We start from the raw sequence: 144179 nt of genomic DNA, 5'->3' as shown, positions 1-144179 counted from the left end.
CTGTGAAGCATGCATTTCCAGGTAGTGAGTAACTGAAGTCCACTTCAGTGTGCAGTGACGCACCTGTGGATTCTGAACACTTTATCTCAGATACGTCCAAATGTTCCTTTTACTTCTTTTTGCCAAACTTTTGGTAAAATGTCAACTATATAAAAAGTAATTAAATTCAAAATTTAGTACTCTGATTGCACCTCTTACTTTCCTAATAAGACGTCTTAAGCTATGTTTGTTTGACTTTTGTGCTATAATAGAAAAAAGTGAAGAATTGTTTTTTTTTTCTGTCCATCAGTCAAGATCAACACTTGTATCTCCTGATCACACATTTCATTCATTCTCTTTGCGCTCTGTAAGAATTGTACACATTCACTGTGTCCTGTTCTTACCCCGCCCATATTTTACCTGGTTTCGGCTTAACCAGTTTATCCTCCCTCTGTTTACTCTATAAAACTTGCCCCTGCACTACCTGTAGGATCACTTTGCCACTGTGCTGACACAGGTCAGCTTCTCTCTTCACAGCATCTTGACTGCATAAGAAAGTTTACTTCACCATGTCTTTTGATCAGGAAAGCTGCTACCTTTGTAAGGAATATCTCAGGGATCCGGTTTCCATCCCATGTGGCCACATCTTCTGCTCCATCTGCCTGAAGACCTACTGGGACCATGCGGACCACACCGGCTCCTACCACTGCCCGGAGTGCAGGGTCACTTACAACAAGAGGCCCACCCCGAGACGCATGGGAGGCTCCCGGCAATCTACCCTCCAACGCAACTCTGAGTCCTTCCCACCTCCACCTCCGTCCCCAGACTACAACTACGCCGGACCCCAGGATGTTGGCTGTGACATCTGCATTGGCAAAAAGCACAAAGCCATCAAGACTTGCCTGATGTGCCTGGCCTCCTACTGCGAGAAGCACCTTAAGCCCCACTTCGAGTCAGCCACTTTCAAAAGGCACAAACTGGTTGATGAGATCGGCCACCTGGACAGGCAGATCTGCCCACAGCATCAAAAAGGCCTGGAGCTGTTCTGCCGCACTGATCAGATGTGTATCTGTGTGCTGTGTACCGTTAAAGAACACAAGGGCCATGACATGGTTTCAGCCGAGCAGGAGAGAGCTGAGGAGCAGGTATGTAACACTAGACAAACTACTCAGACTGGTTGCTAACTCGACTTTTGATTTGCTTACAGTTATATAATATAGCCTGTCTAAATACTTAACATCTAATAATGTAGACCTGTGCAAAGCTAGATATATAATGCAAGTCCAGGTAACATATATATCAAGTTAAACAAAGTCAGAAAAAAAGCCAAATTTATGCTAAGCGCCTTGAAATATCTAGTCATCAGAAAGACAGTTTCCACTCAACTCAGATCTATATCCAAGGATAAAAGTGATTTTGCTGCAAATTTGTAGCACTGTCGTCATAATCATCATCATGCTCTCTTGTTTAATCTTTAGCAACGTCTGGGCGCCACCCAGGCCGAGATCCAGGAGAGAATTCATGACCGCCTCAAGCAGATGGAGGAGCTGAAACAAGCCGTGGACTCACTCAAGGTTCGTAACCCCAGATCCATCAGACCAACCACTAAACATTGACAGAAACATTAAACCAGCCATGCATGACAACATTCCATCTCAAAAGAATGATGACAGCTTGTTTAAGTGTGCTGCGAAAAAAAAAAAAAGCCAAAAAACTGGCCCGGCAACTGCTTGATTTATATGACAACCCGCCTGATGTCTCCTGCTGCAGAATTCAGCCCAGAGAACGCTGCAGGAATGTGAAAAGATGTTTAGCGACATGATGCGCTCCATAGAGAGGATGCAGACGGAAATGGCCAAGCTGATATCGACCAACAAGAGGGCGGCGCTCAACAACGCCGAGGGCCACATGGAGCGTCTGACCCACGAAATTGCTGACTTGAAGAAAAGAGACAACGAGATCACCCAGCTGTCCCGAACGGAGGATCACATCCACTTCATCCAGGTGAATGCCAGATCACAATCCCCATGTAACTCTCACACTAATCGACCAAACCTTAATGTTAAAGGCTGATTTTGGCTTTTTAGAGTTACCACATGCTGATAGCCCAGACAGAGGCTGAGGAGTTGCCATCGGTCACCGTGAACCCCTACTTCACCTTCGGCTCTGTTACCAAGGCAGTGTCCGAGATGAAGCAACACCTGAACGAATTCGGCAATGAAGAGCTGGTGAAAGTCGCCAAAGCTGGTGAGCATTTAGAGAAGAATCATGAATGATCCCAATAAGTTCCACACAACAACTAAACTTTAAACTCTTTATTCTTTGCCTTCGCAGTGAACAAAATGACCTTCTGTCAGCTGGATGAGCCCAAAAAGAAACGCTCAATTAAAAGTGAGTCAAGAAAAGGTTTTACCTGATGTATTCAGTGTTTTAAAAAAATTTTTTTTAACCATAAACTAGATAATGTATGACCTGGGGCGAAGCTAGATGGGGGCCAGAGAGGGCCATGGCCACCTTTAGCCAATCATTGGCCACCTCTACCATTTTTTTCAATCTATAATACAGATGAATATTCAAAACATTTAAATTTTTCATATATTAACAATTACTTGACAACAAAAAAATTGTGGTTAATTATACACATCAATATACTAACATTAAACATGATAAGTACAGAATTCATGCTCTTTTCATAAATAGATTTTTGTGTTTTATGGGGTAAAGAGAAAATTATGTGTCTCTGCAAGAGTCTTCAGTGAAATCATAGATGATAAATAACTATTTTTAATAAAAACATATTAAATAATCAATTTATGTAGATATTAGTACTTGTAAATATCAATTTTATACAGAATGATTACTGATAAAATTAAGGAAGTAAGACAATGGAAAAGATGTTCGCCCAAAACTCAAACCTAAGGGAGTTTTATCCACTATACCTCTTATCTAGAAATTACGGATGTTTATATATATTTGTCTATTTGTTAGCAAAGGCTGTAGGAAAGTATAGTTTGTCTTTATTTAGAAAATATGGATGTTTTGCTCGTTCATTTTCCTGTTGGAACAATGTAGATTGACCCTTAAGGTTCTGGTTCCACTTTCGGCCACCCCTTAGTGTACATTGGTTATTGCCTGGCCACCCTTATTAAATATTTCTGGCTACGCCTCTGGGTATCACCTGACCCTAATTGAAAGTCAGACTCTTTTCAGTCCCTATTGTTTGCCCATGATTATTATCAAAGGCCATTCTGAGACCAGCTCAGTTGCAGCCTGGTTGAATGTTTAACCGTGATGAGGAGTGTCGGCCTATCAGGGTTGACCTGCAGACAGAAATGACCTCCATTGTTTCTGATCCTTTCTTTTATAACCTTTGCTTCTACAGGTGACGAGGCTGTGATGTACAAGGCTGTACCTGTCCAGGAACCTCACTACAGGGACGACTTCTTAAGATGTGAGTTTCCGTTTCTGCTGTGAAACTCTTTACTGCTTCCTCTTCTTCAGCCCAGCGCATGAGGCAAATTAGATGCTAATGTTGGCTCTCTGTCAGACCCTGTGGCTGACCACATAATCTGATATCAGAAACAGCTACAAGTCTAACAGTGGTGACAGAGACTGGGGCTGAGTCTTTGCAAAGGTTTTTGCATGCTGGCACTCGAGGAGGTTTGAGATTTTTCAGCTTAGTTTTAGTTTGCAAGCCTCTCCCTGTTCCGTTCTGCTCCTTTGCTAAGTGTTTGAAATATGGCGTCCAGAAGCTGATATTTACACTGACATGGAGTCTCCCAGGTCCTTGATCTGAGCTCTTAGGCAGTCTTTGTTCAGTTCTGTTTGTGGTTGAATTCACAAACAGTGTCAATACTTCTGGCATTCCAGATCAAAGGCCGGGCCATACTAGACGAGGCAACCGGGTGTCCCACCTACTGTGACCTGCAGAGGTGGAGGTACACAGCAGGCAGGTGACATTTTACCGCTGAGATTTTTCTGATTCTGTGTGTGTCCAGCCAGAGGGTCTCCTGCTTTTTATTTCCCCCCTTGCAAAGCATGCTTCTGCAAACGTTAGTTAAACATCTAACAGAGGTGGAAATGCTAATTAGATTCTGCTAACCTCTGGGACCTAACAGTTAGTGGTGCGCTGGTGAGGGTCTCCTTTGGTTTACTCATTGATATTTAACCCCAAGCAATTTAAGTTAAATCATTCCTATTGCTGAGTGGATGTTTTTATCTGTTTTTTTTTTTTTTTTTTTATCATTTAGATGCTTGCCAGCTCACTCTGGACCCAAACACAGCCTACAGACAGCTCTATTTGTCTCGAGGGAACAGAAAGGCCGCCCTAAAGAGAGAACCCCAATCTTATGGCGACAACCCTGCCAGGTTTGATTCCCTGCCCCAGGTCCTGTGTAAGGAAAACCTCGCTGGAGGCGTCTACTATTGGGAAGTAGACTGGAGCGGGGAGGGCGCCGCCATCGGAGTCACCTACAAGGGCATCAAGAGGACGGGCTACGGAGACAGCTGCCGCATCGGGTACAACCGCAAATCTTGGAGCCTCTTCTGCTCGGACTCCAGCTACTCGGCCCGCCACAACAAGGACCAGATAGAAATCAAAGCGCCTTACTCCTCTCGTATCGGGGTCTTCCTGGACTACGACGGCGGCGCTCTCTCCTTCTACGCCGTAGGAGACACCATGTCCCTCCTCCACCGCTTCAAGGCCTCCTTTACTGAGCCTGTCTATCCTGGGTTCTGGGTTTGGTATGAGTCTGCAATCACCCTCACCCAGCTGTGAATGAATAATATCCGTCCAGTGACCACAGTACGCCGTCTGTGATTACTTTTTCTACATATCTATGCATCTATCTAACAAAAATACATTTGCTGTTTTGTTTTGTTTTTTACATTAAATATGTGTTTTGATCAAAGGGAAGCTGTTATAAGATGGAGTGGGAATTTTCTATGCCTTAATATGAACAAATGTTAGGATGAAAGCATTTATGGAGTAACTCCAAATACTGTCACTGATTGATGTATGGTTTGATTATTTGCTATTAAAGTTATTTTCATTATTCGACATTTATTGTAATTCAAAAGGTGTTTGATTGCTCCTCAGCTTCACTTGATGTCTTATTCAATAAGATAGCAAACCATACATGCTTACCTGCCAGCAGGGGCGAATTTAGGGATTTCGGGGCCCCAGGCAAAGACAGGCAGGAGGCCCTCTGAACTGTGAAGACAACACATAAAACAGACCAATTATACAGATACAGAAATTGTTAATAGAACAGACATCCATTATCTGTTCTAGGTTTTGTCCTTCTCTTCTTGTCCCTTTTCTTGTTGTTTTCCTCTCTATGTTTTTTACTCAGCTGACTTTTCATGCCGTCTCAAAAGGAATGGAAAATTTTTTCCAGGCACAAAGCTCACTTAGCTGATTGCTCCTTCCTGTGTTTCCAAAAAGGTGAAAGCAAAAGTAAATAACCCAGTCCTTCTTTTCACTGTAGACAAGCCATGATCTGCTTATCTGTTCTCCATTTTTCATTTGGATGAAATAATAGCTGCATGAATCATGACAGCAGACAAGATAGAGGAGAGCAGGAGGCGGGGTTACTAATCTACTTGCTCTGGAGAGCAGAGTTGTCTGCTTTTGGATCTTGTAGCCAAAGTCTCCAGTAGCAGAAAAAAGTCACTAGATTTGGCGCTAGGTAATTTTTTGAAATAAAAGTACTAGACGGGTCTGAAAAGTTGCTAAATATAGCGACTAAAGAGCTAAGTTCTTCGCATCCTTTGTTTTCAAATGGTTTGCTGCTGTCTGTATGGACTGATCCAATATGGTGGACACTAAAGGGGGGGCTGAGACACACTTAATGTTATAAGCGTTCTGATTGCATTTTAGTGGAAGGATTTTTTATCAAGAACATAATTAATGTGCAGAAATGTAGGATAGTTGTATTAACCATACATGTAAAACGAGTTTATCCCCCCCCACCCCCAGGAAATGGGGGCCCTAGGCACCTGCCTACTATTGCCTAATGTTAAATCCCCCCCTGCCTTCAGCATAAAATGTAAATTTCCACCTTTACAAACAAATGCTAAGTGAACAATAAAGTAAAGAGATTTTCTTACTCATTCACAGAGGCACAACGTGTGAACGTAACAAGCTTTTTTCTAAACAGTAGGGTGTTGGTTTTGTAGTGCGCTGAAACTTGTGGAGAGCTATACAGAAACAGGTGAGGAGTAACTGAAAGGCTCTAAAATGCATTATTTTTTCCCTTCTGTTTAATAAAACTCAGAATTTTCTACTTCTTGCAACCACCTAGCATGTAAAGTTTGGAGTTTGCTTCCATTTGGAGTCATGTTGGAAAAAGAAGTAACAGTGGAATATTGTAACCTTCTCCTTAGGGGGCAATAAAAAAACAATGTAGAAAGGATATGAAATTCTGCTCCAGCTTATACTCAGGAAATGAAGTTTGTATTAATGCCTCTGAAGATTAAGGCTTTTTACATTTTTAATTAAAAATTAGCTTAACGGTTGCACAACACAGATGAATAAAACCCTGCTGAAATGTATGACGATAACAACAGCCTGATCTCCTCAGATTCATATAAAGAAAGGATCACAAAAAGCTTCCTGCAGGTCGCTGCCCTGTACCTTTTATATACATATATATGCTTCTTGGTCTCTAGCAAAACTCTGTATTGATGCTGAAGGGACTGTTCCACATTTTGATTCAGGGATACATCTTCAAGCTGCATGAAAACAAAACTTAAAGACTAGAGTTTGACAAAACCATTATTCCAACTGTCTGATTAAGCAATTTAATGCAACCCACAATGTTGGCTGTGGAGAACAACCTGTCAGTTAATATTATACACATAGTGAGTAACTAAAAATGCGCAGGTTGGCTCTGCAGGTAGAGATGTTTTTTTAAGCATTTTTACAATTGAAAATAGAAAAAATTAATTATTTGACATGCTTTTGTAATCATTTTAAAGGTTTGCTACAGATTTTCAGTTAGAATTTAGGCTGAGCTTTGACTAAGCCATCCTAATACTTCAAAGTTTTTTTTTCTTCTGAACTGATCCAATACTCTACATTTCCTGGCCTGTCTGCTCACCTGGACAACCAAGTCTCATAGGGTTTCTAGTTGAGCCGCAGGCTTTTATCTCTATATGAAGAATTAAAAAGAGTTGCATGAGATGCTCAGAGTCTAAAGTTTTCTTTTTTAACCTAAACCCCACTTGAAACGCCCCAACAACTGTATCCCTGACTTCACTGCGGTGTTTATTGTTAATATCCCTGACAAAACTCAGAGGCTTTCATTCAACAGCATGAATTATACTGAGATAAAACTGAACACACTGTCCTGGAGGAGTTGGTGGCCTTGGATTTTATTCAGATCTAACTGATTAAATAAATAAGAAACTTTTCATAGTTTTTGTAGAGACAAAAAAACGACTTTAAACAATCTATATATTTCTTTTCTATTTGAAAGATTTATCAGTCTATTAAAAAAAAAATTATCCATAACATGTATGCATTAAGGATGTAATTTCATGAATAGTTTGCAAAGCGGGCTCAGATCATAAACATCTAATGCTTGAGTATTGCAGCCTCTGCTGGTGACATGTCTACAGCATTGCATTTTTTTTTCTTTTTAAACGCACTTTTGGTACTTATACTGCAGATTGTTGTGACAAAAGTTAAAGCCTGTAAATGAGCAAGCTTCCACCTTTGAGATATATTACTGAACCCCCCCCCACCCCCATAGAGAAGTATTGGTTTTCTAATATACATGTTTCGGTGATAGAGGAAAACATGTAATCTCCATTACATAATCAGATTAAAAACAAATAACTTTAAGCACTCCAGATAATACCACAGAAATAAATGATATTGCTGTTACGTCATACACCATCCAATAAATCAAATTCAGATTAGATTTAAAAGAAGACATGTTTTGATAATAGGTTTTTAACTTTAATTTGTGATGTGAATTAATAATTTTTTACAAAACTTAAATAATAAACTGACGCAACCTGTTTAAAGTTCATGTTCGAAACAGTAGTCGTTATTTACAATAAACTTTAATAGAATTATTTCAGATATACAGAGCTCTACTGGAGTTATAATGGTCCGACTCCAAATCACGATTGAATGAATATACTAATTATAATAATAGATATAAATATAAAATAGCTGCTTACCTATCTTAATGGGATTTTTAAAGTAAAACATGCGTTGTGCTCAATTTCGCTTCGAATACTTCTCACCGCATCTGCAGAGGCGAACAGAGAGCGCACAGGAACACAAAAAAGAGAGAGAATTGTTTCGCTCCGGACACATTGGGGTGTTGCATCTTCTGAAGAAGCGCCGCCGCCGCATTCTCACGTTAAGGTAAGCGCACACGCTGTATTGTAAACATGTGAAGTGTATTTCGTATAATTTTACTGTGTTACACGCGGGTGTGGTTGAGTGTTTGCTAAAGTGAAGTTTTTTTTAATTAACGTGGGTCTTGGTGGGGTCCTCATTCAACAAGCTGTGTTGCTACAGATTTAAGGGAAAGCTATGAATGGAGGAAGCTAAAAGCTAGCACAACATTAGCTACCGTTAGCAACATTTGCAATCATTCCTGTCGTAAATATGCATTAACGAAATGAACGCATCGCTTTGTTGTTAATATTTAACAACTTTCTGGCGACATTAACTGTTTTTTAACATGCTGCCTGCCTGAATCGTTGTGTTGTGGCATGAGTCGCAGCTGTCACTATGACAACCAATTGAACCCAACAGATCTTTCACAGAGATTCCTAAATAGCCAACAAGATTATTCTATGTTTAATGATGATACAATACTTTTATATTAAACTGAAAGCTCCCAGCAATCTTTCTTTCTCAGTTTTTTACCCTCTTTCATTTTCTCTGTTAATGGAATTAAATGGAACCTCTGTAGGGCTGGAACATCTAATCGGATAATAAGTGATTAATCGATTATTGCAATATTTGTCCACTAATTAATTGGAGATCACAGACTTTAACCATGTATCTAGCTGATACACTAACCCACTTAGAGTAGTCATATTTTTTTAATTGCTGTGAAGAATAATCTATTCAGAACTTCTCAGGTAATCAGCTTGAATTGATTTAAATTCTGTATAAAATCTTATTTAATCAGTTGGCTAAATTTTAGCTAAAATTCTATGTTGTTATCACAGTATTGGCTTATAATGAAATGTTAAGTAATTTCCAGGTATCAACAGATGGGACACCATGTCTCTGTTAATTTTGTTCTTTGACAAATCAAAAAGAGGCTTCCTGCCTACATTGTTACAGTCATCACTGTGACAACCTCTTTAAGGCAAAGACCGCTCTTATTCATTCCTAACTAGCTGATTAATTTATTATCCTTTATGTATGAAGCTTTTTTTAAATTCATGCTGATGGTTGTGATTGTAACTATAATGGTAGCATCCAGGTAAGAATCAGTTCCACAAAGATAACTATCACATTAAATCCAACCTTCTTCCCATGAATGGATTTATTCTTTTATGTCTCATATTTTTTATGAAATTACAAACTATGTCTGCTTGATGAAAGTTTAATGAATTTATATAAGATTTATAGCTCATTCAAACTCCAAAGGTCTAAATGCGACTGTCTCCACTTGTGGTCTAGATTTCAGATTTTTCTGCTGGTCCCGCTGGCGCAGATGGCGGCTACAAAAGTTCCAGAGGTCCGTGACATCACACGGATTGAGCGAATTGGTAAGAATCCACATCTGTTTTGGCCTCTTCTTCTAATCTTTCCAATGAGGCTGATGTCTGCTCTCTTGTCACCTCTTGTTTTAGGGGCACATTCTCACATCCGTGGCCTTGGTCTGGATGATGCTTTGGAGCCAAGACAGGTTGGACAAGGCTTTTAGTTTTTATCAGTGGGGCTTCCTCTTTAACAATTGAACAGAGGAGATGTCCTTCTTCAGGCTATTTTATTTAGTTGATTATTTATTTAGTTATTATATTCTATTCTTCAGCACAGATGTCCCTAAACGAGCGCTTTACCTAGAGCTGTTTTAGTCTTGTTAATCTGCCTGAAACAAAGGAACAAAACTGTTGGAGCTTTTTGTAAAGTTGGATTAGATGTGTTACTGAATTATAAATTTTGTTTTCCATTTAAATTTCAGCCAGTGATTTTTATTTATTTTTTTTTTTTTACATTTTTTGTTGTATAAGTTCTTTTATGGTTCTTCTATTGCACTTAATACAGGGTCCTAAACTCATAACTGTTGGTTAAATAAATATTATTCTTTCCTCCAGCTTTAAGAACCAGGGGTCTGATTTCTCAAGTTTGCGTAGAAACGGAGAAAGGCCTGAAACTGGCGTACGTCACTTTCTATGTAAAGGTTTTCATGAAAAACTAACTTGGCGTCGAAACATGCAGACTCTAACGCCAACATTGACACACATGTTGGAGGAAACGTATATGCCTGACTTACGGAAAATCTTGCAAAAACGCTGGTATACCTTGGATAAGTTATGGGTACGTTTTTTTTTTAAAGTTATGAGCACGCTGAAGTGCGCTGAATCATGCTGGCACACATCGACGCAAGCCAAGTACGTTGAGAAATTTAGAGCATGCTCAAACGTTCCCGACGTATACCAGCGTATGCTCATATGTGGGCTATAAGTTACAGCTAAGTTATCTGATCATTGACATACCTTAAGTGTAAGTTGCTCTTAAGTCGTGGCGTCTAGCTTAGGGCTGGGCGATAATTCAATAACGATATATATCGATCGATAGAAAAATAGAAAAAAAGAGGGTCGATAAAAGTTCGATAAAAAAGAAACGCAGTTTTCCTTCCTTCTCATTGTAGCCTATCATGTAGGTTTATGCTAGTCACTACTTCCTCCCAACCAATCACAATCGCGGACCCAGGCACGCCGTCACCAAGCGCCGCCCTCTCAAACCACAACACAGAGCATATGAAGCTGTGCAGCAAGGAGAGACGGAGGAAATTGTTTCAAAGAAAGGTTTTTGTAGTTCGGCAGTCTGGCAGTATTTCGGTCATGGCAAGTCGGACCAAAAACAAACCACAGTCATCTGGAAAATGTGTCGGGAACCAGTGAAAACCAGTCTGATAACGAAACCAACTTTTTTTTATCATCTCAGCCGCTCACAGCCGCAGGAGTATGAGCTGTGTACTACTCCGAGGAATCTTCGGAAAATATATATTCAGTTCTGGGCAGTTTCCCACGTAGTTCTAACAAGTGAGATAAAAATGCTGAGGGGCCAGAAACTTCAAAGTAATAACTCAGGTTAAAGCAGGAAACGGGGGCGGCGGCGGCGGTGGGGGGGCATTTATTTATTTGTTATATTTATTTTGGTCATTTTAGTTTATTCTTTGTCAGTATTTAATAACATAACTCAGGTCTCTTAAGTTATTTTTCTTTAAAACAATTCTGTTATGGTTAAAAAAGTTGGTTAAATAAAGATTTTATTCGAAGTCTGTGTTTGTGTTTTTTATTAAAATTAAATCATTTAGCAATATTATAAAAAGTCCAGGCAGAGCTGCACATAAAATATGGTTTCAAATCTTTTCAATAATCGATATCGATCAATATGCATTTTTTTTTATCGATAAGCTTTTTTTCTATATCGCCCAGCCCTAGTCTAGCTTATCCAAAACCTATGAGTAATGTGAGCCTAACTTATCAAGAACTTATCTCAATCGCATATCATCATATTTGACGTGTTTCTAACTTCCAGCTACTGTGTAATAGCATAGTGGCAGCATTTTGGTTTAAGGAGGTTCACAGGAGGAAACCGTCAGTTCTCCTCCAGACTTCTTTGCCATCATAGCGTAAAGCGAGAAGTGAGCAAGATGGATCCTCCCTGCGCTCACGCCCACGGCCAACAAACTTCCTAGCAGACATGATGCTGAATCTGCTGCCAGCTGCAAACCTTTCTTTCTTTCTTTTTATTTATTTTTCTTTTTGTCTGGGTGGGCGGCAAACAGCAGCTACTTTAGTACCCCAATCAGCGGTGGGGAGCAGCTTTAACAGCGTAATGCCCATTTTATATCTTTCAATGTATTGAAAATACATTGAAAGTTCAGCGTATGCCAGCGTTTTAAGACATTCTGGGGCATCAGGCATATGCTAAATTGTCAAGGTGTGACTACAGGGCCCTTAAACATTAATGCTTAAACCGACAGCCCGACTCGTTATCATAAAACAAAACAAGCTAAATTCTAGCAAACCTTTTAGTAATCACAAAATGCTTAATATTTTCCCATCAGCTGCTTTACTGAAGAAAAACCGTGACTTGTGTAACGTTACAAGAGGCCTGAGCAGCTTAAATCAAAGCACACAATATTACCTTTTTTCTCTCCATCACATTCAACACAGATCAACACCTTAGTCAAAAGGCGTCACATCAATTACTGTAGAGATTTTATTCCTGCTGCGATGCTCGTAATAGCTATTGTGCTGGAGGACGCTCAAAATGGGGGAATCAGGTGGGAACAAGTTTTTTGGATCACTAACGGTATCAGATGGTGACTAATGGTTGATCAGAGCACATCTCCTGGATCTATCAGTGCTGAAAAGGCCGACCTGCTGAACCCACATCATCCCTGTTCATCAGGATGCCGGTGTGCACTGCAACAATATACGAAATACCAGAGGGGCAGCTGGGTGCACAGCACTGAAAGAATAAGAATATGGAAAACCAGCACTGCATGCTTTATATAAGATTTCATCCTCATTTAAAAATTATAGATGTGTGTATGTAGATTATTTAGTTTGGGCACAAAAGGACTCGGCTTCGGGCCGAGGTTTATCAAAGATCCAAAATAACTCGCTTTCCCTGTTAATAGAGAGATTAATCAACATCTAAAGATAATAAGTTCATGAAACAGACCCCGTGGGTAGCTTATGCAGGGTTTCAACTTCTATGTCTTCTATTAACAGCCTACATTTCCCAACATGTGCTAAACATGATCACTGCCTGAAGATTTTAGACACAAAATAAATCTGTAAATTTATCCATAAAGCTGAGAATCCCAGCTGCCGCTAAGCATAACACTGCTTGCATGTCTTGTTTATGTCCCCTGGTTGCCATTGGTAACCATAGAGAAATGTGGTTCAGCTGTCTCCTTTAATTATGCAATAAAATTCCCGCAGTGCGTAACGGTTTATTTCTGGTCGGATGTGGGAGCGTGGAAGGACCGATGTTAGGCGGAGCCTCGTCTGCAAACTTATACGTGTCTTTTTAAAAAAAAAATGTTTCTGCATTCACACAGTGTGATATATGTTAAAAAAATATATTTTGGATGTGATTTTTGCGTTTTGGGCTCTGGAGTTTCCACACAATCTTTGATCAATAAGACCGTAAAGACAATGCTTTTGTTTCTGTTATTTTTTTATTTTTCTGTAAATGTTTTTGTTTTGGGAAGCAGCGTTGCACTAGACATGATTAATTATTCTTTTCTGTACTGGTGCGCATCAGAAGGTGTTGAGGTTGTGCTGAAGGTGACCTGTCCTGTTCACCTGCAGGTGTCTCAGGGGATGGTCGGCCAGCTGGCCTCCCGCCGGGCAGCAGGGGTCATCCTGGAGATGATTAAAGACGGCCACATCGCTGGCAGGGCCGTCCTGATCGCCGGCCAACCTGGCACCGGGAAAACTGCCATTGCTATGGGTGAGAGCTACAGTATCCTCTTTTTGTTATTGCAAGGATGTAATTGGATTCAGTTACATTTAAGCAGAGACAGGGTCTCTTCTCCCTCTTCCACATTACCTGGGTTTGTCCTCCTGCAGGCATAGCTCAGTCTCTTGGGCCCGACACGCCCTTCACAGCTCTGGCTGGGAGTGAGATCTTCTCTCTGGAAATGAGCAAGACTGAGGCGCTGAGCCAAGCTTTTAGAAAAGCCATCGGAGTGAGAATCAAGTGAGGGACTCGCTGCAGTGACCAGTCTGTAAACAGTCTTGATTTTACACTCAACAAACTCATTTACTGTTTATTGGCAGGGAGGAAACAGAGATCATTGAAGGAGAGGTGGTGGAGATCCAGATTGATAGACCTGCCACTGGAACGGTGAGCTGCTTTACCTATCGTCTCTGCTCCCCGTCGCTGAAACTAGAAGGCATGCAGTGTATGTTTAAGGACACTAATATGATGAACATGTTTCAATCAGGGTGCAAAGGTGGGCAAGCTGACCCTGAAGACCACTGAGATGGAGACTATATATGATTTGGGCAACAAGATGATTGACAGTCTGAGCAAAGAGAAGGTTCAAGCCGGGTGAGTTTCTCTGCTTTGTTTGTTCTTTCTGATATAATAGATACTCGGCAGAATCTCACAAATGTTGTTTGTGCTGCCCTGGTATCTCAGAGACGTGATCACTATCGACAAAGCCACCGGTAAGATCACCAAGCTGGGTCGCTCTTTCACTAGAGCCAGAGACTACGACGCTATGGGAGCTCAGGTAAGTCTCACTGCAGAGACATGTACAGCTATGCTAAATCGCTATAGATGGCCAAATGGTTACACTACAAATGGCATAATGCAGCACCACTGTACATACAATACACAGATGATGCCTAAAGCAGCACAAGGTCGACCTAACACCGTGAAATGGGAAACAAAGCAGCGTTTGTAGCACCATATTAATCCTGCGTGACACACATTTATATTCGGGGCCCTTTTTTACCAGTGCAGCTCATTTCTTTGGGGGTTTCTTAACCTCTTAACATCTGCCTCATTTTGGGTAATCCTCGCCTATTTTGCATGCCCAAATGGAAAAGCAAATAACTTAAGCCCAAATTGCATGTTAAATGCAATAAGCTAACACCCTCTAGTTCCCTAATATATAAAATTGGGTGACTAGAACACAGACCAACCTGCATTAGTTCAAACATGACTCAAAGTTGTTGTTTTTTTATTCTCGGAAATGTTAGGTCTTTTTTGAAAAGCAGTAATAAAGACATTCTTGAGAAAAGGCAGGTTTTATTGTATTATTTGTTCTACATCATGTCAACCACACATGCAGAACATTTCAGACCTCTAGCTATAACAGTTCCAGAGCTGTGGGGATTGGAACTATTGGTGTCAACTTGGAGCTGCGTGCAATGGCTCCACCTGCTGGTAAACATTTGCCGGTGGAATTTTATGCATTCTGAATTATTACCCCCACTTAAGGTCCACTGGGTTGCCGGCGACCCGGTGGACCTTAAGAGGTTAAAGAATAAAATATGAATGAGCATCATCTTGAAGACCAAGCTGCAGCACATACAGATCAGGGAAGATTAAATCATTTAGGATCTAAGTGGCATCCAGATTCTGGACGTTTCAGGAAGCTCTATTCATGGATATGGAGTGAACTTTGTTCCATTATTGTTGCAAACAAAGAAAATTTTGGCGAAATTAAAATAGAAGAAAACGATATCCAGAAATGAAACTCAAAAAGATGTTTTGATAGTATTTCTTCTGCTTTTCTTTAATGAAATAGTTTTTTTCTGAAATGTAAATACTTGAATTTAAGAAATTACATTCTTTTCATATACAGGTTAGATTTTCCTCACTTCTGGGGGTGGGTTTTCCTCTGGGGTGAGGAGCAAAGAAGCATTTCTATCGGAAATTTTAAAAATACCAAATTTATAAAATAAGAAATTCAAATAATAAGACCTTGAAAAATTTGAAGTGAACTGAAGCTGTTGGTTCCTGCACTGAGAGTAGTTATCAGATCAATGTTTCTGCCATGATAAAGTATGGTGGTGGTTGTATCATGCTGTGAGGTAAGGCTTTCTTCAACCATCAGAGGCTGGAAGAGAATCTTCTAAACATTTCAACCTTTGACCCGAAAAATAACAATGCAACAGACTGACGACTCTCTAAGAATATATGTTAAAACTTAATTCTATATTTAGTTGCAAATATATTGTGAAATTTATATGTATTTAGATACATTTATTTATTTAAAAGTACATTTAAATTTATAAATGATTATTATAAATTTATTTATATTTATTGGTACAATAAGTTGTTTAAAAGTGCCTTTTCCAAATGTATTTGCATATTTATTGTTTTAATTATGTATTGGATTAAAAAATATATTTTAATACTTATTTCATTTCACATTTATTTATTTCATGGGAATCTTGAAAGCTTTTGGTCACAGGACTTTACTGTTTAAATATGTGTGAATCTGCACACGAGTTGCTGCTCTACCTTTTTGTGGCACCAAACCAACTAGAGGTGTATTACTGCCACCTAGAGGTCTGGAGTGAGAACGTCAGCGTCTCTGGGCATATAAAGCTGGTGGATACGGTTCCTAAAATACCTCGTGGTAAAAAATGGCAGCAAAAGGGTTTTGCTCTATGCTCAGGATGCAAAGACCAGAGCGATGCTTCATAGTTCTGTTTTTTTCCTCAGACAAAGTTCGTCCAGTGTCCGGAGGGGGAGCTGCAGAAGAGGAAGGAGGTGGTCCACACCGTGTCGCTCCACGAGATCGATGTCATCAACAGCCGCACACAAGGCTTCCTGGCTCTCTTCTCTGGAGACACCGGAGAGATCAAGTCTGAAGTCCGAGAACAGATTAACGCCAAAGTGTGCGAGTGGAGGGAGGAGGGAAAGGCAGAGATTATTCCTGGAGTGCGTACAAACGGGTCCCTTTTGTTTTTGGTTCTCGGCTAACGTGTTACTGAAAGCCTTGGTCTGTGTGTCCAGGTGTTGTTTATCGATGAGGTCCACATGCTGGACATGGAGTGTTTCTCTTTCCTGAACCGTGCCCTGGAGAGCGACCTGTCCCCTGTTCTCATCATGGCGACCAACAGAGGCATCACTCGGTACTGTGAACGCTAACCCAAGGAGAAAACTCCAGTCTGTAAAGTTTCATGCTGTGATCCATCTGGTTCACATTCATTGGTAGCTACAGACGACTAGACGCACTAATGAGATCAGCAATGGAAATGTACAAACTTGGATTATTACTATGTTGTCTCTCAAATTCTTCGATATCCGATCCAGATAACGAGTCGGTATCAGGGTCGATATTCAAACGGTGCATCTCCAATTTGAAGTAGAGTTGGCGGGGGGCTGTACTAGTGGTCAGGGCATAGAGCCTGGAATTCAGAGGTTTTCAGTTCGAGCCCCACTCCCACAGACTGCCACTCTGGGTCCCTGAGCAAGACCCTTAACCTCACACTGCTCCCCGGGTGCCCCACGATGGCCGCCCACTGACATGGAAGGGATGCAAAAACTTTATTATAAACAAAGTGGGCGTCCAACAAAAACACTGAGATCATGTGAAGCTAATGAATCGTCCCCATTTACTATAAGCTGTTAATGTTTATTTAAATTTCTTTGAAATTGAGACCTAATGTAACATTTGTTAATACCGTTTTCATTTTTATCATTTAAATGGAGAAATAAAAGAAATATCGTCTTTAAGAATCGGTCCAGAAATATCAGTAGAGCGTATTGAGGATCGGTTAGACTGATGCTAAAGCAATCAGCCTCAGCTTTAAACTAAACTGGACCAGACTGGTGTCGATGAATAACATGGTAAGCTGTTTCAGTGTTTTCATCATATACTGACCTTTGACCTCCATGCAGGATCCGTGGAACAAACTACCAGAGCCCTCATGGGATCCCCATCGACCTGCTGGACCGTTTGCTGATCATCGCCACGTCTCCTTACACAGAGAAAGAGACGAGGCAGATCCTAAAGATCCGGTGAGGATCCTCATTCGCTGAGATCTCCTCTCTTAGCAAAAAGAATGGAGGGTATTAATTTGGTTCTTCCGGTTTTTAGGTGCGAAGAGGAAGACGTGGAGCTGAGCGAGGAGGCGCACACGGTCCTCACTCGGATCGGCATGGAGACGTCGCTGCGCTACGCCATCCAGCTGATCAGCACGGCGGGGCTGGTGTGTCGTAAACGCAAGGTAGGCTGTGTGGAAACGAGAGCAAGCCATCCTCGTCTGCCTGGTGAACCGCCTGTTAGTCAGTTTGAAAAGCAGATCTGATAAGTAAAAAATTCGCTGATGTTTGCCTCCATTGGCCTCATTAGTTTTAGATGCGGTAGAGAAGCAGTGTCAGCTGCGTGGTTGTTTTCCCGCTCTGGTGTAGCTGCAGCTTCATGTTTAGGTTTGTAAACATGAGCTGCTGGGTGATGACTGGGTTTTATTTCCTCAGGGGACGGAGGTTCAGGTGGAGGACATTAAAAGGGTTTACTCGCTGTTCCTGGATGAGGCCCGCTCCTCCCAGTACATGAAGGAATATCAGGATTCCTTCCTGTTCAACGAAGCACGTGAGTTTTCATTTCAACTGCAGATTCTCAGTTTGCTTCTTTATGTTCAACTTGGATTCAAAGCAAAGTGGTAAAGTTGACTTTTACTCATCTAAGCAGCTTGGAGAACCTGCTGCCATGAAGCAACATCCTGTTTATTGGTCTAAAGGCTGAAATATGATGAGAGCAGAAATGAAAGATGTCATTATGGCAGGGTCACTGCGGATCCTTAAAAGGTCTTCATCAATCTATAATCATGGCTTTAATTGGCTTTATAATCTGGGGCTGGTTTACTATCAGGCAAAACTAGGCAGTTGCCTAGAGCCCCAAGTCCCTGGGGGCCCATAAATCTCATTTTTTTTATTACTTATTTGTGCATATTAATTATGTTTTTGATAAAAATACTTAAGTTAAACCGCCATCAGAATGCTGATAATAGGTATGTCTCAGCCCCCCCTTCAGTGTCCACCATATTGGATCAGTCCATTTGCAGTGCATATTCAGAAAGGTCCAAACAAACGGCAGCAAACCCTTTGAAAACAAACGATGTGAAGAGTAGTGTTGCCAACTTAGCACTTTTGTCGCTATATTAAGTGACTTTTCAGATCCCTCTAGCACTTTTGTTTAAAAAAGAACCTAGCGCCAAATCTAGCAACTTTTTTCTGCTACTTTAGCAACTACTTCTAAAAGCAGCGAACTCTGCTCTCCAGAGCAAGTAGATTTATAACCCTCTCCTCTATCTTGTCTGCTTCCATGATTCATGCAGCTGTTATTTCATCCAAATGAAAAAAGGAGAACAGATAAGCAGATCATGGATTGTCTACATTGAAAAGAAGGACTTTATTTACTTTGCTTTAGCCTTTTTGGAAACACAGGAAGGAGCAATCAGCTAAGTTATAATGGGATTAGTGATTGGAAAAAATCTTTCATTCCTTGTGAGAAAGCATGAAAAGTCAGCTGAGGACATTGCTCAGAAAAAAAAGAGTCAAAAGAAACGGCATTGAGTGCATTGATGACTGAAAGACATCTTCTGCCTCTATTTATCTGTTTACTACAGTGTGTTTAATTCATATTAATGTGAATTTAAAGACATTTCAATTAGTGGAAAAAATTGCAGGGAGAAATATAAATAAAAAGTCTAATCAACCAAAACTTTCGCGATAGTTCCTACTGGACCCCCTAGGGGTCATGGACACCCTGCTCTATGTGGCAGAGAGTTTCAGTTAAAAACTATTTTATTACTGTTATTAACGTTTTTATCCACACAAAAAACTAGAAATTGTAAATATAGTGTCATTAACACTAGTTAACCAACAGATTACATAAACTTTAGACAGAAGAACTGTTTTTATCAGGAGGCTGATAAAAACTGATATTTTTAGGCATGTTCCAATCCGATATGGGACAGAAAAACTAATAACTTCATATAAACAGAAGGATAAAATGCTTTTTCTTATGTAAGAAAATGGTTGTGTATTTGCAGGAGAGGAAGATCAAATATGCTTTAATTTAATTATATGAATTTCTAAAGCATCTTGTTCTGTCAGCCTGAACCTCAGTCAGATAAATAAATGTGGTCATTTCTTGTGTCATTTCAGAATCGGCCTCCATGGACACATCGTAAAGCAGACCCACTCGCCCAGCTGTGATTTTTTTATTTTTATGTTTTTTGTCTGAGCTTGTCTTTCGGAGTAAAAAGTCTGTTCATCTGCGGTTTGTCGGTTGGAATTTACTGTAGAGCTTCAGTGAAATATTCCAGCTGCTTTGAATCGAATTGATGGAAACATTCAGCGCTGAAATTCGGCCTTATTTTGAACGACCTGAATACCACAATGTGTCTCTTTAATGCCTTCTGCCCCAAGCATCCTTTCATTGTGTTTCCCAGACTCTCCTTAGATGTTTGTTTTATTTCACAAACAAAATAAAAACAAGTTTTGTAATCAGTTTTTCTTATTTCTGTCTCTCTTTAAAGCTTAATAATAATTTAAATGGAATTATTAGATCTGGAGAATATGTCAGGAGTTTCAAATAATACGGGCAGATGTTGATCCTGTATATTTATTCAGAAAAAGATGCCTTGAGGCGGACAAAAAAAAAAAGCCTATTTGCTGACAACGCTGACATTCTATGCTCAGTGGCTTCACTGTCAAGGATAAAAGTCGCTACTTTAAATTATTGTACCTAAAAGAAATGAAGGCACCTTTGCTCCAAACTCCAATGCTGCTGTAAATCCAACATAAATCAAAGTAATAACTATAAATTTAGAATTAGTGATTGTTGTCTATATAATGATACTTTTTTTCATGGAAATCATGAACTTTGTTTGACTGCAGAAAAAGAATCCACCACAAGAGGGAGCTCTAAGATCTGTTTTAAACAGGTTACAAAAGGCAGATTTTGATTGATACCATTACATTTTAACTAGCCTGTTAAAACACATTACATGCATTATTAAAATGTCTGCTTATTTAATTATTTTCATCTTTTACTCTCCTCTAACACACGCAGTTACTTTTCCATTTATATGTAGATAATTAAGGGTCCTCTGAATTTGGCAGCAGTGCTTCTGGGATCTGTGGGATTATTAAAGTATATGAGCTCAGTCAAATACAAGATGCCAGAAATTCAGATAATCTAACAGCTGCGTAAATTAAACGGTTTCACTCATTAAAAGTATTAGAGTTCTGTTAAAGCCTCCAGTCCGAACTGTTAAGCTTTTACAGAGCAAGTTACTGTTTTTGCTCACTTGCATACCCCTTACAAATGGAGACCCCCCACCCCCACACATCCCTCAGTGAAGTCTAGAAGCACAAGATCTATATCCAGCCATTCAACAAAGATACTGCTACATGGCTGTACATCTTATTTGGCATTTGACCAATTAGATGAGCCCTTGAAAGATATATACACTCACCAGCCACTTTATTAGGTACACCTGTCCAACTGCTCGTCAACACTTAATTTATAAGCAGCCAATCACATGGCGGCAACTCAGTGCATTTAGGCATGTAGACATGGTCAAGACAATCTCCTGCAGTTCAAACCGAGCATCAGTATGGGGAAGAAAGGTGATTTGAGTGACTTTGAACGTGGCATGATTGTTGGTGCCAGAAGGGCTGGTCTGAGTATTTCAGAAACTGCTGATCTACTGGGATTTTCACGCACAACCATCTCTAGGGTTTACAGAGAATGGTCCGAAAAAGAAAAAACATCCAGTGAGCGGCAGTTCTGTGGGCGGAAATGCCTTGTTGATGCCAGAGGTCAGAGGAGAATGGCCAGACTGGTTCGAGCTGATAGAAGGGCAACAGTGACTCAAATAACCACCCGTTACAACCAAGGTGGGCAGAAGAGCATCTCTGAACGCACAGTACGTCGAACTTTGAGGCAGATGGGCTACCGCAGCAGAAGACCACACCGGGTGCCACTCCTTTCAGCTAAGAACAGGAAACTGAGGCTACATTTTTTGTACCGTAAAAAATGTAAGAGCCAGTATCAACATTAATGCCTCTAAGGTTGTGTTGTACCAAAAACAAATATTTTTTTCTTTTCATGAATTTCTTATAGAAGCACTTTTGTTTTGTTTTTTTATAATATATTCGGGCAAGTTGGCATTTCTTGTTAATTTATTGACATCAATTGTTGCCATCAAAATATCTGTATTTTTTAAAAATGTTAAAAAAGTAACAAGGTCTGGTCCTGGATTCCAATAACACTATTTGCTTGAAATTCTGATTTTCACTGAAAGCCCTATAAAGGGTTAAAGAGACCCAATGGGAAGAAAGCCAAGAAAAAGAAGCATAATTCTACTGATGAGGATCATAAAATTGTAAAATAAAAGCAAATAGATGGAAAACCATGAACAAGTTTCCTCATAAGCTGCTCTGCCACATACTACAGCAGGAGCCATCATGATCATCTCATACGTGATGATGAATTTTTAATATCTGGTGGATAATCCTGCTGCCTGCATTGCATAAACCTCCATCTTTTAACTCAACACTGCTGCTGCCCAGAAAGAGACTTTCATTTAGTTTCACACAAAGTTTAACTCTAACTAGTTACATTTATAATTTCATAAATATGTTAAAACAAACATGTTAATCAGAATATGAGCCGATTTAAAAGAAAATGGCCCCCTTTTGAATTCAGTGTGAACCCAAACGTTCTTCCTCTCAGGTCTTCTTGGACATGTCCCCACATTTTGTCCTCAGGCTGTTGGGCTGCACAGCATATCAACATCCTGTGCCATTTTGCCTGCTGTCCAGCTCTGTCTGAAAACACAGGCTTCCTCCTCACTGCAGCGCTTTAACCTGCTGACATCCTCTGTGCACAACAAATGTTCTACAGATAAGATAAATCAGCAGAGGACACAACTGCCCTGGTGATCATTTTGAACCTTAGTCACCGTCCAGGTCATCAGCCACTTGATGTAAATGTCATTAGCTAATTGTTCGCATTCAGTAGTCTCACCATTTAGGAAGTGAATCAACTGATTGATCAAAGTTATTGATTAGAAATTTTACCTGCCAAAGCAGATTGATTCAGGTTTAAACCACAGAGAGCTTCATTTTAACCTACAGCGTCTCTTTTTGGTGCATCACAACCACACGCTTTGGTGGATTCTATGACAAATTAGCCTGAAGGAAAAATAATCCATATTTTCTCAAATACAGGTGCTGGTCATAAAATTAGAATATCATGAAAAAGTTGATTGATTTCAGTAATTCCATTTAAAAAGTGAAACTTGTATATTATATTCATACATTACATACAAACTCATATATTTCAGATGTTTATTTTGTTTAATTTTGATGATTAAAAATGACAACAAATGAAAATCTCAAATTCATCATATCAGAAAATTAGAATATTGTGAAAAGGTTCAAAATTGATGGCCCCTGGTGCCACACTCTAATCAGCTAATTAACTCAAACCACCTGCAAAAGCCTTTAAATGGTCTTTCAGTCTAGTTCTATAGGCTACACAATCATGGGGAAGACTGCTGACTTGACAGTTGTCCAAAAGACGACCATCGACACCTTGCACAAGGAGGGCAAGACACAAAAGGTCATCGCTAAAGAGGCTGGCTGTTCACAGAGCTCAGTGTCCAAGCACATTAATAGAGAGGCGAAGGGAAGGAAAAGATGTGGTCGAAAAAAGTGTACAAGCAAGAGAGATAACCGCACCCTGGAGAGGATTGTGAAACAAAACCCATTCAAAAATGTGGGGGAGATTCACAAAGAGTGGACTGCAGCTGGAGTGAGTGCTTCAAGAACCACCACACACAGACGTATGAAAGACATGGGTTTCTGCTGTCGCATTCCTTGTGTCAAGCCACTCTTGAACCACAGACAGCGTCAGAAGCGTCTTGCCTGGGCTAAAGAGAAACAGGACTGGACTGCTGGTGAGTGGTCCAAAGTCATGTTCTCTGATGAAAGTAAATTTTGCATTTCCTTTGGAAATCAAGGTCCCAGAGTCTGGAGGAAAAGAAGAGAGGCACTTCATCCACGTTGCTTGAAGTCCAGTGTAAAGTTTCCACAGTCAGTGATGGTTTGGGGTGCCATGTCATCTGCTGGTGTTGGTCCATTGTGTTTTCTGAGGTCCAGGGTCAACGCAGCCACATACCAGGAAGTTTTAGAGCACTTCATGCTTCCTGCAGCTGACCAACTTTTTGGAGATGCAGATTTCATTTTCCAACAGGACTTGGCACCTGCACACAGTGCCAAAGCTACCAGTACCTGGTTGAAGGACCATGGTATCCCTGTTCTTAATTGGCCAGCAAACTCTCCTGACCTTAACCCCATAGAAAATCTATGGGGTATTGTGAAGAAGAAGATGCAATACACCAGACCCAACAATTCAGAAGAGCTAAAAGCCACTATTAGAGCAACCTGGGCTATCATAACACCTGAGCAGTGCCACAGACTGATCGACTCCATGCCACGCCGCATTGCTGCAGTAATACAGGCCAAAGGAGGCCCAACTAAATACTGAGTGCTGTACATGCTCATACTTTTCATGTTCATACTTTTCAGTTGGCCAACATTTCTATAAATCCTTTGTTTTTATTGGTCTTCAGTAATATTCTAATTTTCTGATATGATGAATTTGAGATTTTCATTTGTTGTCATTTGTAATCATCAAAATTAAACAAAATAAACATCTGAAATATATGAGTTTGTATGTAATGTATGAATATAATATACAAGTTTCACTTTTTAAATGGAATTACTGAAATCAATCTACTTTTTCATGATATTCTAATTTTATGACCAGCACCTGTAAGCCTGTTAGGTGAGTGGCGCCCTAGTAGTTAGGACACAGAGCTTGAAATCCTGAGGTTCTGAGTGTGTACCCCACTCCCACAGACTCCCACTATGGGTCCCTGAGCAAGACCCTTAACCCCACACTGCTCCCCGGGGGCCACACAATGGCAGCCCACTGCTCCCCAAGGGGATGGGTTAAATGCAGAGGTAAATTTCTCCAATGTGAGATTAATAAAGTTAAATTGTTATTATCATTATTATTATATTTTAATTCTTAACTCCTTTTAATCTTTTACCCTCCAAAAAGAAAACACTGCACTTTACTATAAACCTATTTACCAAACAGACCCATCATATCTAATTTAACCTTTTAACACTAAGTGTACCATATCTAATACACGAGTTCCACACATGAGTCCTAATCTAAATAGTAACCATATTTAAATTTAACCTTTAAAAAGCGGCCAGCCCTCCTGCCAGCTTTTTGTTTAGTTTGGCTGTGAAAAGATGAGAAGCTTAAATCTTTCCTCTGCCTACATCTCCCAGCATAACATGTGGTTCCGGATCAGAGTTCAGGAGATTTATTTTATGTTGATATTGATGATGGTGTCCACTGAGATATATTTGGTTTTGATTTATTGCCCTGCCCTAAACGTGGCACAGCTGAGCAGCTTCAAGTTGGTCAAAGGGAACAGAGAATCTGGTTACTCTGGAGGAACTGCAGATCCTGAGTTCAGGTGGGAAAAGTGGTGACTGGAAAAAAATATGAATCTACAAATTTATAGTTTTCTTCATGGGATCAATGTTTATAACTAAAAACAAACCCTGAGATGCATTAAAGCCGATGGAAACTCTGAGGATATCCGGTTAGCAGTTTGTAACAAGTCATGAAGGCGACACGTCTGACACCTATGAAAGATCAGCTTTAGGTTTCTCACTGTTTAAAGGGAGTTTTCCTCTCCACTGTCACTGCATTCATGCTTGGTGTGAGGATTGCTCTGGACTAGATGCAAACATCTGACTCGACGGTTTGATTGAATCCTCTCTTTAAAATGTCTTAAGGTGACATTTGGTGAATTGGTGCAATAAAAATAAACTGAATTGAATTAAGATATTTTTTGTAGTGTAGGATTAGTGGTTTTCAGACCTATTTAATGGATTTAAGAGACCATTTTCCTTGTTATGTTACAATCTCAGTACTTTCCTGATGTACAAATAAGTGAAAATTTGCTAAAAACAAATATAGCTTTTCCCCTAATTTAAGCAGGCAGATAAGATGATGTCAATGGGAGAATTTTTTTTTCTTCTTATAATACAATAGTTTGATGTTATGCACTTGAAATATGATAATTGAGTTTTATTTTCTTCTTTTAAAAGCTAATAATCTAAATTCATTGGTAAGCTGTCTTACCTGTTCAAATTAAGGGGAAATACACTTATTTCAAGAAAAATTACTTAATTACATTACTTTTTTTTCAGTGTGGAGCATTATTCTGACATCAGAAGGTTATTTTCTGAAATCAGTTATTAAAATATTACTTTCTTACACAGCTGAGCCAGAATGACTGTCAGATTCTTTACTGACTCTTGTTTTAATAAATCTTTCCACCTAATGTCTCTCCAGACCCAATTGTCCCAAGATAACCACAGAAAGCCCCTAGACATAAATACCTCTTTAGAATAAGCTTTTCTTTTATTGAATTAAAACTTGCAGGAGGTTGAACTTATATCTATAGCATAATTTACCATTTAAGTCATTTCTAAACCATTTGTGTACATGTGGAAATACAGGTGGAAGAAAAAAAATCAATTAATTTCTATTTGCTCCAGCTTCAATGATTTGACTGCTCAGGTCATATTTAGAGAGAGACCATCTGGCATGTGCTCCACAGTGATAGCATCTAATTGAATCTAGTTATGGCTTTTACAGGTGGGTAAAGACATGTCAGGGAGAACGATGTGTGTCCTCCTTCCCTAGTGGGCAGTGCATTTACAATTCGGAAAGTCTTGGTGTTAACATTTTTATGATGATGTGTTTGCTTAATTTCAGGAACTTATAGAAACATTTTTCACTCCTCAGCAGCACTTTTATTAGATATTTTTGGTCCGTAGCTTTCATTTCATTCAATTTTTTTGGGTTTCCCACCCTAAGAGAAAACACATCCCTTGATGTATTCTTTGGACCATTATCACCTCTTAAAGGTTTCATATCTTATATTTATGATCACATCACTTTTCTTAGTTCTGAACCCTTATACTCCATATAAAAGGTTGTGGGAGGAAGACTTGGGGTGGCATTTTCACAAGAAATTTAGACAGAGATATTGCAGCAAATACATAAATCCTCTATCTGTGCTAGAAATGCTCTCATTCAATGACAAGTGGTGCACTGTGTCTATTATACTAAAGCTAGATTGGCCAAAATGTATGATGGAATAACTGCAACTCGTGATAGATGTCAACAGTCTACTGCAAACCTTGTTCATATCCACTTCCATTCAATTTATTTATTTAGCACAAATTCACAACACATCACAACACATCTCAAGGCACTTTATAGTTCGCCAGATCATACAGTCAAATTGATTCCCAGCCAGCTCCCGTGTCAGAGGATGAAGAGAGCACATCCAGTCAGTCACAGTCAGAGAAACAGGACTACACTGAAAAACAGGCCGATCTCCAAAATCTATAAACAAATCTGTAAAAACATGTGTTCCAAAATATATGTTTTGGAACTGCCCATTTTTTTATTGGACAGAGATTTTTACCACTTTGTCAGAAGCACTAGGTGAAAGAGTCAAACCGAATTCACTCACTGCACTATTTGGCACCCCGCCCTCTTCTTGGTTACACATATTCTTCTTTTGCAAAATCTAATCTAATCTAATCTAAAGAAGATTTTCTTTCTTTTGCCACCCTCTGGGTGAGACGATTGTTTTGAACTGGAAATAATCTGTACCACCTTCACAAACCAATTGGATTAAAGACATCAGCTATTTTCTCAAATTAGCAAAAATCAGACTGTCAATGACCCGCAGAAGTAAAATGTTTCTGAATCTATGGGGACCATTCCTTGAGTATGTCAACACGTCTGATATGTCACTTATTCCAGACACCAACGCTTAAAATGGACATAGTGAGCATGTATAATATGCTGCTGTTCTCTGAGTCTGTGTCTATTTAAGTTAATTAGCTAGTGAATATGTCTTGTTTTCATTTGTTTGATGTGTAGGTTTTTTTTTTTTTTTGAATATCAGATTGTTTGTATGTGACTGTGTGGGGGTGTTTATTGTTCTTACAAAAAGGAAAATGTACGTCACTGAGAAGTTTTTTGTGATCTTTTTGGTTCATAAAGTGGCAAAAAAACAGGTGTGTGTCTAGTTTAACGTCTAGGAGGATAAAAAAGCAAGCAGTTTGTTTAATAAAACAAATGTTTTTCACTATCTTTATAAAATGTTAATTTGTCCCTGGTGGTAAAAAGCTTGGAGACCACCGTGTTTTCGGCTGGAGAAGATAAAGGTCTGGGAGAGACGGTACAATGAGGCTGCTGTCTGCCGTTAAAACGGCTTCATAAGGGAGGCCAGACCCTCATAAGGGTTAAAAAAACAGCAGCTGATTTGATTTATTTTTTCAGGTGTTTCAAAATTATTTTTGATGATTTTATTTAACCTGTAATCAAGCCATACCTGAGCTTTGGTCGAACAAAAGATGTCCAGGCCTGGGGTAGATGTTCCCAGTGTTTGTGTTTTTTTTTACTGCTGGGATCATGTTTAATTAATAGCTGGATCAAACAGACCTCTATACATGGATAATTGATAACAATCATAATCTTTTAAGGCCATTGTTACTCTGATTGTCCCTTTAACCCTCATCTAATTATGAACTCGCTGCTATGAAAAGGAACAGAAACCAACTTGGTTTCCACCCAAAGGATTTCAAAAAGAAAGAAAAAGACGACTCAGGGTGAAGCCAGAGCTCATCTCTCACTTTCCCACATGTTCTGTCCTTTCAGCCCATATTTATTTATCTGTCTGCCTTTGCCACATTTCAGCTATGAGGTCATTATCTTTAAACTGTATTTTTTAGGGGTTAAGATTCATTTGGAATTCAAGGTTTATAAACATCTCATCTATCTGGGAACAAAAATAAATCCTTGTTTTGTTCTTTTTTTCTCTTTCTGCCATATGTGCAAAGATGGTGCATGTGGTCTAGTCAGAGGTCAAAGAAAGTGCATCGGGCCTCGTTACTCCTAAAAACAGCATTTGGCTGCAACAGTACATCTACATCCACCACAGACTTTTCTTAATGAGTAACCCATCATATCTGATTGTAAGAAGTCCCCGAATTTAGAAATAAACTTATTCCATAGGTCTGAGTCTGTAATATCTGCTTCTTTGTAGTGAGTTATGTGTCTGTATAAGAACATCATGTGTGTAGGAGGCTGAAGATCCCAGTAGCTGAAGCTACAACTGAAGTCAAGATGAGGCTGAAATCAAAGATGCTAAAAAAAATTCCTATTGTTTTTAAATGCAGTTGCCTCTCATTAAACAACCCGTTGGAACAGCAGTGTGAACCTTTTTAAAAATGAAGATTGCTTGGTTGGGCTGCTCAGTGATGCAGTGGGTAGCACTGCTGCCTTGGAGCAAGAAGGTTCTGGATTTGACCCCAGCTGTGGGTTGTCTCCGGGTACTCCGGCTTCCTCCCACGGTTCAAAACACATGACTGTTAGGTTAAATGGCTTCCTTATGTGTGAGTGTGTGCGTGAATGGTTGTTTGTCCTGTTTGTTTCTGTGTTGCCTTGCAATGGACTGCCGACCTGTCCAGGGTGGACCCCGCCTCTTACCCGTAGACAGCAACCCACGCGACCCAACTTGGGAAAAGTGGAAAATTGATGGATGGACTGCTCGGTTCAGCAGGGTTACTTTCCAAAATTTTACTTTTTTAGCCGACAAACAAAAGAAGAAAAACTCTAAGAGGTTTCAAAAGATGTGAGACTGAGGTAGAGTTTCACTTTCCAGTGGACCGGCAGCAGCAAACAAACCTGTCAGGATTTATTCATTATTTACTTTATGGAATTAGACAATTATGCTTTTCAAAAAAACTGAGGTTGCATTTCTAAATCATGCTGAAAGAGTTGTAGGTTAATAGTGGAAATTATCTGTAAAGCACATGTGTATAAAAATCACCAAAAAGTGTGAAAAGTGATATGTTCTAAGAGGAATTCCTGAAATTAAAAATATGTAAACATTTCCTCTATATGTGGTAAACAAAAAAAAAATTAAACTGACTTGAGGTTGTTATTATCCCTCTACAAACTTTTCACTGTACTTTGCTAAACATTTTGGCCCATTTCTCCTTAGAAAACCGGTGAAACTGATCCAGGCTGCTTTACTTACACACCCTTCATAAATTTTCCACTGAGCTGTGATTTCCTCTCAAAAATAAAACATACACTATATCAAAGCCCTAACAATTAAGGCTTATGCAAACTTCTAAATTTCTCACCATAAATTCCTGCAATCCCTGCTAGCGGGACGAAGGAGGTATACTTGGAGGATCCGTTTGTGCTCCAGCTTTCACGTCTTCTTCATATTTCAACATAAAGCTCCAACATCAGGATTGTAGCTGCAGAGTAGCCAAAAAGTTTAATCAACTAAAAGTAGCACTACTTTAGTTTACCATATCGCTTACTAAAGTTTAAAAAAAAAAAAGTATTTTGTAAAAAGGCTGCTCAAATACTGAGTAATTGTTCTCTTATATCATCTGATTTAACCTTTAAAGTCATTTATCAGACAGTTTTATGCAAATTAACATTTACAATCTTTAACTTCCCTCAGTGATCAATATTATTGTTGATTAAATTTACAGTATATAATTTATTTATGGTGCAATTATTTATGAAAGGATGAAGAAATTCCATCCACAGTATCTACTGTTTGCTGCATATTGGCTTGATCTGAAACAGCTGGAGTTACTTGTGTAGGGAAGAGAAATTTATTGTTTATAGAACTACAGTGCGAACAACTGCTCAGGCTTGTTACACAGCCCCTCATCTCAGCTGTTGTAAACAAGTAAGCAAGCTTTTAAATCAAAGTAGATGATAGAGAAAGTAATGTTGACAAAGAATGAAATAAGGAATGCTCTTAAAGCAAAAGTCCGGTCAGCAAGGAATAATCAATGGATCATTAGCTATACCTAAAAGTAATATGTTTGCTGTATTTTAATGAATTCAGCGTTAATCAGTAAAAAAATAAAAACAATCATTTTCATTGCAATCACTGAGTCTGGGACTGGCCATTTTTGCTCAAATATAGTTCCAGCAGTGACGTCACGGTGCGGCAAGCCTAGCGCCATTCTCTCCGCTTTACAAGCAAAATCAATGGGAACTACTGGACACATCTGCAATCAACAACAATTATTGAAGATTTCCAGAGGACTTCACCATTGAAATTCACCAGAGCTATAGTGAAACTGACAATGCCCACGTGCATTACAGCTGGATGCTGGAAGAAATTGGGTAAAAGTGAAAAAAAATATATTTCTATATTTTACACCTTTCTGATTCATGATCCTCCACGGACGGGTTCGTGGTTGGATTGCCAACTTGAAGAGGGAGGATTTGCCATCGAACTTCTAGCCAGAGAAAAAAACATGTAATATGTAGCCAACATTTGGAAGAAGAATGTTTTCAAGATGACTTGGATAATAGCACGTTGTGCCAAACACCAGATACAGCACTGGGACTTGATCAACAGCCGATACCGCGTGGTCGCGCACAGAGACAGATTTGACCATTGCAGAGGCTATGCGTCAGAAGCATAAATTGGCCTTAAGCTTATAGAAGCATAATGTGAGGATGAGCAGATTAATCTGAGCCACTCTAACTATAAGCTTGATCAAAAAGGAAAGTTTTAAGCCTAGCCTTAAAAGTAGACAGGGTGTCTGCCTCATGGACTAAAACTGGTAGTTGGTTCCACAGGAGAGGAGCCTGATAACTAAAAGATCTGCCTCCCATTCTACGTTTAGGCACTTTAGGTACGACTAGTAAAACTGCAGTTTGAGAGTGAAATGCTCTGTTAGGAACATAAGGAACAATCAATCTGACTTTGAAACATTCATCACTGGGACACAGAAACAGTCTCCTTCTCTAGCAGGCTGAACATTCTCAGCTTCAGCCATCAGGAAGTTGAACCTAAGTATTAACCAGAATTGAAGAAGGCCAAACTCCAAAAAAGTAAAAAACAATCCACTGGACTTTGTTTCCAAATCTGAAGACGTTTCGCTTCCCATCCAGAAGGTTTTTCAATTCAAAATGTCAGAAATAGCGTTGAGTTCAAGGTTTTATACAGTAGCCCAGTAAAGCCTTTGGCTTAGAAAACATGCATATTGAAGTGGAAGGCCACAGTTCCTTTAAGCAATCTACTGTTTTTGTTTAAAATGTCCATGATATCAAAGACGGAAGCATTTTGTTGCATCGAAACACACCAACAGCTGTGTCTTGAATTAACCCAGCCAAAGAATAATATCTGAATTCTCGTAGGGACCTTTCCTGTCTGCTTTAGAATCAAAGTAACCCTGACATATGTAAACCTTGGTTTAAAAAGAAGTTTAAAAACTGAAGAAAAACACAATAAATCAGTAAAGCACTTAATGTAATGAATTGTTTCATTGCACCTGGTGAAAACCTGGAGTGGAGAGGGTGGAGTTTGAGATTCAGCAGACCGCTTAGGTTTAAACTGAGGGGGTTAAATATTTTAGACATGTTCTTTACCTTTATGGCCAAGGTTCAATGAGACATTAAAAAAAAGATATGTTTTTCTAAGCTGTCAAGTGTTGAAATAGTAAAAACGTTAATGATCAGGGAGTTAAAACATGTTCTGAATGCTTTCAGAGATAAAATATCTCCTCAGTTTTTGAAGTCAGATCCAGAAATGAGTTCACCTGGTATCTGTCTGCTGTGTTTTTTTTTTTTTTTTGGGTGTGGGCTGTTTATTCAGGCTTTTTTTCACCAGACTGCATTTGAAATAGACAAATATTTGCAATATATGTATTTGACATTCAACCTGCATACATCACAGGCCTCTGTGGCCCTATTCATTGAGCCTTTTCACTGTCTCCCTGTCTTTGTGCAGCAGCCATTCATAAGGGCTCCTGCACCTCCATGTTGAACCCATGAATGCAGATGTTGCAATCATACAACCATGTCAAATGCTCAGCTAACCTTGAGAGCATGCTACAAATGGCTTTGTGCAGCGGTGGGAACATCAGGTCTAAAAATGGAAAGTATCATCTAAAAATACCTCCTAAGATCAGCCAGCATCATTCAGTCTTTGCTAACTCAGCATTTTCTCATGTTTTATTCAGAAAACGAAGCTATTCATAACTCAGTCGTGCTTCACTTACAGCCCTGAACAACACTGTTGCACACGAAACTCCCCCTGATTCAAGACTATGAAGTCAGTTTACATTAAATCCTTAACAGTCAGAGTCAAAATCAAATGAGCTGATCGTAGAGTTGAGGACCTCAGTGACGATGTTAGAAAAGAATCCATGCAAGCATAATGGCCACCTCTCCTGATGTGATCTAGACAGCAGGACTGTTTTTATCTATCACTGCTCCTTTCTCAGCTCATTGTTTGACTTCCAAAGGATCCAAAGGGCAACACCTACTTTCCCTGTAATATTTTTCACTTTCAAAACCTAAACAATAAATTATGCAAACTCAGTGGTTGGTTGCCTCCCTTTATGTTATAAAAGTGATGATCCAGCAAGAAACCAAAGGATTCTCAGAAGCCAGATGAGGAACGTCTTCCCTTCATGTATCATTGCACCATCTTGCTGCTAGCCTTGCCAGTTTTTTTCCCTCTGAGCAGTCACTTTGGTTCAATGGGGGCTTTTTTGAGTGAATTTCTAAGACACACTAATTCATCTTTTTTTGCATAGTAATTAATCAATCGCTCCACCTTGACGTCCATCTGAATCCTCATATTCCTACATGTTTACCTTAACTCAGTGGACTTGTTTGTTACTTGAGTGGGTGGCAGGGCACCCAATAGCAATGGACCGACCTCCTAAACAGCAATTTAACAATTAAGACTTAACTCAGAGACAATAGCTAACCTCACTGAAGTTTGCACTTGGGTCCATTGTTTAATTTGGTAAATGTTGTCGCTAGTGTTGAGTTTTTACAAACAGTAAGAAAAAACATTGGTATTAACAGAAATGTAAGGGTTTAGAAATGTCAGTCTGTGTTATATTAATCTTCATCATATACTATTCAAAAAATTAATTAAGTTAAAGGTATTAGGGGATGATTTTTTTTATGTCCTTGTGAATCATCTAAATAAGCAGTCCTCCTAATTGTCAATTATTAATATACACCTCGTCTGTTCCTGTTTGGCTGTGACTCCATACCCGAGAGAAATATCAGCTGTGCTGATGCCTTCAACACCTTTGTTTATAGATGTTCTAGATCGGCCTGTTTTCCAGTGTAGTCCTGTTTCTCTGACTGTGACTAGCTGGATGTGCTCTCTTCATCCTCTGACATGGGAGCTGCTCGGAGCTCGCGTGCCTGGCTGTGTGTTTCCTGGACGGGGCCGCCTTTTTACAGTTGCTTTTTGTATCTCTGCTTCTTTTTGTATCTCTGCTTCTGTCTCCTTTAACCCCAGTCGGCCTCGGCAGACGGCCGCTCACACTGAGCCTGGTTCCGCTGGAGGTTTCTTCCTGTTAAAATGGAGTTTTTCCTTACCACTGTTGCTACAAGCATGCTTAGTGTGAGGGATTGCCTTTGAGTCAATGAGTCGATGCAGTCAACTGGTTTTCCTTTGATAGAAAACTTTGAATCAATTTGACTGGATGATCTGGTTGAACTGTAAAGTGCCTTGAGATGACGTGTTTTGAACTGGCGCTATGTAAATAAACTGAATAGAAATGAATTAAATCAGTTGAAAAAAATGTATAAATTTACAACACTTGAAATATATCCAAACAAAGGATGATTTCAACCTAATTCCACAAAAATAACTTGTTGAAAATTTCATATAACATGGTGACAAAGTCACACTATTATTACTGAGAGGTCATTTTTCAGATTCCATTGTTTCTCATGACATAAAAGAATATGGATGCACAAAAGCAAATAGGTTTCTACATCTTGAATGGAGACAGGGGTAGGAGTACACAACTGAATTGAATTGAACAGATTGTGCATGAGAAGAAATGGGTTCGTGCTTGCCCTCCACAAGTTTAATTGGTGTTCCCTCTCGGGAGCAGGTACAGCGTACAGAGCAGGTCTTTTAAAAAAATCACAAAAATCCTCCACAATATCTTTGACTTTTAAATCATATTGCAATTTATTAAATGGATCATAATTTTGTGAATGGGTCTTTTCATTGTGGAACCCTGATATGCAAACCTTGGTTTTTTTATTTTCTGATGGTTCCTCTATTTATTATTTTTCAGCTACTCTATCTTGGATGTGGTCATGGAGGTGAACCATATGTCCAGATTGTTATATATTATTATATATAGAACCACCTCAGCTGCTTTCTTACCAATGGGAGGAGCAGCAGCTGCTGTCCAGGCTCCTATTGGATGAGTCTAAGGTTGAGTCCAGCCACCCTGTATCCAAAAGCTTCCTCTTGCTATAATGACTCTTGTTTCATTATCAAAGGGGGTGGCTAAATTCAGAGCTTTTTCACTCAACTCTTTATTCACCATGACACCAGAACTTGTCATAAACATACATGGCAGGTGACCCCGCCTCTGAGGGGACTTTCAGACATCCCACAGTATTTTACAGGGCAGGCACTCTCTCACTGATTGTATTCATGCTTCCACTAATGACAGGTGTGTTTGATTTCTTCTGTTTGCCTTTTGTGTGACCTCCTCTAATGGTTGACTGATTGGGCATGTCTATACCTCAGGCAACGCAATTAACTACTTTTGCTTTTTTCTCCCTAATTGCACTGACAGCTTAAGATTTAAACTGACTTTGTTTTTAGTCTTTCTAAGGAAGCCTAATCTGTTTCAAGTTCAGTCCTGTAGGTAAAAAGTAAACGATGAGAGTACAGGTGCTGGTCATAAAATTAGAATATCATGAAAAAGTAGATTGATTTCAGTAATTCCATTTAAAAAGTGAAACTTGTATATTATATTCATACATTACATACAAACTCATATATTTCAGATGTTTATTTTGTTTAATTTTGATGTTTACAAATGACAACAAATGAAAATCTCAAATTCATCATATCAGAAAATTAGAATATTGTGAAAAGGTTCAAAATTGATGGCCCCTGGTGCCACACTCTAATCAGCTAATTAACTCAAACCACCTGCAAAAGCCTTTAAATGGTCTTTCAGTCTAGTTCTATAGGCTACACAATCATGGGGAAGACTGCTGACTTGACAGTTGTCCAAAAGACGACCATCGACACCTTGCACAAGGAGGGCAAGACACAAAAGGTCATCGCTAAAGAGGCTGGCTGTTCACAGAGCTCAGTGTCCAAGCACATTAATAGAGAGGCGAAGGGAAGGAAAAGATGTGGTCGAAAAAAGTGTACAAGCAAGAGAGATAACCGCACCCTGGAGAGGATTGTGAAACAAAACCCATTCAAAAATGTGGGGGAGATTCACAAAGAGTGGACTGCAGCTGGAGTGAGTGCTTCAAGAACCACCACACACAGACGTATGAAAGACATGGGTTTCTGCTGTCGCATTCCTTGTGTCAAGCCACTCTTGAACCACAGACAGCGTCAGAAGCGTCTTGCCTGGGCTAAAGAGAAACAGGACTGGACTGCTGGTGAGTGGTCCAAAGTCATGTTCTCTGATGAAAGTAAATTTTGCATTTCCTTTGGAAATCAAGGTCCCAGAGTCTGGAGGAAAAGAAGAGAGGCACTTCATCCACGTTGCTTGAAGTCCAGTGTAAAGTTTCCACAGTCAGTGATGGTTTGGGGTGCCATGTCATCTGCTGGTGTTGGTCCATTGTGTTTTCTGAGGTCCAGGGTCAACGCAGCCACATACCAGGAAGTTTTAGAGCACTTCATGCTTCCTGCAGCTGACCAACTTTTTGGAGATGCAGATTTCATTTTCCAACAGGACTTGGCACCTGCACACAGTGCCAAAGCTACCAGTACCTGGTTGAAGGACCATGGTATCCCTGTTCTTAATTGGCCAGCAAACTCTCCTGACCTTAACCCCATAGAAAATCTATGGGGTATTGTGAAGAAGAAGATGCAATACACCAGACCCAACAATTCAGAAGAGCTAAAAGCCACTATTAGAGCAACCTGGGCTATCATAACACCTGAGCAGTGCCACAGACTGATCGACTCCATGCCACGCCGCATTGCTGCAGTAATACAGGCCAAAGGAGGCCCAACTAAATACTGAGTGCTGTACATGCTCATACTTTTCATGTTCATACTTTTCAGTTGGCCAACATTTCTATAAATCCTTTGTTTTTATTGGTCTTCAGTAATATTCTAATTTTCTGATATGATGAATTTGAGATTTTCATTTGTTGTCATTTGTAATCATCAAAATTAAACAAAATAAACATCTGAAATATATGAGTTTGTATGTAATGTATGAATATAATATACAAGTTTCACTTTTTAAATGGAATTACTGAAATCAATCTACTTTTTCATGATATTCTAATTTTATGACCAGCACCTGTATGAGTTATATTAGTAGCTTATGTCCACGTTATCGTCACATTTGGCTTGCTCTGTCGTCCCCTTAGCAAAGAAGTCATTATTCAAGTTTACTATGAGATTTTATACTAAAAAATAGGTAGTTTACTGGAAGTTTAATTTTTCTATAACATTTATAATATATACTTGAGAACAGAAAAACAAAGTATAATTATACTGAGAAGTAGCCTGGCCAAACAGTCTAGTAAAACGCTGTTGACTCTGGCCAGATCTGGCCGGACCAATCAGAGCGCAGGAAGCGTGAATTTTCTTTTTTCCAGCGTTTTATTGTCATTACACTGTCACAAGTACAGAGTAACAAAATTAAATGTCTGTGTTTAATCCATCCCGTTGGGGAGCAGTGGGGTGCCATTGTGCAGCGTCCGGGGAGCAGTGTGGGGTTAAGGGTCTTGCTCAGGGATCCAAAGTGGCAGTCCGTGGGAGTGGGACTTGAACTGAGAACCTCAGGATTCCAAGCGCAATGCCCTAACTACAAGGCCGCCACTCTCCAAGGGAAGCCACTCCTTACTCTCTTACGAGGCTTAACATTCAGCACCCATAATGCAGCAGTGCTTTTCAGCTAGCATAACAACAAACTATCGACTGCAACAGAGCAACGTTGCAATGAAGATTAAGAACGTAGTAGAAAGCACATATTTTTAGGAAAAACTGGCAGAAACCATTCACTGCAGAGTTTCTTTGACACCTTGAATAGTTTTGCAGACTACGAATCACAGAAATAGAGTGTGTTCCATAGAGTTTTTGCATCACATCAGTAGTCGTCTGATTGATTCTAAACTGATAAGGCTGACCCTCTTAGTCCCGCCTTTGAAATCAAGTATTATCAGCTCTTTACCAGACTACACCATGTATACGTTGTATCAGTCTGGCTGGTTGAGAAGGTATCACTCTACGTCCAAGACCAAGTGCATTAATACTAAAACTTGTACTTAAATACTAAGACTTATTTCTACTCTGTATACTAAAATTTTAACTACTGTTTACACTGGTAGTATAACGATCAATATGATCATGTAATAGTATACTTTTGTGAATTTCAACATGTCCTAATTTAGGACTCAGGTCACAAGAGCTCACCTCAATAGAAGGGAGTCGTTTTTGCATGTTTCCTACAGTATTTTCACCGCTACAACTACATTTTGTTATTTAACCTCTAACTTTATGTTCTTTTTGGGTGCTAGATAACCCAGAATCAAAATCAGCTTGGCAGATAGCTGCTGCTATTAACAACTTTCCAGATGAGAGATGTTCCAGTTTTCCTATTGAATGCTTTGGGATGATGGCGTCAACTTTCAGCACCATCATCCCACAGCATCTGATAGGGAAACTGCTGGGCTTCAACACACCCCTCTGCAATTGGCTCCTAGACTTCCTCACAAACAGACCTCAGTCAGTCAAGTTTGGACAGAACACCTCTGATGTCATCACCCTGAGCACCGGCTCCCCTCATGGCTGCATCCTGAGCCCCCTGCTGTTCACTCTGACGACACACGACTGCGCTCCCAGGTTAAATACCAATCACATCGCAAAGTTCACAGCCGACACAATAGTGGTGGGCTTCATCAGAGATGACAACGACCAGAACTACATAGGGGAGGTGGAGCAGCTGGCGGACTGGTGCAGAGATAACAGCCTGATCTTGAACGTGGAGAAGATGAAGGAGATCTACTCGGACTAACCACCCTCTACTGCTCATCAACAGATCAGCTGTAGAGGTGGTCAACAGCACCAAATTCCTGGGGGTGCACATCAGAGACACCCCCACCTGGACTATAAACAACTCCTTACGTATCAAAAGGACACAAAGTGGTTGTACTTCCTGCAGAGGATGAGGAAAGCCCACCTGCCCCCACCCATCCTCATGACCTTCCACAGAAGCACCATAGAGAGCGTTCTGACCAGCTATCTCAGACTGGAAGAACCCGACAAGAGTGGTAAGAGCAGCAGAGAGGATCATCAGGGCTCCACCCCCCCTCTGTAAAAGACACTTCATCCCAGCGCTGTGTGTCCCTGGACCGTAACATCATCAATGACCCCTCACACCCCCACCATGGACTGTTCTCCCTGCTGCCCTATTGAAAGAGGCTTTGGAGCATTAAATGCCCGCTGCCATAAGTTGAACTGTTAAAAACACTGATCAAGTCACAAATCAAGACTCTGCATCACACTGTAAACATTATACTTGCACAACATGGTGAATTTTCAAAATAGAACTCAGCTCAGTGTTTCTACTGCATTTTGCACCATATATATTTATTTATTTTTGCACTGCTTTGAACCTTCCACATCAATGCCTTTTGCACCATTATTCTCCTTCATTGTTTACATTTTTGATCACTGCTGTACTTGATAAATGGAAATGTTTATTTCACTGCTAAGCTGCTACTCTTTCACTGTCGTAAAGCTGTGTGTAATTAAATTTTGTTTTGTATACACTGTATATATACTTTTTGTATAAAATATGACAATAAAGTTTGTCTAAGTCCAAGAGAGCCTGGGCTGTTTTTCAGTGCTTAGTCCTGTTTCTTTCTTCGATATTATGGGCTCAGCTTTTACTGGGAATAACTGGACGTTCTCTCTTTCATCTTGTTTGGGATAAAAACTGCCTCAGAACTCATCAGCTTAACTGTTTCTATCATAGACAGAGCCACTATGGAGTTGTTTTACCCTTACTTTTTATAACATAAAAAGTCTTTATAGACCAGTGCTTCTATGTTCCTTTTTGGTTGAACTGTAAAGTGCCTTGACGTGACTTGTGTTGTGAATTGGCGCTATATAAATAAACTGAATTGAATTGAATTTTGTGTGTCTGCTTCTGTCTTCTCGAACCCCAGTCGGCCTGAGCAGAAGATTTTTCACACTGAGCCTGGTTCTGCTGAAGGTCTCTTCCTGTTAAAATTTAGTTTTTTTCTCCCCTCTCTCTGCATGCATGCTTGGTCTGATGGGTGGCTGAAGAGTCAATGACAAAATGCAAGTGACTGTCAATAGTTGTCACATGCTCCAATCCTGTAAATTTATTGTGTTAACTTTACAGGATTAGACTTCTGGATAGTCAACACTAGACTGGAGTAGTCAACACCTAGACTTTCAAAAAGAAAAGGTGTTGATGCTAGCAGTCCAGCTGATATTTTCTTGCAGAATGGAGTCACAGTCAAACGGGAACAGATCAGATGAAGCTACTATGATGAGAAAAAGCAGAGAGAACATACATTTAGGGGTTGAACTAACAAATACTGCAGAATGGAAGAATTGAAATAGAATGAAGCTGAATTATGAAAATGGAACCCTATGTCCTCCAGCATTCAAAGCCTATAGCAGCATACCAGGAGAGGAGCCTGATACCTAAAAGATCTGCCCCATTTTCTACTTGGAGAAATTCTAGGAACCACCAGTAAACATGCAGATTGAGAGCAAAGTGCTCTGTTAGAAACATAAGGCACAATCAGATCTCTGAAATAAGGTGGGACAGAATGCAACATTTTCTTCAACCATTTAAAAACCCTCACAAAATGATAACAATATATTTAATTCCTGGGCTAAATCAGTCTTTAGTGAGTGTCTTACAACATATAAAACAGAGGCAGGTAGGAAGCAGAGGTGAGAGATGCTCGGTGGAGGTGTGATTTCCATGTGTTGCTTCATAGACTCTCTGATCCCAAATTAGAAGGTGAGTCTGTAATGCTATTTTCTCTGTTTTTGTTACTTCAGTGTAGATCTTTAAACGCAGTTCATTTGTGGCTGTTGAAAAACTGTTATAATGAAGCTTTGCCATAGAAATAAGGAAAGGTAATTCTATGTTTTAGCACCACATGAATATGAGTTACCCCAAAACAAAACAACCTTTTGCCACAAGGTCCAAGTCTTTTGGGGGTTAATCTCTACCAGCTTTGCACCTCTAGACTCAAACATATTTAGTTGGACAGAGTTCATCTCTCAGCAGCAAGATATTTAATAGTGGACATATTCTAAATGCAGTTGGCTCCTCTTGAGCAAATTTAGGGTATCAGATCTGTGGCAATACTTAAGAAACTTGCCACTCACAGATGCTCTCTGCCTAGTCTGACTGAGACTTAGTTTTGTATTTATTAAGATCTTGATTGGTTTATTGCATAAAACCCCCATTAAGTGGAATATAGTTTTTGCCTATAATGCCACATAATGAGACTTTCTGTCTTCAATCAAATCAATCAATCTACTTTATTTATAGCACATTTAACAACAAAACATACAATTATGCAATGTTAAAAGCCAAAGAGCAAAAGTAGGTCTTAAGATTATACTTAAAACATTCAACTGTGGAGACTTCTCATGTATGGAGGGGCAGTATTCCAAAGTCTGGGGTCAACTACAGTAAAGGCTCTGTCAAGGTGGTTTTAAGCCTCAACTAAGGCATTAGTTGAAGATGACCCTCAGACCTCGGACCACTGGCCGGAAAGTAAATCTGGAGGTCGGTAATGTATTGAGAAGCCATTCCATTTAAAGCTCTAAACACAAACAATAAAATCTTTAAATCAATTCTAAAATGAACAGGGAGCCAGTGCAGAGATGCAAGAATTGGTGCAATGTTTTGATGTTTTGTGGTCCAGGTTAAAATATGAGCCGCTGCGTTTTGGGCAAACTGCAGACAGGGGAGAGCTCATTGGCTAATGCCACAATAAAGTGCATTGAATTAGTTCAGATGGCTATAAATAAAAGAGTTCAAGTTCACTTATATTCAATCCAGTTTAGATCAGTTTGAGTACATTTTGTTTAGATCAGTGTAATTCAATTTATTCAGTTCATTTAAAATTAGTTTGGTTCAATTCAACCCAGTTCAGTTCAGTTTATTTCATTTCAATTCATTTTAATATGTTGATACTAAAAGGAAATAAAATGCTGTTTTAAACCTTTTTTTTTTTTGTGGTTTTAAAAGCTGTAGGGAGGAAGGATCTTCTGTTGTTGTTCAGACCTGGAGAGGCCTCTGACTGAAGACACTCTGTTGGTTTTTAAAAGTCTGATGAAGAGGATGTTCCCTGTTGTCCAAAATATTCTTCACCTTATGAAAGATTCTTTTCTATGAACTCATCTCCAGAGGTTCCAAATTAGTTCCTAGAACAGCTGTCACTGCTCAGCACAGAGGTAACACTAAGGTAACGTAGGACACACTCTCCCCACTTGCTCGAGAATAATCCTGCACTGATGACTGGTAGCAGGCAGAGGTGTCAAGAAGCATAGTACAAATACCTTGTTTCTGTACTTAAGTATGCCTTTTAGGTATCTATAATTTACTCCATTACTTATTTTTCTTCCTACTTCTGACTTCTACTCATTACATTTTCACAAAAGTATCTGTCCTTTCTATTCCTTACATTATTAAAACAAAGGTAACTTGTTACTCTTGGCTTCGGTTTTATGTTTATAAATATTTATTTCACGTCATGTGCCATCCATTGCAGATCATTGTCTCCATCTACATCTAGTGAAAACTAGTGTAACTGGATGAGTCGTATAACGCAAACACTCATTGGTTAGCTAAAGGAAATCATCAGAAGCAAGCAGGTGTTCTTCAAACTGCAAACGTAAATTGTCTATGCCATGCTACAATGTTGAAATGTCTGAATGGTCGGACACAGGCAAGTGCGTATCGGGAGATGGAGACCAACAAGACCTCCCTCATCCTTGGCCCTATCTCAAAGAATCTTTAGAAATAGTCGAAAAATTAAGCTTTCAATTCATATAGTGGCATCTGGCTGTTTTTTTATTTTTAAGGTTACTTTATACTTTAAGTAGTTTTTGGCGGACATAGTTTTTCACTGTTAATTGAGTAAAGAGGTCAGGTTGATACTTCAAATTTTACAAGAGTGTTTTTAAACTGCAGTATCTATACTTCTACTTCAGTAAGAAATGTGTGTACTTTTTACACCACTGCTAGCAGGCAGCTTAAATAGAAGCAAAAGCAGGTTGATCAGATGAGCAGTAATGAGAAACAGGGCAGAGTTAGACATATGAATGAAATTAGTAATTAAACCAGTCATCAACGCCAAGATCATGACACTGGCCTTCTTAATCAGCTGCTTGTTTTTGTCTCTTTTTCAAGCTGGCATTCTGACAGCAACTTTTTTTTAGAAACAGATTATATTTGAACTCCCTTTCAATCCTCCAGCTCTGAAGGGTTGCTCTTTTCACTATAATTAGAACTACAAGAAGGATGTGGCAACCTGATGGTTTCAGATCCACCTTTTATAATATGACCAGGAGGAAAAGATGAGGGGGAAACTGGGACTGTGTCCTCTAAGACATGTTGACAGCTCTTTAACCAGAAGCCATAGATAGGCTAGTAATGCCAGAGAGGGTCACTGGGTGCATTTCCCCTGCTGTTTGGACATGTGTTAGTCAGGGAGGAACTCATTTGGAAGATCCTTTACCCTGTGAACAGCTTTATATGAAGGGTTCATAATACATAAGTTCAAATCTGAGCTGGTAAAGAGATGCTGTATTTATTCATCTCTGAAAGTTAAAGTTTTTTCTTCTTCGGCCGAATAAAAATGGACCACAGGCCTGAACGTGTTTGGGGTCGGCCAAACTATGCAGCTTTGAAACCTTAGCACAGGCTGACATTTTGAAGCTTCACATCCTCAAGTGTTGTTTTTTTTTTGTGTGTTTCTCCATAATTCGGTTGTACGAAGTTCCTCCTCTGTGATTTAAAGTTGCAAAGCTCAAATGGAAATTCCTGTGCCGGCTAGAATGGCTCCCCTTTTCCTGCCTACACCCGGTCGTTTCCTGCCCATTGCATGACAAGGTGTTGTTGATTTGAAGATCGGAGCGTCTGACATACATATTTGCCTGGCTGTGGGAAAGGGTGGTGTTTGTCCGCCAAGCACCGATTCTTCACTTTGGGCTTCCTTTGACTCGTATATAATCTACTCCCCTCTAAGATGAACACAGGGCTCAGGTAGTGGGGTCTGTTTAAATGAAAGGCCTCACTGCCCACAGCTTAGACAGTCCTTCTGTGTGTTTGTGCTGCCTTGTCATAGACCATTAGTGGTATAAATGCAAGGCAATGCTCTCTCTAATGAAGGTCAGTACAAAAAGATCCTTTAGAAGGAGGGTTTCCAAACTTCCTGTGAAGGTAAATATTATTTCTTAGCTTCTCAGTATTGATGGAGCTCTGAGTCAGTGTATCTGTAAACCACTCAGGGCAGATTTAAGATTGCTTTATAAACTGAGCCCAACAGTAACTCCAACTCCCTGATGAGATCACTTTTTCTCACTGCGATAAAAACCACAGCCTCAAAAATCCTCTGCAAGGTTGAGCCCAAGGAAGAGGTAGATGGGATTCAGCCCTCAAAAATTGTGTTTGTTTCAAATAAAATATTTGGAATAGCTTTGACCTGACTCAACCTAGAGGCTTTTAGAAGTGCATCACAACAGACCAAATAGGAAAAGTTTACTCAAATATACTGGTATTTATCCCTGTACAGATTTTTGCTTTTCTTTTTATATTATCATATTTAAATGTGTTGGATCATACAACAAAGTTCAGTGTTAGAAAATACAACATAAAATACCATATTGGGAGAGGATCTCCAAACCAACCTGTCCTGATGTGAAAAAATATTTGCTGCCTAAGCATAAGAATTGCTGCTGCCTTTCTGACATCAGATGTCTGGAGGAACTGTGAGTATTTTCTTTTTGGATCTAGCCCCATTGTTTTTTTTTTTTTTTCAAATGGGAAACTGTTTATGGTCAAGCGAAAGCATCTTAATGAGAATCAAGTGTGAACTTTGACTTATGTAAAGCTTCTGTCACGCCTTGATGATTCAGACCAGCGTATGCCTAACGTAAGAAAAATCTGGCAAAAACACTGGCATAGGTTGGATAAGTTATGGATACATTTTGTATAAGTTATGAGCATGCTGGTACATGCTGGCACCAGTGGCGGCTGGTGAAAAATATTTTTGGTGGGGCTGATATAGCCTAGTGTATGTCTCCAACTAATCCGGAATAAAAATTCAAATAAACAATTGCACAATACATACAATTTAACAGTAATGATTTAATTTACTATATAATAACAGTAACAGTGATGATTTGGGTCACTGTGACGGGGTTCTTTGGCCTCCAAGAATCCAGGCTCAGTCGGGTTACCGGTGTTGGTGATTTATTGTGCTCAAAAACTCAAAACAGGGTGCAAAAGAAACTAAACATATACAAGATCCTCTGGGCCTCAGCCTCCCTCCAGTTACCAGCAATGTAACAAAGAAACAGAAAACAGAAATGGCCGCTCCTCTTCCCACAGCCCTCATTAAATAGTTTAAGCCCCTCCCCTCAGGCTCTCTTATTTCTGATTTCTTCTCATAAATCAGTTTTGTCCATATATTACCTCCACAAACAATTGATGTACAAAAACAAACAAATAATTTTTACAACTTAATTCTTTTACACAGATTCATTGACTTATTCAATTACACCAAACTGGGTTTGAACCCAGCAAAGACGCAGCCAGACTGAAGATGACAAGTCCCCGTAGCACACACACACACACACACACACCCACACACACACACACACACACACACACACACGGCTAACACCACTGATATATTAAGTATGCACCCTCAATACGCGAGCAGGTAACCAGGAACAGCTTGTGTTTTTTAAGTTAATGGAGCTACTGGGCTCAGCGCGAGTGAAGTGGTCCTCACAAGCACAGTATAACAGGAATGTGTGTGTGGCACGCAAAGTTTTAAGCGACGAGGTGGATTCGTCACAGTCACAATAACCATGACAGGAAATTTTCATATCCTACAACAGGGATGTTCTTCTGGCAAACGGGTAGATAAATAAGGATCTCACCGAATTTGGTGGAAGCTGCATCTCGTTCGTTACGTTCGCCATCGTCCCTCTAATTGTCTGCACCTGCGCATCGGGTGCAGAAGCCTGTAAAAGCGCAGTATTTTCAGCGCCCCAAGACCACAAAGTTCTGAGACGCTGATTGGCCATTAAATTCACCTAGCAATAGTACATGATTGACAGATTCTCTGCAAATGTGGGTCAGTCTGATCAGCGCCCCCAGAACAGAGACGGTAGGAGTCTGTCTGTGGAAATCCACAAATGAATGACAGTAGGTAGGGAAATGTAGTTTATATAATTTGTTTTGCTTATAGGTACACACTCTAGAGAGTAAAATTGACATTTATGAGTTAATTTCTAAAAATATATTTTACGTTTCTCTCTTCTTATCAGGGAGGGCGGCGCCCCAGCGCCCCCTATGGGCCGGCCGCCACTGGCTGGCACACGTGACATACGGCGAGTACGTATACCAGTGTGATCGTTGACATACGTTAAGTTCAAGTTACCTTTTAATGGCGTATTGGCAGCGTTTTGGTATAAAAGGGGGTTTCACAGGAGGAAACTGTCAGTTCTCCTCCAGACTACATCCCCATCATAGGGTGAGCGAGGTGAGTGTGATGGATCCTCCCTGCGTTCACGCACACGCCCATGACCAACAAACTTCCTAGCAGACATGACGCTGAATCTGCAAACAGTCTTTCTATCATTTTCTTTTTATTTATTCTTTTTTTTGGGGCGGGAAGTGAACAACAGCTAGGTTGTGGTTGAGGAGCTTTAACTGATGCTTCGTAATGTTACGCGTCTCTGCTTTATGCAGAAGTACGGCTGTCGTTGGACATAAGTTCTGCACTCGTTTTAAATACGCTGTGTATACGCCCAAATAAATAAAAAATACATAGAAAGATCAGTGTATGCCAGGGTTTGAGGAGATTCTGGGACGTCAGGCAGGAGCTGGATAAATGGACAAGGTGTGACAGAGCCCTAAGGCTATTCAGTTAGCCATTATTTTCCTGCAGAACAACCTAAGTGTGCTTAAACGTAAGGTAGCTAACTAATGGTCAGACATTAGTTAGCAGTCACTGCAGGTTGTCACTGTCCAGACCATGACACCACCACCACCATGTTTGACCAGTATGATGTTAGTTTTTGGAAGGCAGTGTTAGCTTCATGCTAGACGTAGAGTAACAAGACACCCATCAGATACTCTTCAACTTTATTTTCAGTTAACATTTTTTCCCTAAACTTCTAAAGTAAGTAAGTAAGTGAGTAAGTATAATGATGATATGATGGTATTTTGGGTCTTTGGATGTGGGGTTTCAGCTTTGATGTTTTTTACAAGCAGAAACAGAGACCTTCAGTGCTTCACATGTTGCTTGGTTCTTTTGTGACCTCATAGATGAACCATCTATAGCTTCTTGGAATAATTTTAGCACATAGGAGGGTCTCTATAACATTTTATAGACTCATATATGTTAATATTCCTCATCTAGATTTAGGCAAGGAATATTTACTTCTTGGGATCTCTCTGACCTTCGTCCTGCTGCCAAACAGCTTCTATTTGATAGATCTTTAAGATTCTATTTATCAGGTCTGCCAGTAATCAGACCTGCGTAGCTTGTGAAATAATGAACCTGTTGGAACATTGATGAATCAAAACCAGTATCGGTTGAGCTGCTGATAGCTGGAAGGCCTCCAGATAAAACTCTGTTTCTGGCTCCATGCAGGCTTGGAATGGCTCTGCTTATCATAACAAACACCTTGACAGCTTAGGTACCAGCCCATATAAAAATAAACAGATATAACAAATGGATAGATGTGATTCTGATACCACTTGTGAAAACAGTGATGATATGGGTAGAAAAAAATTCAAGTTAACTTTACTCTTGTTTTTCTTTCACCAGTAAAAAAAGATATCCACCTGTTTCCTTAAACTTTATCTCAATCCATAAAAATATGCAGCTGGAGTCATATTATATATGGTCACATATAATACAACTCTGCAGGACAAGTGAACCTGATATTTTAAATCTATAAAATCAGACCTTTCAGATATGGCGTACAAGCAGTATATGAGTTGATGCAGGGTTTTTAAAATCTTTTTCATGCAGATTGTTGCACACACTAATTATGTAGCTTTAATAAAAAAATAAAGAAAACAATGGAGGAAATTTTGCACAAAAGATCCTTTAATTAGACAAAAATGGCCTGTACTTCTACCAGGATCATAGGGATTAAGTAGGCAACTAAACATGGCTGTCGGACCTCTTCAGTCAGTCTTGAAGTGTTGGACTGATTGAAATCTGATTGAAATGATTATTTTTGAATATAAATGCAACAATTTCATCAGCTTGATTAGTTTAACCCTTGACAGTCTTGGTCCCCTTGGCTTTATACAGTCATTCTGAGGTGTTATTTTAGATAGGGCCTTTAAACTAGACCGACAGATAAACGTGACTAAAGAAAGAAACCTAAACGTGAAATTACGCCTTCAAGTGATTTGTGTTTTTTATTTCTCAGTTGGATTAGAAATTGTCCAAACTGCTGCAGCAGGTAGTAAAAAAACAAGAGCCATTAGCTCTGGTTTTGTCTTCTGTTCGCCGCCTTCTTGGTGGTTTTAGGGTTGATTTTGATATTTTGTTGATTGCTTTTAAAATGTCTCCCCTGTCAACAGAGGTATCAAGTAACAAAGTATAAATACTTTGCTACCTTACTTAAAGGTATAGTGGAGGATGTTCTTTCTCTGGGTGGACCATCAAAATAAGAGGTCCTAGTAATTGTCAATCATTCTAGTGACATGTTCACATAAGGCCGTCCTCCATGCTCGTCCCTATTTTCGCTTACCGGTGGTGAGTCTGACATATTGGAAAAATTGCAAATCTTGTTTTGGAAATCCAGCTTGTAGGAGCGATGCAAACAGCAACTTTTAAAAAGAGCGTGGACGAGGAGAAATGGACTCGTGCACATGTTTAATAGACGTTGTGTAATGACTGCGCTTTTTGGTTCTGTATAAGTTTTCTTTTTTGAGTTTTCAGTTTTACTTTGATTCTGTCTTTCCGTGTTTTCTAGTTTATTGGTTTAATTTTCATTTTGTGTTATTCTAGTTTTTTTTTATTGCATTTGAGTTCTTAGGTATTTCTTGTTTGCCCTCTGTTGCCAGTCTCTTTATCCCTAGCTTTATCCCTTCTAGACTCCTCTGTCCACACCTGCTCCTAATCTGCCGATCAGCCTGGTCTTTGTTCAGTCTCCCATTTATACACCACATGTTCAGTCACTGTTAGCTGGTTCTTTGTTGTTGTTAGTTGCTTCCTCGTCTCTGGCTTTCCCCGTGAGTTTTCTCGGATATTTTCTGGGTTTTTTTGGTTCTTTGTATTTTTCATTTTTGGATTTCTGCCTCAGTTTTTCATTAAACCTTAAAGAACTCATCTCTGCCTCACTCATCCCTGCATTTGGGTCCTTAAGCAACCTCAACCCCCAAGCTGACATGTTCTCTCTCGAGAGCGGGTACAGGGTTGTGCATGTACGTTTTTTTTAAGCGGAGAGGACAAGTCTTTTCAACATTTAATGATTTTGCTAGCCCCTTACCTTTTTTTTCAATTATCTCTACTTTCTAGTCCTTAAATTTTCAAAATAGAGTCGTTAGTCTTGTTTCATTGAGCTCATTTTCATTATGGCCCTTCGTTAAACCATCAAAATAATGTTTTTCATCTAGACAATTAATTTCTTTGTAGTTGGAATCGGTGCAACATCAACTTACATACTAAATTATGCAAAGTAAAATTTGACTCTATTACCATTAGTTATAAAACTTAAAAAAAAAAAGTATAAGGAAGTTATCATCCAGAATTATGGAAAAAATTTTCTTTAAGTGGAAGTAAAGCATCTGTCCCTAACATTTTTTCCTGCATTACTTTTATTCTTTAAGCAATTTTAAAAATGGTACTTTTACACTTTTACTTGAGTAAAAATCTTAAGTCGATACTCTAACTTCTAAAAAAGTGTTTTTAAACACTAGGATCTATACTTCTACTCGATTAATAAACATTAATACGTATGACACCTCTACCTGTCAACTAATCAGCCTTTCTTAGATGTTCCTAAGATCTGGGTTAAATTCAGAGGTGATCAGGGTTTTGCTTTTTGTACTTTTAATATCTTTACAGTTTCATGTAGGATCGCTAAGACTTTCAAGATTATTTCTATTTGGTGTTTTATTCAAACAGAATATGAGTTTTTTCTTATGACTGTAATTATGGAGTATATCCATATCTATATCTATTTTTATACTTGTAGTTATTCAATTAATTTTCAATTAATTTTATTCATATAGCGCCAATTGACAACACATGTCATCTCCAGGCACTGTACAGTTCGCCAGATCATCTAGATTGATTCAAAGCTTTCTAACTTAGGAAAACCAGTTGATTGCATCGAGTCATTGACTGAAAGGCAATCCCTCACACTAAGCATGCTTGTAGTGACAGTGGAGAGGAAAAACTCCCTTTTAACAGGAAGAAACCTCCAGCAGAACCAGGCTCAGTGGGAGCGGCCATCTGCCGAGGCCGACTGGGGTTCAATGAGACAGAGGCAGAGATATAAAAAGCAGCTGTAAAAGGCCGCTCCGTCCAGAGAACACACAGCCAAGCAGAGGATCTCCAAGCCAACTACCATGTCACAAGATGAAGAGAGCGCGTCCAACCAGTCACGGTCAGAGAAACAGGACTACACTGAAAAAGAGGCCGATCTCGAACATCTATAAACAAAAGTGTTGATGGCAGCAGCACAGCCGATATTTCTCTCCAGGATAGTCACAGCCAAACAGGAACAGCAAAGTGCTCTGCTCTGCTTATCTGGTTTAATTTCAGTCAAAGTGCCAACTTTCATAAGGTGCCAACGGATCGATGGGTTCTCCCCTCGTAAAGCAATGAACAAACACAGACAACACATTTGCTTGAAGTGATTAAATAGGTTTATTTGATTTACAGACATTTTTTTTAAACATTTTTTTTCCTTTTATCAACAAGTCACCAAATGCACTGTCTTGCTACCCCTCCTGACGAGACCATCACAGTTCATTTTCCAAAAGTAAATCCTCTGAATACTCTGACGCTTAGCTCTACAGACTAAAAACAAAAATAAAATCTGTTTTCTGCTCAAGGTCAGAAATACATCTCTTTGTACAGGATTCTTGTATAACAAGAAAGAGCAAATACTTAATGCATCACCTCAGTGATCATTAATTTAGCATAAGTCGTTGCAACAGGCTATAAAATTGGTGCTAAATCAACTCAGTTTTGGCAAAGTGAAACTCGGTTCCTGAGCCGTTCCTTCTACGCACGGCGGCTCAAAGTTAGCACTTACTGTGGATATGAAGACGTCCCCCTGTGACAGAGGTTTGTAAAGACGATGCCAGGATGTGGTTCAAACAATTCCCTGAACAATAAAGTGTGCAAAACGGTTTGATCAGTTCATCTAACAGAAAAAGGAAACTCTACAAACATGAATTTAAAAGCATTGCCTGCTTCCGTCAGGCTGCTTAAAACAAAAGGCTCACATTGAGTTTTGTTCTGTTTATATATGAGATGTCTGATTAATGATCACAGTTAACAGGATGATCCTTAGTGATGAGTGAAGGTACTGTGTTGATTAATAGTGATACACATAAGGTGAACTACTTGGCATTTAAAAAAACAAAAATGACACAAAAAGTGTTGTATATTCAAAACCATACATTTCCCTTTACAGAATATTCTTCATTATGGAAACAAATAAATACATTGCATTCAGGCCATCATTTATACAATATATTAAAGTTACTGCATGATATAGCTTTCTCTCTTACTATACATATATATATATATTTATCTGTTGTAGTTGTTAAAAAAACGTATTTGGTAACATCAAAAAGACAAGAAATCGTATAAACGTAAGAACGTGAGAAGCTTAGTTCATTAAGAAGATGAAGGTGTGTAAACACGGCAGGCTGGACACAATCACATTCAGAGAGCTCCACGCAGCTGGAGAGAAACTAAAGCTAATGATCCGATCCACACGGCAGCCCACGCGTGGTCAGACAGTCACGCATCACCACGGAAACCCCGGCCCATCCTTTTCCTGTTTTCTCCAAAGGGTCTTTGACTCTATGTGAAAGTTTTGAAGCGTTGGAGGGAAACGGTTCCCATCTTTGATTAACGGTGTGATAAAATATCATGTCCTCACAGATACATTTAGGGTCAAATTCACTTAATATAATGAGAAAATAAAAGTGTATAAATTAGAGATGCACCGATCAGAATGTTTGCAGACCGATTCCCAATTATGGTTGTTGTTTTTCTTTAAGGCTTAAAAACTTGAGAATTTGTATGATAACTGTGGAACAGCACTGAATGGGATTTTTTAAATCAGATTTTTTTTTTTTTATATCTCAGGTAGTGCAGTAGTAAAATAGCTCTCAAACCCTGAACCTTGCCTCAACTCTGGTATCTTTAAACATACACAGTCATACTATTTGACATTTTTTGAGCTGATCAGTCAAATTTCTGTGGATCCATTCATAAATTTACCAAATTTTTAGGATCCATCTCCAGTTTAAACAGCAGTTTTTCCATCTGCAAACGTTTGGATCCTTCTGCATTAAGAAATAAATCGATTTTATCAAATATTGACATATTTCATTTGAATATATTTATATTATTCAACAATACAAGTTTCATTAAAAAGTTAGTGTTGATTCAAAAAACGACCGAATGAATCTGGAAGGTAAGATATATTCATATGTAAACATCTATGTCATTGTCGTTCTTTTAAATACCTGTTTAACTTCCTACCAGTAGTTGGCAGCAAATCGCCCAAAAACCTGTTAATCAGCTGCTCCAGGAGCAGCGAAAAACAAGATCTTGTAAGGTTTTCTAGAGCTATATTAGTACAAAAAATCACAATATATCGTCTTTGTCAATATATCGGGATCAATTGTGTTTTGACACATTTATCGTGTTTTATATCGTATCGAAAAATTCTTTCCAATTGACACCCCTATTTTGCAGAGGGAGTTTGAAGTTGGCCTGGATTTTAACTCCAGTGAAGACATTTGATCTGTGGAAGCTTCCAAACACAAAAACCAAGATGCAAATCTGACCTGATGCTGAAGGTCTTCCTGTCCCTGTATCGGATGTTTGATTCCAATCACTAATTATTATAATGGTTATCTCGCCAGCAAAGGTTCTCTCTGCAGAAATGGGGGATCATATATCTAGAGGTGCATTATGGGGGGGATCTCCGTTCACAATGCCTGTTATTGTAACTCTCCAGGACTGGATTGGAGCCCTTCATTAAAAGCCACGGCGTCCATGTATGGCTGCCTTTTGTGTCCGGAAACTCAAAACCAACCATCAGAAAGCTCCCCCAATGTAAAGGGAAAGCAGCTTGCTGATAAGGCAGTAAGAAGAGAAAACGCTTGGTTTGGTTTTCTCTGAAAAAAACAACAAAAAACAGTTTTTGTATTGCTTCTCGTCTACATGAAACACGGGCGTCCCTCAGTTCAAGTCCAAAGAGTAGCTTTCCATTTTCTTTTGGGAATAGCATATATAAACAGGAAAACAATAAATTATAAAAAAAACAAACTTAAAATCCAGTGTCTGCTTCAGATCACCCGAACAGCATCATGATCCTTCTGAAATCGGCAGCAACCTCCAGTATTACACTTCAACATTACACAAACACACACAGGAGGAAAAAATAATAACAGCTAAAAAAAAGAAATAATAATAATAATGTGCAGAAAGCTCTCACATCCATCAAGTTCTCTGGCACCGTCTGCACTGGTTTAAGTGCTAAAAGCTCAAAGGAAAATATGTACGAGGGCGGGGACTCAAAGGAAACATCTGCAGGTGGTCGAAAGCTTCTGTTCTTAAGGCTGATTCACTGACCTCTAAACAGTAACACTTTTTTTGGCTCTTAGCGACTGTTATGTTTACATGCACGGCTTAATTAATCAGGAGAACACTGCATTTATCTAACAGGAACTGTTATGTTAATACTGTGATTAAGGGGGGCAGAATAGCATTAAAGCCACGTTCAGTCAAATAAAGTCGTCTAACTAATCGCAAACGGAGTGAGTTCAAAGGAAAGTCTGGATAACTGGTAGAAACTTGAAGAGTTTTGCCTGGAAAAGGTGTCGGGTGCATGTAAACATAGTCACTGAGGAAGTCAGGATGAGTGTTGGCGGTCAGTGCAAAGTCTATAGGAATGTAATGAGGCTATGGCACTTGGTGCAGACTAAAAGCCGATGGAGGGGGGGAGTGCAGACGGACAAACAAGAGACATACTGTTGGGTGAGCAAGCAGGCAGGCAGGCAGGTAGGCAGCAGGCAGGCAGAACGACAGGGCAGGTTCATGGTCAGCATTCAGTAGTATGGCATCAAAAGCCAGGAGGGCTGTGGACGTCGCCTCCCTGGAAGGTTCAGTGGCTCCTCGCAGACTGTAGCTGAGATGCTCTCTGTCCCACAGAGAGCAACTTCCTCGCCAGAGGGTTCAATGAGGAGCAAGACGCTCCCTCTTTCCAGTTCTGAGTAGCCTCCACTAGAGGGTAAATCCCCCATAAACGTAGGAGCAGCAGGAGCCGATAGGAGCGGGAAGATTGTAGAGGACGGACAATGGAAGGCTTCCTTTTCTCTCCTTTAGACGTCTGTGCAGATAGGTCGTCGCCTGGTAATCACCTGAGGAGAGAAAAAAGAACAGTCTGAGCTCTTCCAGCCTGGAATTACAATGGGACATTTTCATGTAATTAACGTCAAGGGCAACAGTTCTTGGACCATCTGGCAGGACCTTCCTGAAAATGCCTACCCACTACGACCAGACTGTGAATTAAATATATACCAGTCACTTATAGAAAGGCTCTCCACTCTGTACAGGGCAAGCAAAAAAAAGCCTGTTGGCTTTGTGTCCAATTATAAACCCTTCTGTCTTGATTTATCCATGGATTTTAGACATGATCCTGGTAACAGATCTATAACAAAAACAGCCTTCAGTTCCACCTACTGTGTTATTCAGACAGGGTTAATTGGCCTCACCAGAGGGAGATTAGTGGATATTCATAAGCAGAGTGTTTGCAGGCCCCAGTCTTTTCCTCAGTTAATAGCCTCTGTTATGGCTGCATTGTTTAGGGAGCTAGGCTTTAATGTAGAGACAATCAGAGCTGCAAACGCTGCTTTGATTAGTGCAAAAAGCTGCGGTCTTCCTAATAGCTCCGCCGTGACTGCGTTGGGGGAATGTTGGCTTTATGACATAGGCGGGGGGGTGCTGATTGGCCTGACAGCCCAGCAGAGTCTAATCAGACCAAAACCAGAGGGTCTAAATCATGACAGGGTCGGCAAAGCTTCGACATTTCGAGAACGGACAGAGAGATCAAAAGAGATCCATGTTCATCACATGGTGAAGCAAAGTGCCTTTCTGTTCCTGGCTTTACACTTTGAGTAGGAGTGTGTGCGGCTGTGGCACCGGGAGCCCACTCAGCACTGCTGACAGACGACCTGGAGCTTTTGATAAATGATAACAGTGCAAAGCAGGAAAGTACGCGCCTGCAGCTGTAAAAACAATCCACACTGTAAAAGTTTTTCTTGATGATGTGTATTTTTCCCTCATGGTGCAAAATGGGATATTAGTTACTAAATAAATGAGAGAGGAGTTCTGCTGTCAGATCTCCTGCTGATGTTTGGACAGCAGCAGGCCTGGGGATGCCCTCGCGCTCATCCTGCGGTGCAGGAGGAGGACAGGATGAGCGGGAGGACGTGGTCAGAAGAGGCAGCAGAGGAAGTTAATTAGATCTCAGTGAAGCCGATCTGTGCCTACGTTCGCCTCGCTGGAGATTAATGGATAATATCTTAAGCGATTACTTCTTCTCTTCATCTTCATTTTTTTTAAATTGCGATGTCTTTTCTCTTCTCTGCCAACTTGCTCTGATTCCCTTGGGCTTCCTGTCAGAAATAACAGCTGGTTTGGTGTCTTTCCTCCTTTAAAATAAAGTGGCAGCAGATCCAAGGTTTTCTCTAACTAAGGTTTACAAATATTTAAACCCATGAACCCAAAAAACAACAACTCAACAGACTTTATTAATTATCTATAAGTATAAATTAAATTCGCTTTTAAATACATTCATTAAAAAAATAAATGTCATTATATATTTCATCATTTTAAATGTATTCTTAACTATTTAATCTGAGATTTATTTGTTTATTGGTGCATTTTACAACCTAATGTATATCTAATAGTTCAAATCAGTATTGTATAAATCAGTCTATCAATCAATGTTAGATCTGCCTTAAGGAACATTTTAAATTATGAGTTTAAAAGTTGCTCAACTATAAATCGTTCTCAATCTGCAGGTTTACTAGTGGTTCCTAGAATTAGAAAGAAGTAGAATGGGAGGCAGATCTTTTAGTTATCAAGATCATCTCCTGTGGAACCAACTACCAGTTTTAGTCCGTGAGGCAGACACCCTGTCTACTTTTAAGACTAGGCTTAAAACTTTCCTTTTTGATAAAGCTTATAGTTAGAGTGGCTCAGGTTATACTGAGCTATCTCTATAGTTATGCTGCTATAGGTTTAGACTGCTGGAGAACATAGGAACCCCCTTTTCATCATCCAGCTTCATTCTATCTTTATTCTCCCACACTATGCAGAATCTGTTAGATCAATCTCTAAAATTGTCGCTACAAGCATGCTTAGTGTGAGGGATTGCCTTCTAGTCAGTGAGTCGATGCAATCAACTGGTTTTCCTTCGATAGAAAACTTTTAATCAATTTGACTGTATGATCTGGTTGAACAGTAAAGAGCCTTGAGATGACGTGTTTTGAACTGGCACTTTATAAATAAACTGAATTGAATTGAATTAAATCAGTTGAAAGAAATGTATAACATTACATTTAAAATATATGCAAACAAAGGATAATTTCATCCTAATTCCACAAAAATAACTTGTTGAAAATTTCATATATCATGATGACAAACTCACGCTATTATTACTGAGAGTTATTTTTCAGATTCCATTGTTACTCATGACATAAGAGAATATGGATGCACAAAAGCAAACAGGCTTCTACATCTTGAATGGAGACAGGGGTAGGAGTACACAAGTTTTTAACTTCTTCCTACTCCACTGTATATAGCACATTCTGATACGTCGCTTAAATATATATAAGTTTCCATAAAGCTCCTCCAATGCGAAACTACAAAATGTGCTAAAAAAGATTGATGGATAGTAAAAGGATAGTAAAAACCATCTTAGGACCCCCCACTTAGTGTCTCACGACCCCAACAGGTGGCCCCGACCCCTACTTTGAAAACCCCTGCACTAACTCTCCAACTTCTCCTCCTTAAGTCTCAGAGGAAAGTTGCTCCAACTTAAATTAACAATCAGTGTCCGATTAATGTGCTGATCTATGGGATGGAGCAATTCCCTCTAGCTGCAATTCTTTATATTTTCAGATTAAAATCAGCTGTGATTCCTCTGTAGAAAAGAGGGGTTAAACTCTGAGGGGGTGTAGCAGCGATCGGTGCTCTCCATAATTAGCAGCCTTTAGACGGGGGGGGGGGGGGGGGGGGGGGGACAGGCTGTGTGTGTTTCTATTGGAGCCAAGCTCTGAAACATAATACATCGCCAGCCTTTCCTGTCACCTGTGATTAGCTTCAGCCTGCCAACATCAACCTGTAATGACAGTGCTTGTAGTAAAGCCGTAGATTTAACTTTCACCAGTTCTCTTTGAGTTTAATTAAAGTTCAGCTGGATTTTCTGTAGATTGTTCAGATTACTAACAAGACAAAAGTTTTCAGGAGGAAAACACCAATCCTTATATTTTAGGATTAAATGTAACCCCCACCCATGGTGAGGGCTTTGATACCCAAACTCTAGTTTAACTGTTTCTAACGTGTCCTACCTGCTGTTTAAAAAAATAACGTATGAGTTACAGCAACATTTAATTTCCATTTGGGATTAATAAAGTGTTTTTGATGCCTTGACAAAGGACAGAGCGTGTATTAACAGTCACCAAAAGTCAGAACTGCTACGTTTTTCTATATCCCATGAACTATCATTTATTAAATGTTCATATCATCTATTGTATTTAAACTCAACAGAAAGAAGACAAATCTTATGTTATCTGCCCCTTTAAAATAAATTGACAAAGAACTTAAATTACGAAAACCATCAACAGTAATGAAATTAATTTAATTAAATTAATCAAAATAAACATAAAACCTAAGGCAATGAAACAAAGTATAAAAATTTGAGATAAATATTAACTTCGAAATACAATTTAGGCATAACTGACACATTTACCCAGCATTTTAGGTCTTCTTGTTATTTTAAATGCAAATTGAAAAGTGATTTTTTTGAATTTCGTTGTTAATATTTTTCTAAAAACTAATTTCTTTCACAAAAACACAACTCCATCACTTTGGTTTATTTTTATTTATGTTCTTACATTAGTTCTTCAGTTCCTTTTTAATAAAAATCCCTTTGTTTGTTTTAATTTTCTTAATATTTATTGGTAATTATAGCTTTAGCAACTCTGTAACTTTTCTAAGTTGCAGACTTTTCCTCTTCAAATTAATTTGCAGAAGGTCTTTTATGGAGACACGTAACTGTGACAGTCGACTGATCATTTTCCAGGTTTTTCAACCTTTCATAGAGCACAGAAAAACTTAAATAAAGCTTCAATAAAATAAAATAAATCTACTTTGAATATTTTTGCAAGTTCCTATGAAGTTCCTAAGTCACTGCATCACATTTGTAATTCTGTCCCTAAATAGGATCCATAGTACATCCCTAATCTTTAAGGAAAATTATCCCTGTTGTTTTTCTTTGTCCTCTTTTTAAAACTGCCTGTTTTATTTGTTTTAAAGATGCACAGAAGAAATATTGATTTATCTATTTTATTCATCATCTTTAAAATTGGTTAATTATTCAAAAATTCTTTCTTCTTTTTCTATGTCTGCTTCTGTCTCCTTGAACCCCAGTCGGCCTTGGCAGATGGCCGCTCACACTGAGCCTGGTTCTGCTGGAGGTTTGTTCCTGTTGAAAGGGAGTTTTTCCTCTCCCCTGTAGCTACAAGCATGCTTAGTGTGAGCCTTCGAGTAAATGAATCAACGCAATCAAGTGTTTTTTTCTTAGATAGAAAAATTGTAATCAATCTGACTGTATGATCTGGTGAACTGTAAAGTGCCTTGAGATGACACGTGTTGTGAATTGGCGCTATAGAAATAAACTGAATTGAAATTGAAATAAATGGTGCTTTTACTTTTTAAATGCTGCCTTTGATGTTTGATAGGTTGACAGTGGAGGAAAAAAAGTTATGGAATAATAAAGGAGTGAGGGAAAAGGATCTAAGAGTTACCTGGAAGGCTACTGCATATTTCAAAATCTCAGTCATAGTTGATGGTAGTCAGCGAGATCGCAGCTTGACCTCACACCTCCTTGATATTTTTCCACCCTGTCGGCTCTGGCTCTCTCCATATTATGTGAAGATGTGATATTGGCACATGATCACTCCTCTCTCCTGACCTGAACTTTGTCTATCCTGCCAGTTTTCCAGTACACACCTCTGTTTTCTGGCTCTCATCGGTTAATGTCATTTTATCGTGTAAAGAAAAAAGATAACATATTGTCAAAGGGGTAAAGTGGTTCCTTCCTTACTTTTTTTATTGAGCTATTAGGATTAAATAAATCTTTTCATTTGCTTTGTAAATCTACCCTCTCTTACTAAGCTAATGGGACAAACCTCAACGTGTACACATGACCTACCTGTTTTCTTTTTCACCTTTGTGTGCTTACAGTATTTCAACCAATAGACTGTGACAGGTTCATAAAGAAAAGCAGCAAAGCCTTGACATTTGCTCTGAGCACGATAACCTTAACAAATAGTCACAACAGATTCCTTGTCCTCCTTATCAGGAGTCAAAGTTTATCCTTGTTATTCTTTAGTGTCTACTACAGTAGCTCCCCATTGTATAGAGAGCTAGCTGGTGTGCTGCCAATAATTATGTTTTTGGTCAAGGTTAATAAGTCCGGAGCTTGTGTGCGGGTCTGATAAAGGCAGGAAGAGAGGAAAAGCAGCTCAGGTTGTGATAAGATGGCATATAGCCCGTCGACTCTGTGGACCTTCCTGGGGAAAATATGATGGGAAACGGGTCATTTTTGCCTCATGGTGTTTATCACCTCCACTGGCGAGACATTCCACCCCCCGTCTGCTTCTACAGAAGCATTTTTTTTTAAGTTCTAAAGGATTTTGTTTGAGTTGTAATAAAAACGGAGGGTCCTGTGGTGCGTGTTAGGTAACAAGCAGAGAGTTCTCTAAATGCTAATAGTCCAGGTTTATCTCTGCACTATAAATCGCTCAAACTGCCTGACAAATTAAAAAGCACTAAAGGTTTAAGTGCCTTTTGGCATAGAAGAAGTTTACCTGGTCATACCTTTACTGAAGAAGGTGGAGGTTGTAGCATCAACTTCTTTAGCCTGAAAAGATAAAACAGGTTTAAGCATTCATGGAAGCACTGAATCCTCCCAAACCCAATTGCTTTGCATTCCTTCCAAAAAAGCATTAACAGTCCTATCTCCATTCAGCTCTTTCAATCCAAAATGTCGACACACGGCAGCTACCGTTAACGATGTTTGAGAAAGTAAGGCACTAGGGTTTAGTGTTGCTCTGAGAGAAATACCCCCATTTCCTCTCTAGATCACACAATATCACTTTAATGTGATAAACTATTAAAAGTTCATCCTGATAGTTTTTTTTTTTTGTCATTCATTTGTTTTGTACCCCAATGAATAAAAACCTTCCAAAAAGTAAAAAAAAAACAATCCACTGGACTTTGTTTCCAAGTTTGAAGACTTTTCGCTTCCCATCCAGGAAGCTTTTTCAAATCAAAATGTCAGAAATAGCGTTGAGTTCGAGGCTTTATACAGTAGCCCAACAAAGTCTTGCCTTTGCATAGAAAACATGGCAACACCCCTTTTCAGAGACATAGACAGGTATGGGGCATTGCAGGCTAACAAAGAAGCCAAACGACCCCCATTCCAAAGGGGTGGAATCCTTCGTCTGGTTCAAACTGTATGTTGTGTAAGAAAACAAAGTCCAGTGGTTTGTTTTTAGGCTTTTTTGGAATGACTATGACCTGGATGACTGAGAATCTCCACCAGCATATGCATTCCTTCCTTCTTCCTATTATTTTTCCCTAATTTACATCTTTCCGTCACACTTCAGAGCTCTCTTTCTCGCTGTCTGCCCAGATACACACACTGGATCTGTGCCGTCAGAGCTGGTTGGATAAGACATCTCTGCTCTCGCACATCACCAGGCAGAAGTACGGACAGCGTGGAGGCACGGGTATCCACTGCACTGCACTGCACTGCACCCGAGCTATTAATGGAAACCCAGCAGCTAAAAAAAGCCGACAGGCTAGGAATAATAAAACAGTCTTGAAGGCTGGAAATAGGCACACGCGCTCCAGTGAGTTACTCGTTCAGCTCCATGCCTTTTTATTAATAGCACCAAGTTTCTGAGGACACACTCAGAGAGGGGAGAAAAAAAAGAGTAACACACTGTATAGTCATAGGGAATTTATAAATTGTAGGGTTTATAGCATGAATGGAATAAGTAAATATGACCAGCAGTGCCATGGAACAGCCCGTGCTGTACACACTGGCGTCTGTCATGTTACTTGTTCCCCTAGGTGCTGTTTGCAACTTTTAATGAAAATAAAACTGCTTCAGCAGCTGTTTTTCTTTGGAAAGTTTAGCAAAAATCTGCAGAGGATTTTTATATACTTTTTGAATTGTGCAACAATATATATGTATCATATCTCAGGTCATAACAGTGAGTGTTAACAGTTTTAAAATGTCAGGTCAAGCCAGCTGTAATAACTTTCTATAAATCTAATGTGACATTTAAATCGTAATGCCCTGCTAAAAAGAGGTTCCTCTAGATCTCTATAAAGAGAGAAAGTCGGAAAGTCAAAGACTAATTGGGTTTGGAGTAGCAGTCGCTCTGTAAAAACTTAAGAAAAGCAACATATCAGTCTTATTATAATATTATGGTTCAAAATCTTTTAAAGCTAAAAGTGTCTGTTTAGCTGCTGACTGCAGCAACATGAGCAAATAGTCCATCTACTGTAAGTCATTAGGTTATCCAGCTACAGTGCATCAAAACAATACAGAAATACTATAGAAAGATTTGCTATCAGGAAAGTAAAACATATGTATTTTATTATTTTATGTATAGTACCATTAGTAAAATTAACTGCATTTAAAATATCTCTAATCACATAACGCATTGAAATATTTGTGCTCATGTCATGATATAATTAGTCTGTGGAGCTTTCACTCAAGCTAATCATAGGCCGCTTCTCAATAGGTGCAAAAACGTCTTCAGCTTCAGCCCAAGTACTGTTGCAATTCACAAGAACAAGAAGACTGAGAATGGACAATTCCCCAGATATTGTTTTCACCTCTCCCTTTTTACCCAGCATGCATCAGAGCAGACTTATCCGTTCTTGAGATTGACAGCTGTCCCAGCATGCACTGCAGGAAGCTCAGAGTATTAATTTAAAAGTTCTCTTATCTGTCGCTGTTGTTCTATAAAAGTCTGTTTTTAGGCGAGAACATTATACTGTTAAGCTTCACTATATGGCTCATTTACTGATTCAGTGCATGATAAAAAAATAAAAAATAAAGTTCAGATGTTGAGAGGACTGTGGCAACCAACGGACCTCCGATGCTAATGGCAGCCAGGGCTAACATTTGTCCGTCTGCACCAGCCCTCTCTCTGCATAGCCGTGTGTCAAGGACCGCTGGCTCTGATGGTGATTTTTTTGTTTTATTTGGCAAAATGTTAGTTTGATTTGTGTTTATCTGATTGTGTTCATTATTATTCCCCCACTAAATGAAAAAAGTAAGAATTTATTATAATCTAGAGACTATTAATAACAGGAAGTGAAATGCAGCTCCAGAAGACCGCCATGTTGAGCCTGGTTCTGCCAGAGGTTTCTTCCCAACGGGGAGTTTTTCCTCTCCACTGTCACTTCATGCTTGCTCATCATGGACAGGTTCTATCAACCTGTGTTATCCAACTGGACTTCCATCTTCCAGGTCCCTGAATGAAGCTCTAGTATCAGCTCACGCAGTCCACTGGATCTCTCCATAAAGCTCAGCAGACCGTCTCTCTAACCAGCAGACTGACCAACTTCATCTATCTCCACTCCACCACCAGTTTCAGTCCTGGGGGGGGGAACAGCCCTGTTCTTTACTCCTGTTCATGTATATCTATCAAAATTCAGCGCTATGTTTCCTGCCGAGGTCTGAGCGCCAAAGACTAAGCAATTGTATCAATAAATTTCTTCTAATTGTCTTTTCATGTGAGTTTTTCAGATTGAAATGCAAAGAGCGTTTTTAATTAAGAGCTATGGAGAAAGACCAGAACAAAACGCCTTCATGACCCAAAGCTAATATTTTGAAAATGCCCTAAAGAAAATAGTTATGGCAATAAAACTGTTGTTTCTCTTTATAGCTACACATGTTTAAATTGAACTCTAATTAAACTAGCAACCATAATTGATTTATTTTGGCAACCTAAAAATTTTATCGTTTTCAGAAAAGGATCAAAAATCATTTTTGAAATTTAAAAAGTTTATAATAGGAACGCCTAATGACTATTTATGGATTCACCTTCAGCACGTGCAACAGCATCGGCTCTGTCCTACAGCGGGTTTGGTGAAAGTCAAGGGTTTGTGGTTAGTTGTAGTCTGAGTGAACAAGCGTCCGATAGTGCGGTTATATTTTGAACCACTTCTTGGACCACAGGCTAATATCTATTACTGGCACAGTTTCTGCAGTGGGAGTTAGTTCTCTTTTAGTTAATGTTCTGCTTTTTTCACCCCGTTGTTTTCTGAGAGAGGTCAATTAGAAACCACAGCAAGGCTAGGCGGTGGCAGCATTTTATTTTCCATTTGGAAGTAGAAGAGATCCCACATTGGCTGATAGTTGAAGTTTTTGATTGTAGAATGTAGGAACGCCAGTGAATGTGACATAAGCGTTCCTCAAATCTCTTTTGCTGATTTAAAATTCTGATAATTATGAGAAGGTTTACTTTTCGTTTTGACAGGCTGTTCTCTATAATGGTTTTAAGCAAGAGAGGAAGACAAACTAACTCAGAGGCGTCTGCAGACAGACATCAGACATCACGATGCCATCCTGTCTAAAAATCGTCCACAGGAAGGAAGTCATTTCTGTAAGCGACGGCAACAGGGGACCAAGCCAACGGGATAAAAAAAATAGAAAAAAGACAAGAAGTTTTGTCTCGCCATATAGAAAAGGACAAGACGGGTTATTTTAGCCTTTTAAAGCCATGACCAGCTTTTTATTTCCTAGTTATTCATGTCTCTATAAATGGAAGATATGAGTAAGTGTAAGAGCGCGGGAAGTAGCCGCTTATGGTCTATGAAGCAGTTCTTTAAACACTGATGGCCAGAAACAAAGAGCTGTCAGTTGTACGAGGACTGACAGACTTTCTGTTGTCTCAGAAAAAAAATGGGTGCATCATTTCTCCAGAGTTAAAAGCATTTTTCCCTTAAAAAAGCTTTTCTTGCTCAACTTAAAATAAATAAACAACTAAAATATTGATATTTAGAGTAAGAATGGGAGCAAAGTTTGAGATCAATCACTAGGATAGAGGCTGAGTAAATAAAGAGACAGGCTGATTCCTAAGGAAGCTTAAGTATGTTACTTTAAATTAATTCAACCATACTCTGAATAGAGGATAAGTTACCATATCTTTCCTATACCAGTTTACTTTCTTTGGATTTCTTGTCTGTTAATAGTCCTAAATCAGTGGAAAACAACCCCTGCGTGTGCAAAAGCTTTAAAGATATGAGTTCTGAACAATAATTAACATAATGAGTTATTCCATCAAGGCCAGATACACTCACTTTTCGGCCTTCTCCCGGTCGTCCAGGAAAAACAGCGCCGTAGCCAGAAAAAACATGCCCCCCAGGACGATGATGAAGGGACAGAGCATGAGGGCATAGCCCAAACTGAGGAACTTCCAGATTTCAGATGAAGCGTAGCTCTTCTGGATCTCATCGGAGATCTGCAGACACAGACAGGGAAGAGAAGAGAGATTTTATTGGAACAGTTTTTCAAACACTATGACGATTTTCCCATTTCTGCAAACTTTTGTCTCCAAATCATGGGAAGAGGTTGAAAGGCTAATAGTTAATGAACGTAATGCAATCTGTCATATGTTGTGCTGAGGCAAACAACAGCTGAAGAAAAGTGGGTGTCAAGCAACCCGGATCACCCATAAGGTGTTCCCCTTGATGATCACATGCAGTCAGAGACTTCTAAGTTAACTGAGTGTGTGAGTCGGTGTGTTGGTTCTTTTCATCATAGTTTTAGCAAAAGGATAAAGCTAGAGAGTCACCAACAGGATATTGAAGGAGGTGAACCTGTTTGAGGAATACGTGCATGAGGAGCGATGCACATGCATGCCTAATTGAGAAAGAAACGCTAAAATCCCAGTTGCAGCTGTGTGTGTGTGTGTGTGTGTGGCCCATTTAATCAGATACACTAAATTCAACTTGCACAGAGCAGCAAAACTAAAAATAAGCAACAGAAGTGCTGTTGGTGTAATTATCCTGCCAGAAGGTATTTCTTGGATGACTGTTGGGAGATTGTTTCTGGCATTCCTTTGCTACCACATATGTGGTCCCGTCCGCTAACAGCAGAGCGGCAGTCTGGGAACGGCTTCTCATGAGGGACAAAAGTTTGTGTTAAAGTGCAGATAAAGATGAGTCTTGACTTCTCATTTTTTCAGATATTAAAATACTCTATAGATGTTTTTTTGTTGTTGTTGTTTTTTTTTTAAATGAAGGTGGTAATTTTCTTTAGGCATTCCGACTAAAAAGCAGCTTTGTTGCATCTGATGTGGACGGTGGAGCTCCATATATCATCTTCAGGTCTGTTGGGTTCTAAAGTCCAAAACCCCAATGTGAACCTAAATAACAGACTCATTCTCTATCTCTCCTCTATGGTTGCTAAGTGATAACCACTTGCTTTTCCCTGCTATTCCCTTTTTTTGCCAATTCACAGTATTCCTGCCAATATGCATGGGCGACTGCAGATCTGCCCCCACTCGGCGTGCGTCACGACCGCTCCATCATACTTGTGTGCTAAACCTCAGCTCAGGAGTCGATGCTGTGAGTCCTGACGCACTTCAAGCGTTCAGCAGGTCGTCAGCCCAGATTTTTGCGGAGGAGCGAGAACCTTGGAGCGTTCACAGTGTCAGCCACCGGAGGAGAGTCGTGACCGCCCAGGAGGGCGACTGGAGAGGCAGACTGTGGGGCAATGTGGGAGTAATTCAGGGTGACATGGTCACTGTGCATTAATCTGACTCAAGACTTGCACTTGTTGAAAAAGTGGATGTATTATTCTATACGGCTAATATAACAGTGCGTGTACAGAGTACAATATTTATTTGATAGACCAGACTAAGGCTTTATATTTGAATTCAATGCAATTTGAAAATGTTAGCATGTCTTGGTATTCAATTCAATTTGGTTTATTTCTATAGCACCAATTTACAACACGTCATCTCAAGCCTCTTTACAGTTTAACCAGATCTTAAAGTCAAATTAACCAAAGTTTTCTATCTAAGGAAGACCAGTTGATTGCATCGACTCATTGACTTGAAGGCAATCCCTCACACTAAGCATGCTTGTAGCGACAGTGGAGAGGAAAAACTCCCTTTTAACAGGAAGAAACCTCCAGCAGAACCAGGCTCAGTGTGAGCGGCCATCTGCCGAGGCCGACTGGGGTTCAAGGAGACAGAAGCAGCGACACAAAAAGCAACTGTAAAAGGCGGCCCCGTCCAGGAAACACACAGCCAGGCAGACGAGCTCCGAGCTAACTCCCATGTCAGAGGATGAAGAGAGGACATCCAGCCAGCCACAGTCAGAGAAACAGGATTACACTGAAAAACAGGCCGATCTCGAACATCTATATATATATTATATATATATTCAGGCCCCTTTGCTCTGAAACCCTAAACCTTCAGAAGTCACCTCATTTTTAGCTTTTCTTTGGGAGAAACTGGAAAGCAGGTCCGTTTCATTCGGAAGCTTTTTCTTGTCATAGTAGCTTCATTTGATCTGTTCCTGATTGGCTGTGAGCAGCCATAGATCAGCTGGACTTCTGCCGTCAACTAATACAATCATAGATGATAGAGGTGGGCCTGTTTTTCAGTGTTTAGTCCTGTATCTCTGCTAGACATAGCAATGGGCTCAGCTTTAACTGTGGCTAACTGGATGTTCTCTTTTTCATGAAAACTGGCTCAGAGCTCGTCTAATCAGCAGTTTCTTTCCCAGACAGAGCCACCTGGAGACTAGTTTGGCATTAGCTTTTCTAGCATAGAAAGTATTTATGATCCTTTTGTGTGTCTGCCTCTGTCTCTTTGAACCCCAGAGGGCCGCAAAAACTGAGCTTAGTTCTGCTGGAGGTCTCTTCTTTTTAAAAGAGCTTTTCCTCCTTGAATGCACACCTGATGTGAGCGATTGCTGCAGAATCAATGACACAATACAAGCAAATATCTGCTCTATATGTTCATCCAGGAGAAATGAATCCTGAAAGGTCAGCTGGGTTTCCATCTGACCAATCTGATCGGACTAAATTGTCCTGTAAAGTGACTTGAGATGACCTGTGTTTTGAACTGATTCTATGTAAATAAACTCAATTGAATTGGAAGTAGGAGCAGTATTCTGGACCCCAACCTGTTCGCTGTTTTAAAAGACTCCAGAACCGATTGGTTTCACCTTCCAGCCGGACAATAATCTGAACCGTAAAGCCAGATCGTTGGTGGACTGGTTAAAATCAAAACATTTTCATCTGTAAGAGGCTTCAAGTCTAAGTGCAGACCAAGTGTAATTATTTGGGAACTAACTTGAGCTTAAAGGTGTAGAGGATGACCTTTTATTTCCTGGGGATCATCTAAATAAGCATTATGGGATTTGCTGCATTGCAGCGACTAATAACAAAGATGGCGCAAGCACCGCGCAGTGGATGAGGAGTTACGTGACCAATGGAGCAAAAAGAAGTGATCATCTGTCCGAACGGTCAGTTAACTGAGTTCACTATAAAGTCCAGTATATAGTACCTGCTGTATCTGGACACGGTGAGCTTGTATGAGCTATGAAAACAGCACATTTTAAACAGGGCATTCACGAGGAGAAATGGACTTGTGCATGCTCTGGCATGCGCATTTTTTTTTTATGGAGAGGGTCTTTTAAAAAATCCTCCACAATACCATTAAAGTCTGATGCTAAACTGGCCAAATGTGGAATACCTTTGCAAGGTATTGTATATTAGTAATAATAGGACTATAATAGGGCTGCATCTCTTTTGCTGCTTCTTTCTTTGCTTTTGACAATAGCTTAAGTTTTCCATTGAGGCTAGGAGGAACAGGAAGTCCAATGCAGCTCAGCAGACAGCTGCACCTGTCAGGTTCTGACAGAGGATCCTGGATCGCTTTGATTCACTTAATCAAACACTTCCTCCTCTTTTGTAAATGTAACTCAGACTGCGAGCCAGACTCAGAGTGATAAAACACATGCAGACAAAGCATCTATTCTCCTGATAGGATTTATGCTGATTTAAAATAGTGAATATGTGGTCAGAGTGTGATTGTGCAGGAGAATTCAGCTCTTTCTCCTGCCTTTATTTATTATCAATCCAGAATGATTGGGGGTATGGGTGGGGGGGTGACGGAGTGAGGTTACTATTTAAGTTAAGAAACAGTCAGTCCCCCCTTTAAAATGAGAAGAATGTGTTTTGACAGTCTGATGTGAATCCTGTTTCACACTTCATTTAATGCTGAGCAGCACTCTCACTCTGAATGCTCTGGGTGTATGCGCCCAGTTTGAAGGGTGAGGAGCATTCGCTGTTGTCAGGGGAGGCTGACAGTGACCTTGAGAGGCCCAGTAAGGACTACTCTCTCATCTCTTTATCAATCGAATAAAGTAACTGCAGCGTCTCCACAGAACCATGAGATTTACTAGAAAATATGGCTGATTGCCTTGAAAGCAGAGGTAGAAATCATAATGTCGTTCCCTGATTCCCCAGAGACGAGCGCTAAAAGCCCCTCCTGTGGCACACTTTGGGCTGGCCTAGTTAAAACCCAGAGCTCAGCTGGTACCATAACGTATGCGTTTACGTGTAAATGGTCTGCTAAAGGGCCATGTCCCACTTTTATAACATTTCTAAAAAAAACAAAAAAACATTCAAGATCACATAGCTGGGAAAGGAGAGCCGGTGAGGGCGTCTTACCAGGCCTATCAGGTACGAACTCCCAGCATCACCCAGGAGATGAGAGATGAAGCTCTGAAAGGCAACGGCTGTTGCTCTCCGCGTGGGGATAACCACAAACTGCAGAGAGAGTAAAGAAAAATAAAATAAGGTGAGGAAGGTCAGACGAGCTGAGAGCAGCTGGTAGTTTGAGGTCAACCTGTCAGTAACCGGCTGTTTATCTGAAGGCTATCCCAGATGGAAAACCTTCTTAAAGAATGCTTTGTCTTTTGTTGTTTTGTTTTTCACAAACACAGACAATTTGATGCCATTAATTAAAACACATATTAAGTTTTAAAACCCAGAGCTAAAAAATAGATTGAAATAAAGGATGAAGTTTTGATTCAAATAATTTTGATTTTGTTTCCGTATCCCTCCTCTTTTAGTCATTTTAGTTGTTCTGTTATGTGAACTTCTTTATGTCACATATTTAAGATCTTTTCTGAAATATTAATATTTATATACTGAAATCAGGGGGACCAGATGTCCCGATCATGGGTGCTTCTAGACGCGGGGCAACGGGGGCAACTAGTCCTTGCCCTGTTCTGAAAACATACAGTGCAAACATTTAAATGTTGGTAAATTGTTCTTTAAATATGTGTAAATTACCTTCTTTGAGTATCAAAGTTAAACAATTTGTAAAATCTAATATGATTTATGTTTAATAAGCGAAATATGGGGAGTAGCGGCCTAGTGGTTAGGGCATAGAACTTGGAATACTGAGGTTCTAAGTTTGAAGCCCACTCCCATAGCAAGACCCTTAACCACTGATTGCTCCCTGGGGGCCCCACGATGGCAGCCCACTGCTCCCTAAGGGGATTGGTTATATTCAGAGGTAAATTTATCTAATGTGAGATCAATAAAGTTCAATTAAGGTCTTAGTTCAAGAGAATAAAACCTAATAATGATAATTTAAGAGCAAAAACACTTCCTTTTGCAGATCGTCACAAGAACTTTCAAATTAAGGGTAAATACACTTATTTTAAGGATTTTTTTCACTTTATTAGATCAGTCTTTTTAGTGTAATGTTAAAGAGGAGCCTGTAACTGATTCTTCCCTTGAACAAATTTTAAATCATGCCTTTACTTAAATTTACTTAAACAAGTATTTAGTATTTGCAATTATTTGCAAGACAAGATTACAGTTTTCATGTTAGACCAGGAGTCTGAAACCTTTGCTTTCTGGCTCAATATGCTAATTGCTAATGGATGTTTTTTCTGTGTGTGTGTTATTCCTCTGTTCTTGGCCCCATGAACAACACTGGCCCCACCCTGGCCACTGCTGTAAATTTCATCTAGATCCCCCACTGTATGAATGGATTAGTTTGATTTTGATGCATTGTCAACCAAGATCTGGGTTTGAAAGTTAGCAATCGGCAAACAATCCTGTAGCATTAGCTTAGGTTCTGTAGTTGAACTGATAAACTCAACATACCTCATTTATTTCATTCAAACCTCTTAGATTTTCAGAATCTTTTATGTTGTAACCATAAATCTTTAATGGGATTTTATTTTAAAAAAATAAATAATGGATAAACTTTTAAGTTTATCACAAATAAAAGTCAACTCTCCTGCAGGATTTAGTCTCATCCATCTTCCAATCAGCTCTGCCTATTTTTCCTTATCTGGCTGAAGGAGCGTCAACATGATGATGCTGCTCATGTTCCAGCATGAGGTCAGCACATTAGCTGAAAGTTAAATTTGGTCAAATGAAGCTAAAATATTATAAATTAGGATTTTATCTGATTATTTTATCTCCGTCTGTGCGTTTGCTGGGTCCTCTTCATGGTTGAAGGCATTCACTAAAATGAACCATGGCTTCCTTCCTGCTACTCTTCTGCAGCGTCCTGCTGATAGATACTCCCACCTGAGCGGTGGATCTTTGCAGCTCTTCCAGAGTAGCCAAGGACTTATTTCTTAATTTCCCCATAACACCTTATTAGTTCAGATGTGCTACCATGGTAACTGGTTGCATCGAGTTTTATACATGGTTATCAGAGCAATGCTAAAACAGCTTTCAGATTTCCTTTCCTTAAAAAATAAACATATTTCCTTTTCATTTCAGGTTAACAGAAGCTTCTTGTTGGAAACATAATATTAAACTGTTTAAGTTTGTGGCTCAGTGTGACGGAAAGTAAAATGGAAAGTCCCTCTGTTAGGGTCAGGCTTAGGCCATTACGACTCAATCATCAATTTTCCAATGATTGTCCAAGTTACCATTAAAATGTCTGCTGTAATGGCCCAGTTTAGGAAGAGCAGCGTCTCTCCAATGAAGATGCAAACCTAAATAAAAAGAGAGAAAAAAAAGATTTAACAAACAGTTTTTGCTGACATGACCCTAAAAGAAGTAAAAAGAAAAAACCCAGAGAAGATCTGGGAGATATTTCTATCCTATGAGAGCTCGCTTCTGTAAAAATCTGCTTTGGTTAAAGCGGTTCAAAAACATGTCATTACACTGTAGGCCTGTATCCAGGCATTTACTGAAAACCAGCACAGGATGACAACAATCGCTTATTTTGGTCTCAGATCTTGGATGTGGAAACCACTACGCATAGGACAGTTTTTAGCGTTTAAAGTCATGTTGCTATAGAATAGGTAGAGGGAGAGTTCACTCTTCAGATAAGTTTCAGCTGCAGCTGCTTTTCCATAAACATACCTAGAGGGATTTGGTTGCAGTGGAATCTCATGTATCTTTACTGGCTGGTTTCATCTCAACCACTTTAACACGGCTGACTGATGTGTGTTTCCTGCTGGGGAATAACACCCCCCCCGCCGCCATCAGTGTATCAGACCTAAAGTATAGTACAGAGAGCGCTGACAGTCCGGGATGTCAGACAGGTCTGCTGTAAAGCAGACGCTCTGACCGGCTCACCCCCTCAAAAGGAAGAGAGAGGCGGCAACAGCTGCAAGGGGCTGATCAGCCTCTGTGCAGCAGGTCCCAACCATACCGTATAATACGACACATCTGTTGACTCTTTGCACTGAAACCAGAGACGCTCGCTTACAACTGCAGATGATTTAATTCTGTACAGAAGAAGTGAAGTCACACAAAGCGGGCTGTTTGTAATCATTCAGAGGCAAGCCAATTGATCCTGGAGTGATTAGCTGAACGTTGAACCTTTATCACACCTGATATCTATTTGGGTCCTTTCAAGGGCGTAGGTTTGATTTCAACTTTGGTAGGGACACTATTCTTCAGTTTCATTGGTCCTTTGCAAAAATATGCATGCTCTTTTTTATGCTTAATGTGAGCTTCAGGGCTCATTTTGTTTAAAGAGAACAGCAGCATTTCTTGCTACATTAATACAAATCTTATAAGCACTACATGCACTAGATGCTGTTTATCAATATTTAAAGCATAACTGGCACTGATGAATGTGGAATTAGGACTTTTTCCACTTTGAAAAGGATTGCATTTAAATTTACCTGCGACTAAGACAGTGTCTGTTTAACCAAATATAGTCTAAATATGTGGATTTATCCTGTGTTTTCTTCTGAAGATAGAGAATTGTGCAGAGGTAAACCCCACTCTTATTTTTTTTTATCTAATATGCTCTCTCTGGATCATGCAAAATAATACATTCAAGGGACAGCAAATAAATGTATCGTATTTACATGTGCACTGGAACTAGAAGAGGAACTGACACTGAGCATTTAAAGTATTAATATTAGAAGTTGTACATCTGGGCTGTAGTTACTCTGTGTAGCTAATTTCATGTACTTTATCTATTGCTGAAACAATTAATCATATTAACAAATTATTTAAATAATCGTGAACTAATTTAGTAATTGATTAATCGTAAACTGGAGTATAGGGCCACTAAAATGTGCCTTTAGCCGGCAGAGCGACCCACTTAGAGCAGGAATTATACCAAGATTGTAAAAAAATATGTAAACATTTAGCGTTTAAGAAGTAAAAATAAAAAAAAAGTTTTTCTCTGTCAATATTCTCCATCCAGAACTCCTCCAAAGGAAACGTTTAAACGTTTCGGTTTCACCTGGTTTCATTTCATAAAAGATCTTCTTTAAGGAGCCTTTGGCTATCTGATTAAAAGATAAAATAAAAGAAATCTTAACGTTGTTAACTTACATTTCTCAAGTTCCACAAATCAAAAAACTCTCTCCTGCTTCTTTACAGAACTCCAGTCAGAAGCTTTCGCCTGTTTTAGCGTAGATAATATTTTTTTTTATTTGGACTAGTTTCGTAGCCCAATATTAATTTATTTTAGTGTCTTTTTTTTCGCGCTCCAAGCACCCGCGCGCGCGCACATACAGACTAGAAATAACGCAATCAGAAAGAGAGAAGGCGGAACTTAAGGCAGAATAATCAGAGAATTAAACCGCGCAGCACAGTTGATGCGCTGCTATGTGAAAGGGACAGGAAAGAGCAGCAGCTGCAGCTACCAGGCAGAGGAGCTGGGAGAGGAAAAGAAGCGGCTGCTGTATAGTAAATTATAAACATGTTGTTCACATCCAATTATTGGTAGGGACAAATGGGTCCGTCCAAAATTTTGGTAGGGACATGTCCCTATGGTCCCTATGCAAACCTACGCCCATGGGTCCTTTAGAAGGAGGGGCAGCGCGCTGCTGTGGCACAGCAAGGGTTTAAAATTGAGTTGGACAGACTTGTAACCGTGAAATGAGTGTGGATCCTTCTGCAGCTCAGGTCTAATTGGCTGAGTCATGCTGCTGTCAAACACCTGATAAATGTGCACCTTCGACCCTAATAGGACTTCATAGAAACACTGACTTCGTTAAGTCTAAATTGTTACTCATTATAGCACTTCTTTATATTTACTAAGTAAAGTAGAAGTTGCAGGTTGACTGCAGCATATTTTCTACAAATATTTCTTACAAGCAGAAATCATAGAGGTATATTATTACAGCGTTACCTAGGATTTTAATTTTAAGCTTTAATTAGAACGATTATGAGACAATCAAACAATCAAAGGTTATTTTTTTCCCCAAAATGATATAAACGCCATTTCAAACAACTGGAATAACTCCAGGGAATCTGAACTTTTGGGAATTGTTCAAATATCTTTAAAACCCCTGCCCCTCCCTGCTTCAGTTCTGATGTGTTTTATGGATCAGCTCCCGTTTGAACAACGTTCATCAGTCCAACTGTTGATTTGAGTTGAAGAAGAAACTAAAGGTCTCCTCATTTATTCCATGTTGTAATAATATGCACCACTACTGGAATCAATTAGATGTTTTTATCTTTACAGTTTAACTTTAACAATCATTAAAATGTTGAAATTTTGTTCTTTTAAAGGGGAACACTGTTTTTTTTTTTTTTACATTGGTTTAAGTGGGTTTAGTAGCTTTCAAAGCTGCAGTGAAGTCTGGATTTTTTTTCACAGTAAATGGTGGTTTGTCGAGGCTTCAATTCACTTCAGATGGCATGGTTACATCTGTGCTGTCGAGGCTTTATGACACACGGCAGCTACAGTTATTGCTATACATGTTTGAGAAAGTAAGGCACTAGGATTTGTGTTCCTTTGAGAGAAATACCCCCATTTCCTCTCTAGATGACAGTAATTCTTACATAATATCACTTTAATGTAAAAAACTATAAAGATCATCCTGACAGTTGTTTTTTCATTAATTTGTTCTGTACCCCAATGAATAAAAAACTGTTCAACAATTCAGTTGTGAGACAAAAAGAGAGGCGAGACTCTCTAAGGTCGGTCACGGCCTGCTTTTTAGGAAGTCTGTTTGTTCTGTTCTCTGACAACCATGGGAAAATATTTTCCAGAAATGCGCCACTAATACCAACCAGCACCTTGAGGGCCATTTCCTATTCCTTTGTAGCTGATAAGAATAAAAAAGAACCCAGTATGCTTGGTCATTCCAGTGCATTGTTTTGAGGTTGAACCTCTTTTCCTGCAGCTCAAGGTGGTTAGCTGGAAAATGCCGTCCTAATCTGGTCATTAGATTGTTGTCTACAGACACCTGCGGTCGCTGCTCACTGACCCGGGGGTCTGACAGGAGCTGGTGTCCTTCTCGGTGTCCTCTTACAGCTTTATTCAAACATTAACCCCACCTCAGTGAGCAGAACTGTCACTGTCAGTGTTTAGCCCTCAAGGTGAAACACGCACCACAGTCTCAGTCTCAGGGATGAAGTTTCCTTCAAAGCAAACAGGAGATAAACTTACATAAGCTCCAATGATGCTGCTTTTGGCTACAACAAAGATGAGGCAGATGAAGATGGCAGAGCCCAGCATGCTGACGGCGCACACCAGTGGGTCGGCTCGCTCTGTCTTCTTGCGACAGAAGTGCGTGGTGGCGGCTCCGATGACCACACCCAACAGGCCCGTCACACAGGTGATCGCTCCAAAGATCAGGCTGCAGGAAACGACCATTAATATCACTACACCTACTACTGCTGTACGTTAGTCCCATGACACTGCTAACTTCTCACCTGTCTTTGCTGCTGCAAACTTTTTTCGTGCAGGGTTCTACTGTCTTCTGCACCACCTGCGCTCGGTACAGGTAGATGGGAATCAACATTCCGAACGCACCTGTGGCAAAGGACACTGCCGCCGACGCCAGGGATGAGAACACATAGCTCCGGCTGGACGAAAAGAAAAAGAAACAAAACAGGAGTTACAAAAAATCATGGTTTCTAACTGCGCTGAAAAAAACTTAAACCTCTGCCTCACCAAGTGGATTATTTACCTAAAACTAGATTTAATGCCAAATTGGATGCAAGGTGCGAAGAAATAATATATTCCTGATGTTTGATGTAGACATTTCGATATTTTTGGGAAGGTTATTTTAGAAAATAGCTGTGAAAACTCCTAGAAAAAGAAAACTTTTTCTCAGGACTCAGAAAAAAATTAGGTTATTAAAACAGCTAGTGGGACAGCGATGATTTTAAGTTTCACTGTTAGGGGAATGGAATCAAAACAGACACTCTTCGGTGTAGAAGTTAAGAGAAGAAGATACATTTTTTTTGCTTTTCTCTGCATCGCTGAGAGGAAAAAGTGTAAGAATCTCCAAGATAGGAAGTTGTACTCAGCAGACTTTATGGACTAACAATAATTAAAAAAAAAGAAAGAAAGGAAACAAAAAAGAAAGGGGAGCGTTTGCTTAGTGGTTAGAACAGTGCGCTTGAGGTCTTCACTCTGGGTCCCTGAGCAAGACCCTTAACCCCACACTGCTGGGGCTGCAGAGGTAAATTTCTCCAACGTGAGATCAATAAAGTTCCATTATTATCATTATTATTATTACATGAATTTTTCTGTTTTATGCTTGGGAATCGGCTGTAAATCCCAGCAATCTTTCCTTTGTTTTTTTTCCCAAAAAACTGAACAGTTAAGGTAAGGGTTATCTCCTGAATTAGGGTCAACTCTGATTTAAGTTTGCCTAGTTTTAAGAAATAATACTGAAAACCTTGAACCTGGGTGCACAGTAGCGAGCCTTACTTCTTAGCGAGGGCCTTCATGTCACTGATCCACGATGGCGAGGCCTTGATGCGTCCTTCCATCTGATCCGCACTGCCTCTCTTTGGCTCTGGCACAAAGAGCATAATCAGAGCGCTCACAATGATCCCCAGGAACGGGGACACCTGATGAGACAAGGAATCAATTGGTTAGTACACTTCATAGAGTCCCTCTGTGGGCTGTGATCGTGCTAACGTGGGGCACTGGGCGAGGGTTTTTTTTTCTAGGGGATGCAGGACAAAGAACAGTGTGTCTGCAGCCTGAATGCAGAGTCGCTGTTTGCTGATATGCCTTACATCCTATACAAGCCCTGCGCAGCTAAAACATTCCCGTGGCTCACTCTAGACCACTGTGTGTGTTCTAGAGTGGGTGTGGGCTGTGTACAGGAGACTAAATTAGCTTTTTGGCTTTCAAAGCTGCTTTGTGAGCAGGAGTAACTCTAGGTGCCCATCTGCTCTGATCTTTACTACCCTCCTTTCTGGCTCATAAGGTTGCAGGTTTGGACCTGTGTGAATCTGTAAGGAGGAGATATAAAGACAAGAAGGCGGGATGGGATGTATAAGAGGGGATTTGTCTGCGTAATCCAAGCTACTGACAAAGCAAAGGCAAAATGTGTGAGGGGAAAATAGCCTTAAGTGTTCAGTCGCTTGTTAAAGACCGACTGGTATATTTATAGGGGCTGTTAACATGCAGTGTGCATGTGTGAGGGTGTGGATATGTGTATATATAAGGCTTAAATTGCATTCTTTTCTAATTTAAGGAGCTGATTGCAACCCGACAAGGGTTACAATCACAAACATCTGCTATTTTCTTTCGTTTCTATTACCTTATATTTTTTCCTCATTTTACGTTATAAAACAAAGTAAAGAAGAAGAGATCTTAAAAATCCTAAAATACCAAAGACAACGAGGAAGAGAATAAACAAGATAAAATAATGATGTGACAAAGTAATGATAGATTTCAGCTCTTGCCATAAGTTATCTGCCCTGTTTTTACCAAAAAGCCTCCCCCTTATTATTCTTTAGTTTTAATTTAAAGATCAAATGATCCATGCTTTTATTATTATTATTAACAATACCCTATACTGTTTGGTGGTAGGTGGATCCCTATAAAGCCATTGCACAGCTATATATTTGTTACCTCCCGTTATCGTACAATTTAGGATATATCTAATAGCTTTTGTTATATTTAGGCCCTTAATTGCCCCAAGTTAAAAAGATAAGCAAGTAAATTCAAAATCCACCCTGACAGTCTGATGAAGCCTCTCCCAGAATGGCATGAGGACCAAACAACCCCCCAAGGGTATGAGAGCGGTCTGCAGTTGTTTCTTAAATCCCTGCAGTAAAACATGGAGCTGGCGGTATGATCCTGTGGGCTTGCTTTTCTTCAGGAGGAAGCTGGGCAGATTTAATGATAGGAGCTATAGTTACAGAATGTACCTGCATAGAAACCTAAAAAAGACTTGAGATCGGCATGGACCTGTAGCTTCCAATGAAACCATTACATTTCAGCAAAGTAGTAGTTATCTTGTTAACTATAACTATAACAATGAATGCCTGCCACCAATTAGGATGGTTAACTAACGTTTTATTACATCCAAAGATATCAGTTCTTCTCCGTTCTCTTCACAGACATTGCATTGATCTATAAAACATAAAGAGAGATAAGCTGAACGTTTTTCATGTGCAATACTTTTGAAAGCCCCTGTATGTCCATGAGCTTTCTTGGTGGATTGTTTTGTTTTTTTGCTTGTCCCTTCAGTTAATCAGTGAGACATCAGGAGTCTGTGACCTTTGACCTGCAATCCCACAGGACCCATTAAGCACTTCCTGTTTGACGTAGGCCAATCGCACAAATTAGCAACTCCCCCTCTCCTGCCTTTAATTTTTTTTTTTTACAATTTTACTCCATTGACATTTCCAGGAAGGTAGCTGGAACACACCGGACGAAAACAAAGGGAAGTGCTGCTACCTTTTGTTTTAAAAAAAAATCTTTGTTAAACAGGATACGGCCACACAGAAAACGTTTCATGTCTCGGTATTTGCCTTCCTCTGCATGCCACACCGCTGATTAATCTGCTTTGAGATAGTTTGATTGGAATGTCATTGTGACTGCTTTGGAACAAACTCCCTTCTCTTTTACCGCCTCCTATGTTTGTTTTTATTTCTTTTTTAATGTCTCACAAAGTGAAAAACAAATGGACTTCCCGTCCCCTAAGCCGTCACGTCCAGGACAGCTTTCCACCTCGGACGTTCTGAGAATGTTAATGCCTTCCTTTAAATGTTGCTCTGTTTACCAGAATGGAAGGTCATAATTCGGTTTAACGATTTTAAAAGCCGACCCTGAAGTCGACGCTTCCTGGGGAGTCCCATTAGACCTTTCATTGGTCTTTTCCATTACAGAGCACTTCAGTTGGATGCATTAAGTTTCAGTGGATTCCCTCTGTGAAGTAAAAAAAATCTATGACAGTGAGATATGCTCCTTTTTTAACACTAAAGTCCACAATTTATCTTATTTTCTCACCTTCTAATGTGAAGTTTTTCACTTTATTACATTTTTACCGTATTCGCAGCACCATAGATTTTTGTAACGAAATTAAAGCTCTATTTTCACATAAATAGATGTTAATCAAATATGATTATTCCTTATTTATAACATTTGGTTTGCAGGACAGATAATTTTAAATGGATTTGTTGTTAAAGGACCTAATGGTCAGCCATCTAGTGAACATGTTGCTGGAGATGATACAAGCCTAAATGGTTGAAAATGTACAATAATCTAAAATAATAGTTTGAAAACATATATAATGTAAGATATGGCTAACTCCCTTTAATGTAAACATGCATAATTAATAAAAGGTTCAATGTCTCCGACTATTTCAGTTTGAAAACATGAAAAAACTTGATGGTAAAATCTTTGGAAGGAGGGTTGCACTAACGCTGATGATTGTGGAAAAAGCGTGAAAATCCAGAAATATCCCCTGCTGTCTCTGTCCCCTCTGACCCCCAGATCCATAGCAGTCCCCATGGCTAATCAGGGACTCTTCATCTGTATTTCTGGGCCTGTTTTTGTGTTTGTTTTGTTCTGAACAGGGCTGCAGGCCCATAACAAAGAAGACAATAAACTTACCCTTAATGCCCAGTGCCAGTCCTCAGCAGCGTCCTTGGCACCGGAGCCCAGAATGTAACCCAAGCCACTGCAGGGTGGAGGGGGGTGGAGGGGGGGAACAAACATAGTACATCAGTAACAATAACCCACTCCACTTACTGCAAGCAACGTACAAAGAGCAATGAGTTAAACTGGGCCTGTCATTACCGCCACTTAAACATATGCCTGCGCTGCTCTCTTCCTGTCTGCTGTCTGAATGAAGCCATGGGATTCAACGTGTGAGCGATCAAAGCATCAGCAGTCAGTGGACTAGTTAGGCTATTTGTGGCTGAATAAACAGGCCGTGGAATCAGAAACTGTGGCTGCAATACTGCCTCTTAACTACAGATTCAACATTAACACGGTTTCCTGGGCCGCATGCATTCTTATTTTTACGACACAGACCAGGACACAGCTGTTGGCATTCCACTTCAATAAATTCAATTCAGTTTATTTATTCTTTATTCTTATAAAGATTTGAAGAAACATTTATAGATAAATACATCATGTTATTCTTTTGCTTGAAACCATGCCGTTTGGTCATGCAGTGTGAGCTTTAGCTGCGTGAAGCATTTGAAAAAAATCGTACCGTCTATGGCCAGCTAAAGCCCGATCCTCCAAGTTGAAGGTTTCCACAGAGGCATTACTGTTAGGACTTATTTAGTATTTGCATCAACAGCCATCTGGATTTCTGGTAGCTCTGCTGTACCGCCAGGAGATGGCGCAATGTCTGTTTATCTCAGTTTATCGGTCCATTGCTGAGGTTCTATTTAGGCTCAAAAAGGACTATCTAAACGCTATCGGATATAAACGCTATCTGAACACTATCGGATATAAACGCTATATAAACGCTATCGGATACCAACGCTATCTGAACGCTAACAGGATGGATGCTTTGAGTTTATAGCCTTGTTTTATCATAATGATCTTAATTGTGGTCTTTTTCATAGATGCTTATAATACCATTATGTACTGTTAATGCCAACCCAACCTGGATTGTTTTTTTTGTTTTTTTGCATATAATTTCCTTTTAATCGCATCTGTTTAATTTCTAGTTGAGTCAACCCAACTCTACAAGTTTTATTAGTGATGCAGGAGTGGATTTTCTTTTGCTGGGGCTCACCCTATAAACAGCCAGCTGGGGGTAGATGGCATATAACAGTCACTGAAACCCGTTGACCCTGAAGGCAACACACAGCTTCACTTTGCTAACCGGTCTGGTTTTTTCTTCTGTATCTGTATTCTTCAATCCTGTATTACTGAAGGTTTATTGCCTCTTAGAAGGAGATTTGGTGTCTCACCAGATTGATAATTAAATTTAGCCAAGGTCTTTGATATTATTTTATTTTATTTTATATAATTTGTTCTGGTAACATCTAAACTATCGAATGAAAAGTAGCAGAAAGAACTCATATCTTCCCCATTCACAAAAAAGTATCACTTATTCAACGCAAAATAATTACACAAAACAGGACACAATATATAGCAGTGCATAATAAAACAAACAAAGAACCGTAAAAAGCTTAAACATTAAACATTTTGATACTGTTTCATAATGATGACTTTCAGGTTTCTTTAAGATATAGAAAAGGTTTTGAATGTTTTGAGTAATTGTTAAGACTCTTCCATTAATTGACACCTTTATTTGAAATACATCCATCGTCTCCATCGTCATTGTTCTATATCTGGATTTTATTTTTGTTCTGTTCTTACATCCTTTTTCTTTTTAAAAAACTACTTCGAATATTGTTTGGTAGAACTTTTTCACTATACATGAATTTTAAAATATAATTCTCTATGAATTCATTAAGCTTAAATAAATAAAATGTACCTGATCACTATATCCACACCCATTTATAATAACTCTTACTAGCAGTTATAGCATCACCCCATACCTCCATTAGATATAAGTCAGATCTGGTACAATCAGTGAGAGTTATATAAAATACACAATGTGCTATTATTTAGGAATTCCTTGGCAGTTCTTATCAATAATAGGTGCTGGTCATCCTTAATTGGTTTTGTACAAACTCCCAGGAAGACTGTTTATGCCTGTACCTCCAAGGTTAGTTCTCCAAAATCAACAGTTCAGTATAAACTTTATCCCAACAGTGAGACACTAACAGCCTGGCTTATCAGAGTCCACTCAAAGTACATGCTTGGAAAGTTCAACACCATCGATAAAACTCAAGCCTTAAAAAAAAAAGAAAATTACCCTTCCAACCATCAACATCACTTCACACAAATATTTCAGTGGAGCCAAGTTTCAAAGAAAAACACGGAAAAGGGCAGTGAAGTCAATTTCCTGTAAATCTGATCTAATTCCTCAGGTCATTTCCTGGAAATAGTCCAAACAGTATTAGAAAAACAAACAAGAGACTGGATGGAACGATTGACGGCTCATTTCTGCAGCCAATCTTTAACCTTCTATTGTTAGGACTGCTGGGCCCTTTACACTGACCTGGAAATTTAGGAGAGGAACAACATGACCGCTTAGAGGGATGCTGTCTTTCTCGGACCGAATTCATTTTGCAGGGGCTCACCTCGGCATTTTAAACAGGAATTAATGTAAAGAGATGGGTTACTGCAGCAAATTCCTCCCATCTCCATCATTCTAGTATTCTAGAATTTCCTTCTTTCATCTGCGGAATTTTGCAAAAAATAGAAATATCCTAAAATCCTCCTTCTCACATATAAAGTCTTAAACGGCCAAGCTCAATCTGATATCAGAGATCTGATTGTTCCTTATGTTCCTAACAGAGCACTTTGCTCTCAATCTGTGGGTTTACTGGTGGTTTCTAGAATTTCTAAAAGTAGAATGGGAGGCAGATCTTTTGGTTATCAGGCTCCTTTCCTTTGGAACCAACTACCAGTTTTAGTCCGTGAGGCAGACACCCTGTCTACTTCTAAGGGCAGGCTTAAAACTTTCCTTTTTGATAAAGCTTATAGTTAGAGTTGCTCAGGTTATCCTGAGCTATCTCTATAGTTATGCTGCTATAGGCTTAGACTGCTGGAGGACAAAGGGACACCTTTTCATCACTCTGCTTAATTCTATTTCTATTCTTCCACTCTAATGTTCTCTCTCTCTGCTTGTTCTCACAGTAGCTTCCCCTCATCTGATCCAGTTTGGCTGTGACACTATCCTGGAGAGAAATATCAGCTCTTCTGCTGCAACACCTTTGTTTATAGATCTTGGTGATCAGCCTTTTTTCAGTGTAGTCCTGTTTCTCTGACTGTGACTGGCTGGATGTGCTCTCTTCATCCTCTGACATGGGAGCTGGCTCGGAGCTTATCTGCCTGGCTGTGTGTTTCCTGGATAAGGCCAACTTTTACAGATAGTAGATGGCCACTCACACTGAGCCTGGTTCTGCTGGAGGTTTCTTCCTGTTAAAAGGGAGTTTTTCCTCTCCACTGTCACTACAAGCATGCTTAGTGTGAGGGATTGCAATGAGTCAATGAGTCGATGCACTCAACTGGTTTTCCTTAGATAGAAAACTTTGAATCAATTTGACTGGATGATTTGGTGAATTACCTTGAAATGACATGTGTTGTGAATTGGCGCTATAGAAATAGACTGAATTGAATTAAATTAGTAAGAGGGTGTGTGTGCTGAAAATAACTGACTGCATGACTCCCATGAATCAGTGTGATGGATATCTTTTCATTTATTCCTTCCTCCTGAACAGTTTTTGACCTTTAAGCACTTTGGAAGACAATGACACCACATGTCAGAAAAATCCTCCCTTTTTGACCTGAAAGTGTTTGAGTTTGATACCTGATTAGAATCTGACAAATTATAGATAATCATTTATGTACATATGCATCTCCATATTCGGAGAATAGGTAAAAATCAAGTTCTCTTGTCACTTAACTTGAGTGCTAGAAAAAAGTTTCATAGATAAAGGTGCATATGTAAAAAGGGTACCTCCTGACAGGAGAAAGATAAGCTACTCTACGCTAAATGAGTTCAGTTTTTATTTTACTTTTACACCAAAAATGTACATTGTAGCAATGTTCTAATCTACTGAGATGCACATTTATCATTATCACAGCATGATGTGTCTGCCTCTCACCTTCCCAGGGGGATGGCCAAGTAGAAGACAGAGAGCATCATGGTCCGGCTGTTATTTGTGTACAGGTCGCCTATGATGGTGGGAGAGATGGAGGAGTAGCTGGACTCGCCGATGCCCACAAGTCCTCTGGAGAGCACAAAGAGCCAGTAGTACTGTAGAGAAAACAGAACAAGAAAAAGGTTCAGAAAGAAAAACGATCAATAAGCTCTTGTGGAGCACAGCAGGTAATCTGTCTCTTAGAACAAAGTCAAACAGAAAACATTTTTTCATCTTACTTAAGGAGGCTTTTTCCTTTTTAAAAGTTCAAATTAAATTCTGTTCAGGCAAATAGCTATTTCATCTGTTTTTGTATACCTTAAAATTTAACTTCTAGGCGTCAAGTCTTTTGAATACAACACTAATTGACTGAACTTTCTCGAGAGATAGCAGTGAAAACAATACAATCATTTGAAATAAAAGAGAACATGTTTTATGATTTTATTGCTTATGTTTTTGATCTACACCAATATTTGTTTGATTTAAAAGGTTAACTGATCATCTTATTAAGAACAGTGCACAATTATTACCTTAACAAAAATAAGACAAACCGATGATAAGACTGAGTTTGATTTATTATCCACCTGTGACACGTTATCTTCTAGCAGCTGTCGCAAAGTGAAAAATGAAAAAAGGTGAACATTTGAAAAGCTTGTATTCAGAGGCACCTGTGTAGGCAGCTGGATCGTCAACTGTTTCCATAGCAACCACTATTCACAGGATGTAGGCTCCCATGTCCGCCTGTGAAGCTGCGAAGAAATCTAGTCCCCCCCGCACATTGATGTGACGCAAGCCCCACACATTGGCTACAAATCATAAAATAAATAATGAAGGGGAGTCCGCTTATCTCTCTAACTGTAGGATCTTAGTTACCTTTAAAAACCGGATTACTCTTCCATATCTTTGAAATTCAGGGCAATGCAGTTGTACACCCCCCACTGTTAGGCTGTTAGGTGTTAAACGAGGAGGTGATCGCTCTATGAAAAGAACTAAAGGTGGCAGAATAAGAAGCTCAGGATCTAACCTCTGAGCTGACCTGAGCTCCCAGCTGACACCTCAGCCTTTGTGTTTGGGTGAAGGCAGGGACACGGAGTCATGAGGTCATCCACAAAGAGACATTCTCTGGAGACCTCAACATACACACCCTGTTGTAAAAATGACACGCAAGAAATTCCCCTCCATACCTCTGAGGCCCCCCCCCTGCCATCGTAGTAGACCCTGTTGTTTTCAGAGCTAAATGCGAGCAGGTTTCCAAAGCTGTTTTTCATCATTTAGTTTTGTATTACTCTGTTTGAACTACTGTGATAATGAGCAATACCCCGCTGAGCTCTCACTGCTGCAGCTACATGTTTGTCTCACTGCCTAAAAACGTTCATTCACAGTCTATTTTCAACCTTTGGTTGCACAGTGTTTAGTGGGGTCATGATGGCAGCTTTTTCCTGTGGTTCGGTTCGGACTGTATCATCGAGGTTTGGACTAAAACAGTAGTAGCGTTGCAAACGGCAAAGAGCTCCAAGTGGTAACGCCACAAAAAACACCACAAATATTTGAAGAGGACGTTGTTAAAGTAAACAGCAGACTACAAAGAGATGAAGAAGTTTAGAACATTTTAAAAGGCTATATGCTAACAAGAAATCAAATGCTAATATAAGTTATATGCTAATATTAGCATGCTATTTAGACAAAAATCTGTCAAATATCTACGGTTTTATCGGGTTCATCAGGCTTTCTAATCTATAAAACTAACAATATCAGATATCCAGACACTCTATATTGTTTTCTTTCCTTGCTTGAGTGTTTAAGGAAATATTATTAAAACTTCATTGTGTTAGAGAACATTGGTCTCTGGACTAAAGATTAGCTTTGTAAACACTGATGTGGTCTAAGTCCCTAGAATTTAGCTTAGAAATGTCAACATTTAACTGAAAACAACACAGAGTTAAAGGAAGCTCAGAAAACCTACTCTAAGCAACTGTTTTAAATTGATTCCCTGCGTAGTTGCTTCTGAACTGAACTGAACAGTTGCCTTTTGTATCTCTGCTTCTGTTTCCTTGAACCCCAGATGGCCGCTCACACTGAGCCTGGTTCTTCTGGAGGTTCCTTCCTGTTAAAAGCGAGTTTTTCCTCTCCACTGTTGCTACGAGCATCATTAGATTGAGGGATTGCCTTCGAGTCAATGAGTTGATCCAATCAACTGGTTTTCCTTAGATAGAAAACTTGAATCACTTTGACTGGATGATCTGTTTGAGCTGTAAAGAGCCTTAAGATGTCATGTGTTGTGAATTGGCGCTATAGAAATAAACTGAATTGAATTGAACTATACCCTGAACCAAAAGATAACTACTAAAGACTGAAAAGGGGTTAAGAAAAGTTACTTTAAAAGACATTTTTTATTTGATTTCATGTACTCTCAATATATATATGAGTTAAATGCTAGTAGTAGCACGCTATCTGTACAAAGGCTAAATAGATTGGTCACAGATGTTCTATAATTGTATTTTTTTTATTAATCAGGAAAATTCTTTTGAAATCTCATCTAAAGTAGTGTATGAATTATAACTTTTTAAAAAACACAACACTTGACTAAAATCTACAGATTTGCTAAAATCAGCTTCCCTTCTTTGTCTTAGTTATGTGAATCACATGCTAACTTCACTTAACATGACTGTAAATAGCCGAGCCATGATTTTATCAAAGGTCAAGGGTGAAGAATGTAACCAGCAGTAATTATTAAAATCAATGACCCTGTCTATAGTATTGATATGTTTTGTTAATAAAGATTGCACTTGCATTAAGTCTCATCAGTCCTACCATATGTTGGGATCCTCAGGCTTGCCCACCAGAGGGCGCAGAGGATCCTTTTCTGCTCTCTTTGTTTTTTCCCTTAGGGTTGGAGTTACTGTGGGGATCTGGAGATTACCCTCTGTCTCCAGCAGGATGCGCTGTGGGTCTTCTGGAGCTGGAACCTTCCTGCACGCCTGTTCCTAATCCTCTTATCAGAAGACCTCTCCTTTATAAGCTCCTGCCTGTCCTTGATTCCATGCCGCAGTGTTGATCTTAGTTGGTTAGCTTCCTGAGCCTCTGTTACAGATGAATCTTTGTTATCTCTCGTGTGAGATCAGATTCTAATTCTTCCTTGTCTCTGCCTCACAGGAATCCTGTCTCTTCGTGAAAGCTCTGGATGAGCTTAACCTCCTGTCTCTTCGTGAAAGCTCTGGATGAGCTAAACCCCCTGTCTCCTCGTGAAAGCTCTGGATGAGCTTAACCCCCTGTCTCCTCGTGAAAGCTCTGGATGAGCTTAGCCACCTGTCTCCTCGTGAAAGCTCTGGATGAGCTTAACCCCCTGTCTCCTCGTGAAAGCTCTGGATGAGCTTAGCCACCTGTCTCCTCGTGAAAGCTCTGGATGAGCTTACCCTCCTGTTTCCTTGTGAAGCTCTGGAAGAACTGTCTCTCTGGCAACCTGTCTCTGGCCTGCAGCTCTGGGAGAGTTGCATCATAGGAAGCCAGTCCCAAGCCTGACGCTCTAGGAAAGCTAACCTGCTAATCTGCCCTGGTGAGCCAACCCAAGAATTCTACGTGGATGCTACCTGACGACTTCCCCTGTGGAGTTTCCCTAAGAGGTTCCCATGTGGATTTCCCCTGTTGTTTCCCTGCAGTGAGCTGGAAGCTCAAATCCAGCCATCTCCCTTTCCCCGCACAGACCCCAGCGAATCAGTCCCCTGCCTGAACAGTGACTGGACGGGGCCGCCTTTTACTGGACGGGGCCGCCTTTTACAGCTGCTTTTTGTATCTCTGCTTCTGTCTCCTTGAACCCCAGTCGGCCTCGGCAGATGGCCGCTCACACTGAGCCTGGTTCTGCTGGAGGTTTCTTCCTGTTAAAAGGGAGTTTTTCCTCTCCACTGTCGCTACAAGCATGCTTAGTGTGGGGGATTGTATTTGAGTCAATGAGTCAATGCAATCAACTGGTTTTCCTTAGATAGAAAACTTTGTATCAATTTGATCTGGTTGAACTGTAAAGTGCCTTGAGATGACATGTGTTGTGAATTTGGCGCTATATAAATAAACTGAATTGAATTGAATTGATTCATGTGCTTGTGACTTTAATAAACTCTTTGGACTTTTACCAGTGCCTCCGTGTGTGTTCTGCATCTTGGGCTTACTCTCTGTGACACCCATCATGACACCATAGGTTCCTGAATTTGTTGAGAAAAAAAGCTTTGGCCAACATTTAATTAAAAAGTTCTGTTTTTTTATCTTTGTTTCTCCCCGTATCCTTCTGTGAACTGCTTCCACCTGCCCTGTTTTACCATCGGTTACATCACATCATTTTCATTCTGCTTCTGCTCAATTGCATCACCGTCATCCATCATCTGTAAAGATGGAGCGAGTCCCAATGCACCTAGATTCATTCACCTGCGTTTCACCTTCTAACCTGAATTTCATTTGCACATTTTTACATTAAACATGACTTTAAAGGGAATATTTACCTTTTTAATCTCTCATGCTTACTCTTTTACAATGTGAATTCAGGCTGCACAATGAGATGTTTTGTTGCATATCTTACAGTTAAAAGCACTAAGCCACAGATGTGTTTCAATTAAAAGAAAAGCAATCCTTTTGAAAGTAATCCATAGCCTTCATGCCGAATTGTCTGATGCTGGGGGTATTTCTGTTACCTAACATCTGGATTTCAAATCTGCTGCAAATCCAAACAGAAAATGCTCCACAGTCTCCTAAACGGGTAATGATAGGAATCAGTTCTAAGTAGTTATTAACATTTCATTACATGACATATCTTTCTATCTGTCATGGCGACAGTGGCTTGGTGATGTTACGTAATGAAGCCCTAGCCTTGTTTTATTCTGGCACAATCGTTAGCTTGTCCACGCGCTGCATCCTTTGTGGCAGAAGGAAAGAGACCCTTGACTTAAGCAGCTGGGACTTATTTTCTACTTGCTCTTGTTTCTCAGGAAAGAGCCTGCAATTTTAGCTCCAAGCGGCTGAGTCTGAAGAGGATTTCCATCAAAGAATGCCCTCCTGGGACCGTCAGCATCTCTGAGCTGTCACTGCTGTCCACAGCTCTGAAGAGCTATGGCAGTGAACCGGCTTACTCACCACAGACTCCGTAACGCTGCTTTGCAGACATGTATGAGTGCTGCATATATCTAACTAACTCAGCCTTTTATGCCACATATCCGATCCAGGAGGCTCTTGAAAAATGTTACCATGGCTCCGTCATCAAGCCTTCATCTAACCAGGCCCTCCCAACATGGACATGTTTATAAACAGAAGCTTTCACTGTAATATGATGCTGATCCTCGGAGGAATTCAGCTTCCCCCACATCAGATTCTAAAATAATGTTCAATACACCTGACACCACCAAGCACAACACTACTTCCATGCGTTTAATGAGAAACAGCCTTATCTTCTAAAGGATTGTAATTGAAACAAATGCGAGGCACGGCCCTTCATTAGTTGATTGGCTGCCAGCCAGTTAGATAGAGAGAGTAAAAGGGCGAAGGGGGGCGGTGCAAACATTAAAATGTTTTCAAAGGCAAAGCTGCTGTCTGATTTAACAAGCGTGTCATTTCATTTCGCTTTACTAACCATCGAGCATATCCAGATCACCACAGACTAATTAGCTCATCCCTGTCAGAGGAGAGAAGTCTAACGGAGCAACGCTGGTGCTCCCCAGCTGCCATTGTCCGGCAGTTTCCTTGAGAGCAGGAGCTATGCCGTACCTCTTTGCTGATGAACGAGCTCATTAGGGTCACAATAGACCAGAAGAAAATGCCACAGCTCAGGATGACCTTTCTGTTGAAGCGGTCGCCCAGGTAACCGAAGATGGGAGCAGCGACCATGAAGCTGCAGATGAAAACTGCGGAGGAAAGCAGAGGAAAGAAAATGTTACTTTGGTTACGGTACACAGACTGAAAACAACCACAGTCACTGATGTTGGTTGGAGGCAATCAATGGTCAGAACAAATACCAATGGCTGCATGCAGCATAGGCTGCCCCTCTCCCACCTGTTGCTGTGCACCACTTGCTAAAACAGTCACTACATTTTTCATTGCTCACACAAGATATAAAATAAGGAATGGGAATATGTTTATGTTTGCAAGACATAAACACTACCTCTTTTTTGACATAGGAAGCATAAAATACCATTAACAAAGATTTTGGTGTGTGTTGCGCTTTGCTTTTACTGCAAAAACACTTCTAAAAGTAAACATTTCCAAAGATAAGTGTATTTGCAACTAACTTGAGCAGGTAAACAAGATGATCTGTGAATGGAATGAGCATGTTTACCCTTAAAATACGATAATCATATTGTAATCCACTTGAAATAATAAACATAAATGAATACATTTTGCTGGCAAATTCTCCAACCTACCTGCTCAAAATCAAGGGAAAATACACTTATTTAAAGATACTTAAAGGTATAATGGAGGAATTTCATGAATTTTTGTAAAGACATGCCCTCTCCCCTTTTATAAAAAAAAATGCACATGCAAAACCCTGTATCTGAATCAGAATCAGAATCAGAATCGGGTTTATTGCCATTGTTAGTGAAGAGGTTCACAACTAGGAAATTTCTGTGGTACAGTCGTGCAACATGAAACATATATGAAATAGTAAATAAAATTATAAAAATCTCTAAAAACACTAGGGTATAAGGCATGCAAAAAATATACTAATATATACACTTAAGATAAAAATATGGATAAATATAAAAAGTAAAATGTACAAGATAGTGCAAATAGAGCAGTGTGCAATACAGCAGTGTGAATGGCATGGGCAGGTTATGGAGTCTGACATATAGTGTTCATGAGTCTTATGGCAGAGGGGAAGAAGCTGTTTTTATGGCGGGAGGTTCTGGTCCGTATGGACCGTAGCCTCCTCCCTGAGGGGAGAGGTTCAAACAGTCTGTGTCCAGGGTGAGAAGGGTCGGCTGTGATGCGACCTGCACGTCTCCTGGTCCTGGAGACATACAGGTCCTGGAGTGATGGCAGCTTACAGCCGATCACCTTCTCAGCGGAGCGCACAATGCGCTGCTCCTGAGAACACCTATTAAATGTGTGTGAGAGTATCCACGAGCCCATTTCTCCTTGTGCACGCTCTGTTTAAAAGTTGCTGCTTGCATCGCTCATACAGGCTTATTTACAAAAGAAGATTTGCAATTTTTCACTATTCCACTATGTCAGACTCACCGGTAAGTGAAGAGCACGCAGGACGGCTTTACGTAAACATATGACCAGAATGATTGACAATTAAGAGGACCACTTGTTTTGATGATCCACTATACCTTTATGTTTTCAGCTGCACTGCAAAAACTAAAATATATATATATATATTTTTTAAATAAGCCTTTCTTATTGAACTGAATAGTATTCCAGTGGAATAAGGCCATTTACCTTTATAATAATAAAAATACCGTCATTATATTATCTTTTAGCGCAAAATATTGAATTGTCTTATTTTAAAGACAAAAATATTCTATTCGCAGATCATGCTATTTACATGCTTAAATTTAAAGGGAAATACACTTGCTTTATGAAATGTCTACTCATTTTTGATCAGTTTTTGCATTGTGAGTATTTGCTTTCAGCTCCCTGGTCGACTTATTGGGTCTGGACCCGTAGCATTCAGATCAGCTGTGAGACAGCAGCTTGCCAAAGACTCAGAGAAGGACTGCCAGAGGACACGTCTGAGAGGGGGGGGTCGTATTATACTTCACCTACACTTATTACAAGTAGCAAAGCATAACAGCATTAAATGACGAGCGCTGATAAGACCATTTGTGGGCGATTAGATTAACGGAGACAAACCGTAGAGAAAACATGAAGTGAAGCTGGAAAGCAGCCTCCTACAGGAGCCCTTTGAGGAGTCAGAAGGGGGGATGGATGACAGAATTAGGCTAAAAGTGTCATGAAATTAAATAAAGGGGATTTGGGAACATGTCGAGGTTTAATTTAAAGCTGGAATTAACACAAACCAGATCTGAAGCGGTTTAAAGCGATATATCACAGGCTGCACTGTAGATGAAGAGGACCTCTGTGGCTGCTCCCTATAAATAAGTGAACATGTCTCTGAGTGAAATGAACACAACTGCTTTAAAATATGCTCCTCTAATTGCCCGACTGGCTGCTGGACAACTAGACCAGATTGTTGAAGCTTTCAGGCAACATGCTTGAAGGAGATCCAAACAGATGTGGATTTTTAATGTTTTTTTTTTCTGCGTGCAGAGAGCAGAGATGAAGCCCTTAACATCGCCGAGGTAAAACTAGGGATCATCATCATCATCAACGGCGTAAACATACAGTACAGCAAAGGAACAGATGAGAGAGCAAAACGAAGGGGGTGGGGGGTCAGGGGGGTGTTACATAAGATAGAGGCATCGCAGTCCTACAGCTGCTGAGGCCAACCCACAGGATAAGGGACCATAATCAGATTATACAAGCTGTAGTTTTCAACATGTCATATTTGGCTGCAATATAAGAAAAAAAGAAAAAGATATCCAATAAAGAAATCTATTTTTAACAGAATGGTTACTTAATATAATAAGATCATTTTATATAACATGATGGCAGGTGCTTAGATGGAAACCTTTAAACACGCAACGCTGTTACATACAGAGCTGTGTGTTCAATATTTCCAGTGTTTGATGATGACAGCAGTTAAGTGGTGCAATTATGTTTCTAGCTTTGTTATAGAAAATATATTTTATTATAAATACTTTAGACCTTTGATGTTATTTGTGCCAATAACTCTTTTCTGTTTCTTCCACAGAATAAGCCCACAGTCGACACCTTTTTATATATAAACATGTCTAATGTTTATATACAGTCATGGCCAAAATTATTGAGAATTACACAAATATTATATTTTCACATGATCTGCTGCCCTCTGGTTTTCATGTGTGTATGTCAGATGTTGTCATCACATACAGAAATACAATTGCAATCATATTACGAGTAACAAAAGCTTTTAATGATAGTTAGAATGAGTTCATGCAGCAAGTCAATATTTGCAGTGTTGACCCCTCTTCTTCAGGACCAATTCTCCCTGACATGCTCTCAATCAACTTCTGGAGCAAATCCTGACTGATAGCAGTCCATTCTTGCCCAATCAATGCTTCCATTTTGTCAGAATTCCTAGGTTTTCATTTGTCCACCCGTCTCTTGATGATTGACCACAAGTTTTCAATGGGATTAAAATCAGGGAAGTTTCCAGGCCATGGACCCAAAATCTCTATGTTTTGTTCCCTGAGCCAGTTAGATATCACCTTTGCTTTATGACAAGGTGCTCCATCATGCTGGAAAAGGCATTGTTCATCACCAAGCTGCTCTTGGACGGTTGGGAGAAGTTGCTCTCGGAGGACATTCTGGTACCGTTCTTTATTCATGGCTGTGTTTTTAGGTAAGACTGTGAGAGAGCCGACTCCCTTGGCTGAGAAGCAACCCCACACATGAATGGTTTCAGGATGCTTTACAGTTGGCATGAGACAAGGCTGGTGGTAGCGCCCACCTCGTCTTCTCCGAACAAGCTTTTTTCCAGATGTCCCAAACAATCGGAAAGAGGATTAATCAGAGAAAATGACTTTACCCCCAGTCCTCAGAAGTCCACTCCCTGTACCTTTTGCAGAATATCAGTCTGTCCCTGATGTTTTTCCTGGAGAGAAGTGGCTTCTTTGCTGCCCTCCTTGAGACCAGGCCTTGCTCCAAGAGTCTCCGCCTCACAATGCATGCAGATGCACTCACACCTGCCTGCTGCCATTCTGAGCAAGCTCTGCACTGCTGGTAGCCCGATCCCGCAGCTGAAAGTCTTTTAAGAGACGGTCCTGGCGCTTGCTGGTCTTTCTTGGGTGCCCTGGAGCCTTTTTGGTAACAATGGAACCTCTCTCCTTGAAGTTCTTGATGATGCGATTGATTGTTGACTGAGATGCAATCTTTCTAGCTGGGATTCTCTTTCCTGTTAGACAATTTTTGTGCAGTGCAATGATGACTGCACATGTTTCTTTAGAGATAACCATGGTTCACAGAAGAGAAACAATGATGCCAAGCACCAGCCTCTTTCTAAAGTGTCCAGTGGTGTCATTCTTACTTAATCATGACAGATTGATCTCCAGCCCTGTCCTCATCACCACCCACACCTGTGTTAATGGCGCAATCACTGAAACAATGTCAGCTGGTCCTTTTAAGGCAGGGCTGAAATGACGTTGAAATGTGTTTTGGGGGATAAAGTTCATTTTCTAGGCAAATATTGACTTAGGAATTAATTGCTGTTATGCTGATCACTCTTTATAACATTCTGGAGTATATGCAAATTGCCGTTATAAAAACTGAAGCAGTAGACTTTGTAAATACTAACATTTGAATCATTCTCAAAACTTTTTGGCCATGAATGTATGTATATAAACATTAATATATAAATGTTTATATATATATTTATATATATAAGTTAAGGGTGTTGCTCAGGAACTGAGAGGGGGGGCTGGGGGGATCGAACCAGGTATTTGCAAGCTTCTCAGAGAACAAGCGCACTGCTCTAACTCACCAGGAGAACACTCCCCCATGCAGTATAAGTTTTTAACATTTGACACTAAAACCTGACACTGTTTACCACTCTTTTCAGATTTATTGCATTTTATGGCATAAAAGATCTGTATCTGCCTTTCATTCAACACCAGTAACCATCCGCCATTTTAATATCTGGGATAAAATGAATCTGTCATTTCCATAAAAGAAAACAGAGGTCTCATTTGTAGGATTATTATATAATAAGGATTAAAGGGTTTTCAGATGCTGCATCTGGTTTTCTGTATTCATCTTAAATTTTGTTGTTGTTTTTTGTTTGGCTTCCATCGTGTTCTGACCACAGTGGGAAGCTAAAGAGTTCAATTATCTAAAAATGATCTTTAGGAGCTGCAGATATCCTCATTCTCTCTCTCTCACACACATCCGTTCATTAGCAGATTTCGAAGTGAACGCTGGAGATAAGACGTGGGAGAGGTCCACAATCATCCACCACCAGCTGCTCCACATGTTTTAAAGAGCTACATACTGTCACTGCTTAGCTACCTAAAAGAAATGCAGGTACTCAGTGTTTCCTTTGGCTTATTGGAAATCAGTAGCAGCACCAGAATGTCACCATCCATGTGTGTCTCTAGGAGTCTTATTTCCTGTTATTTGTTGATTAGCTCCTGCATCCTCTTCAGCCACATTATCACCTCTTAACAATGTCAGCACTTGCTAATGAAGTCATGTTTTGATGATCTAATCACGTTCAACTGTCCTTTGACAGTATTTATCTTTTTTTCAGATTAAGCACAGGGGAGTAGAATAAAGAGGAAACGGATAAGATTGCTTCTTGATACCAGCGTTTCAAACCACATGACAGAACACATACCTTAAATACCACTCAGTTAAAAAGTCATGGTATGCTTGCAGAGCCACAACTGCAGCAATGATGATTTGTTGATATTGTCACGCACCTGATTTAAACCCCTTAGACACATAAAAAATGTCACCTTTGATATGCCAAAAAGTGTTTTAACCCATCATTAGAGCCCTCAGGTTTTGTTGATCTAAACTGAAATGAAACAGACACGCCTGTGCAAACAATGACTTTGTTTATGGAAGAGCGCCGTCAGTCATCGGATGCGTCCTACCTGGAGTCAGCCCAACGGTTTATAATTGTTGAGGTTACCACCTTCTTTGATCTCTTTTCAAAGCCATCGGAATTAGCTTTTTTTTTTTTTTTTTTTTTGGAGCCATTAAGAACAATGCAGCCGGCGAGAATGAAAGCATGTTTAATATGTTGCCGTGAAATTTGTTTCACAGAAGAGATCACGGCTCTTCTAATGTACTTCTGAAGCCAGCGGTTTTGGGCAGACATACAGGAAGCACTCTCAGTGATCCAGAACACATGTTATCACTTATAGACCTTAAGGAAGTTCATCTGAAGCCAGGAAATGTCCCGTCACAATAAAGACTGTTGGAAACAGTGCTACTCGTTCCCTGCCAGTCTTTTTTAACTTTTTTGGAATGACTCTGACCTGGGAATCTTCACCAGCATATTCTGCACAGGGGGCCCCAAACTCACAGCAGCCTCAACAGTGGCATCTGTCATACTAACAAAATCGTTTTAAACGAAACGTCCGGTCATATTCAGAATTCAAACTTCTGAAAGTACTTTAAATATAAAATTATTACATACTGCTTAATAGTAATTTTCATTTGAATGTGCTTTACTGGATCCACTGGCATCCATGTTTGTCAAAGAACACTATCGCCACCTATTGGTTTGTGATGCACGGTGCGGTATCGGCTGTTGATCAAGTCCCAGTGCTGTATCTGCCGTTTGTCACAACGCGCTATTATAAGTCATCTTGAAAACATTCTTCTTTGAAATGTTGGCTACATATTACGTGTTATTACAACATCCAACTGCCATGCACATAGGCATTGTCAGTTTCACTATAGCTCTGATGAATTTCATGCATACACTGCATAAATGACGTATGCTAGGCCCTCTAGTGCTACAGTAGCCTTGCCTCGTCCAGCCAAATGAGCAATGAGTAACGTTAAACTTTTTCAGCTTGAGCCGCAGCACATTGAAATCAACGATAATGTAGATGAGGAGGACCAAACAAAAGTTGGCCCAAAGAAGCTGGTGTTTGTGAAGCTGCTGCTAGGAGGTGCTAACGCAGATTGACAGCTATGCAACAAGAGCTCAAGTTTCTAACTTAAGCTGTTAGCAGTTAGCATCGTGATCAATAATCTTTCTGATATTAGAACAATTTGTTACAACAACTGGAAAATGCTTCATTGTCACTTAAAACAATTGTTCTTTATCTAACAAAAGAACCTAGTTGTTTTAGCTCTAGCTAATATCATAAAACAATAGATTACAGGCTAATCACGTATTTCTTGTTTAAACAGATATTTCATGTATAACGGCTCATGGAAACTTTGAGACAGCAATGGTGTGTGGCATTGTCTAAATTTAAACCATTCAAATGCAAAACGATAAAAAAAAAAAAAAAAAAACTCCGGTAATGTTAGCCTTCCTGCGTTTAATCTACAGGTTCCGGTTCAGTAAGATCTAACCGCGTCATCTACCCAGAATGCATTGTGCTACATCATGCTGTCAGACAGGTCAACAGGCCACATAGGCGGATCTACTGGGGTGGCATAGGGTGGCAAATGCCACCCTAAATGACAGCCTTGCCACCCCTGCTGCCACCCCAGTTGGCGGTAGGGGTGGCGAGACTTATAAATTATGGATCATTTGAGAATTACGGCCGCTAATTTCTAATGTCGGACTGCAGTGAATGCAGCACGAGATGACGCGAGAGCGACTGAGACTGATTTGTTTTGAAAACCGAATGGGGCAAAGCGAGGGAGCCAGGGGTGATGGGGAGAGGAGATACGGGATGAAACAGGGAAAAACTGATTAACTATCTATCGAGAAATGAAATCATAATGAAAGCACAATGTTGCTAGCATAGCTGTAATGCTGATTTACAGATGATAAAAATCAGGTTGCAGATCGTTATTTCTCTATCTATGATGTTAGTTAGGCCTGACGTTTCAGCCTCATAAAGACATATTTGCGGTCAACTATGACAGAAAAGAGACGATCAAGTTTGGTTGTACTCAAATCAAAACGCAATAAGGCATTGGATCTAAATAAAGTTGTGAAGCGTTTTGCTGAGCAACATGGAAATCGCTGCATTCAGCTGTTATAGTCATGTTAACTTTATGTTATGCTCTCTGGTGAGCCTTTACAGAGCTGCTACATTTTGGCACCTTAGAAAATCAGATATTTCCTTTAATAAAACCAAAAGTGTTAAAAGTTAAAAATGTGATACTGGTGTGAATCCTGCTTAATATGAAGCAGTGTTGTTGTTTCTTTTTTGTATATATAGTATGAAACTATCCAGAAATGACCCGTATGAACCAACTCACAAGCAAAATGTATTTTTATGTTGCTTCTTTTCAAATTTGTGGAGATTTTGATGTAACATACAGAACCCGCCTTTTTGTTGATTTGTTGATACAGCAGTATGGAGGACCAACTCTGCCATATTTAAAAATAAATACAGAAATAAATAAATGCTTAATTAATAAATAAGCATACAATTAATTGCCACCAAAAATACAAACAACAAATAAATGTAAGTAGAAATTAAATTATACAGCTAGTCATAAAGGTATATAACTCTTTTAATTGGCTTCTTTATTTCTTTGCCTTTTTAATATTTACCTTATTTATTTTTTTGTCATTTAGTTTCTTCAACTTCATTTTTTCATTTATTTGTTGATTGTATTTTTGGTGGCAATTAATTGTATGCTTATTTATTTATTGAGCATTTATTTATTTCTGTATTTATTTTTAAATATGGCAGAGTTGGTCCTCCATATACAGCTCTATCTACAGCATATTTACATGCATGAAATGTCCCTTTCATATTGCCTTAACTGCTGTATGTAAAGTTACTGAGGAACAAATGGGGTGAATGTGTGTTCAGAGTAAACATTACATAGATGTCCAGTACCTTGTTTGGGTGCCTTGACCCATTTATTTCTACTGTGTAGTTCTGCTCACTTTAGTACAGCTCAGTCCATAGATCTCTGATCAGTAACTTTTTCTTTCTATAGTTTCTTCTTGTGCAAATGCTGCAAAGCTGCCTCTCTGACAGTCAATCTCACTCATCTGCGACTCAGCACCTGTGTTTTACCTTAATACCTTTCCTGTCATAAGGCCCCTCTAGAAGTAGTGTTATCATTCTTCTATCTCCTATTAAGTGAGATCACATTGTACGATGTATTATTAATATGAACTGTTTCACATGAAACACTAGTACTGTACATACTATTCTCACCAAACTGTGATAACTGTGATTCAATTCAGTGTAAACAAATGCCATATGTTGCCACCCCTAAAAAATTCCTGCCCCCCTCTTGCCACCCCATAAATATTTTTCTAGATCCGCCCCTGACAGGCCATTACAGGTTTTATTTTTAATATCACTGATTAACAAATCATTATTTGAATTCAACACTTTGCATTCACTCTAGAATTAAAATTATGATCTGATTATAATGTACAAAAAACAAAAAAACAGTTTTGACCTATAAATAGGATCTCAAGGTAAAATAGCTAAACTATGTAGCATTTTCATTTCTATGAGTGCATTTACAGATAGATTAGAGGGGTGCGTAAACTTGGTAGAAACAAAATAAAGGAAGCCAGACTGGTTTTTAAACGAAACATTGCTGAGTTAACTGTCATCGTCTCACTGTTGCTTCATACTTTCAGCAGCAGAACACAACAAACACACATTCCTGTGATCAACGCCTTCCTACAAACAAAGGAAAAAAATCCCTGAGAAAATAGTGAGATTCTGATCTTAAATATACAAAACAATGTATATCATGCATACAGGACCTGACATCATCCTTCCTAAGGAAACAATTAGATCCTGGACATATTGACATGCGAGACATTATTAATTATTTAGATATTATCGGGGGAATGGCGGCCTAGCAGTTAGGGCATAGAGCTTGGAATCCTGAGGTTGTGAGTTCAAACCCCGCTCACACAAACTGCTACACTGGGTCTCTGAGCAAGACACTTAACCCCGCACTGCTCCCCGGGCGCCGCACAATGGCAGCCCACTGTTACCCCAAGGGGATGGGTTAAATAATGAGGTAAACTTCTCTAATGTGAGATTAATAAAGTTCAAATAATTAATTAAATAATTAATATTAATCATACCAGCATGTATTGTTGTGTAATTTTACAAGAGTCCAATTGATTTCTGTTTTACACAGATACACACTTTCTTCCATTAAAGCTGCAGTCTGTAACATTGAGGAGAGAGCAGACTTCGACTGAAAATTTGAAGAAAAACAGGTTTCACGCCACTCCCCCACCCTCTCTGCTTCACTCATGCCCTACCTCCAAGCTCGACCCCTCTCACAGCATCTGCGCGGCTACCGCATGCGACCAGAAGGGGAGGGGGGAGGGGGCGGGATTCAGAGTGTGTGAGCTGTGATTGACACTCCATCAGACGCTCCTCTGGCTGTGATTGGTTGTTTTGACTCGTCCCGAATTATTCTTTCCAGAGTGAAATACAGGCAGTAGGCGGTACCAATTTGAAGCAGTTTTTTTCACAGGTTACATATCACATGTACTGCTGTCTGGGCATAGGGACAGTTTTAGCCAATATGACAAAAAAGTGATTTTTAAAAACTTACAGACTTCAGCTTTAACAGAACTCCCATTTTCCAGTTTAATACATATTGCAGATGTATATGTTTCTAAATGAGTGGGAACCAAATAATCTGGCCTGTAGTCTCAGAGCCATGTGCTGAGACTGAGTTAGGATGTTTTGCTGATACTGGAGTGACAATGACAACATGGCTCAGTTGTCTACCTCTGGGCGAACTGACTCAACTGTTTGCTGTAAGTCCAACAAGCCCTACAGTAGCTTAGTTTCACATCCTGCCATTATCATTAGGCTTATGTAACATCAGCCACCCTATCTGCCTGACAAACACACAATCAAAGGCTGATGTTTACAGGTCGTGACGAATTAGAAATTCCTCAACTGTGACTCAAAAAGGATGTTTGGAAGTGTGATTTTGAGGAAAATAATCCTGTTAAGTTAGAGAGGATTTACGTGTAAGCCTTTACTGAGTATTTTGTTTTATGATTTTAGGAATGTAAAATGTAGGTGGAGAAAACAGGTAAATCATTATCTGTTAGAGATAATGCCTGACTCTCTTATGGGACAATTAATGGTATGGACTTTTACCAAGGAATCAGTCAGCAAATTGTGGCTTTAATCAGTCCACCATTCCTACCATTTTGTAAGATCCGTTAAATGTTTCATGATGGGCACTCTTAAGTCTTCATTTAGTACAAATAAAAAAATAGTCACTGGATTATAATTTCTAATGAGGAAATAGGGACAGTAATGCTGTGGAAACAAAGGAGCTCCAGCAATAGTTTTTCTTTTAAGGATTTGTTTTGAAACTATTGTAGGAAAGTTATGCTTGTAAGGTTAGCATGCCAATCATAGGAGCAGATATTCTGGCCCATTTACCAATTAATATTAGCATAGATGTTTCATCTAGATACCAAAATTGGTTATCCAAAAGAATCAAAATATGACATTTCACCAAAGACAGGAGTAAAGCTGGATTTTTAATATTTAGGCTTAAACAAATTTTCTATTACCATGATTTATCTTCACTTAAAGCACCTAAATATGCAAAATCATTTTTATTCTGTCAAAATCAAGCACAGATTGGGATTTTGCTTTCTGATAATCCTCAGGAGCTCTGCTCTCGGAGCAGGAGCCCCTCCCGATTTTATGAAAAAGAGAATATTTTCAAATGAATGCGCCCTCCAGGAAGCAACTACCTTAACCTTTCTGCGCCTGCTCTGTCCACAGAAAGGTAGAGTTAATGTTTGACAGAGTGCCATGATTCCAGCTTACAATTGAGACAAAGCAACAATTCTGCACAGCATTAACCTCCCTTTCTGGCAACGTCGTGAAAAACAGGTTTTTGGTCTGAAAAGGTAAAGGATTTTTTTTGTAGCATTTATAATTGATATCAAGTGTTTTCCTTTGAGGTTGGAAGAAAACAATTACTTTTCATAACAAATTAACACCCAAATCGAGCTAAAGGTATTATTCATCAGCCCACCCCCAGAAATTAACAAAATGTGATCTTAAAACAAAATTCCAAAAACAAAATTTAATCCATAAAAGCTAGAAAAATATACACTATCAGATATATTAAAATATATATTTTAAAAGAAAAAGCTGAAAAAATAAATAAAACTGGAGAGTTGCACTAAGCATTTTTTTTTGTAAGTTTCATTTCTGGATGTCCTTTGCTTTAAACAATTATGCAACAGACACTTCCCCCCATACATACCAGCCTATCCCTCGCTGTGACTAACACAAAAATGTATATTTTTTAGTTTCATATTTAACTTGAGCAGGAGAGCCAAACCTATTCTAATGCTCTTCAAATTCCAAACAAAATGCTGCACATTTCTTTCTCACATTCTCTGTGTGGGAACATAAACCACAGAGCGAAGACATTCCAGTGAGAGGAAGAGCGATTTGTCTGAGAACAATTAACAGGTATACAGCAGACAGGCGTAACATTACTGTGCACTTACAGTGACAGGTTAATTGACTTATAGAACTCTCAGAGAGAGAGAGACGAGTCAGAAAAGTGAGGATATATGTAAGCTGCTAAAATAAGTCAATCAGAGTTAGATCTACCATCTAGTATCATAATTACCAATCATTTATCATCCATCAGATAACTGGCACCCTGGTAACCTGTTGAAAGGAGAAGATTTATGGCCAAATGTGCTTCCTTAATTAAAGGGTACTTATCTAAATCAGATCTAATTAAGCCTCATCTTCATGTTTTGGGGAAGTAAAAGGAACGAGGCGAGCTGCACCTATAGAACATCACAGGGAGACATTCAGCCCGTGATTTGATTGGCCAGCCACAGCAGCACCTCTTTGGGTGACTCACTCTGTGATTCAGGGCTGTTGAATCAGAAGGAGATGCAGAGAGGTTTGTGCGTCTGATTGATATTCCTTGACGCCACTAGGAGAGATTTCCCTATGAAACGCAGGATTCCCCCTGTAATGAGAACCTGTGAGGCCCCGCGTCCGGCTTTATTCCACAAATACAATCTACTGTGCGACTGAGAAAACATGAGAAATGTATCATATTCTTGGTATTTAAAATGAAATATATAAAGTAGAAACAAAGTGCACATTCTTTAAGGTCTTCTGGGCATTTCTGACAGTGGTCTAAAGGGCCCGTTCCCAACCAGACTGTCTGAATGATGAACTCCAATCTGATGAATCTGCATGTCCATCAGCTGCCAGAGACTGAATTACAGGAACAGGAGTAGTAAATCCCTTCTGCAAGTCTGTACATGTCTGTAACCAAGGAGTGGCCACTCTGCAGCATAAAAAAAACTGCAGAGTCTCTTTGACCTGTCCGCAGTGGGCAGGGTGTGTGCCGAGGTGTCAGAGCAAACACTCAGCTTCTATAAATACACCCTGGATCCTCGGTTTGTGTTGCTCTCCTCCATCTTTGAGGCTCTGCACGTTTCATGGTTAAAACACTTCCTGTGACTGTTGCTTTCCATGCACTGTGTAGATATTCCTCCCTCCAACACAATGAGGGATTACACTATTGCTAATTTTGAGTAGCAAGTGTTACCATAGTAAAGCCGTGAATCATCAGGAGAAAAAAAAACAAAAAACAAAACCCACACTGTGATTTTGGCCTGTATGTGACAGACTGAGTGGCAAGGTGCAGGCTGTGCTGTGGAAACAGAACAGGTAACCCAACCCTGCATACCAAGGATGTCAGGACACAAAGAATTTACTGTACTGGACTCTCCGGCCAGCCTTAACTTTTCCCAGTAATACAAATGATTAGAATCGATTATTTAAGTCCGTAAATGGGAAATATATGGTCTTCGCTGTCACCTCATACTTATAACATCAGATGAAAAATCTAAAATACGGTAGTTTAGAAGTAACTAATACAGATTATAAAGCAATTACTTTCTAAATATAGAAGTACAAATCACACATTTTGAAGTACAGATCACAAAGTTATGGATTTGTTATATCAAATCATAAAATGTGAATATTAATGTTTAATTTGTGATTCTTATTTGAAAGTTTCTGACTCAGTAATTGGTGATATTTGCTTCAATCCTTGCATAATTCTTATTTTGTTTGGTGTTCTTGTAACTTCTAAACAGATGAAACCTCTGATCTCACATGCATGCAGGAGCTAGAGCTGAAATACTTTGCGAAAAAATCTAAATTGTAACTAGTTTCAACCAATATTGTGATTTTATTTTGATTTTCCTTTGCATTAACCACAGGTGTAACTGCAGGGTTTCAGTTTTTATTACCTCCAAAGCTTGCTTCTCCAGAGTCCATTGGTACAGGACTTTATTTTACTTTTTGTAGAAAGTGCTTCATTCTGCTGGCTTGCATGGATCTGTATTGTTTTTTGTGGCAGCAAGCCCGCATTACTGCCAATTAAAGGATGAAGTGAGCAAAAATTTGACTTTTTGTACAAAAGACATGACAAAAATGAAGTGTGTCTGCGATTTGAAAACTGTGTTTTGTTATATCGTGATTATATTGCAAATACAAAGAATTTCCCTGCATTTGTTGGAGCTGACAACAAGGAACAAATAAAAAGCTGCAATTTCTTCATGTTTATTGGCTCATTTCACAAATTAAGAAAATCAAACATACATTTTTTTTATTGACTACTATCTCACCCTATAACAGGGATCTGATCTTGGTGGTATTTGAATCAAGTTTGATTGAAGACACAAATGTTTAAATTTACAGACAATGCAATCAAAAATAGAGAAAATCAAGTGTTTTTGATCATAGAGGCCAGATTTCTTTCTTTAAATAGGTTCACTGCAAAAATAATCCAGAAATAAGTAATAATGTCTTAAATTTAGTGTATTTACCCTTAATTTGAGTAGGTTAATAAGATTATTTGCCAATGGAACGAGTATTTTTACTCTAATTAGATAATATGCAGTTGAAATAAGACAATGCAATATTTTTTCTTATTTTAAATGTTTTTTTTTTATTTTAATTGTCTCTTTCCATTGGCAAAGTGTCTCAATTACCACCTCAGTTCAAGAAAAAATGCTTTTATTTTAGTAAAAAAATTACTTATTTAGATTTAAATTTTTTTGCAGTGTTCACATTAGAGACTCTTATGCACATTTATATAAAAAATGCCCTAATGTGATGAAAACTTTTACATTTATGAGGAAATTCATAAAAAGGCACCTTATTAATTAATCAACAAACATTAATTAAAGGCAACAGACTCTGAATTGGAAAGCTCTTAAATAAAATCCCTCCTCTCTGTGTGCCTTTTTTAGTGTTAATGCTGTATCAGCGCGATCTTGTTTCTCATCGATTAGAATTAAAGAGAGAGAGGTTGAATTTAAAGAGCAGGTTTATGTGGAAATGAACAGCTATAAAAGGTGTTTCATTTTAGCAGCAGGTGGCTCAGTGTTGGGAATAAACATATATCAAATATATGGTTGACCAAAGCTAATGAAAAAAGGTCTCATCCATCCAGCGGGGCTCAGTTTAAATTATCTCAGAGAGGAATCCTCAGCCCATGTAAACATGGCTGACCAGCCGTGCCTCAGCTCAGACTGGAGACCTGAAAATGTTTCTTTTAGATTTCACAATCACAACAATCTGTTTATATGCAACCAAAATAAACCCATTTTACATTTTCTTTTCCTGTAGCATGTAGAGCAGAAAACCTGTTTGACCCGATCAGCTGAGTCACCACGGCGATGGCCTCCATGCAGAAACCTTTAGTTGGTGATTTCGTGGCACTGCTGGCTTTCTATCAGCTGTTGAGGAGTGCCAGTCTCGTTTCTCCCTCTAATGGTTTTCTCGGACAGCCCTTGGAGGGTGTAACACATAACTTCGCTGTGAGTAGGACACCTGAGCCTCCGTGTCAGACTGAAACTTCTCACACATTCCCGTGCATCACGTTTCCCTCTCATGGAATCCCCCTTTACGTCGGAGCCCCTAACATTTCTGCATTCTTGAAATTTTCTCCAGGAATCCTTACGGCTCACGTTTCAACCTTGCATTTGATAAATCCCATATGCAGCTATTGGAGTGGAAAAAAAAGAAGCGAAGCAGCAGTTTCTTTCAAAGTGAGCAGTTAATACCTGCATTGACTTCTCGCTCTGATGCCGTGTTAAATCTCCTTTTATTCAATTGAGTTTTGCAGGCGTTCTGATAGCTGAGAGCTCACATCTGCAGCAAATGTTTCCACTGTACCTGGTCCACACGAGAGCTGCAGCTGGGGAGAATTACACAGCTTGGCTAGCAGGGGCACATTGGAGCATTACAGCCGAATAATGATAGCAGTCCTGTAAGAATGAAGAGATCGCCATTTCCTACCATATAAATGAAATGAAAATGCAAATTTAGTTCTCTTTGAGAACACCAGTGACCTAATTGTTAGGAATCCAGTTTGTCTGGGTTGTGCTTTTGTTTGTCTTCCCTCCACCACCAGGCGGCGCCTGGTTCTCGTTGGCCTCCTCACACACCTGCGGATGGTTACCTCATTACCGGAGGACTATTAGGCTGCTGACTGCCACTACCTCGACGCCAGAGTGTTTGCCAGTTTTGGGTATTCTAGCCACGCTGAGTTTTGCTGAGTAAAACTGAGTTTTTCTCTACCTGAGTTTTAACCTTGCTGTTTTTGTCTTTGCCTCTCGGCAGGAAGTCATCCTGCAAACTGGATGTTTTGGACCTTCTCCCCCCTGGAAGGATTCTCTGAGCATCAAGCTGAGCTGAGGATTCAAGCTAGTGGTTTGGATCTACTTTTCCCCAAGGATTGTTTGGGCTTCTCTCTCTCTCCAGGGGATTCATCTCCACAAGAAACCGTTCAAGTACCGCAAGAAAACTAAGTGGCAGTCAGCTCCTCAGTTACTCAAGGGAAAACCACAGCCTGGGTAAACCCTGTCCGCCCTCCAACAAGCAAGTCATTCACTGGAACAACCCACACCGACTGGATTCAACAAGAGACACATATTTCTGGAAACGTGAGCCCTGTTGCCTCAATTCCCTTCTTCAAATTGAAGACACAAATTTCCCACTGAGCCTGAACTAACCGCAGAGTCTTCCCCTTTACTTTTCAGTCCCGGTTCGACAGTGTTCAGAGCAGCACTGGACTCCTATCATCCTACTCTCAATAAACCTGTTAAACTTTTCCCTGGTCTCTCTGTTTGGTCTTCTGCATGTGGGTCAGAGCTTTAGATAAAATCATGACACTAATTTCTTTTATTTTAAATTTTCAGGAATAATTTCCAGTTGCAGAACAGCTAAGAGCGAGGAAATGTGTTTTATTTTGCTGCCATTTGCTGCAGGGGTGACTAAATATCAAGCCCAACCTGCTTGTTCATTTTTTTCTGTTTCATCCATGCTAGGTTTGTTATGGCACTGGCGGATTAAGGAAAATTAAGAACGTGCATACTTAATGATCTGCTTCTAAATTTGACCTTGAGATGCTGTGATGTGTCAGATTGGGATCGAAGCATTGGAGTCTGTATGTATCCAATAGATCTGTTGATGCAACATGGCAGCAACAATCGGTCTGTGCTAAGAGAAAAAGAAAATCATGGCGTCGATGCCCTCAAAATACTTCCTCACTAACTTTTGCTGCAAATTTGCATCTATGGTTTCCTTGTTTGTTTGAGTTGCTTCGGCAGTGCTTGAAAATTAAGGCCAAGACGAGATCTGAATGAACATTTGCATAAAACAGGCAGGCCGCATTTGCATTCCTTCATCTGCAGGACATGGTGTCATGGACAGGAAGGGGGAGGATGATGATGATGACTAAAACACGGCGCCAATCATCGGCCAACAGCTGCCCCCTTTAGAGACTTGGCCTAATAAAACAGCCAGAGATGGAGACGCACAGCCATGCTGCTGTGATGTCGATGCCTCATCAGGTCATCGCTCTATTCTTATCACAGCAGGAGGGAGTTAAGAGGAGGGGGGGAATCATTAAAGGAGAAGATTAACCCGCGATGTGGTGGAGAAAAGGAGTCACAGGTGGCATTTTCTTCTCCCATCACTTCTTTTGCTTCTGCAAGTGACAACAAGGCAATAGCAGCTCCCAAAGAGAGAGAGAGAGAGAGTGGACGAGGGTGGAGAGGTAGTGAGGGTACTGTTGAGGCCAAGAGACTAAATAAGAGTGTGTGTGATCGTCCAGAACAGCTGATCGAGCCACGATCGTTCAGCTTCCAACTGAAAGGAAACCCAGCAGACCTCTGGGTAAACATTTCTGATCGACGCGTATCGCCTGAACGGCATCAGAGCAACGCAGAGACTGATGCAGCCTTCCTGGGGTCTTATTGAGTGCTGCTTTATCCTTGGCTCACTAATCTACACTGCTTCTTATTTTCTTTGGTTGTTTAGCTACTTCGTTGTTTTCTAAATTCTTGACCTGGTTTTTGGATAATTTTTGGAAGCTGAGTTTTGCTTATATTTTCAGCTCGTTACATTGACTCATTGACACAATGATAATCAACTATAATTGTTTATTTTGTAAAGGGGTTAAAAATGTTGACTAAAATGACACAGGAGGCTATATCGACTGAGGCTGTTCATCTTAACCTTAGTTTGATGCTGCATTTGATTTGTTTTGGAGATGTAAACAAAGGACAGAGGATGACACCACATCCCAATCAGTTGCAAGTTGGAAAACCAGACAAATTAGTTGTGATGCAAAAGCCAACAACATAAACTAAACACAATATATTTCTCTACACTTTATAAGTTCAAGTACTAAATAATGTACACCAATAGATTTATACAGTACAACTAGTGTTCAAGTGTTCACCTATGCTGGTAACTCTCACAGTGGAGCAGTGAGATTAGATTAGATTAGATTACAACATCAGGACGGGCTTTTGGTGTGTTAGACTGTTAGTGTGCATTCTGCTGATGCACCATAAAACTAGAGATGCTCAGTGAAACAGTTTCAAATGCAGCAAAGGCTGGTTTAATCATCTTTACTGGGAACACCATGTAGTTCTGGCCAGAAGCCAAATTGCCTCAGTTTATCTTATTTCGGCAACTATCTTCGTTCCTGCTTTAACACACAGTGTACAGATTAGGGCTTCATCTAAAAATTATTTTGCAAATTGATTAATCTGTCGATTATTTTTCTGATTAATGATCCGAAAGCCAAAGGTTGCCAAAAGAAGAATTTTTACAAAAGCAAACCAGGTGAAACTCAAACTTTTCCACCTTAGGAGTTCTGGATGGACTATATTGAGAGACAGAAACATCTTTTTTAATTTAAATACAAAATGTTTAGATATTTTTCTACAATTTTGATATCATTTTTGCTCTAAGGGGGTTTATCTGTCAGCTAAAGGCATATTTAGTTGATTATTTCAATAATCAGTTAATCATGATTAAGTCGATTCCTTATTTTAGCCCTAGTACAGATTACTTTGTTAAAGACTGTTGCCTGTTTGGTATGCTGTAAACTAGATCTAGAAACCTAGAAAATAACATAATAACAAAGGGACAAACAAACAAACCCTCGTTTCTTTAGCCGTGCTTGTATTGAAGCTGGGTCATTTGGTTCACGGCTAGCTGCAGATAATGTATGAAGCTAATAAGTTAAGCAAGATTTTTTTAAATTGCCTCATTTTAAATCGGGCATTTCTAGAAACTGTGGTTCAAACTTTTTGAGGTCTACTACTTCAATGTTTTCCTGCTGACCATTTTGCTGCACATGCAGAGACATTTTCAATTGACTTTTTTGCATCTGTTTGACCACATTTAATGTTTGATTATTTTATGAAAAATGTGATGAGAATTAAGCCAGGTGCTCATCTTTGGAAATGGAAAATACTGCAATGCATGAACTGGAAAGTGTTTCCTAGGGTGGCTATGATGGTCTGCAGGTAGCATCTACTGACTACTGGTTATATGGAGAATGGTAGCATGGAGTCATCGTACAGGAGGGAGACTGATGCATTGATTGGCTGATCTTTTTGGCCAGTATTACTGATATCCTGTGCAGCATCGGCTCATGCATGTCTTAACCCTTTCATTAGTGCATGCAGCAGCAGTGCCTTAAGCTGTTAACTGGCCACAGAAAAATCTCAACAAAATAATTTTGAAACATTTGACAAAATCTATAGATGAGGGAGGGTCTATCCTTCCATATGAAGCTGTTTTAATGGTGGACAGTAGCCTTATTGTGAGGGTATGAGGCTTAAATTTGGTGTCATCATGACAAGGGCATGACCTGCATTGCCCCTCCCTCCATTTCTAACCCATTCTTCATGTAGTTTTTATTTGTAATAAAAGTGTTTTTTGTTGAAAGGGAGACTTGTGCATCATTTCTTAAAAATGGTGTCATTTCATATCATGTAAACAGAGAAGGGGAAAAACTTTTTTTCAGCTTCGTAAATCAGTACACCCAGCAGGGATGGTTTAGAATAATGTCAAAATTCGATGTAAGCCCTAAATTACGCGCTTCAGTCGACCTCTAGTCGGTAGATATTTTAGAAAAAGGGAACATCCAGAACAGCAGAGCAGGAATATCAGCTTCTTTCTGTTGATTTTCCATTTATTTCTGCCATGTACTCCTTGACTTTGTGTTTCTTAGATCAACACTCTTCGTTCTCTTGATTCATCTAGTAATTTCTCCTGTGTGCAGCTCGTACCACGGAAACATCTCTGGACGTGTGTGAAAAACTCAGGCTATTAGTCTCACACAGTGACTGTGGCCTCATTTCCCACAGGTCTGTGGCTGCTGTGTCAGACTGACACCCTGTCAAGATCGTGTCAGTCTGTGTTCGTCTCTCTCTCTCTGTTGATATCGTGTTTCAGAGAAGTTAGGGAGGCACACAGAGGAGCCAGCAGCCTGTGAGCTGTTCAGGCCCCTGATTAGGCTGCCTCTCTACTGTATATATCCAGCTGCACTGACCCCAATAACTCTGCCTTCCATGCTAAACCAGGGAGCCATAATTATCATGCCAGCTTCCATTATGAGAGATAATTTGACTCATTAACTTCTAGTTTGCCTCGAAGCGCTTGGAAACAATAGCCGTACTACGCTAACAGGAGGATGCATGCTGCTCTCTCAGATTTCTGTGTAAATTTAACAAAAGGATCCCCCCCCCCCCCTCCTTAGAAGGTAATACCATCCAGGTGACCCCCCCCCCCCCCCCGCTCCTTCTCCTTTCTTCCATTAACCTTCAATGCCCTCTGCACCCTTAGGGCCGTCCTCTCCACACATGTGCGAGACACAGTTATTTTAGATAGCCTGACCCTGAGGCATCACACACAAAATCATCATTCCGTATTTTACCAGCAGAGTCTGTCCTGGTGCTCTGAAGGGCCCGATCGGCTGGTCGGGGGGGCCACAACCCTCCAGGCTGCAGCATGCCTTTGCTCTGACTTGACGGACAGCTACCAAAACATCCTCCCTTAGCAACGAGAGCTGAGACGTGGCTCCCTCAGGCAGTAAAGACCATGTGCACGTACACGCACCTCCTCTGTCAAAGGTGAGCACATACCTTCTCATTTAGCATTGTGTCAGAGTGTCAGATGCTTTAGGAGCATCTTTGTTAGCAAACTGCATGCAGAGGCTGACCTGACCACAGGGTATTTTCCAGCTGTTGTTCCTGAGTGTGCAAACACGGATTTACACAACGCCTGGTGAACACTAATTAAAAACAAAAGCATTAAGCTCGCCGTTGATGGTTGCATTGTGGAGGGATTTCATGTCATATATCAACAGAATGAGCCGGATGTTTGTGAATTAAAATGAAAAAGCTGCATCTTTTTATGTTAATATTATTACTTAACTTGACAGACATAAATAAAGACAGTATAAATAAAGACACAGTTAAATTATTGGGTGATTATGTATTTATTAGGAGTTCGCCAACCTATTGCATTGTTTGTTTTTTTGGGAACCACAGGGAAACATGGTGGTGGTAGCATCATGCTAAGGTGGAAATAATGAATAATATAATATAATAAAAAAGGAATAAATAAATGTAAGCTAAAAAAAGATGTTTAGATTGAAGCAGAGAGCTGCGGTGGGATAGTTGATGTCAGACCCTCTTCATATGCAATTATTTCTAAATCACATGGAAGGCCTGTGGTGAGATTTTACCATTTCCCTTCCAAAATATGATAAATGAAAGGCTTAGAAGTCAGTTTCTTTGGATAAGATTGGTGAAGGAACATAAACTTTGCAGCAGATCCAAGAAACTGCAGCGTTGCTCATTTAAGATCGCATTTCCTTCAAACAAACATGTTTCCAGTGACCTCACAATAAGGGAATTTTTTTATTCCACTCCGAAAATAAAGGAAAGCTAAAATAAAATAGCAAAAATCGATTTCTTGCTGAAGCACTTAACGGGATTCTGACTCATCTGTTTGCTTAGTCTGTGACGTTGTGGTCAGTTTGACCTGGCAGCAGAGAATGAGTAACAGCCTCGGAGCAGACAAAACACCCACCGCCTTTGAAACACCTACACTTTGAGCCAGCGTTCCCAGGTGGACCTGAGCTGCCAAGGTGGAGGAAAGTGAGGAAAGGCAGAACCAGCCAGGTGCTCACAGAGGTGGGGATTGTTCCCTCTACAGAAGGAGGCTGGGGGTAGGAGACACCGGATGTGCAAACTGGAAACATACATGTGAGCTGAGGCTTTCTGTCTTCCAATTCCTGCGTTACATCACCCTCCAAACCTTTTCTTCACACCTAGGTCTGTGGTCCGCACCCTCCGCTCTCAGAGCTCAAGGCCCACGACCAGCAGAATTCCTCGTTCCGGTGCGAGAAACGGGTCACCTGGCTATCAGGGGCCAAGTGGAGTTCAGAGAGCCAGGCAGACACAACCTCTAGGCCATGAGCAACACTTTAAAGTATGCTTACGGGGATTTTATTAACTGCAGAGAGATAATCAACTGTCTCTGCAAGTCAATAAACTAACTGCTAATATTGTTTTGTACTCAGCAAACATAACAAGCCAAAAAAAGGATTAATAGTAAAAAAAATCCTGACCCTTTGTTAAGACCTGAGGGCAACTATGTAAAAAAAATCACCTGAAGTGTCAAAGGTATTGCAGGATATAAAGAATCAGGCAAAATCAGATAAGTGTAGGTGTGAATGGGAGAAGTGGCTCATTCAGTCCAAACGCTCTTTACTTTTCCTGCTGGATATTTTTGTATTCAACCAAAGTTAGCCTAGGAAAACCAAGTGTAGTGGAGGAAAACACTGGACTGTGTTCTCTGCCGTCTCCAACCTAAATCTGCCTGCTTGTCCTCAATGCCGCTTTGTGTGCCAGTTTGTCGGCGCTTGAGCGAGTCTGAGTACACAGCAGAGACAAGACGAGGTCCTGTCGTGCAATAAGTGGGCTTTGGACGGTATCTCTTTAAAAGGTGGATTTATTTTTGGGGGTACTGAACGGCGCAGGAAACCCTGCCCCAAACCAGAGTCGTCAGACTCCTTGGAAGCGCGCATACAGGAGCTGTGTTTTCCTTTCTGCTGCCCGGCCGCACTGACGCTGCAGAGAGGAAATGCTTCTCCCACAAGTCTGCCGCTTCAGTCAGCATGGGATCCAGTGGTGTGGAGTAAAACACAAGCAGCTTCATTTTCATCCTGCTACATACTTCCAAAGGTCAGCTGAGGCTGACCTGTGTGTTAAATCTTCTCTACTTTTAGGCTTTCAAGTGTTTTTATTTATTCTACCAAGTTTATTTGTTTTGCATTAAAAGAATATTAAAACTGTTGTTTTTCATCAAAATTTTGAGCTTTTTAACATCTCTAAAGTATTTGTCATTATCATTGAGCTCAATGAGGGAAATCTAGCACTAATGTCAGCTTTAATACACAGTACTTCAGAAGTCCCACTCTATTTTGAAAAGTGAAAGCAAAAAAGTGAAAATTTTGAAAATACTTGAAATGCATTTAAAAAAAAACAAATGTGTTATGGATTCTATATACCTAATCCTGATTAATGTGGTTAACCCTGACAAACCTCCTTTTTCCTATACTTATCAAACCTCTACGGGAGTAAAAGGAAGTTTATGAAACTGGTGTAAATATTTTTAACTGTATTTTGGATCAAGTCTTAAACATCTTTAAAAGCATTTATAAAGCAATTTGGTTTTTAGCTGCTAAGATCAAAAGCAGCTGCTCATAGTTTTAAAATGACTATTTTACAGTAATTACAGTCATTACAGAGTGGATGCATTCAGACCTGAGCTTACATTTTTTTCCAGGAATAATTAGGAGATTAAATGAAAATTACCTGTTTGCAGCAAGCCGGCTCCGCTGTCAGTAACCCCATAGTGCTGCTGGATGTCGAGCAGAACACCTGCAAACAGAGATGAGTAGAAAACATGAATGTGGTTTGAAGGCATAATATGACACCTAATAACAACCTCTGAAGCCCATGAGACAAACAGGGAGATCCTTTCTGGCTTTATGAATCCTTTTGTGGTTTCTGACAGCTAAAGACAGCCCAGAGAGGCTGTCATTCAGGTATACTAATCCATGAAGAGAAGTGGGATTTGTTTTTTGTCCTGTTGGCTGCCATATAGGACTAGGCCTAAAGATGACCTACTTTGGAAATCCACAATGTACTGTGCTTAAGAACATTTATCTGGGTGAAGTAATAACCAAGAAAAAAAAATAACCCAAAAACAAGACAACCCTGTCATTTTGTGAGGGGCCCCTGGATCTGAAAATATCTGAGGTTTTCAGCAAGCAGCTCAGGTTTGTAACACAAAGGTCATTCAGTTCTATTCCCTATAGAAGAAATCCTTTCATATTTAGCTTTATCTTAAACTATTAAAGTAGTGATTGGCTCTTGCTTTTAAAACAAAATCAAACAGAAATCTGTCTCTTTACTTAATAAAACAAATGAGATAATAAAGAAGAATCAACAGTTAAGTCCATCTCTATGCAAAGCAGAGGTTCTTCTAGGCCATTATGCACTCTGTCTTTTCTGCTATTAATTAAGCTAGACCAATTTTAATAGATTCAAGAGTTGGGCAATTATATTATGCCCAAAAGCTGAATTATCACCTATGTCCGGTGGAGAGGGATGTATTACATTTGTAAAAATATTGCAGATCTAACTCATGTTTAAATGTGTATAATGTCATGTATAGCTGGATAAATGGATAGACAGATAGATTCAGCCTGCTATGCTTGTTTTAGCATAGCCTTTTCAGGACAAATGCTGGTGACACTAAAAGTTGTCAAATTTACTCTGACTTTTACTGAACAGAAATGCTGTTTTTACACATATTTATCTCCTTATTTGCACAGATATAAGTGAAAATTTTAACCCTGCGCCCTACAGACTTTATCATGGCCTTACTCTGAGCATTACAGGCAGGTGAACATATGCGCTAAAACCTCGTCAGTGGACAGAGAGCCAGCTTTGAAAGCAGAAGTGAGGTGAGCAAGGTTAAAATGGATTCCCCAACGGTTGGTCTGTCAAGCCGAACTGACTGATGATCAGTGTGTTTTTTCCCCCCTACCCAATAAAATACAGCATTGCTGCACCAGTGTGTAGCCACCTTATTGAGGCTGAAGGTTGCAGGCTGCAGAGCAACTTCTCTGGGTCAGTCTGATTGTTCACATACTAAGAGGAGATATAAACATTGCATCCAACAGGGAGAAAAGATCAAAAGAAAAAGAAATACAATACAGGTAGAGCATAGTATACCCCACCCCATGCTCATAGAAAACCTAGTGAGAACCCTGTAAAGTAACATAATCTTCATTAGTACAGACAGAGTGTTTGCATAGTGTTGCATGAATTTCATTAATAATTATAGGCCAGTGCACTCATTTGTCGACACAATAAAAAAAACAACATGTCACGCAATGAAATCCCAGAAAAATGCATGCAGTGTTAAAGCTCTAAATACTTTAAACTGTGAAATTTGAGGGTTTTTAACCACAATTTTTGTCATGTAATCTCCTGAAACGAACCGTAACTCAAGTAAAACTGTTCAGCGAAGCATTAAAGCAGCATCGCTTATTCAGAAATATTTTAGTTTTACTTAGTAAAACCGGAATAGACGTTCAGACCGTTACTGTAACTCAGGACCAACTGAACTGTTTCGCACCTTGTGTTTAGTTAATCTCAGAGCAGCATATCGATGAAAAAGCCAAATATCAGTGGTCATGGTTTGTTTAATTAAAGGCATGAGGAAGAAATCTCATAACGTTTTTAACAAGCCATAAATATTAGAAGATTGGAGATGAAGATGAGATCAGAACTCAGAGAATCCTTATGGCTCCAATTTCATTGCAAACACAAAGCAGCAAGTCAAGCAAATGTTGATTCTCTTGAGCGCACCTGCTTGAAAGTTTTATGTTCTATAAGGAAAGAAGGGAGAGGAAATTATCTATGCTAAAAATTCCGGCAGTCCAAACAAAGAGTGATGTGCTTGGCGATGCAGCTGGCAGACTGGGTTTGGGATTGCAACAGAGCTCATGAAAATGGAGCAGAAACATGAACATCTGCCCGTTTCCTTCACCAAGCAAAGTCTGCACAACCCCATCCCCCTGAATATCTAAAGCTTAGTTATCTCAGGGACAAAGACTGAGAAAGGGTTCTCATTTTTCACCGGTAATGATCCACCAACTATGACTGGCATTGCATCTCAGCAAAAGGTGGTGCAAAGCAGGTGCAGGTCCACATACCAGTCAGCTGAGTCAAACACCAAAGCTCACATTCCTACAGGGCAGGAAACACTTTTCAAGTTTACCGTAATCATTTTTTCTTTCGTTTCTTTCATGATAACTACTGTGCATACATGCAAGTCATCATTCAGTTTCAGTGAAACACATCATTCATGATCAATGCGGAGAATCTGATGATGACTTCATTGTTTGAGGTGTGTCGACGTGGCGTGATTTAACCCAGCTGGAATTAAAGATATTCAGAAAGCTGGAAACAAAACATGTGAAACTAATTCTCAAGAATTCTGTGGTAAGAGCTTCAAATCAACACTTGATTACAACAGCTAACTTCAGTGCATCAATGAGTTAAACACTCAGACACAAGGAAGAAACATTCTTTATATATCTGCAGGGGATAAGAGAAGATCTAGCAGGACAGGTTCTAATTACATGTTAAAAAAACGCCAAATTTCCTAATTGTTCATTTCACTCACCTGCCTAACTCTGCCCAGTTTTCTAATTATCACTCATCTCATCAGCCTGTGTCTGTTGCTTTGTATTTGGTTCAGCCCGAGCGATCGGGGCCAGATCATTGTTTGCTGTCTGTTTGTTTGATATCTGTTTTCTGTCTGTTTGTTTATGCCCGTTAGTTGGTCTGTTTATTTTATTCTATGGTTCATGTCCTGGTTCTCAGCGGCCAGTGAAGTGAGAGGGTTTTAGTGTTTGTCTTGTCCTCTGATTGTGTCCTGATCATTCTCCGCCGAGCCCTCAGGGTTTTGGCTCGGAACGTGGAGAGGGTCAGTTTCATTCCTGTAAGCCTGGCTCATAGGAGGAGACCAGTTTAAAGTCCTGCTGAAATCCTGGTTCAACGTCTCGTCTCTGCTTCCCTCGACCACTGAGCCTTCCCGTCTGCATCTGAGCCTGCCTGTCTGCTTCTGTACGTGTCTGTGTGGGCACGTTTCTGCACCTGGCTGACTCTGGACTCTGAACCTGCCTAAAAACTCTGTGCATTCCTGGAAGTCTGGATTCCTGTTTGGGTGGAAGCCTCATATAGAGCGGAGGTTTTCTGGATTCCTGAACTGTTCTGTTTTCCCCTGAGCTGGATCAGCTTCCTGCTACTTCTCCGAGGCTGCAGCATCAGGGACACTCTGGGCTACACACACTGCGCCTGGTTGTCATCCTATCGGCTGGATAGCATCCCTTTGTAGGCAGATGGACGGAATTGTGTTACCAGAGAGTGTCGGTGATTGGACAGTGCTCCGTCCCCCTCCTGCAGCCACCGCAAGCCGCGGATCCACACCGGCAGGCTTCCGTTCTGTCTGTTTTTAATTAAATAAAAGTTTTGAACTTTTCTACTGGCTGTCTAACCTTGAATACTGGGCCATCTGTCCCATTTCATGACAAGATGTGTGCCTCAAAATTTTACATTGTGTTGTACAATTGTGTTTCTCAAGTTAGCTATAATCTGCTACCTGGGGATGTCCCATCTGAACGTATGTAGTGCCTTCAGATTCTTAAATTGACACAATAAGGTTACTGTTTGCCATTACAACAGCCTTATATGGCGGGGTTGACCGTCATTACGGTTAAAGAACAGCGGCTGAATTAAATTATGCATTTTTGAGTGTTTTGTAAAGATTGCAATGCAGCTATTAAACAGATTTGTGTGCCACAATCTAAATAATCTAAGCTACGGCTAACTATTAATGGCTAACATTGGCGTTTAATTCGAATCACCTTTTTCAGAGTAAACTACAGGGAAATATGGACTGAGTTTTATCACTTCTAGTAAAAAAAAAGTTAACATATTGATATAGATTTTTTGAAAGTAAATAAGATTCTTGCTTGAGTTTTATGACACCATGTAGGCCTTGTTCACATCGACAAAGATACTTGGCAAAAAAAAAGATTTCCATCCATACAAAGTCCACTTTGTGTTCATGGGATTCCAAAGCTTAGATGTAAAGATTGTTTTTGTGTTTCTTTGTTTTTACTTTCTGTTGCAGAAAGCTCACAGCTGTCTGTCTCATTAGGAACAACTAAACACATGTTTTCATCCACCAGAGCCACACCTTAAAGCTTAGGTAAAAGATAGACAGTATTTTACTAAGAAATTTCTCCCTGGCTTTTAAAACAATGTAAATGTTGAGAAAATAGGACAAATAGGACAAATCATCATCCCTGCTTAACTAATAGAGGAAATACTTTTCTTTTTATTTATACAAAAACAGTAAAAAAAAAACAATCCAGTGGACTTTGTATCCAAGTTTAAAGATTTTTTGCTTCCCATCCAGGAAGCTTTTTAAATTCAAAATGTTAGAAATAACTTTTAAGTGGCTTTATAGAGTGGACCTTGTTTTGGCTTAGAAAACATGCAAATGGCACCGAACAAATGGGTCCACCTCTTTGGAATGAGGGTCGTTTGTTTGTTTTTTTGCCTGTAATACCCAATACCTGTCTACGTCTCTGAGAGGGGGTGGTTAAAGGGAATTGTTTGCCTGGCTACACAGGCGGGGTCCACCCCCCCTGATTAAGGTTGTTTTTTCTTTCTTTACAGAGATGGCTTCCTTCACGCCCCTCTCAAACCATCTATCTTCTTTGTCCAAAATGTGAACATTCTGGTTGTAATTTTTTCCATAAGGTGTCGATGTACCTTTTTATTTATATTTGCAGGGAGCCCAGAGACAGTTATCACACCCTTAAATAGGAAACACATGAGGCTGCCATCCCTACATGCCCTCTGCCCATACAGGAGTGATAACAGGGACTCTGTCCACCCTATCGAACAGCAGCAAGTGTCAAACTGCAGCTCTACAGTAATTAGACCTGAATGATTTCCCACCTCCCCATCCACACTCACAGTAGCACATACATCTGCTGCCAGGAGGATTCCTACACCAGATGGTGGAGCGTCCCTCCTGGATGCCGTGTGGGTTCGCCTGAGCCACACCCCAGCTACTCTAACAGCACAATTAACTGACAAGTACTAAAAAAAAAAATATCAGTAAGCAGCCAATGAGTAAAAAAAAAAAAGCTACAGCAACTCGACGGAAACATAAAGAAAGAAGAAAGACATTAATCTGTTGAGCAATTACAGCAGGAAGGTAGCATGCTGCGTTCCGGCAGGTTAAAGCCGTCTTGTGTCAAATGAGTTTCAAGTGCAATGAGCTGTGCAATGAACCAAGTTAATCTGTCGGGGATTATGGAGTAGCAGCAGAGTGTGTAGCAGCCGAGCGCGACCAGCATCTCAATTCTTTCTGCAGACTTTTCATTGCTTTGCATTCAAACCGCTCTTCTAATATCACCCTCACCGTGATCGGTTTCTGTCCAAAAATAACCCCCCCCCCCAGTGCCTTTCAGTGAATCTTTATCTTTATTCAATGCTTCAACCTTTGTTGAAGCCCTGCAGCGCTGCCGTAGTTGCCATGACAATGGTGTATGTGAGCTGAAAGAGATAAAGGTCAAGGGAAAGGAAGGTTGTTTTTTTGAAATATTCAAACTGAGTTTGTTAAAACTTGATCTGAACAAAATAGAGATTGTCTGGATGTGCAGGATTTGACTATGCAAAATCACAGAGAGAGCAAAGGCGTGAAAGGCTGATGTGATTTCCAAATGGCTTCATGGATACATTTACAGCCTCTTGTAAAAATATTCATTCCTCAATTGCCCTTTTTCCATGGTCGTTCATTTCCAACCGTAATCTTCAACAGTTTGTTAAGATTATATTTAATTGACTGTATAAGAGACCGGGCTGGACAGTAGGTAGCACTGCTGTCTTCCAGCAAGAAGTTCTGGGTTCGATTTCCGGCATGGGGTCTTTCTGAGAAGTTTGCATCTTCTCCCTGAGCATTCTCCCTGAGCATGCATGGGTTCTCTCCGGGTACTCTAGCTTCCTCCCACAGTCCAAAAACATGACACTTAGGTCAATTGGCTTCTCTAAATTCTCCTTAGGTGTGTGTGTGAATGATTGTTTGTCTCTGTGTTGCCCTGCGATTGACTGGCGACCTGTCCAGGGTGGACCCCGCCTCTTGCCTGTAGACAGCTGGAGATAGGCACCAGCACCCCTCGCAACCCCGCTTGGGATAAGAATGACAGAAAATTGAAGTTATATGAGACAAGAACAAAGAAACACGTCATTGCAACCTTTTTTGATTCGGTTGGAACATTAAAATCAGAACAGCCATAATATGCATTTTTAGAGCTTTATGACTCTAAAAACTCGACACTCCCCATTGTTCTTTGTAAAACAGAACATCCTTGAATGTCTATATTAAAATTTTAACGTTAATTAGATGTAGCTCTGGACATTAATTAGGCCGTTTCTACGTATGATTACGCCTGATCATCTTGTATGTTTCTGCTCCAGATCACGTGAATCAAATGATTGTATCCCCTCCTCAGCAGCAATGAAGGGCTAGAGAGGCGTGTTTATCACCCTTTTATTTAAGTCAGGTTTGTGGAGGCAGGATAGTGGGTCTGGGGACCAAGATTGAAGGCTCCTGGCCTAAATAAGGACATTCTAGCTCCAACAGTTCCTTCTTGCAGCTTCGAAGCAGCTTCTAAAGGAGGCAAACCCCAAAGCATTTAGCTGCCACTGCTATGTCAGACCAAAGGAATGATCTGATTAGAGTAATGTGTGTTTTTTTGTTTACGGATAGCATTCAGTATTTTTGACCTTTTATCCATCCAGGGCACCTTCTTCAACATGTTTACTATACCCACATATGTGTCTTGTGAAAACTTTTAAGGCGCTTCTTTCTAAATGGATAAAGATCCAGACCATTGAAGTTTAGAAAAACTTGAATCTAGTAACGTTAGCAACGCATTTCCAGGTTGATCGCGGTTGCCTTTAAGGAGTTAAACATGGGTTAAGTAAAGTTATCGTTAAATAGCGTAGCTTAACACTCATGAGATCAATGAAGTCTATGTTATTTTATCTTAACGTTAGCCTCAAAGTTTATATCAAAATGAGACTTGAATTAACTCATTTAAAGATCAGACATTTACATTTCGAATGAGGTTGCAGCTACTGTTTTTCCTTTTCTGTCCTGCATTGTGTTTTTAAAGACGTAATTTGATGACAGTGATGGTGGTTGGCTGTGAATTCAGAGTTAAACTCTAGAAGAGAACAGCTGTTATCCTTGAGATGCTATGCTAAAAAGCTAGAAAGAATATAGTACTGTCTAAAGAGGCGGGATTTCCTGAGAACGAGCTGATGACAGGCATTCTACTTTATCAAGTTTGTTTCACCCTCAAAGGGACAAACGTTTAAATGAGCTCACAGAAACAGCTCAACAAGCGAGTGGGAAAGAATTTAGAGGAGCATAAAAACCAAGGAGAGCAGAGAAGGAGCATGGACTCAAATGCGTGACATATGGAGGGGCATCATGGTATTAAATCTGCAAAACCAAAACTTTCAAAATGCACATAGAGTAGTATACTGCTAGCACGAGTATAACCAGTGCACGTTTTGACAGAAGTCTGACGTCATATAGATACATTCTGGGCTAACTGTTTGCTCTGGATTTTATTTAAAGGGGCAAAAGAAAGGGGGATGCATGATAAATAAAGGTCAGACTTTTTTAGATTTAAGGTTGTCAGATGCAATAAATAATAATCTACTGTCTCCTGCAAAACTATACATTAGCTCCTGTTGGTTCATGGGGTAGGAATGGTTTTGGCAAATTACTGTAACTGAGAAACATCAACAGGTTTCTCTCATAGTTTGATGCCACAGAAAGAGACATCCCAGGAATGTGGATCTTCCTGACAGAGACACCTGCTACTTCCACCTTCATTCGAGGTAACAGTAGCAGGCCACTCCTTCTGTGCCTGACATACCTTCAACTCCACCGGTTAGACTACAAATAAAAAGAAATAAAAATAAAAAAAAACTTTGAAAAGCATTTCTGCCATTGACCTATCCTGTGATGTCAGCTTTATGTCTCCTTTAACACTTAAAGGCCTCTTTCATGAGATGATGGTGACGTTGAACGCAGCATTCATCTGTCACACGTCGCACTTAAAAAACAGAGAAGGTCAGCTCACACTTATTCCGCCCGCTCATAAAGTCTGCCTTTATGAGCAGCAGAGCAGGAGAAGAAATGACTCAAATTGGTGAGCGTCAACCGTGCCACAAATGGCACATTCACAGCGATGAATGCTCACTGATCACTCTGAGATATGAATAGCACTTTCTGTAGGCTGCAACCAAACTGTTGACTTACTGTAGGAAAGAAATAAATCCAAATGAAGGCATGAGACAAACACAGCCGACCCAGACACACACAGACTCAGCAGAGGGCAGATTTCATTTCCAATCCCCAACAGAGACCTGTGGATCTGCAGCTCTACCGCTTCTATTTCTGTTTCAGAGAATCTAGGCTAAGAGGAAGAGGAGAATCCAGTTTAACGCCTGAGAGAGATGGTGAGACCCTGAGATGCAAAGAATAGTGTCTACGTAAGGGCTGGGTTTGTTTTTCTGTTTCCATTGTTGGGTACGTATGTCTGATTGTTCCCCTTTCCTCTGGTTTCATAAGCCAATGGATGGAAGTCATTGGTTCTGGCCAGAGAGTGACGAGCAGCGGTGAACCGCTACTTGCTGATGCGGGCCAAATCTTTTTCCCTATGAGGGGGTGTCGCCCCCGTCAGTATAAATAGTCAGGGAGGGAAGTCAGAAAGAGGACATAATCAGTGAGGAGAAAGTGCTCCCTTTCTGATTGAAAGTCTGACTGAATTTTTTCTTTTTTTTTTCTTTTTTTGAGCGTGTGAGAAGCAGCAGGAGAAGCAGACTAAAGCCGAGGAGAAAGCCGACCACAAATATGCCCGACTGCGGCCGGCGGGCTCCTGACCGACTGCTCTCCTCCCTTTGCCATGTGGCTACGGTGGGCGGGGGGAGCAGTTTTTCCATTCCACTTCCTTCGCCTGCCGCACAGAAAGGAAACGTGCTACAGATATCTGGGAAACGGTGTGCACAGCAACAGTATGGGAGGGTGTCAGAGTTCATGTTGGAGGTGGATTCCCCTCTGGAAGCAGCCAGAGGAGGTCTGGGTCTGAGGAAGGGCTGGGAGGAAGGAAAACACACGTTATTTAGATGAATGGTGCCCAATGATGGTGTTGATCACAAGTTGCTGAGCAACCATATCATGCTCAGATTCAAGTTATGAATGCATTACAAGGAGAGCAGTGGAGTTAAAGAGTAGGATTGCCAATATGTTCTCCTCCCCTTCCTCTTGCTGCAAACTGCAGGTCAACTGGCTTAAAGGAGGCTCCCACCCCTCCCCTTACAGGAATATCTCCAGATGCTTCATGCATATTTAGTCTGTCTTCCTAAGTCTAAGTAATCAGCAGCCTTTCAAAAATGGAAATAGACGGTTCTTTTCTGTTTTAATAAAAGCAACAAGGTTAAGTCAACTACTATGGAGTCTTCCTCTACAGTGCAGATTTTTATATCTAAGGGAAACATATTTCAGGACATTGCAACTTTTTTCTTTTTTATGCTTTTTTGTACCATATACACTCTTTTTATATTGTCTGACATATTTTCATCTTTAATGGCATCTTGCTTTAGCTCTTTGCACTCTATATAAGCTACTGGGACTTCCCTAAAGGAGTAATCCAAAGGGACTAAAAAAAAGGTTGAGTCTAAGTCTACAGATCTTTATTTTATTACTGAGTTACAGTTCAGTTTTAAATCCAGGTCTAATATTTTAATGTGGGGACCGACACGGTTAGCGGGCTTGTTCTCTGAATGAGGAAGCGTTGCTGCACATTCTGGTTGCCCTGGATTGTTTGAATTTTAATCTTCAGGTAAGGAGGGAAAATAGGAACAAGACAAGAACATAAATGTTACAGAGCAGCATGGCGAGGAAACTGAAAACTGTGGCATTAGGACGGCAAAGACTGATCTGTTAATAACTGCACATTCTTTAAAATAAGTGTGTTTTCTCTTAATTTCAGCAGGTTGGTGAGACGATCTGCCATCTGCACTTTTTCTTTTCTTGTTGTAAAAATAAATCATCATACTTCATCAGGTAATCATCCTACGTAGCTCCTTAAATTAGGGGACAATACACTTAATTCAAGGCAATTTGACTTACTTTTATTTCAGTTTTGCAGTGAGGGTCTTTAACCAAGACCTCATTCTGTCAAACTAGATGTCACTCGTGTCACCTTACCCTCTTATTTTATGGCCTCTCCAACACATCCTATTACCCCATACCTTACTTAATGTGGCTTCAACCAGAGCTAAGATATTATTACCAATAATAATGATAATAATTGAACTTAATTGATCTCATATTGCAGAAATCTACCTCTGTGTTTAACCCATCCCCTTGGGGAGCAGTGGGCTGCCATTGTTTGGCACCCGGGGAGCAGTGTGGGATTAAGGGCCTTGCTCAGGAACCCAGAGTGGAGGCTGTGTGGAGAATACCGGGAACTTGCAACCTTCGCAGATTACAAGTGCACTGCTCTAACCACCAAGCCAACACTCCCCCATTAATACTAATTTCCTGTTGATATAAATATCCAAAGTTCCTCTTAATCTCACTAAAGATGTCCTACTGAGTCATACAGGATCAGCTGTGACTCTGCAATAGACAATTACTATCTACAACTTAAAGCTTATATTACTGTCAACATCAAATATATATATTTCCTTTGTAAGATTAAACACTTAAAGTCTGTTTTGGCTATACTAATTAATTTCTAGGTGTAGAATCAAACACTGCGCTCCTCCTAACTGTCTTTTTTATCGACTTGTTGTTTAAATTGCACTTCTTTAGTCATTTTTCATCCTCTTTAATCATGACTGGAAATTCTCTTGTTTCTCCTTGAACCCCAGTCGGCCTCAGCAGATGGCCGCTCACACTGAGACTGGTTCTGCTGGAGGTTTCTTACTGTTAAAGGGAGTTTTTCCTCTCCACTGTCGCTACAAGCATGCTTAGTGTGAGGGATTGCCTTCAAGTCAATGAGTCGATGCAATCAACTGGTTTTCCTTAGACAGAAAACTTTGAATCAATGTGGCTGGATGATCTGGTGAACTGGAAAGAGCCTTGAGATGACATGTGTTGTGAATTGGTACAATATAATTGAACTGAATTGAATTTTGAGATCAGTTTTTACAGTGAAAGGATTAGGCTATATAAGCAGCTGTCTGCTCCAAAGCCAACCCGCCTTTGTAAAAATCTATTTTAACGGCTTGTAGGTTTACCTTTACCCCTTCAATTAATTGCACTTTTCATGAAACAGATTTTCCATCACTAATCAAAAGCTTGAACTCAGTTCAGGTGCCGTATTGCATTAGCCCCTGCCAATCCATGCTAAATATTTAATAGCACTGTTGTTGATGCATGGTGGAGCATGGAAGGAGCAGACCTAGCCTATAGCTCATCAATAAAACATCCAGGGGCCTACCGAGGTCTGTTCGGATAGATAATGCATTAGATGTTCTGGATAGAGATGCGGTGAAGCGAAGCGAAGGTATTTGAGATGTGATGGGACTGTCTGATTGCTGCGGGATATCCATGAGCTGCACTCGTCTCCCTGGACGACTGAACGGCAGCTGAACCCAACCTTAAACGTGGATCTGAAGGGAGAGTTATTTAGGGAAGATTTCTCCGGCCCTGGACAGATTAACCCGAGATTGACACATCAGAGCAGCAACAACTCGGTCAAGTTTGCTTTGCCAGAATATGGGATTTATATTCAGCTCAGAGGAGAATAAACTGAACTCTGAGCCTTCACAGACTCATTTCAAAAATAATTTAGTATACAACATCAAATTCAGGTTTGGGGGGAGAAGCATTGCAAAACCTACCAGATGTTTCTGAACTCGAAATGCTTCACTTAGAAACCTGATCAACAAAGCTGTCTGTGTGTTGAACCTGTATGAGGACAGGCCGTTTTCAGGGTGTGCACATACCAACATTAAGGACACAGCCAGAGTAAGCACATGCATATTTGCTAGTAATCCCACTGCTTTTTACATAACAGTGTGGAGGATTAAAGTCATTATGTAGTGTTTTTAATGACTTTTACTTCTCCATGACTTTCTTCTCTGGGTTTACAGCAGCCATCCTGCATCCTGTTTGCACAAAGACCGTCTTTGACAACAAACCTATTTAAGGGCATCCATTTACATGAGGCAGGTTTAAGAAATAAGGACAAATACTGCTTCTCTGTGCAATAAAGCAGATCAATTCACTTCTTGAAATATCAGCCGGTTCCCTGTTTCAGAGCGGCTGCTGTCAGGATGTGTAAACTATTGTCTGCTACACCTGGTTGGAATGTTTATTATGCTTTTAGACGTGTAAGATGGCTTTAAGAGATTTATAAAGTCCTCTTTAGTGAAGAGTATTGTTTCTTTTCCTTTTTAGCTGCTCTTCACTTGTTGAACTTCAATGTGAGATTTCCTGTTTGTTTTGTTTTGATTGCTTTAAAAGCAACCAAACTAAAAAAAAAAATAGAAATTAGTTCAGTTTTGTGTCTGAAGCTGAGTTAAGTGGTTAATTTTGCAGGCTAGTTGCAGCATCTGAGATTCACAAATGTAAAATAAACAGAACAAATCAAATCAAAGGAATCAATTTGACTGTATGATCTGGTTGAATTGTCTCTGTAAAGTGCCTTGAGATGACATGTGTTGTGAATTGGCACTATATAAATAAACTGAATTGAATTAAACAAATGGAAAAAGCTGGTTCCAAATGTGTGAAGTTGTTTTCATTCTTCTGTCTAAATAAAAAATCTTCTAATTAACTTTAACTAATGAGAGTTGTGTAATTGTTTTAATCACCTGGATCAACAGTGAGAATTTAGACTAGATTTGAGGATTTCTGGGCTTTAAGCTCCAGTTTGGGATTAAATCTTTACACACGTAAGGTGACAAAACCGATAAAAAAAAATTATTCAGATGATATGACAATTAAAGTGTAGAACTTTCCAGGTAATATTGCTGGTGAATCTGACAATTTCAGCTTGGTCTAAATACATGACACTTGACCTAACAGTAAACTCAAAATATAATCTTTATCTTTTTTTTTCATATATATATATATTTTTTTTAATGTTCTGTTTTCAATATTATTGTTTTTTTCTGTTCCTTTAAAATTTAATTTTTTTCAAAAAACATTTTACAGAAGTTATATTTTGAATATGTGTTTTTTAATTTCTGCTTTCAGATTAAGTTTATGAATTCAAATTGTGTTTTCAAGTTCACTGGAGTGAGGAGCAGAGATACGTTTCTATTGGTCTGCACGGCAAAACAACATTTTAATTGGCCAACAGAGAGTGTTTGTATTGACATATAGAGAATGTAATCTTTAAAACCCAATTTGAAAAGACTACAATTCATAAAAGTGGACCTGAAAAAGAGGGATTTAAAAAAAAACAGACGTTTAAACTATATCATTAGATTTGTTCTTAATAAATAAAAAATATTACTTAAAAATGAAAAAGTCTGCTAAAAATTTTATCTTTGAAAAAAAAGATAATAAAAAACTGTTAAAAATTTTAAAATTTTTTTGAAAAAAACAAATTTATTTAGAAAAATTAAATTTTAAATGATTTAATACGAAAAAACTAAATTAAAAATATTAGCCTTCAAGATGTAAAATCTGTAAAATACATTTTAATTAATAAAATGTCTTCTTTTAAATTTGCATTTGAAACATGTGCCCTTTGTTTGCTAATGTAAGAAAAAAGCACTCCATAAATTCGCACAGTGAATTAAAATGACCACTGTTCAACTCAGGAAAGCATCAGCAGTTTCCATATCGCTGAAATAAACAGAAACTTCTCATCCTTTTGCATTATTCTTTCTACTTTTCTGTTTTTTAACTGGCCTACACTCTAAAAAGAAAATGCTGCTCCAACTTAAATGAATTGCTTCGATTGGTTACAAGCAATTGAATTAAGTTTAAGTTGTCAACTTATAAACTTAATAAATCAAGTTTAAAATCAACTTGAATCAATTACTTGATACCAATTGAAGCGATTCTTTTTCATTGGATTTTATTATTCCGACCAATGCTGGTACATCAAGGTGTTAAAAGTCACAGAAAGTCCATTCATACTTAACCTGAGGCCTTTCTGCCAAACATGGACTAAAGGTGAATGGAATCAGAGCTGACCTCAGCAGAAAACAGGAAGGCTAAACATATTAGCATAACAACTGCTCAGCTTTATCCTTTTGAGCTTTTAACCTCTGTCAGCGCTGGATGATGGTGCCTTTAAAAATGTTGGCAGCCTCTTTGGAAATGCCAAGTGTTGTTGTAAGGGTAACTGTTAACATGATGTAAACACCATGGACGATGTTTCACAGGTCTAACGAGGATCCTTCCACTTCTGATATAAATCACTAGAGCAGGGAGGTTAGAGACGGGAATCGCTCTCAAAGAAAAATCAGAATCAGCTCAAATCTGCAGCTGCAGGTCAAATCTCTGATTTTACTTTTAAAGTCTCGCTCTATCATCGGTTGCAAAGACTTCTTTGATTATTGGTAGGAATGCCGTCTGTCCTCAAGCCGACATTTCTGTGCTACAGGGCGGGTAAACCAGGTGAACTGACATTCTTTCAGGCGTGGGAAAACACCTAAAGGTTACAGTTTTTTTTTTTCTTTCTTTTTGTGTCTCTTCCTGTAACTTCCTGTATGTAGATCAGATAGGAAGGACAGCCTCGGGTTAATAAACACTCAGTGAGCAGATGTCAGTCAATGGGATAAAGAAGTAAAGACATGCAGCAAAGATGCACCAAGGCGGCAGCGGGAACTAAAAACTGCATCCCATATTTAAGATTTATTATCTTTTTGAAGAAAATGAAGACGTGATGACATGTAGGCCTTTCCATGTTTTTAGACTGAAACATTTATGCCACCGGAGAATCAGAGCATTCTTTGATGTGTGCGGTGGGACAATCCCATATATCACGTTAAATATCTTTCTTTTTTTCTTTTCTTACTGGAAAAACTCAAACGTCCTTGGATCCAAATTAAATGACATGTTCTCATAAGATGACGGAAAAACAGAGCGGATGCTTTGAGTGCATTTGGGGGCGAGCCCACCTTTGACCCGGGACATTAACAGAAAGATCTGAGACAGACAGAGGTCAGCGGCCTCATTCAGACCCGCTTCTCCCAACCAGTACATGCACTAAACCATGTGATAAAAACCCTTTGCTCTCATCTGACGCTGACAGCTTGACAGATACCCACACATCCCGTCAAATCAGTATCTGATGATGAAAAACGGTATGAGGCACAGAAACAGATTACTTATGTTTTGACGGATTGATATATTGAAGGATTTACAGCTGAGCTTCAGCTTTAGCTCTAATTGAGGAAAAGATTAAATTTTGCTTCCTCTAAATATATAGGAGCTGCTGGCTTCAAAATATTGTTCCAGCAGCAGCTTGGAAGCTTCCAGGAGCTGATGGCTAATATTACTCCAAGCTGTGTTTAGGTCTGGGTGTGATTTTAACTGCAAGGAAGGTCGACTTCAGTGAAAAAATCCTCTATGAGAAGAAAAAAAACAGCAAATCCATTTTCAGCTCGCCTCGGGACGGGGCGGATTTTGACCTGATGTTCTGTTGATCAATATTGGCTATGTGGGTTCCCATGGATACAAAAAGAAAACAGACCACACAGCCCTCCCGTTTCCATTCTTTCATTGCGTGTATCAGCAGTCTGAGGAGGACCCCTGGGCTCAGGGGGAACCGCTGAGTCCGACCTTCACAAGGCTGAGAAGTCCTCTCACTGTGCTGAAATACACACAGATATCAAACGCTGGAGGGGAGGAAAGGAAAGTGTGCAGCCTGGAAATAAAGCTGCGACAATGTTGTTTATCATTTCTTACACTAAAAAATATGTAATGTATTTATTTTATCAGCACAGAGAAATTCTATGTGGTGCTGATTAAAGATGGAATGCAGGGCGAAAGAACGTTTTCTTATCACAATTTCTTTCTTTTTTTTGTTTTTTTTGGGAAAGGGATGAGCCGCTAATTTATGAGAGCAAGTCAGAGTCAACAAACTGCCCAACAAATCTCCCATGTTTCCTTCCTGCCATCCTCCCCTCTGCAGGAGAGAGCAATTTCGACATTTTCTCCAGGTAAACACTCTAATCTTTGCTGATAATGACCCAGGAAGGGAGGGGCAGGGGGTATCTGGACGTATCCCCCCGAACCCCCCCCCCCCCTACAGCCTCGTTTCGCTATGTCACTCCACCATGTTTTACAAAACCGACACAAAGTGGGCTTATGGATTGATCTCTGTGTACACTGAGTTCATCTGGGACTATGCAATCCTAAAGCAAACCCTTAAAGTAAAGGAAACGCACGGCAGTGATTACAAATGGTCAGTGATTATCAGAATGGCACTTTCCTCACAAGTGAAAGATCAGTGGGAGACTTTAATTCAATTCAATTCAGTTTATTTCTATAGCGCCAATTCACAACACATGTCATCTCAAGGTACTTTAGAGTTCACAAGATCATCCAGTCAAATTGATTCAAAGTTTTCTATCTAAGGAAAACCAGTTGATTGCATCGACTCATTGACTCGAATGCAATCCCTCACACTAAGCATGCTTGTAGCGACAGTGGAGAGGAAAAACTCTCTTTTAACAGGAAGAAACCTCCAGCAGAACCAGGCTCAGTGTGAGCGGCCATCTGCCGAGGCCGACTGGGGTTCAAGGAGACAGAAGTAGAGATACAGAAAGCAACTGTAAAAGGCGGAAACACACAGCCAGGCAGACGAGCTCTGAGCCAGCTCCCATGTCAGAGGATGAAGAGAGCACATCCAGCCAGTCACAGCCAGAGAAACAGGACTACACTGATAAACAGGGTGATCTCCAACATCTTTAGTAATTGTTAACAAGAGTATCCATTAAAAAAAGAAAGTAAAAAATGTAAATATCCTAAAGAAGAAATAAATAGGGGATAGTTTGGCCACACAGACCCTAATGTTGGATATTTGTTAACAACCTACTGTACCATAATCGACATGGAAAAAAAGATGCTTTTACTTTCTTTTGTATCATATTTTGTACTTAAGATCTTCTGTTTGATATCTCAGTCAGCAGCTAGTGATCCATATCAACCATTGTCCCCTTTGCTTGGTTTTAAACAGTGATCAGAAGGGAAAATATTGTACTAAATACGTTCATTTAATGCTTGCATTTCCTGTATTTTTATTTATTTTTAATTGTATTTGATAAACAACTGCATGTTTGTTAAAGACCTTCGCTTCCAGCTTGTCAAAAGTCAGACAAAGGATCAGAATCTGGATAAATACGCATAATATTGTAAAACGCATATTTTTGGGTGGAAAAAAAAATTCACGCTTGCATAAAGTCAGAATGCTGCCCTAAAGTACCTTTACTACTAATAGAATCAGGTCAATTAAAAACATAAAAACGTACATTTACATTTCCAATAGGTTGCCATTTATTGTACTATATGAAAATAGAAAAGGTTAATTGATTTTTTCCCTAATTATAGAAAGCTTAGTAAATGATAACATGGAAAGGTTAGTAAAGCTGAGCGTGTCCAATGAAGACGTCAGACGGAGCTGCTCAGAAAAATTACTAATCATTTTTATACTATTTAGTTTAGCATTCTTTGTTGATGGAAATAAGTACCATTATTATATTATGTATGGCAACCTGGATGCATGTTTTGTTGCACAATGATTTGGTGGTACAGGTGGTAGTGAATTAGACTAAGGATGCTCTGCTAACATTACTAACCACAGCTAGGAAGAAAACAGTACTATCTCAATAGACGGGATTTCCTGAAAAGTAGCCAATCATAGGCAGCTTACTTCCTTAGGTTGGTTCCTTCCTCAAAGTGACAAAAGTCGGCATGAGGGAGAAGAAACAGGTCCACATACGAGTAGGAGAGAATCTACAAGAGCATAAAAAGCAAGAGTGTGCAAAGAAGAAGGAAGAATTCATGCTTATGATATATTTCAGACCTCATGCTTCATATGCCTGGCATTAAGACCCATCATTTACGGTAGTTTGGTTGATCCGACTGCAGAGAACAGTTTTTATAGAGATTAACGTTAGTTTTTATCACACATCGTTTGATAAAGCAATGCAACTCTGGAAAAATGTGCAAACACAGAAGAAAATTGAACCTGATCTGGTATTAATACCAAAAAAGTAAGAAAAGAAAACACCTATAGAGACTAATCTGCATGTGCAAAGCCAACCACACTGTAGTCTTCACATAAATCCATGCTGTTGACATGTGGTGTGTTAGCACAAGCTAATATAGCTCCGTCAACATCTCTTTTTGCAAAAAACCAAAGAGGAACAGTGGCATCTTTTCTGTGCTAAAAAGGGCGTTTTGCCCCATTTAATCTCAGTCAGTCTCCTGTGTGTTGCACAAGAATCGCTGGGTAAAAATATCCTTTAACACAATGTAACATGTGGCGAGGCCTTGATAGCAGCAAGGAGTTTATAGTCAGATCCTGAAGTGACTGTCAGGAAACCGTTCCTTTAAGGGTCACCGGGTGAAACGCTGCGGCGATGGAAGCGCCTCTGCTTGATGGCAAAATGTGGAGCAGCCACATGAAAGGGGCCTCCACTGGCCCCTGGAAGAAGTTCTTGCTAATTCCATCGGTTACTATTACAGACGTCTGCTAAATCGGAGCCTAAAGAACACACAGACTGTTTTCGCACAGCGGCAGCACGCTAGGTTACGGACATAAATGGATTAGTGGGATATCTGTGGGAAACCAGTCTGGAAAAGTCTGCTTGGTAGGAAGTCGTGTAGATTTTAAAGACTCTGTTATAACACATGTTGGATGGTAGCAATGTTTCTAAAGCAGAGGTGAAATAATGATGCTAAAGTAAGATAAAAACAAAAAAGATCAAACCTTTTTAAAAAGAGACGAGGAGCTTCTTTTAACCAGCAAATGGGGAAAAAAGGCAAGGAAACCTTGTAAAGAAAGTTACTAGCGGCCCCCCATCTTTTTTAATAACTCAGCTGTTGTTTAAGGGGCCTTTTAATGTGAAGCCTATAAAACAACAGAGGGTGAAATTGGGAAAAGGAGTGAAGGGTGAAACTAGCGGGATCTAAACCCAAAGCAGCTCCAGCAGAGCCCGTACAACCTCTAACACAGTCGGGTAGCCAGAAAGCACGCCTCTAACCCTCTGCCACATTCAGAGCTTCATGTTACTGATCTGATGTGTCATGTCTCTAACAGCAGACAGGAAAAAAAACAAACACACTTTCTGATTTGTGTCGTCGCACAGTAGCACAGCTCTTTACATCTGCATCAGAGCAGGTTCTGATTCCCAAACTCCCCGACAAAAACACCTACGCTTTTATTTTGTCTTCCTCTATAGTCTCGGGGGAACTGAAAGTAGAGAACGTGTCTTATTGGGGGTCGGTTAGGTCTGAGACATCAGTCAGGAAAAGCATATTCCTACAATGAACCTGTGTTAATTTGATTGATATTTTATGAAACAGACCAAGTTTTAGCTAGATGACCATCCACTAAAACAGTTAAAGAGAGCTTTAACCCGAGGAACAACAAAGAGAACCCATGGTGGTTCTGGAGGAGCAGCACAGAACCCCAGCTCAGGTGGAAATATCTATAGGATGTCCACTCCTGCAATCTGGCATCTCAATTTTCAATTCAATTCAGTTTATTTATATAACGTCAATTAACAACACACGTCATCTAAGGCACTTTACACAGACAATTCAACCAGATCATCCAGTCAAATTTATTCAAAGTTTTCTATCTAAGGAAAACCAGTTAATTGCATCAACTAATTGACTCAAAGCCAATCCCCTCACACTAAGCATGCTTGTAGCGACAGTGGAAAGGAAAAACTCCCTTTTAACAGGAAGAAACCTCCAGCAGAACCAGGCTCAGTGTGAGCGGCCATCTGCTGAGGCTGACTGGGGTTCAAGGAGACAGAAGCAGAGATAAAAAAAGAAGCATAGATACAAAAGGCAACTGTAAACTAGCTCCACGGACAGCCCTGTCCAGGAAACACACAGCCAGGCAGACGAGGTCCAAGCCAGCTCCCATGTCAAAGGATGAAGAGAGCACATCCAGCCAGCTAGGCCGAACTAAAAAGATTGTACCGAACGTTAGAGTATGAGGGGGCGGCACTAAGATCTTTTTATTGCGAGGATAAAGTTGCAATACTGTAAAGATGGGTTATTATGGGAATAATAGATTAAAGTTATTTGGTAACAACAGGAGATTTTAACTCAGGGAGACGACTGCAGCCTCTTGTAAATGTTTTCTTAAAAGTAGGCTAGTTAAAGTTTCTCATTATTCTTGGTATATTACAACTTTATCTGGTATGGATTTTATTCTCTAATGTTAGAATTTCATTTTGGTACTCTTACAACTTTTCTAATGTTATGACTTTAATTGTGTTAATCTTGTTACTGTTTTGTTCTAGTAATGTCATGACATTACGATTCATTACAATGACGTTACGATTTTATTCTCGTAATGTTACAACTTTAATCTCTATATATTATGACTTTATTTTTTTATGTTACAATTGTATTCTGATGTTTCAACTTTATTCTGGTGAAGTTACACTTTTATCCTGGATTTGATGCAACTTTACTCTAATGATGTAAAAATGTAAACCTCTTAATGTTATGATTTTAATGTCTTAATTTTCCGACTTTGTTATAATAATGTTACAGACTTTATCTTGTAATATTATGACTTTATTCTGGTAATATTAAAACTTGAATCCTATAATGTTACAACTTTGATTTTGTAGTATTACTTTTTATCCATGTGGTGTTTAACTTTACTCTGATTATATTTAAATTTTACATTAGGACTTTATTCTGGTGATGTTACAATTTGATTCTAAAACTGTTGCAACTTCAATGTGATGTTTAAAACCATAATTTCATTCTTGTTTTGTTATGACTTTATTCTGATGTTACAACTTTATTCTTGTGATGTTAAACATTAATCTCATTATGTTACGACTTCATTTTTGTAATGTTACAATTTTATTCTGATGATATTTAATTTTTTACATCAAATTAATGCGACTTTACACTGAAAATGTAAAAACTTAAACCTCTTACAGTTATGATTTTATTCTCTTAATGTTACAATTTCATTTTGTTAATGTTAAAATGTTATTCTTATAACTTTATTTTATTAATGTTACAACTATAATCTTTGAATAATCTGACTTTATTCTAGTACTATAAAAACTTAATTCCCATAAAGTTAGGACTTCAATCTGGTAATGTTGCTAGTCTTTTATAACAAACTTCATATTACAACATTATTCTCATAATATTATCTCTCGCTCTGGACCTAATACTTGGTTATAGTACCAAACCCTGTAGGGGAGGCAGCAGACATGTGAAACAAATGGTAATAAGCACAAGCCTTGTGAAACACGGTGGTGGCAGCAGCATGCTATGGGTACGCTTTTCTTCCACAGAGACATAGCCAAAAAGAGTTGACAGGGAGATGGAGGGAGCTAAAAACAGGATGGTCCAGGTGGAAGCGAAGCTAAGAGGGTGTGAATGGCCTCAGGCCAGAATGAGAGGGTACAAACTAAACTGGACGAATGTCATGGGAATTAATGTGACTGGCTGGTCAGACTGGATGGATAGATAGATAACTGCATCCTCTAACACTCTAACAAAGGAGCTTGTCTTAAGATGATTAAAACCACAGGCTCATTTATGTCTCCAGACACCAAAGGTTGACATGCACTTATCTAATAGTGCTTTGCAGGTATTCCTGACATGAACATTTCTCTTTACACTTAAAAAATAAGTGGTAATTTACTGCTCCCTAATATTTCTTCCCAGCACAGATTAGGCAGCAGACCGTACCCCACAAATTGCCTCTCTGCCTGCCCACGAGGGAGGAGGCAAGATGAAATGCGCATCGGGGCTTATTTACTTAAGAAGCAAATAAGTTTAAGTGCAGCATGTCTGCCTGGCGTATCCTCATATTCTCTGGAAGTAAACAGCTAATCCCTGCCTTATAATAATCTGTCGAGGAGCTTGGACCGTCTGCTAGGGACCAACACCAGGATTTAAGGTTTCAAAGTAACCGCCAGTTCAATTAAACACAGTGGTTCCCCTAAATCTCAGAGCTTTTAAACGACAGGAATATAAGAGGCTATGGGTTCAAATGACTTCGGACCATCATAACTCATCCAGCTGCAATAACCCGCCCCATGAAAGACATTGATATTGCAATTCTTCAATCGTATCATTTCTTCTTCTTTTGGGGCCTCTCTCAGAATATTGCAAACTTTTCCTCCCCCTGACTCGCCCCCTACACCTGCTGCAGTCTTTCTCCGCCACATATCTATCTGTGCTCTTTCTCCACATTTGCATTTTGAAAACGGGGCAAGAAGGGAGCGGCTGCCCTCGGATGTCCCAGACACTTTCTGCCTCTTGTGCATCACAAACTTCGGACTCTTCCTGAAGCACCGATCTCCTCGACCCGTCTCAGACCTCTCAGAGTTTGCAGCTCAGCACTTTCCTTCAGTCTTGCTTGCTCCCCTCTAACTCAACAGTGGTTTCTTTTGCAGCTGTCCACACTTGGACTCGGCCCACTACAGTAAGTGTGTCTGAGCAAAACCAGATCGCTGTGTAAATGCCAACTCTGCAACACAGAGGGACTCCACAAGAGTGGAAAAATTAAGAAAACTGAAGCCTGCCTGTTGATGACCACAGTTCCGCACACAGCGTCAAAGAAAAGATATAAAAAAACAGCCATGTTAGAAAAGAGGCAGGATAAGCTGCTGAAATGGTGGAATATTAAAAAAATGTGGGCATCGTTTGCTGGCATTAAACAATAAAACTGATTATGCAAATCTGTAATTTATCAGAATTGATGATAAACAGCAGCGGCGGTTTTTGTTTTTTCTCCTGGCTCCATGCTGAGATCTCCCAGCCTCGGTAAGCACCAGCTTAACTCTCATATAATTACAGTGTTTTGAAGCCCCCCCACCCCCCATATAAAGCATGCCACAACATCTAACACAGCATATTGGCAGTAAATCTATCCAGAAACAGATCAAAACAACCCGCAGAAGTGAAAAAAGGCATTGTGACTTCTATGCTGTGCTGTGGCTTTGAAACCATTATCCACGGTGAGTGACGTACTTCAATCACTGGGTAGCTTCAGCGTGTGTCTGACTATGTTGCATCATCTCTGTCATAAGGGCTTAACAACACAACCCGCTTATGTTTTTTTTTGGTTTTTTCTTAACAAATGTGTGCCGACAATAAAAACACAGCTGGGTAAGGAAGCACAGATTTTGACTGCTTGATTAAAACAAACATTAAACTTGTTTTGTATTTTTATCCCTAATAAATCAGCTCTATTTGTATTTCAGTGGATGACATCACAAGAGGTGCAAGAGCCAAATACGCCTAGCTCAGTAAATATTATGGTAGATGAGCGAGTTCAGCTTTATCTTTTTGTGAAAGAATTAGAGTCCGGTGATTCCAAGGTCAGGCAGATGATGGTCGTCAGAACTTTAACCTGAGGGGTGGGGTTTTTTTGGGGGGTTCGGGGCAGAAATAGTGATTGATGTAGCAGTCCTTAAGTTTAAAAGGAAGCTTAATTAAAACGGATCAACAGGACAATTAGTTTTTTGGACAACGTCCCTGGAAAATTGAAGAAAATTCTTGATTATTCCCCTTCAAGCGAAGGAATTTCATACGACTCAGACTTTATCTTGATGAAGGAATTAGATTAAACCAACGAGGAAAAATCTTGGCAGGGGCGGAGCTAAAAGAGGGACACTGGGTGGCCATGGCCACCATTAGCCAATCATTGACCACCGTTGTTGCTCCCACGGCTGCAATCGCCACCTATGAAAAAGCAGTTCCCCTCCAAACCAGACGGTAGCAGCAGAGATGCTCTCATCTTAACTAATTTGAATGACTATTTATTCTATATTAACCTGAAACTAACAATGAAATACAGTCATTAATAATTCACATAAATATTTTGACATTTATGATGGCAAACGCAGAATTTTGCAGACTAGTTTTTGTGTTTAATGAGGGAAACAAAGTTTCTCTGTAATTAATGTATCTATATATTAATATTATACAGAACCACAACTGATTAAATGTATAGTGGACATTTGTTTTTGTTTTTCCGAGAAGGTAGGTGAGAAATTAGCAAATTACTTTGTGATCAACCAGGCATAGTTAACACCATCCTACCTGCTTTATTACCATTATATAAAAGAATCTCCTAAATACACTCTGGTCAGGTTTCTTTCTTCTAAGGCCTTCCTCTTCTTGTCATAAACTCATAAGAAACAACGAAACCTTGTGTACAACAGTAAGCATCCTCTTCAGATGATTGTGAAAAAAAACCTAGAGTGTCTTGAGTCAGAGGCTTCTCCCAATCTGGTCAAGACAGACCTCTACAGAAGATCCTTCCTGCCTACTGCATTAACACCTGGATAAAAAAAATATCCTGTGAGTTACTGAAATATTTTATTTCCCTTTGGGATTAATAAAGTATTTTTGAATTAAATTGAGAACAGTGGACCAGCAATGAATGGCTTAATTAGATATGCAATCTCTAAAGGTGGGTATTGCTATTTAGTGAGCACGTTACAAAGACTGGCCTGTTGGACAACAATTAAATAAAATGATCTCCCCAGAACTCGAAGCCAAACATGATTGCCCCCTACCTTTAATCTAGACAGCATGGGTGTACATATAGGATGCATATAGTGCATATAGCTAATATATAGCTAGCTCAAGTGATAAGTCACCCATCCTGCAAACAGGAAGCCTGGGTTCGTATCCCAGCGAGGGGGAATGAGCTGCCAGTGTGGGTCCTTAAGCAAGACCCTTCATGCTAATGCCTGTTTTATAACCCCACACTGCTCCTCCCAAGGGATGGGTTAAATGCAGAGTTAATTTCGTTGCACTCTACTTGTGACAGTGGAATAACAATAAAACGCTGGAAAAAAGAATGTACCAATGCTTAAAAACTCTAGTTCAGTCATTTATTTACAAAATACAGATCTTGTGTTTGCATATTACTCCATTGATACACAGTAGATGGAACCCAAACTATTGTTCTCATCTGACCACCCCTAGAAAAACTGTTTAGGTCCCAACCAGACATAACCAGAGGCGTCCTGCAATCCAAGCTATTTTTTAGAGGTTAGAATTCATCCAGACCAAGTAAGAAACAGCTGTACAGCTGATATAGTTATAAATTGAGTTTAATTGTGCTGACAGAAAGGTCTGGAGATCCGAGTCATAATGCTGCTGCTGCTGCTGTACAGTTTTCCCATCATTGTTACGGATCAGAATAGCCGAGCTCTCCAGAATAGTCACCGAGTGTCTCTGTCAATGCCTCAGTGATCCCCACACACTACAGTAAAGACTGTCGGTACAAAGACCCTTTGACGCTAGTGTTGGTCGGGGGGGGGGCTCTAACTCTGCCAACATTCAGCGTCCACTTGCCTTCCACTGCAGCAGCCGGCCCCTCCCCTCACACATCCCATCATGCATTCAGCCACTCTTGAAATTCACTGGAGAGTCTTTGCTAATGCTTATGTCTTGTGTGTGCTGGTGTGTGTGTGTCTGTCTGGGTGTGTATGTGTGTGTGCATGCTTTGTGTTTGTGCATGTGCGCTCATCCCTGCTTAATTGACATTAAGATCTCTGAGTTTAGGGGGTGCTTTTGGTACCTGCTACCAAAAAGCAGGAGAAATAGGAGGCAGAGAGGGGAGAAACAAAAGGAAGCGAAGCCAGACATGCATGTTGGGAGCTTGTTACCAGCAAATGCACTGCTCCTACTGGCTAATTACTGCTGCAACGCAGCTCTCACTGCAGGAGAGAAACACTGGCAGAGATGGTGATCCTGCAGATGATGTTGTTTCTGTGATATACACACAGCTTCCTGTGTGTTGGCCTGATGCACATGCTGCCCATGCATAATGCAGAACGGTCCAACAGCCTTCAGGTGGCACCATCAAGACAAAAGGACAACCTCCTACCTTTCTCCTCTCCAATGCAAACACTATATAAGTCCAAGGCCAAGTTGCTTCATCCATCACCCCCCTTTCCACACCCAGCTCCTTCTGACCCCACCGTGCTCCGTTCACCCTCCCCGTTCCAGCTCTTCCCTCATCCATCTTCACACTCTCATCTCACAAACTCCTGGGATATTTTCCCTCCGCTTCTCATTGGATTTTCATCCCGTGATGAAAACGACTGTTGCTTCTGAGCTTAAAGAGGGCTTTCCTCTGATCAAAGGCTGAGGCGGTGTAGGGAAACAGGCGGACAAATTGCTCCTCTAGAGCGGCGACTGACTCATCCTTCGCTGTGGAGGGTTTTGTTTGCCTTTTCCCTCAAACTGTCGTCCTGGTACTGAGTGGTGCTCAGAGATGCTAAGATTAGATAGGCCACTGTATTTGCACGCACGCATTCTTGGCGTGGCCTCTCAGGCCGTGCAGCTGAAACCATCCTGCTATAATGACCGTTCAGGCGCCCAAGGCTGAGCTCAGGCCGTCTACAGTTGACAGACTGGACCTAAAGCCTTCGGGACGATTGGCTGATGGCATGCAGCCTTTTAAACTATGTTGGGCTGACACTTTTCTTCTTTTATCAATGAGAAAAACTTCCAATTACAGTTTATTAAAGAAGTATGTTGAGTAGGCAGTAACGTGTAAATAACACTCTGATAGTAATAAAAGCTATTTATTTTAAAATGAAAGTATAGAAACTATCCTATTTTATATATTGATTATTAATTTGTATTCAGTTTAATTATTTGTGTTGCATTGATGCCACTGTGATGCATTTATCTTTGTCTACTTATGTGCTATAAATAAACTTGTCTTTGCTTAATTGCCTTGCCTTTACTCTGACACATCTTTTAAGCCTGAAATTATTCTAATGAACAAGTATATAAAGGGTTAAACTACAATTAATGTAATCTAAGCAATATTTTTATTAAAATAAGTTTATTTTTCCCAAAATTTGTCATTGGAATGATTATTTTACATTTATAATAATAAAAAACACCTCCCATGATGTTATTTCTGGTGCATCACATCTAATTGTCTTATTTTCAGGGAAAGCACTCATTCCATTCGCAGATCATCGTATTTACTTGCTCAATTTAAGAGCAAATACCTTTATTCTAATAAAATTTGAATTATGTTTAGATCAGTTGTGCAGTTTACTTAAGCAAAACCATAAGAAGAAGAACATTTTCGGATCAGTCAAGCCCAAAATGTTTATTTTTGGCACCCAAAGGAAAAGAAGAAGCTAGAAAAATAACACTGCATGTCATCCAGGTTTAAGCATAGAGTGGCAGCATCATCCTGTGGGATCTCTTTTTCCCCTAATGTTATGAATGGTTTAGTCCATAACATGTTGCACAAAGAGTCTAGTAAAAGTTCAGACTTGGATTTAACTGTGAAAGTATGGCAGGACGTGAAACCTGCCGTTCACAAATGTTCAAACAAAGCTTGAACTAAAGTATTTTATCCAGACAAACCAACCAAAAACTGTAGCTTCTAGACATATTTGTTGGCATAGCACGGCAAATACAAAACAAATACAATGAAGTTTGTGGCTCTTGGGTGACAGAAAGGTTAAAAAAAGGTTTAAGGTGTTGCATGAATGTGACACATGGCAAATCGATTTCTTTCACCCTCGATTTATGTAGACTGGAAAAAATCAGAATCTAGATAAGTCTTTTTTTTCTTAAAATAAATGCATTTGTTCTTGGATTGAGGAGGTAAAAGAGACATTTTGCCAATGAAACAAGACAATTTACACTTAAAATAAGAAAAAGCAACTGCATTGTTTTATTTTAAGTGCATATTATCTAATTATCTTATTTTAAGAGTAAAAATACTCACTCTGTTTGCAAACTGTCTCATTAAGCTACTCAAATTAAGGGTAAATACACTTAATTAAAAAATGTTTACTTATTTCTAGATAATGTTTTCCAGTTTAAGATCAAGTTCCAGTTAATAAGTAAGAGAAGAAAACATTATGTTTGCACTTCAAACACACCAGAGCCATGGAGATGATGCTGCAGCAGTATTTTTTAACCCATTCAGCACCGCGGATCACTGATCTGAATCTTCTCATACTAAAAACTCCTTAAAGAGCTGAATATTATACTGGCTTATCATATGTGGTTCCAGAATTCATCAAAAGCACATGAAGATTTTACTATCATGCTGAAGAATGCAACAGGAAAAGTAAGAACCTGAGGAGGACTGGCAGCATTTATAGAAGCATCAAAACAAGCAGAGGATCCTGTAGAAACACGCAGTGGCCCCTCATAGTGTGAAAGGATGCAGTCAGGTTAGTGGGCGGATGTGAGCTGATCGCCTTAATTGATCGATTTTCAATCATCCCGGAGTCACAGAAAAATCATTACATTGGAGCATTTTGGAGAGCGATAAGGAGACAGGATATGTGTTTGATTCAATCAACCTCTCCTCTCCTACAAGACAGGCACCAGAAGCAGAGGGTGGTTCATTGTTCCGCCCGGTGAGCTGGTTGCGCATGGAGTCACTCAGAGCGCAATCACTCCAGCCAGAAAAATAAAGAGGAAAAACCTGTATGTCATATTAGAAAGGTTCTATTTTATGAAAGTAATCTCTTACCAGCCACCGTGTATCTGTCCATGTAATTGAGGACATTCCCAAAGGTGAGGATTCCCGCAGCCGCAGCCGGTGAGCGGCATCTGCGCAGCGCGGAGCGGAATTTCTGGCCCGGTTTGCAGGAGTGAAGGTCCGGACTGCTTTTCATCCCGGGGCTCATCCTGCCCGATAGAGTGCGCACCTCATCCGAACTGCTGCAGCCTTCGATCTCGCATCCATCGCTGTCAACGCACATGATTCTCTGGCTGTGGAGATCCAGCGCAGAGAGACAGAGTGAGGCAGAGAAGGTGTGAGGCAGAGAGAGAGAGAGAGGAGTAGTTCAGCAGGGAGCCAGAGAGGATCACTGGGTTCGGCTCTGATCACAGGCTGTGTTCGTTAGAGAAGCGCAGGATCTTCTCTGGATCATGTTTTTCTAGCTGTGGACTGACTGACTGACTGTGCGCTCCTTAGTTTCTCTCTCTCTCTGCTGCTGAGCGCTCCCTGTAGTGGAGGGGCGTGGCCGGTCATAAACCCCGCCCCCTTCAGGATTCTCATGGCTGCACCTGATTCTTTAGATGCTGGTGGATCAGAATGAAACTGATCTCCAACACATAGGGTTCATTTTATTGTCTTGAAACATTTCTCACAATTCTTTACTATTTAAGGCTGAAAACCACCTGTAGGCTGCTAAATAATTAAGGTAACTGAAGCAGGTCACAGAAATAGGAGTGGAACTCAGTAAATTAGACTATTATTAAAACACATCACAGTATTCTGGTAGTTTATTTTTTATAAGGGATATTTATTCTCATTGCTGTAAGTAAGTAGTAATAACTACAAAATACCCTGTAATAATACCATGCAATAACCTTGTATAACAACATACATGCAATACATATACATATACAATATATATGCAGTTATACTGTAAGGTGCCTTGGTCAAAGTCAATAACCGACGTACCTGACATATAACACCATACCATGCATATTGCTTTAGATTAATTGACTGCCTTAATTAGGCCATGTATGCTTCCAAAAAAGGAAAATTCCACCATCCCCCTTCTTTTTTTTTTTTTTACA

The 144179-nt window shown here is 39.8% G+C and overlaps 3 protein-coding genes across 4 annotated transcripts; 2 read left to right on the top strand and 1 right to left on the bottom strand.

Moving 5' to 3' along the window:
• Positions 1–459: 459 nt before the first annotated feature.
• ftr83 (finTRIM family, member 83) lies at positions 460–5050 on the top strand. Its single transcript, XM_038302084.1, has 7 exons — positions 460–1124; positions 1458–1553; positions 1750–1983; positions 2067–2226; positions 2314–2370; positions 3362–3430; positions 4230–5050. Exons 1-7 carry the CDS (start codon positions 549–551, stop codon positions 4754–4756), a joined length of 1719 nt encoding a protein of 572 aa, XP_038158012.1. The 5' UTR covers positions 460–548; the 3' UTR covers positions 4757–5050.
• A 3224-nt stretch (positions 5051–8274) lies between these two features.
• Positions 8275–20191, top strand: ruvbl2 (RuvB-like AAA ATPase 2). Its single transcript, XM_038302092.1, has 14 exons — positions 8275–8362; positions 9641–9729; positions 9814–9869; positions 13519–13660; positions 13780–13909; positions 13990–14056; positions 14157–14263; positions 14354–14447; positions 16394–16612; positions 16688–16806; positions 17576–17695; positions 17775–17904; positions 18155–18269; positions 19847–20191. The coding sequence occupies exons 2-14, from the start codon at positions 9675–9677 to the stop codon at positions 19870–19872; spliced, it is 1380 nt and encodes a 459-aa protein (XP_038158020.1). The 5' UTR covers positions 8275–8362; positions 9641–9674; the 3' UTR covers positions 19873–20191.
• A 30817-nt stretch (positions 20192–51008) lies between these two features.
• On the bottom strand, positions 51009–143580 carry spns2 (spinster homolog 2 (Drosophila)). Of its 2 annotated transcripts, none has more exons than XM_038302080.1 (13): positions 143122–143580; positions 114083–114148; positions 89887–90023; positions 84109–84260; positions 80018–80084; positions 76871–77013; positions 75865–76017; positions 75599–75788; positions 71658–71723; positions 69424–69522; positions 65034–65194; positions 60515–60567; positions 51009–54775 (listed from the first exon to the last, which is right to left on the bottom strand). In XM_038302080.1, the coding sequence occupies exons 1-12, from the start codon at positions 143351–143353 to the stop codon at positions 60519–60521; spliced, it is 1515 nt and encodes a 504-aa protein (XP_038158008.1). In that variant the 5' UTR covers positions 143354–143580; the 3' UTR covers positions 51009–54775; positions 60515–60518. The 2 variants fall into 2 exon arrangements, with proteins under 2 accessions (XP_038158008.1, XP_038158005.1); XM_038302077.1 differs by having other exon boundaries at positions 60525–60567.
• Positions 143581–144179: the final 599 nt, after the last annotated feature.

The sequence above is a fragment of the Cyprinodon tularosa genome, unplaced genomic scaffold (assembly GCF_016077235.1).
Source record: "Cyprinodon tularosa strain WSP-4 unplaced genomic scaffold, ASM1607723v1 ctg481, whole genome shotgun sequence".
NCBI classification, from domain to species: Eukaryota; Metazoa; Chordata; class Actinopteri; order Cyprinodontiformes; family Cyprinodontidae; genus Cyprinodon; species Cyprinodon tularosa.
Note: the sequence above shows the minus strand (reverse complement) of the source record. Positions and strands in the feature narration are given on the sequence as shown.

Bases quoted from the DNA above. Each gene is read 5' to 3' on its own strand.
- ruvbl2 (XM_038302092.1), top strand. From the start codon at position 9,675: ATGGCGGCTACAAAAGTTCCAGAGGTCCGTGACATCACACGGATTGAG. The intron at 16,807-17,575 runs GTACTGTGAACG...ACCTCCATGCAG, and splicing joins ACCAACAGAGGCATCACTCG to GATCCGTGGAACAAACTACC. The intron at 17,905-18,154 runs GTAGGCTGTGTG...TTATTTCCTCAG, and splicing joins TGGTGTGTCGTAAACGCAAG to GGGACGGAGGTTCAGGTGGA.
- ftr83 (XM_038302084.1), top strand. From the start codon at position 549: ATGTCTTTTGATCAGGAAAGCTGCTACCTTTGTAAGGAATATCTCAGG. The intron at 1,554-1,749 runs GTTCGTAACCCC...CTCCTGCTGCAG, and splicing joins AAGCCGTGGACTCACTCAAG to AATTCAGCCCAGAGAACGCT. The intron at 2,371-3,361 runs GTGAGTCAAGAA...TTGCTTCTACAG, and splicing joins AAAGAAACGCTCAATTAAAA to GTGACGAGGCTGTGATGTAC.
- spns2 (XM_038302077.1), bottom strand. From the start codon at position 143,353: ATGTGCGTTGACAGCGATGGATGCGAGATCGAAGGCTGCAGCAGTTCG. The intron at 90,024-114,082 runs GTAATTTTCATT...TTTCCTCCGCAG, and splicing joins AGCCGGCTTGCTGCAAACAG to TTTTCATCTGCAGCTTCATG. The intron at 54,776-60,524 runs GTATGACCAGGT...TTCTCTCCTCAG, and splicing joins CTCCACCTTCTTCAGTAAAG to GTGATTACCAGGCGACGACC.